The following is a 141269-nucleotide window of genomic DNA, read 5'->3' as shown; positions in this document are numbered from 1 at the left end:
ATTGAAACTCCATGCTCTGCAAACTGTGGCTTCACACTGCCCTCTCCCTTCAGCTCCCGGAACCACCATTCTGCTGTCTATGAATTTGACTGTTCTAGGTACTCATATAAATGGACTCATACAATTTTTCTCTTTTCGTGTCGGGCTTATTTTATTTCACACAATGGCTTCAAGGTCCATCTGTGAGGTGGCATGTATCCGAATTTCATCTCCTTTCAATGCTGAATAACGTTCCCTCATATGTGTGTATAAGGGAACTTTGTATACGCATTCATCGGCGGATGAACATTTGCGTTGCTTCTGCCTTTTGGCTTTTTTTTTCCTTTTGGCTGTCGTGACTAATGTTGTTATGAACGTTGGCATGGGAATATCCATTCGAGTTCGTTCTTCCAATTCTTTCGGGTACATACTCAGAAGTGGAATTGTTGAATCATATGGTAATTCTATTTTAATTTTTTGAGAGTTCCTTTGGAATTTTTTTTTTTTGAGATGGAGTCTTGCTCTGCCGCCCAGGCTGGAGTTCGGTGGCATAATCTTGTCTCACTGCAACCTCCGCCTCCCAGGTTCAAGCAATTCTCCTGCCTCAGCCTCCTGAGTAGCTCGGATTACAGGCGTGCACCACCATGCCTGACTATTATTTTTATTTTTATTTGAGATGGAGTCTCACTTTGTTGCCCAGGCTGGAGTGCAGTGGTGCGATCTCGGCTCACAGCAACCTCCGCCTCCCGGGTTCAAGCGATTCTCCTGCCTCAGTCTCCCAAGTAGCTGAGATTACAGGTGTATGCCACCACGTCCAGCTAAGTTTTGCATTTTAAGTAGAGATGGGGTTTCGCCATATTGGCGAGGCTGGTCTCGAACTCCTGACCTCATGATCCACCCGTCTCGGCCTCCCAAAGTGCTGGGATTACAATCATGAGCCACTGTGCCCGGCTTTTTTTTTTTTTTTTTTTTTTTTAGTACAGACAGGGTTTCATCATGTTGGCCAGGCTGGTCTCAAACTCCTGACCTCAAGTGATCTGCCCGCCTCAGCCTTCCAAAGTGCTGGGATTACAGGCATGAGCCACCACGCCCGGCCCCTTTGGAATTTTAACCTTTATGAAAGTCACTTCCATAATGCGGGCCTCTGTTTCTTCATCTACAAATAAAAGGCGGGGTGAGAGGCAGAGGGAGGGCTAAGTCAAGGGAGGGCTTTAGGAGATTTCTAAAGAGCCTCTCAGCCTTACATCTCATGATCGGATGATCACTTAGAACTCTGGACACAAGTGCTGGTCCCCTCTTTAGAGTCTCTGAGTACAAGATGAAAGGCTCTTCTTCCCAAGAGGCATATCTTGATTTTCACTTGGTGTTGGTTTTAGAGGGACCTGGGGGTGGAGAATGGAGGGTGAGTGTCTAAGGTTGCACAGGTCGGTGGCACCATGGGGGCTCCTCTGCATCTTCCCGTCTCCTCCCAGTATTTCTTTCCCCACCCCCTCACGTGCTTAGTTTGCCTCTGAGTGTCAGAGACAAGTGGGTGAAGGCAAGGTCTAGGCCAGCCTGAAACAAAACACTTGAAATCAGCAAGGAAATTTCATTAGAAGGAACTGTACCATCTTCCAGTGTCACCATGGAGACGGCTGAGTTGAGACTCACGAAAACCCTTGGACTCCAGCCTCCTACCCACCAATATCAGCTGCAGCTAAACCAGACTCCTCAGCGATTTGTGGAGACCTCTGCAGCCAGCTCAATCATTCTGATATTTCCCTAAAACTCTGCAAAATTACCCAGTGCCTCAGGATGAAGTCCGAAGTCCAAACTCCTTAACAAGGCCAAGCAGGTCTTTCATGGTCTACCTTCAGCTTACCTCTCGGGTCTCACTGATTGGCAATCCATACCTCTGTTCCAGCCACACGGAGCTGCTGGAAGGGGCAAAGCCAGGCACTTTTTATTTATTTTATTTATTTATTTATTTTTTGAGGCGGAGTTTCGCTCTTGTTACCCAGGCTGGAGTGCAATGGCGCGATTTCGGCTCACCACAACCTCCGCCTCCTGGGTTCAGGCAATTATCCTGCCTCAGCCTCCTGAGTAGCTGGGATTACAGGCACGCGCCACCATGCCCAGCTAATTTTTTGTATTAGTAGAGACGGGGTTTCACCATGTTGACCAGGATGGTCTTGATCTCTTGACCTCGTGATCCACTCACCTTGGACTCCCAAAGTGCTGGGATTACAGGCGTGAGCCACCGCACCTGGCCCTTTATTTTTGTTTTTAATTAAAAGAATTTGTGCCAGGTGTGGTGGCTCACGCCTGTAATCCCAGCACTTTGGGAGTCCAAGGTGAGTGGATCACGAGGTCAAGAGATCGAGATCATCCTGGCCAACTTGGTGAAACCCTGTCTCTACTAATAATACAAAAATTAGCTGGGTGTGGTGGCACGCATCTGTAGTCCCAGCTTCTTGGGAGGCTGAGGAGGGAGAATCTCTTGAACCAAGGAGGCAGAGGTTGCAGTGAGCTAAGATGATATCATTGTACTCCAGCCTGTGTGACAGAGTGAGACTCTGTCAAAAAAAAAAAAGAATTTTTTTGGCCGGGTGGGGTTGCTCACACCTGTAATCCCCGCACATTGGGAGGCTGAGGCAGGTGGATCACAAGGTCAGAAGTTTGAGACCAGCCTGGTCAAAATGGAGAGACCCCGTCTCTACTAAAAATACAAAAATTAGCTGGGCGTGGTAGTGGCGCATGCCTGTAGTCCAGCTACTTGGGAGGCTGAAGCACAAGAATCGTTTGAACCCAGGAGGCGGAGGTTGCAGCGAGCCAAGATTGCACCACTGCACTGCAGCCTGGGTGACAGAGTGAGACTCTGTCTCCACGCCCCCCAACCCCTCCACACACAAATTATAGAGATTCGGTCTTGCTTTGTTGCCCAGGCTGGTCTCAAACTCCTGGCCTCAAGTGATCCTCCCACCTCAGCCTCCCAAAGTGCTAGAATTCCAGACATGAGCCAGTGCGCCTGGCAAGTCATGACTTTCAAGCTTCCAGGATGCCTAGTGCACTTCTCCCTTACCTTGGAATACGTGCTCCCCACTCTCCTTTCTCAACTCTATCCTGTAAGACGTCTGTCAGGGAGCACCTCCTCCAAGAAGGCCTTACAGCTTACCGGGATGGCAAATGTGCTTTCTGTGCACCCACACTTGACTGTACTCCCTTTTGACTCAACGCTGTCCCTCTGCCGTGGCTGCTGCAGAGAGGAAGCGCCCAGCGATACTGACCAGGCCACTCATAAAACCACAGGACATTGAGAACTGCCTACCTACCTCACAGGAGCGTTGTGAGGACCGGACAAATGGATACGTGCGGTACGCGCTGCCTGGCAATGTAGAGCACTCGGCTTCCCCCCACCGATCTGAGAACTCAGCCAGACTTTGTTTTCTACCCTTAATGGGTGCCCTTTTTTTTTCTTTTTTTTCTTTTTTTTTTTTTTTAGGATGGGGTTTCACCATACTGGCCAGGCTGGTCTTGAACTCCTGACCTCAGGTGATCCACCCATCTCGGCCTCCCAAAGTGCTACGATTACAGACGTGAGCCACCACATCCGGCCTCTTTCTTTCATTTATTTATTTATTTTTATTTTAGAGTCAGGGTCTTGCTCTGTCACCCAGGCTGGAGTGCAGGAATGTGATCATAGCTCACTGAAGCCTTGAACTCCTGGGCTCAAGAGATCCTTCCTTCTCAGCTTCCCTAGTAGATGGAATTACAGAGTAACTAGGACTGCAGGCTCCCACCATCATGCCTGGCTAATTTTTATTTATTTATTTATTTTTTGTTTATTTCGGTAGAGATGGGGTCTCCTTATGTTGTCGAGGCTGGTCCGGAACTCCTGGTCTCAAGAGGTTCTTCTGCCTCCCAAAGTGCTGGGACTCTAGGCGTGATCGCAGTGCCTGGGATGCCTATTAAATTAGGGACTTCATGCCACGTGCTCTCCAGCTACCTCATTCAGTAATGCAGATCATATAAGGTTTGATTGTAAGGGGGGGGGCAACTCAGGCGGATTCAGGGTCATTGTCGGGATGAGGACAAAGGAACAGCCTGAAAGGCAGGGAGAGGCCACATGGCTGCCAGCTGCTAGCACGGAAAAGACAGCATGGCCGGGCGCGGTGGCTCACGCCTGTAGTCCCAGCACTTTGGGAGGCCGAGGCGGGCGGATCACGAGGTCAAGAGATCGAGACCATCCTGGCCAACACGGTGAAACCCCATCTCTACTAAAAATACAAAAAAAAAAAAAAAAAAAAAAAAACAGCCGGGCGTGGTGGCGCGTGCCTGTGGTCCCAGCTGCTCAGGAGGCTGAGGCGGAAGAATCGCTTCAACCCCGGAGGGAGAAGTTGCGGTGAGCTGAGATCGCGGCATTGTACTCTAGCCTGGGCTACAAGAGCAAAATTTTGTCTCAAAAAGAAAAAAAAAAAAAAAAAACAGAAAGAAAGACAGATCATAATAAGTGTTGAAGAGATGGGGAGAAATTGGAACCTTCATACACTATTCATAGGAATGTCAAATGGTGCAGCTGCAAAATTGTATGAATTCAGTTTCTGAAAAGGTTATGCATAGAATTACCATACGATCCAGCAACTCCACTCCTAGGCAGAGACCCAGGAGAAATGCAAACGTGTCCACACTAAAACTTGTGCACACATGTTCATAGCAGCATTATTCAAAATTGCCGAAAAGTGAAAACAAACCATACCTCCATTAATTGATGAACAGAGACATAAAATCTTCTGTAATATTGTATTCTAAAGTGAATGAAGTATTAATACGTACCACAGTACGGCTGAACCTTGAAAGCATTCTGCCCAGTGAAGAAAAGCCGGTCACGAAGGACCACGTATTGTATAATTCCATGTTAGAGGCAGATCCACAGAGAGAAAGTGGATTAATGGTTGCCAGGGGCTGGGAGGAAGGATGAAGAAAATAGTACAAAATTAGATAGTAGTGATGATTACGTACATATACACACTAAAAACCATTGAATCGCACAATTTAGGCCAGGCGCAGTGGCTCACACCTGTAATCCCGGCACTTTGGGAGGCCAAGGCCAGTGGATCACAAGGTCAGGAGTTTGAGACCAGCCTGACCAAGATGGTGAAACCTCGTCTCTACTAAAAATACAAAAATTAGCTGGGCGTGGTGGCATGTGCCCGTAATCCCAGCTACTCAGGAGGCTGAGGCAGGAGAATCACTTGAACCTGGGAGGCGGAGGTTGCAGTGAGCCGAGATCTCGCCACTGCAGCACTCCAGCCTGGGCGACAGAGCAACACTCCGTTTCAAAAAGAAAAAAAAAATGTATAATTTAACAGGGCAAACTTTGTGGTATGTAAATTATATCTTAATAAGCTGTTATTTTAAAAGAAAGGGAAAAATGTCAGAACACGATTATCGGGGTTTAGATATTTTCTAAATATTTAAGTTGCAGGATGAACGTCTGCTTTTCTGCAACTTGTCAGTGTGTGTAATGATAGAATAGACAGCTCTGCAAGGAGAAAAGGTCAAATGTCTGGAGTCAGAACGTCTCAAATGTCCTCTGGGAGTGTATGAACTGGAGCAGCGGGGCCCCCTGCTGTCCATTGTGTGAGGCTCTGGTTCCAGCCCCAAGTCGGCTGCTGATTCGCCGTGTGGTGTTAGGCAAGTCTCCTTCCCACTGGAGTTCCAGGTTCTCCATTTACATAACAAGGAGACTGCTGCACAGGATCGTGCAGGACTGTCCCTCCTCTGGCATCCTGCCCCCGAAGCCGGCTGGTGGAACTCTGCATGGACCCCCACGCATTCCCACCCTGGCCCCAAATGGCATCCCTTCAGCTTGAAAGGACAGAAAGGAAATTGTGAGCCCTGTGAGCTCACAATGGTGCCATTGTGCCCGGCAGAGCCTCTTTGTTCATTTCAGCCCTCTTTCAGATCAATATCCACTCCCCGGCTCTGGAAGGGGTGGGCAGCCGGGCTAGTGAATGCTGTGGAAGCAAGCCAAAGGCATTTAGCGGGCACTTAATGAGCATAGTGGCCGTTTGTGGAGTCTCCCGTTGCGGAGGCCCTTTAAGCACTAAAAGGACCTCAGCAAGGCTAAAGGACTCGTCCAACGCCGCACAGCTAGCCAGTGGCAGTGCTGGGCTACACACGCAGTCCTGGACGCCTTCAAAGCCCCCAGTTACCAATGTCATCGTGACTTCCCTCTGTACCTCTTCTCCTTTTGCATGTCCCAGACATTTTCCAAAGACCGAATGTACATTAATTCACGTAAGCCTCATAACAATCCTAGAAGCAAGGTAGTGTCACCATCACCACAAGGATAAGGAAACTGAGGCACAGAGTGGTTAAGTAACTTGCTCAAGGTCACACAGCTAATACATGGCCGAGCTGGAACTTGGATAAAGCAGTCAGGCTCCAACATCCACGCTTTTACCGTCGTGTACCAGACAGCTGAAGAGTTCTTGAATGTGACCTTTCACTTTGAGGAACTTATGAAGAAATTCTTGATTGGCTGTAAAGGGATTTACGTATAATTGTAAGAACTCTGGTGCCCAGGTCTGCCATCGACTGGATGAGTGAAGGACCAGAGGTGCCTGTGAGACTGGTTTTTTTAAATGTCTAATCTAAAGGGGCAGCCACTGCCAGGCATGCAGACCCAGGACCACTGGTTCTCCTGACTTGGTTTAGAAGGGAACCGGAAATCTGGATTTTAAGTGAAAACTTAAATGTTTTCAATGTTGGCAACTAAATTTTGTTTTTGGTGAAGGGACAGGGTCTTGCTCTCACCCAGACTGGAGTGCAGTGGTGTGATTTCAGCTGACTGCAACCTCTGCCTCCCAGGTTGAAGCAATCCTCCCAAAGCCAGCCTCCTGAGTAGCTGGGACTACAGGTGCGCGCCACCATATCTGGCTAATTTTTTTTGTAATTTTTGTAGAGAGAGTTTCCCCATGTTGCCAAGACTGATCTGAAATTCCTGGACTCAAGCGATCCACCTGCTGATATCACACCACTGCACTCCAGCTTGGATGACAAAGTGAGACCCTGTCAAAAAAAAAAAAAACCCTTGAACCTGGGAGGTGATGTCTTATGCCTGTAATTCCAGCACCTGCACTTTGGGAGGCTGAGGCAGGATTATTCAGTGTCTAATTGAGTAATTCTAGACAAGACAGCGTCGAGGATTACGTTCAATAAATTGTTTAATTAAATTGTACGATTCAATGGTTTTTAGTATATATGTGTGTAATCATCACCACTAATTTTTCTTCTTTTTCTATTTTTTCTTTTTATTTATTTTTCTTTTTTTTTTTTTCTGATTGCATCCTGAATTGTAACACTATCTAATTTTCTTTTTATTTTTTTATTTTAATTTTTAATTTTTTTTTAAAGACGGGGTTTCACCATGCTGGTCAGGCTGGTCTTGAACTCCCGACCTCAGGTGATCCGCCTGCCTTGGCCTCTAAAGTGCTTGGATTACAGGTGTGCGCCACCGCGCCCGGCCAACGCTATCTACTTTTATACCATTTTATTCATCCTTTCTCCCAGCAGCCCCTGGCAACCAGAGCAAAAAAGTCTCCTGTTGAGAATTCTGTATTGTGACTTTGATTTATCGTTTTGGGGCCTAAAGCATACACTTCACGTGCTAAGACGTGGTCCAAAATAATCCAAGCTGTATTTTTTTTTTTTTTTGAGACAGAGTCTCCCTCTCTCACCCAGGCTGGAGTGCAGTGGCATGATCTTGGCTCACCACAAACTCTGCCTCCCAGTTTCAAGCAATTCTCCTGCTTCAGCCTCCTGAGTAGCTGGGATTACAAGTGCGCATCATCACGCCTGGCTAATTTTTGTATTTTTAGTAGAGATAGGGTTTTATGCACCATGTTGGCCAGGGTGGTCTTGAACTCCTGGCCTCAAGTGATCTGCCCGCCTCTGCTTCCCGGAGTGCTAGGATTATAGGCATGAGCCACTGTGCCCTGCCCAAGCTGCATCTTAATTAAAAGCAGCAGGAGTAAATGAAGACCTCTCTGGAGAAGACTACCTTCAATCCAGATGCAAAGAATTCCTAGATATAAAGTGCATATAGGCCACGCACAGTGGCTTATGCCTGTAATCCCAGCACTTTGGGAGGCCAAGGCAGGTGGATCACCTGAGGTAGGGAGTTTGAGACCAGCCTGACCAACATGGAGAAACCCCGTCTCTACTAAAATTACAAAATTAGCTGGGTGTGATGGCGCATGCCTGTAACCCCAGCTCCTCAGGAGACTGAGGCAGGAGAATCGCTTGAACCTGGGGGGCAAAGGTTGCAGTGAGCTGAGATCACACTATTGCATTCCAGCCTGGGCAACAGAGAGAAACTCCGTCTCAAAAAAAAAAAAAAAAAAGGGTGCATATAAACGTGACCTCACAATCAGAAATGACATCAATAGATATGACTGACAGCAGAATTATGCCCATAAAAATTTAAGCTGGTTGGGCGCGGTGGCTCACGCCTGTAACCCCAGCACTTTGGGAGGCCAAGGTGGGTGAATCACGAGGTCAGGTGTCCAAGACCAGTCTGACCAAGATGGTGAAACCCCATCTCTACTAAAAACTACAAAAATTAGCCGGGCACAGTGGCAGTCGCCAGTAATCCCAGCTACAAGAGAGGCTGAGACAGGAGAATCGCTTGAAACTGGGTGGCAGAGGTTTCAGTGAGCAGAGATCATGTCACTGCACTCCAGCCTGGGTGACAGAGTGAGACTCTTGTCTAAAATAAACAAACAAACAAAAAACACTTAAGCTACAGCCAGGCGCGCTGCTCACGCCTGTAATCCCAGCACTTTGGGAGGCTGAGGTGGGCAGATCACAAGGTCAGGAGATCGGGACCAGCCTGGCTAACATGGTGAAACCATTCCTCTACTAAAAATACAAAAAAAGAAAAATTAGCCAGGCATGGTGGCGCGTGCCTGTAGTCCCAGCTACTCAGGAGGCTGAGGCAGGAGATTGCTTGAACCTGGGAGGCGGAGGTTGCAGTGAGCCGAGATCGCGCCATTGCACTCCAGGCTGGGCGACAGAGCAAGGCTCTGTCTCAAAAAACAAAAAAATAAAACAAAATAAAACAAAAACACCTTCAGCTACTATGATGATTAGACTATAATAACATTTAGTTTAAGGAAGTAAAAGATCTACTTGAAAACATGAGTAAGAACCAAAAGACTAACAAAAACGGGCAGGAGCCAGCTGCTGTGGCTCACACCTGTAATCCCAGCACTTTGGGAGGCTGAGGTGGGTGGATCATGAGGTCAGGAGTTCGAGACCAGCCTGGCCAACATGGTGAAACCCCATCTCTACTAAAAATACAAAAAAATTAGCCAGGCATGGTGGCATGCGCCTGTAATACCAGCTACTTGGGAGGCTGAGGCAAGAGAATCACTTGAACCCGGGAGGCGGAGGTTGCAGTGAGCCAAGATTACACCAATACTCCAGCCTGGGTGATGCAGTGAGACTCCGTCTCAAAAAAACCAAAACAAGCAAACATAAAACCCCGAAAAACAAACAAACAAATAAAAACTTAAAGCAGCCAGAAGGAAAGACAGATTACCTAAAAAAAGTCCACAATTAAACAGGCGGGCGGGTGGCTCACACCTGTAATCTCAGCACTTTGGGAGGCCGCAGTGGATGGATCACCTGAGGTCAGAGGTTCGAGATCAGCCTGACCAACATGGTCAAACCCCGTCTCTTACTAAAAACTACAAAAATTAGCCGGGCACAGTGGCAGTCGCCAGTAATCCCAGCTACATGAGAGGCTGAGACAGGAGAATCGTTTGAAACTGGGTGGCAGAGGTTGCAGTGAGCCGAGACCACGACAGTGCGCTCCAGCCTGGGCAGCAAGAGTGAAACTCTGCCTCAAAAAAAAAAAAAAAAAAAAAAAATAGAAACACATAAACAAAAAAAGGAGTATCAATGCCAGTGAGTACTATTCTGGAAGAGCACAGAGAACGCAAAGGAGAACTGTGGCAGAGACACCTATTTTAGATTAGAGGTCAGGGAAGACCTTTTTGAAGAAGTGCCATTTCAGCTGAGACCTGAAGGCTGTCACCTGAGGCAGGAGATGAGGGGCAGAATGTCCTGGAGAGACAGAACCTACTTCAAGAGTGAAAGCCCCAAACGGGGAAATAACTGATCATAGGAGGAGAAACAGACGAAAGAAAAAAAAAAGAAAAAAAAAAAGAAGGAGAAATAGAAAGAAGTCTGGCTGCGGCCAGAGAGTGAGGATGGAAAATCCTTTCTCTTTCCAATGGAAACACTGATTGTCATCATCTGACTTTTCTGTGTGAGTTGACAGCCTTGCCTTTTCTTTCTTTGTTTTTCTTTCTCTCTCCCCCTCCTCTCCCCTCCCTCCGCTGCCTCCTCTCCCCTCCCTCCGCTGCCTCCTCTCCCCTCCCCCCGCTGCCTCCTCTCCCCTCCCCTCCCTCTCCCCTCCCCTCCCCCTCCCCCCCTCCCCTCCCCTCCCCCTCCCCTCCCCTCCCTCTCCCCTCCTTCTCCTCTCTCCTCCCCTCCCCCCTCCCCCCCTCCCCTCCCCTCCCCCCTCCCCCCTCCCCTCCCCTCCCCCCTCCCCTCCCCTCCCCTCCCCCCTCCCCCCTCCCCTCCCCTCCCCTCCCCCTCCCCTCCCCTCCCCTCCCCCTCCCCTCCCTCTCCCCTCCTTCTCCTCTCCCCTCCCCTCCCCCTCCCCTCCCCTCCCCTCCCCCTCCCCTCCCTCTCCCCTCCTTCTCCTCTCCCCTCCCCTCCCCCTCCCCTCCCCTCCCCTCCCCCTCCCCTCCCCTCCCCTCCCCCTCCCCTCCCTCTCCCCTCCTTCTCCTCTCTCCTCCCCTCCCCCTCCCCTCCCCCCTCCCCTCCCCTCCCCTCCCCCCTCCCCTCCCCTCCCCCCTCCCCTCCCCTCCCCTCCCCCCTCCCCTCCCCTCCCCTCCCCTCCCGTCCCCTCCCCCTCCCTCCCCTCCCCTCCCCTCCCCTCCCCTCCCCTCCCTCTCCCCTCCCTCCCTCTCTCCTCCCTCCCTCCTCTTCCTCCTGTGTTCTCTTGGTTTCTGAGATGGAGTCTGGCACTGTTGCCCAGGCTGGAGTGCAGTGGCGAGATCTCGGCTCACTGCAATCTCCTCCTCCAGGGTTCAAGCAATTCTCCTGCCTCAGCCTCCTGGGTAGCTGGTGCTACAGGCATGAGCCACCACGCCCAGCTCATTGTTTTGTATTTTTAGTAGAGATGGGGTTTCACTATGTTGGCCAGGATGGTCTCTTGACCTCGTGATCCCCTCGTCTCAGCCTCCCGAAGTGCTGCTGGGGTTGCAGGTGTGAGCCACCGCCCCCGCCAAGCCTCGCCTTTTCATTTGGAACAGTTGCAAAGAGGTTAAGTGCAGTGAGTTTGTGTGAAAGCTCCCACAGGGACGCCTGAGCTGGGGAGCGAGCCCACCCCATCTGTTCTGAGAACAGCAGAGCTCCTGAGCTGCTCTTCTGTGCGGCTCATCCTGGCCATCAGGGCCTGAGCATCCTGGGCTAACCGGAGTCACCCTTGCAGGTGCCTTAGAGATCAGGCAGGACAGCCTTGGTCTACAGGCCGGATTGTTAGAATAACAGGAGTTAAGGTTTCTTGGCTGCTTTCCAGAGGAGCTAAGCTGGAGAATCGCTTGAACTCAGAAGGCGGAGGTTGCGGTGAATAAACATTACGCCACTGCCCTCCAGCCTGGACATCAGAGCAAGACCCAGAAAAACAAAAAAAGGCTAAAAAAAAAAACAGAACAGCTGCCTTTTATTGAGTGCTTATTATGTGCCAGGCAATTTGCAGCTGTTTCAGCTTTTCTTCTCGGAGCAACTCAACAAGGTAGAGATACAAGCATTTCTCACACTGTCACCCAGGCTGGCGTGCAGTGGTGCAACCTCGGCTCACTGCAATCTCCGCCTCCAGGGTTCAAGCAATTCTCCTGCCTCAGCCTCCTGGATAGCTGGGGGGAAACCAAGACTCAGAGAGACGCAGGAATTTTCTACATTTCACATTTACTGCTCACACAGACAGCAAGGAACAGAGCTCGCTGGATCTCCCCAAACTGCAAAACATCAGGCAGATTTGCCAGCACATTGCTGAACAGAGCCTCTCAAAATACACACTATGGCCAGGCGCGGTGGCGCACGCCTGTGATCCCAGCACTTTGGGAGGCCAAGGCGGGTGGATCACAAGGTCAAGAGATCGAGACCATCCTGGTCAACATGGTGAAACCCCGTCTCTACTAAAAATGCAAAAATTAGCTGGGCATAGTGGCGCGTGCCTGTAATCCCAGCTACTCAGGAGGCTGAGGCAGGAGAATTGCCTGAACCCAGGAGGCGGAGGTTGCGGTGAGCTGAGATCGTGCCACTGCACTCCAGCCTGGGTAACAAGAGCGAAACTCTGTCTCAAAAAAAAAAAAAAATACATACTATGTGGATGTACACGTATTGAAAGAAATGTTTACAGAGATAAAAGTTAAAAGGCCAAGAGAAATTTTAAAAATCGTGTCTCTTGTACAGAAAGATGGGCAGAGCTGCAGGCCCGGGGAAGTACCCAGCAAGGCAGATGCTGGGCAGTTTTAGAGCCTCAGCCACCTTAGGCCTGCTGGCCCACCTCACTGCCAGCTGGGCCATTGGTCCTGCTGGGTGCAAGTGACAGACTGGGCCTTAGATACCTCTGCCCTTTCACTCTTTTCTAGAGCTGATCTGGAAGGGTTTATATTCAGACAGGAGAGAGAATCATGACCCCTAGGGATAGGATGACCACCACTGGGGTTTGCCTGGGGCTGTCTCGGTGTTAGCAATGAAAGTGCCAGGTGCTAAGAATCCTCTCAGTCCTAAGCTTGGTCACCTTATGTCAGAGATGGCCTGCTGTCCTCCTGGGACTCCGTCAGACTGAGAGAGGCAGGCTGTGACATCTGCTCCTGACATATCTTTGGACAGCAGCCTCCCTTCCTGGATCTCAATTTCCCCATCTCTAAAATAGGGGCATTTAGGCTGGGCATGGCTGTTCATGGCTGTAATCCCAGCACTGTGGGAGGCTGAGGTGGGCGGATCGCCTGAGGTCAGGAGTTCGAGACCAGCCTGACCAACATGGTGAAACACTGTCTTTACTAAAAATACAAAAATTAGCCGGGCATGGTGGTGCACATCCCAGGTACTTGGGAGGCTGAGGCAGGAGAATCACTTGAACTGGGAGGCTGCAGTGAGCTAAGATGGCACCACTGCACTCCAGTCTGGGTGACAGAGCAAGACTCCATCTCAAAAAAAAAAAAAAAAAAGATGGGGGAGGCATTTGATGGTACCTCTGAGGATGCCTCCAGCTTACACGTTCCAGTTTATGAACCTATGTTGTGTTGATTAATGGCATTTTTGGGTCCTTTGCCTATATTACCAACTCCCCTGGGGGAGTGCTGAAAATCTACAGTGGCAGCTAGGTCCCTGCAGGGGTGGCCTCGTCCCCTCCCCACCCACAGAGTCTTTACTTTTTCCATTCTCACAGGGTGTCATTTAGGAGATGATTATTCATGCCAGCCACAGCAGAAGGGCATTTAAAATGGAGCCCCGTTCCGCTCTCCATGGAATTAAAACTTGGTTTACAGATCCCTGCTTGCTTGACATTTTAATCAAGGAGTTATGAGCAGAGAAACTTGAAGGGGAGGGGTCAGGAGCCAGCGCCACACGTTTCCATTTCGGCAAGGAATATTCCACTGCCCACTCCAGGCCAGAGGCTGTGTGGGCACCACGGTACCAGATACACGAGGGACTGTGGGATCGCGAGAACACCTCCCACCCGGCAGGGCAGGGCAGGGCAGGGCTGGCACCCCAGGCAGAAGGAACAGCTGGAAGTGGATTTGCTCAGGGCACAGGCAGGAGGGGCGTGGCCAGAGGAGAGTGGAGAGGGAACCTGGGCCACACCAAGGCCATCGGGGAGACGAAGGATTCTGGGCTTTCCCTTGCTTCTCTCTCTCTCTCTCTTTTTTTTTTTAAAGACGGGGTTTCACCATGTTGGTCAGGCTGGTCTTGAACTCCCGACCTCCGGTGATCCGCCCGCCTTGGCCTCCAAAGGGTTTGGATTACAGGTGTGAGCCACCACGCCCGGCCTTACCCTTGCTTCTCAAAGTTCGTGCTTCTCAGACTGGGGCTCTCCACAGTGCTACTCAGGATACAGTTGGAGCATCTTCCAAGAGCCTCACTTGAGGACGGGGGACGGGGATCATTCTTTTTTATTGCAAAATAAACTTGTACATAGTAATCAGTAGACAACCGACTAGACTAATTTCAAAGACAAAACTCAAGAGTTTGGCTGGGCGTGGAGGCTCATGCCTGGAATCCCAGCACTTTGGGAGGCTGAGGCGGGCGGATCACTTGAGGTCGGGAGTTCAAGACCAGCCTGGCCAACACGGTGAAACCCTGTCTCTACTAAAAATGCAAAAGTTAGCTGAGTATGGTGCTGCTTGCCTGTAATCCCTCTCTGGACCTTCTCTGCAGGGACAGACAGACTTTAGTCTGGCGCTCTTGCTGCACGTCACCCCTGGCATACCACGTGCTTGTCTTTTCCTTCCTTCCTACCTCCATCACGAAACGGGCACAGCATGCCACCAGGAGCTGGGAAGTGGTCCCCAGAGGGCAGACTTCCCTCACGTCTCCTGCCCTCAATCAATCACCACCACCAGAGTCTCCCCATCTCTCCCAGGCCTCTGCCTTGCTTTCCCAGGAGACAGGGACTCTGCAGTAAGTGACATTCTCTGCCTAGCAGTTAGGAAAGGGGAGATTAACCTGCTTACCGAGACATAGACTGAGGCAGTGCCTGGATGAGCTGGGAAGCTGATCGAAAGTTTGCAAACTTAGATCGTGCTTTCCCAGGGTTTCCTTCCAGCAGGGCCTGGCGCCTGGAACTTTTTCTTCCTTCAGTGGAAGTTGTCACTGAATGTCAAATGGCCTGGATTCTAGTCTCTGTGCCCTGGCCCCTAACGCTCTACGTACAATCAAGTGACTTTCCCATTCGGGTCTGTTTGCTCATTTGTAAAATGAGACACCTTCTAATTCTAAGAGAGAGTTTTTTTAGAGACAGGGTCTCACTGTGTCACCCAGGCTGGAGTGCAATGGACTGATCATAGCTCACTGCAGCCTTGGACTCCTGGCTCAAGTGATCCTCCTGCCTCAGCCCCCTGAGTAGCTGGGATTACAGGTGCAGCCTTGGACTCCTGGCTCAAGTGATCCTCCTGCCTCAGCCTCCTGAGTAGCTGGGATTACAGGTGCAAGCTACTGTGCCTAGCTCTAACTTCTTTTTTTTTTTTTTTGGGACAGAGTCTCATTCTGTCGCCAGGCACCAGGCTGGAGTGCAGCGGCACGATCTCGGCTCACTGCAACCTCCACTTCCCGGGTTCAAGCAATTCTCCTGCCTCAGCCTCCTAAGTAGCTGGGATTACAGGCACGCGCCACCATGCCCAGCTAATTTTTGTATTTTTAGTAGAGACAGGGTTTCACCATGTTGGCTAGGATGGTCTCGAACTCTTGACCTTGTGATTCACCCGCCTCGGCCTCCCAGAGTGCTGGGATTACAGGTGTGAGCCACCGTGCCCGGCAAAGTTCCTTATTCATTCGTCTATGAATTATGGTGTGCTCTCAGCATAGCATCTTTTGTCCCCTCAGCAGCCAGAGGTGAGTCAGATTACGGCATGTCCCTGACTAAAACCCTCCAGTGGCATCCTATCCCACCTAGAACAAAATCCTCACTCCTTCCCTGGCCACGAAGCTTTGCCTGATCTGGCCCCAACCCACATCTTTCACCTCAGCTAGTAGCCTTCTAACCACCACCCTCTCACCCCTGTGCTGGGCTCAACCCACATAGCTTTTTCCTGACTGGAGACCATCACCTTTGCCAAGCTCTTTACTTGAAGTACTTTCTCCCAGGTTGTCCCACGACTGATTCTTACCTTTCAGTCTCGGATCAAATGCCGCCTCCTCAGGGAAGTCCTCCTGGACCATCCTAACCCTATCACTAAATCCTATATCAACCCTAGCCTAGAATGCCAGCCTTCTCATCACTCTAGGGCTTTTTTTTTTTGAGAGTCTCACTCTGTTGCTCAGGCTGGAGTGCAGTGGTGTGATCTCAGCTCACTGCAACCTCCACCTCCCTGGTTGTAGCGATTCTCGTGCCTCAGCCTCCCTAGCTGGGATTACAAGTGCCTGCCACCATTCCTGGCTAATTTTTGTATTTTTAGTAGAAACTGGGTTTTGCCATGTTGTCCAGTCTGGTCTCTAACTCCTGACCTCAGGTGATCTGCCCGCCTCAGCCTCCCAAAGTGCTGGGATTACAGGTGGGAACCCCCACACCCAGGTCACCCTAGGACTTTTAAAAGACTTTTACATGAAGCGTAATACCCATCCATACGTGCAGACCAAGCACACGGTCTGTGCATCCACATGAAGAAACAGAACACAAGCAGCATCCCTGAAAGTGCCCGCATGTCCCTCTAGCTCCTCCCCCTTCCTCCCAGGGTGACCACTCTCCCCACTCCTAACAGCACAGAGTAGTTTGGCCTGCTTGTATATTTCACAGATACGGAAATACACAGTGTGTGCAGTTGAGCGTCTGGCTGCACATGTGGGAGACTCTCATACATGTGGTGTGTAACAGCAGATCACCAACTTGTGATCTGATTTGGACAAGTGCTATGAATATAACCAGGCGCTCACCGCTGGCATCACCCGGTTTTATTCATAGCACTTGTCACAATCAGAATTTGTGTATTTCTTGGCATATTTTCTTGGTCTGCCCCGACTAGAAAGTTAGTTCCGTAACAGCAGAGACTGAGCTTATCATCGTGTTCACCCCATGTGTTGGGTACTCAATAAAGAACTCTGGGATGTAGGCCTGAAGAACACAATACACTCTGTGCCTGGCATTCGGTGGGCACTGTGATGGAGACCAAGCGGGGCCAGCATCACTCCTACCTCCAGAAGCTCACAGGTCATGGGAGAACTCAGACAGGGATGGGCCCCAGGACAGTGCTAGGGGCAGAGGTCTCATGGTTGGGGGGAAGGAGGGCTGGGGCCATGCGCCCTGAGCTGAGCTGTGAAGGATTCATTCAATGAGCACAACTTTGTATGGAGAGAGAGACCCTGTCTGGACCCTCAGCCTGGCCAGAGCTAGGAGGACAGATGCATGACCAGTGCTGAAAAGTGGACTCACAAAGGCAGGTGAGCTCAGGGAGTGTCCCAGAGAGGGCGATGGAGCCAGGGGAGGCGATGGCAGTAAGGCCAGGGTGCAGAGAAGTTTTCTGGGAGGCACCTTCTTCTCACTGGCTGAGCCTCTACTATGTGCCAGGCCCAGTGCCAGGCGTTTTACAAGGGTCATCTCCCCCATGACTACTCTGTGAGACAGGGAATGTGATGCAGACTTACACAGGAGGAAGCGGGCTCAGAGAGGGGACTTGCCCGAAGGCTGACCACAGAAGGTGAACAGAGACCCCCCCGAAGAGCCTGTCCAGTTTTCCATGAGGTGCTCTGCTGACAATGCTCGTAAAATCTGCACACCAGGCGAGTCGCCCAAGAGAAACAGTTATTGGCGGGAGAGGGTCACAGTTGGGGACCTATTCTTATTATTTATTTATTTTTGAGATAGAGTCTCACTCTGTTGCCCAGGCTGGAGTGCAGTGGCTCCAACTTGGCTCACTACAACCTCCACCTCCCAGGTTCAAGCGATTCTCCTGCCTCAGCCTCCCGATTAGCAGGGACTAGAGGTGTGTGCCACCACACATGGCTAACTTTTACATATTTAGTAGAGATAGGGTTTCACCGTGTTGGCCCCTGACCTCAAGTGAATCACGAGGTCAAGAGATCGAGACCATCCTAGTCAACATGGTGAAACCCCGTCTCTACTAAAAATACAAAAAAAAAAATTAGCTGGTCTCAACTCCTGACCTCAAGTGATCAGCCCGCCTGGCCTCCCACAGTGTTGGTATTACAGGCGTGAGCCACTGCGCCTGGAGGATACATTTGTTTTTCTTTGAGGGGAGTTAACGCTTATTTTTTGTCTTTCTGTTTTTTTCCTTTTTGTGGAGAACGGGGTCTCGCTATATTGCCCAGGCAGATCTTGAACTCCCTGGCTCAAGCTATCCTCCCGCCTCTGCCTCCCTGAGAGCTGGGATTATAGGCGTGAGCCACAGCACCCGGCCTGTTTTTTTTTTTTTTAAATAATCTTTTTTTTTTTTTTTGAGTCGGAGTTTCGCTCCTGTTACCTAGGCTGGAGTGCAATGTTGTGATCTCGGCTCACCGCAACCTCCACCTCCTGGGTTCAGGCAGTTCTTCTGCCTCAGCCTCCCGAGTAGCTGGGACTACAGGCATGCACCACCATGCCCAGCTAATTTTTTTTTTGTATTTTTAGTAGAGACAGGGTTTCACCATGTTGACTAGGATGGTCTCGATCTCTTGACCTCGTGATTCACCCGCCTCGGCCTCCCAAAGTGCTGGGATTACAGGTGTGAGCCACCGCGCCCGGCCTTAAAAAAGAATCTTTATGGCCAGGCACAGTGGCTCACATCTGTAATCACAGCACCTTGGGAGGCTGAGACAAGAGGAACACTCGAGCCCAGGAGTTCAAGACCAGCCTGGGTAACATAGTGAGACCCTTTCTTTACCCCCGAGTGTGGTGCTATGTGCCTGTGATCCCAGCTACTCAGGAGGCTGAGGTGGGAGAATCACTTGAGTCCAAGAGTTGGAGGCTGCAGTGAGCCATGCTTGTGCCACTGAACTCCAGCCGGGGCAGTAGAGGGAGACCCTGTTTCCAAAAAAAAATCCCGGCTGGATGCAGTGGCTCATGCCTGTAATCCCAGCACTTTGGGAGGCCAAGGTGGCCGGATCACAAGGTCAAAAGATCAAGACCATCCTGGCCAATATGGTGAAACCCTGTCTCTACTAAAAATACAAAGATTAGCTGGGCATGTAATCCCAGCTACTCAGTAGGCTGAGGCAGGAGAATCACTTGAACGTGTCGGGGAGGGGCAGGGAGAAGGTTGCACACCTTTGCAACAATCCTGCATGTTCTGCACATGTACTCCAGAACCTAAAGTGCAAAAAAAGAAAAAATATATATATACATATGAATAGTCTGAGTAAGAAAAAACAAAACTCTTCCTAGAAGCAAGTGGTTGTTTTTAAAGTCTAGTAAAATCAATATCTTAAAATTTTAATTTGCTCTGTGTGAGAAAAGTTGAATAGTCGTCATAAATGAAAGAAAAGCTACATACTCTGATAATTTATTCACAGGATTATATTTAGAAGAAATAATTTAGCTATTCATGGGATTATATCTAAAAGAAATTCACTAAATTTGGATAGAAAGAGAATTGCATGAACTTTATTCACACTTCCCATTCTGACTTGAAATGATCAGAGAAGTAGGAGAGAATAAGGAATTCCAAGCCACAGAAAGGAATTTAGTTTTAATAAGATATCAAAGAAGATCTTGCTGTATGTTTTTCATTTCAATAAATGAAAAAATTGGGGGTAAGCATTGGTTAAATAATAACCTTATTCAACACAACCTCGTGTTCTATAGAGTGTTAATATCTTTTCTTTAAAAGACGAGTATCCAAAATTGTAAATAAAACAGAGGCTGACTAAAAAAAAAAAAAAAACCACAAAATCCCTATATGGCCAGGTGCAGTGGCTCACCCCTGTAATCCCAACACTTTGGGAGGCCGAGGTGGGAGGATCACTTGAGCAGAGGAAGTTGAGGCTGCAGTGAGCCATGTTCATGCCATTGCACACCAGCCTGGGTGACAGAACAAGACCTTGTCTCGAAAAAACCCCCCAAAACACAAAACTCTTTATATTATTACTGCAATGAAAATATAGCATTTCCACCGGGCGCAGTGGCTCACACCTGTAATCCCAGCACTTTGGGGGGCCGAGGTGAGTGGATCAGAAGGCCAGGAGTTCAAGACCAGTCTGGCCAACATACTGAAACCCGGTCTCTACTGAAAATACAAAAAAATTAGCCAGGCGTGGTGGTGGGTGCTTGTGATCCCAGCTACTTGGGAGGCTGAGGCAGGAGAGTCACTTGAACTCGGGAGGTGGAGGTTGCAGGGAGCTGAGATCGCACCATTGCACTCCAGCCTGGCTGACAGAGTGAGACTCTGACTCAAAAGCAAAAAAGAAAAAAAAAAAGAAAATACAGCATTTCCACATGTCGTTTTATACAAATTATGTGGCCGGTGTTGATTTTTCCCTTGGGAAAATTTCCCCACCGTGAGATTATAGGTGACTGTGGCAAGTTTTGGTGTCTTGCTGAATATTCCCTCTGATTCCCCGTATCTCCACAACGGGCCCCTGGGCCCCTTGCTTTGCTGCACTGGGAAGACCACAGAAACATCAGGGCAATATTCTCAGGGTCCTTGGAGAGCCCAGAGGAAGTGGGGAGGTCCGGAAGCAATGGACAGGAGGTCAAGGCCATGGCGGGGAGGCAGGCCTGGCTCGGGGCCTTCCCCTCCTCCCACCGCGTGCGTGCGTGCGTGCGTGCCTGTGCGTGCGTGCCTGTGCGTGCGTGCCTGTGCGTGCGTGCGTGCGTGCCTGTGCGTGCGTGCGTGCGTGCCTGTGCGTGTGTGCGTGCCTGTGCGTGTGTGCGTGTGTGCGTGCCTGTGCGTGTGTGCGTGCCTGTGCGTGTGTGCGTGCGTGCGTGTGCGTGTGTGCGTGCCTGTGCGTGTGTGCGTGCCTGTGCGTGTGTGCGTGCGCGTGCGCGTGCGTGCGTTTGATGGACTAGGGCGGAGTTGGCTGGTTTCCAGCTTATGTTTCTGTCATACAGCCTGACTCTTTATAACATGAACCATGAACATATATCACTCGGATGTAAAGCAAATTAAATAGCAAAAGCACAAGAACCTTTGCAAATTCGATAGGTGGTAAATGCTCCCTAGATTCGTGGATTTGCATTCCTTTAATTTCTGGCAAGGCTGTACATTTCTCAAATGTTTCTGCACCCGCTGTATTTTCTCTACGCTTTTGGCACTTCCCGCCAGGGAATAGGGTAGCGGCTGAGGGCCTGGCACCCGGAGGCAGACAGATCTATGTACGAGTCCTGGCTCTGCCAGTTACTGGCAAGGGACTTCATCTCCATTTTTTCCTTGTCTGTAAATTGAAGATAAAGGTTGGGTGCGTTTCCCTTATTCAAAATGCTTGGGATCAGAAGTGTTTTAGATTTAGGATTTTTTTGGATTTTGGAATATTTGCATATGTATAATGCATTTATGTTTCCTATACACCTGATACACATAGCGTGAAGGTAATTTTATACATTATTTTATTTTTTCTTTTGAGATGGAGTCTCCCTCTGTCGCCAAGGCTGGACTGCAGTGGTATGATCTTGGCTCACTGCAACCTCTGTCTCCTGGGTTTAAGCAATTCTTCTGCCTCGGTCTCCAGAGTAGCTGGGACTACAGATGTGCACCACCATGCCTGGGTAATTTTTGTGTTTTTAGTGGAGACAGGGTTTCACCATGTTGGCCAGGCTGGTCTCAAACTCCTGACCTCAGGTGATCCTCCTGCTTTGGCCTCCCATAGTGCTGTGGTTACAGGCATAAGCCACCGCGCCCGGTCTATACATTATTTTAAATAATTTTGTGCATGCACACGTCCATTCCCGTAGTCAGTCCCAGACCTCTTGGAATCTGCCCCAGGCTCCCTCCTCCCACCTCCATCCAGAGTTGCCTAAGTTGCATTTCTGGCAAAGGCAGGATTGCTCGGTGGTGAGAAGGTTAAGTCTGGCTCAGACAGAATAAGAAAAGATAAAATTTGCCTTAAAACTTGCCTGGCAGTGGCTTTGCTGCACGGTCTGAGACCATCTATTCCCGCCCTCCTGATTGAAATTTTCTTGTGACAGATACAGAGAAGGAGAAAGGTCTGAGCCCAGAGTTGACGGAGGGAGTATTTCAGGATTCACTTCAGGGACTCCTAAAACGACGAGGGTGTTACAGAGAGAGGCCCAGCGTGGGGACTGGGAATTTAAGGGGAGCTGGGAACAGATCCCTTAGGTTCAGGAAGCTTCTATGCAAGCAGTGAGGAAGGCTGGGGCCAAGGGGCTGCCCTGCCCGGGGTGCTAGCTGTGAGCTGAGCAAAGCCATGGGCTCACAGCGCCCCAAAAGCCTGCGGCTTCAGTCCTAGGCCTGCACGACACATTCAAAAGGATTGTTTTGTTTTGTTTTTAAAGAAAAATGAGATTGGCTTGGTTCTTCATGAGAACATTTTACATAGCTCTTTTTCTTTATTTCCTTGCTCATTTTGTTTTTAGGGAGGACATTGGGATTGTGAAGAGCATCTCTGCATTCAGTTTATAGAAATAAATGTTTTTTTTTTGCTACTAGTAGCAATGGTCTAGCGTAACTGTTGGCATGAGTTTCTATGTTTTGCTGGGAGATTGGGGGTATTGTGGTGAGCTGGGTTGTTAGGGCACTTCCACTGTGACTAATACTAGTTCACAAAGTACTTCCACATACACCATCTCATTTGGGGCATTATTTTAATGCCATAGGGTATTACTGTAATCATTATCATATCATGGACCATTTGTTCGTTTATTTATTTATTTAGAGACAGAGTCTCGCTCTATTTCCCAGGCTGGAGTGCAATGGCAGGATCTTGGCTCACCACAACCTCCACCTCCCGGTTCAAGCAATTCTGCTGCCTCAGCCTCCCAAGTAGCTGTGAATACAGGTGTGTGCCACCATGCCCAGCTGATTTTTGTGATTTTAGTAGAGACAGGGTTTCACCATGCTGGCCAGGCTGGTCTTAAACTCCTGGCCTCAGGTGATCCGCCCAGCTCAGCCTCCCAAAGTGCTAGGATTACAGGCGTAAGCCACCACGCCTGGGCTGTTATTTTAATCCCCTGCCCTTGTTCTTTGAGTTGGGATCTTGCTCTGCTGCCCAGGCTGTAGGGCAGTGGTGTGATCATAGCTCACTGCAGTCTCGAACTCCTGGGCTCAAGTGATCCTCGTGCCTTGGTCTCTCAAAGTGCTGGGATCACAGGCATGAGCCACTGCACCCAGCCACCAACTATTTTTTTATACTAAGGATTTAAAACTCAGAAGGATTGGTTGGGCAGTGGCTCACTCCTGTAATCCCAGCACTTTGGGAGGCCAAGGCAAATGGATCATTTGAGGCGGGTATGGTAGTGCAAGCTTGTAATCCCAGCTACTTGGAAGTCTGAGGCAGGAGAATCGCTTAAACCTGGGAAAAGTGGAGGTTGCAGTGAGCCGAGATCATGCCACTGCACTCCAGGCTGTGCAACAGAGCGAGACTCCATCTCGAAAGCTTTTTTGGGCATCCTTGTGTCCTTTGTAGGGACTTGGATGAATCTGGAAACCATCATTCTCAGCAAACTGACACAAGAACAGAAAGCCAAGCACCATATGTTCTCAGTCATAGGTGGGTGTTGAACAATGAGAACACGTGGACTCAGGGAGAGGAGCATCACACACAGGGGAAAGTTGGGGGGATAGGTGAGAGATGGGGGTGGGAAGGGAGGGGAGGGTGGGGAGGGATAACATGGGGAGAAATGCCAGATATAGTATGCACCAAAAGTGAAATAAATTAAAAAAAAAAAGAAATCTGCAACCTAAACTGGCATTTTCAATTATTTTGCAATCCTTGCACTTCACTGGGGTAGAAGGGACCCACCAATAATAATGTCTTTAATTTGGCAATACCTGTCTATCAAAGTTACAAATGTGTACACCTCTGACAGCAATCTCAGTTCAAGGACTTGATCCTACAGATGTGCTCACACGTATGCATAGTGGACACGGCCAGAAAGAGATTGGAAACAACCTAATATCCTTCAGTAGGAGATGAGGATAATGGCACATGCACATAATGAGTATCAATCATGTAACATTTATTTAAATACTGAACATAGCTGTGGAACACATAGTACATGCCAGTCACTGTTCAAAGTACTTAAGATACATGGGAGAGCAAACTGAAGATTACCTGCTGTCATGGAGCTCATATTGTGGCTTATGTGTTACAAACTCCACAACCAAGGATATGAAGCCATCTCCAAGTTTATATACATATGTATGTATATGTGTGTGTGTGTGTGTGTATGCGTGTGTGTATATATATATATATAATATATGTATGTATTTAGATAGGGTCTTGCTCTGTTGCCCAGACTGGAGTACAGTGGCATGATCATAGCTCACCACAGCCTCTCCAGTTAATTTTGTTATTTTTTGTAGTCTCACCGTGTGGCTCAGGCTAGTCTTGAACTCCTGGGTTTTAGCAATCCTCTCACCTTAGCCTCTCAAAGTGCTGGGATTACAGGTATGAGCCAGGGCACCCAGCCTCCAAGTTATAGTGTTAAATTAAAAAAAAAAAAAAAGGCCAGGTAAAGATAGAGAGTATATATGCTAGCACGTGTATAAAATATATCTTTGTGTTTGCAGTGCATTTTTCTGGAAGGATTCACGAGAAACTGAAAGAGTAATGGCCCCTGGGAAGGAGCCTGAGGGACCAGGGGTCAGGTTTGGAAGGGAATCATTACTTTTCAGTGTTTGTAAAGTTTACATTTTTAATTCTGTGCTGTCTTACCACAAAATACAAAATAAAACATAAAGCCTTTTACTTCTGCCAAATGCCTCAAAGCCTTTCTTTAATCCTCTAGACCAGCGTTTCTCAACCTTGGTACTGTTGACACTTGGGGCTGAAGAATTCGTCGTTGCAGGGGTTTGTCATTAAGCCACAGGCCTGGCCTCTGCCCATTAGATGCCAGTAGCACCCTCTCCCTGGTTGCGATAACCAAAATGCCTCCAAACATTGCAAATTCCATGGAGGCAGAATCACCCTCACTTGAGAACCACCGCTCTAGAAAACCTATGAAATAGGGGAGTGGGAGTCACTGTCTCCATTAGACAGACAAGAAAGTTGAGGCTCAAAGGGGTTTCATTTTGTTTATAATAATTGTATTCCTTGGCCAGGCACCAGGGCTCATGCCTATAATCCCAGCACTTTGGAGGGCAGATCACTTGAGCCCAGGAGTTTGAGACCAGCCTGGGCAACAGAATGAAACCCCATCTCTACAAAAAATACCAAAATTATTAGGCATGAGGCACATGCCTGTAGTCCCAGCTACTCGAGAGGCTGAGGTGGGAGGATCACCTGAGCCTGGGGAGTTCGAGGCTGCAGTGAGCCCTGAGCACGCCACTGCACTCCAGCCTAGGTGACAGAGCAAGACCTTGTCTCAAAAAGAAAAAGAAAACATTGTGTGTCTCATTTTCTTTGTTATGTATTCATTTATAGTTTTAAATGCATGGTGCTCTGCTATACCTTCCTACTTTTCATTTTTATTTTTTTGAGATGGAGTCTTGAGTACTCGTCACCCAGGCTGCAATGCAGTGGCATGACCTCGGCTCACTGCAACCTCCGCCTCCCAGATTCAAGTGATTCTTCCGACTCAGCTTCCTGAGCAGCTGGGACTACAGGCATGCATCACCACGCCTGGCTAATTTTTGTATTTTCAGTAGAGATGAGGTTGCACCATATTGGCCAGGCTGGTCTCTAACTCCTGACCTCATGATCCGCCCTCCTTGGCCTCCCAAAGTGCTGGGATTACAGGCGTGAGCCACCACACCCTGCTCCTACTTCTTATTTAGTGTTATTTATTTATTATTTTGAGACAGGTTCTCACTCTGTTCCCCAGGCTGGTGTGCAGTGGCACAATCATGGCTCACTACAGCCTCGACCTCCTGGGCTCAAGCAATCCTCTCACCTCAGCCTCCTGATTAGCTGGGACTACAGGTGTGTTCCAGAACACCTGCCTAATTTTTAAATTTTTTGTAGAGACAGGGTTTTGCCATGTTGCTCAGGCTGGCCTCCAACTCCTGGGATCAAGCGATCCTCCTTTCTCAGCCTCCCAAGAGCCGCCGAGCACAGCCCGTTCCTACTTTTTAAGCAAACTTTCAATACATAAATAGATATGTAAAAGCAGAATAAATATAGTTTCTTTTTAAATTTTGATCAGTTTCGGGTAATGTTTCAGCTATGTTGAAGCCTACTGGAGGTGTTGGGTCATATAGCACAATAACCATTTAAACAACAAATGAAATAATTTATATCAAGATAGGAGGGGAAGCCCACTAACTGGATACCTGACACTCTGAACAATGACATAGAAATATATGTTGAAGGATCTAGAAATAGAAATTCCATTTGATCCAGCAATCCTATTACTGGGTATATACCCAAAGAACTATAAATCGTTCTACTATAAAGACACATGCACACGTATGTTCATCGCAGCCCTGTGTACAACAGCAAAGACCTGGAACCAACCCAACTGCCCATCAATGATAGACTGGACAAAGAAAATGTGGCACACATACACCATGGAATACTATGCAGCCATAAAAAACGATGAGTTCGTGTCCTTTGTAGGGTCTTGGATGAATCTGGAAACCATCATTCTCAGCAAGTTGACACAAGAACAGAAAATCAAACACCGCGTGTTCTCACTCATAGGCGGGTGTTGAACAACGAGAACACGTGGACTCAGGGAGAGGAACATCACACACAGGCGGCAGTTGGGGGGTGGGGGAGAGACAGTGGGGGGTGGGGAGGGAGGGGAAGGTGGGGGGATAACATGGGGAGAAATGCCAGATATAGTATGCACCTAAAGTAAAATACATAAATTTAAAAAATACATTTAAAAAATGTGTTGAAGTATCGAATCGCTCGCTTTATTCAAAATGTATACTTTGGGCTGAGCACGGTGGCTCAAGCCTGTAATCCCAGCACTTCGAGAGGCCGAGGTGGGCAGATCACTTGAGGTCAGGAGTTCGAGACCAGCCTGGACAATATGCTGAAACCCTGACTCTACTAAAAATACAAAAATCAGCCAGGCGTGGTGGTGAATGCCTGTAGACTCAGTTAGTGGTGCTGAGGCAGGAGGATCGCTTGAACCCAGGAGGCAGAGGTTGTAGTGAGCCGAGGTCGCGTCACTAATCTCCAGCCTGGGCAGCAGAGCAAGACTCTGTGTCAACAAAACAAAACAAAACTAAACAACAACAAAAAATCAACAAACAGAAACAAAATGTACACTTTGCTCCCGGAACTGGGACTTGGCTGCTCCTATTTTTGTAGTTGAATTATGATTTGCATCGCGAGGGCATGACTAAGCCTTATCATTTTTTGCATCCTTTTTTTTTTTTATATCCCATGGTTTCCAAGGAAGTTTCGAATGAAGGCACCCAGCGGGGTGTGGATGAAGTAAAGACCAGGACCTGGGGCACAGGACGGACCAGGCAGGGCCTATTGTCAGCCATGAGATTCGAAAACACAAACTGCAAAGCTGCATTTCAGAAAAGCCTCCAATCTACTGCTGGGCCTTGGCGGCATGGAGGCAGCTTGGGGTGCTGGCCAGGAAGGGCTGTGTGTCCCCTCCCCAGATCCTCCTGATCTCTAGGGTTTGCTGTGCTGGGGGCAGGGACCACCGAGACTAAGACATGACCTTAGCATCTCATGGTGTGCCGGGGTTGATGAATCCATGATCAGACTATAGCAGTCTAGTACGCTGTCGATGGGTGTAGGGCACGTTGGGAGCCCGATGTAGGGCTGAGTGCCCACAGGGTCGTGGGGTGAGCCTTATGCTGTGCTGAGGCGCAGGATCTGAGAAATAAAGAGACAGGACACAGAAGTACAAGAAAAATGCAGCTGGGCTCGGGGGGGGCCACGCCACCTATAAGCGGAGTCAGGCGAGGTCCCGAATGTCCAGAAGCGTGAGTATTTATTGTGTATAGGTTAGGGGGCAGGGCAGTGAGTGAAATCATCTTTAAGGATTGTGATAGGGTCGTGAGCCATGAAACAAGGGGTCCACCCCCATTAGGTCACTGAGGCTTGAAGGTGGGCCGTGCGCAGTGAAGAGGGTGCAGTGTGCAATACTTCTATCTATGGGCAAACTACTTCTAAGAAGATTTATAGGAGGATGCTTTAAGTCACATAGCAGTGACAGAGCTGTCAAGGTTACCGCCACCTTCTGGCAGCTTCCAGTGGGTTCTATGGGAAGATGCTTTTCAAGCAGCACAGTAGCAAGAGCTGATAAAGTTCACAGTCACCAAGGTGGATTGCCGGTCTGAGAGCAGCCCTCCACAAGAACTGGAGCAGGGTCCTACAACTCCTTTATCAGGAGGAGTGGCTCTCGCCCCAAGCCTGCCGTACAGCGGGTATCTATGATACTGAACGCTGCCACCTGGGCCATGGATTCTTGTCCTGGAGTAACTGTTTTTCCCTTAAATCAATTCATGCTCTGCACTGTGTCCACTCTAGGCATTCCTCCGATTATGAACTAAGATATAATTATAGGTATATATGTAGGGAAATATTCTTTAGGCACTCATACTATCAACTATTATATGATTATATATAGAGGATTACATAAAGGAATTCTTCAAGCCCTATTTCTATAAACTAATATATGATTAAGGATTATATAAAAGGAAATAGCTGAGTAGTAACACTATAAAGTGAGATATTCCTCAAGCCCTAACTGTGTCAGGGTTCTGCTTAGCTCTCATTCCTCGGTGCCTATATGGGGGGTTACCCACAGATGGGGATGGCAAAGGGTGCTCCGGGAAACCTTTGAAGTCAGGGAGAACATTCTGGAAGAGGCAACATATAACCTAGTCTGAAAGGACAAGTCTCAGGGACATCAAGTTTGTACCCATCTTTTTATATATCTTTTATTTTTTTGAGACTGAGTCTTGCTCTGTTGCTGGCTGGTGTGCAGTGGTGCTATCTCGGCTCACTGCAACCTCCGTCTCCCAGTTCAAGAGAGTCTTTCACCTCAGCCTTCAGGGTAGTTGGGATTACAGGTGTCCATCTGCCACCACGCCCGGCTAAGTTTTTTGTATTTTTTGTAGAGATGGGATTTCACCATGTTGGCTAGGCTGGTCTTGAACTCCTGACCTCAAGTGATGCACCCACCTCAGCCTCCCAAAATGCTGGGATTACAGGTGTGAGCCACTGTACCCAGCTAGTGTCCAGCTTTTTAACATTTATTTTTATTTTTAGAGACAGAGTCTCATGCTCTCGCCTAGGCTAGAGTGCAGTGGTGGGATCAGAGCTCACTGCAGCCTCAATCTCCTGGGCTCAAGGGACTCTCTCTCCACATCCTCCTGAGCAGCTGGGACAACAGGCATGCATCACCACACCCAGGTCACATCTTCACCCTGTCATGTAACTGGCTCCTTCTTATCTTTCTGGTCTCACAGCTCAAATGTCACCTTTTTAGAAAGGCCTTCCCTGACCACCCCATGGAAAGCAGACTGTCTAGTCACTTCTGGTTTTATTTTCTTCAAAGCAACCCTCTGTAGCTGGTCTTGCTTATAGTGTAGTCTGAATTGTTTATCCATCTGTCTACTTGCTTTCTGCCCATGACCTCCTCCAGAGTGGGAGCTCCAGAGAACAGAGACCTTAGCCATCTGTTCACAGCTGTGTCCCCAGTGCCCTGGGTCTGTAGTGTATACTTGATCTTTATGGAGTGAGGGAGAGAGGTGCCAGCTGACGAGGGCAGAGTGGAGGCGTGTGAAGGGCGAGGGCATCTCTATTTTTTCTTTTTTTTTTTTTAAAGATGGGGTTTCACCATGATGGCCAGGCTGGTCACAAACTCCTGACCTCAGGTGATCCACCCACCTCGGCCTCCCAAAGTGCTAGGATTACAGGCGTGAGCCACCGCGCCCGGCCTGAGGGCATCTCTAGAATGCACTGGGCAGGTCAAGGTGGAGTAGGAATTTGGCTTTGACACCAAGATGGGGATGGACAAGAGGCTTAGCCTGAGGTACAAATGGGAGAATCCAGACAACTTGAGGGAGAAGTTTGCGTGAGACAAGGAGCAGATAGAGCAGATACGTGGGGTGGGAACTAGAGAGGAAATCCGGTCCATGGAGGGGTATTATCAGTAGTTTTTTTTTTTGTTTTAGACAGGGGCTTACTTTGTTGCACAGGCTGGAATGCAGTGGCGTGATCTTGGATACTGCCCATGGGTGGGGCCGGGCCCAGCCCAGCCTCAACATCCTGGGTTCAAGTGATCCTCCCACCTCAGCCCCCCCAAGTAGCTGGGACCACAGGCACACGCCACCATGCTGGGCTAACGGCTCAAGTGACCCTCCCACCTTGCTCTCCCAAAGTGTTGGGATTATAGATGTGAGGCACCTTGCCTGGTCTTCCCCCTCCCCCATCCCCCCAGAGACAGTGTCTCAGTGTGTCTCCCAGCCTGGCCTGGAACTTCTGGGTCCAAGTGACCCTCCCGCTTCAGCCTCCTGAGTATGGCTGGACTATATAGGCATGTGCCACTATGCCGAACTATTATCAGTATCTTAAATAGGAGGAAGATAGGAATGATTTTAGACTGATGGTCACCAGCCCAGGGAGACTGAGGAAAGCTGGGGACTCCTGGAGCAACACCCTTGAGGAGACAGGAGGGGAGGGAGCCACAGGGCCCTGGTGGAAGCATTGTCTCTGATGGCTGGAGGGCGCCTGTTTCACCGCGTCCAGACGGAGGGAGAAGCGAGTGCGTGCCAGCCACAAAGGCTCACTGCACGCAGTGGGGGTGTGCGTGGTAGGATGTGGCGGTCTGAACTGTCTGTCTCTGAGCAGCAAGATCAGCTTGTGTAAGTGGTAGGGAAGAGGTGGAAGGTGGCTGGGTGGGGGCCAGGAGTCAAGCAGTGGATGCAGCCAGGGAGGGAAGTAGGTGGAGCAGGAGGGGCTGGCAGGTGGGGCGAGGAGGAAGGTGTCATGGGGCTGGAGGAAGAGCCACAGATAGTGCCGTCGTGAAGGTGGAAAGGACTGCAGGGAGGGTCGGGTCTGAGAAGGGGGCAGCTGACCTTCGGATCACCGAGATGGAGCGGTTGTGAGGGATGACACTGACCGGGCTGTGGCCCCGAGACCTGACGGCTGAGGTGGAGTGGAAGGTCACTGGAGACGAGGTGGAGGAAGGGGGTGACCCTGTGCTACACGGATGCCCTAGAGGACGCCCCTGGGAGCCCAGGGGGCAGGGGAGCCAGGGCGGGGGCCCCAGAGGACCGACGGCGGGTGTTAGAGGCGGAGGCTGGCCTGGGGCGTGAGGCTGGGCTTGGCCGGCCTGCAGGCTCCCCGGGGGTCCCCGCGGAAAGTCTGTGGGCGCTGGCCTGGGCGGAGCCGCGGCCCCCACCTGTGGGCTCAACGCCGCGCTCTGCTTCCAGCAAACACACTAGGAGAGGAGTCGGGAGACGAGGACCTGCTGTCCGTGCAGGGAGGGCCCAGGCCTCCCTCCGGAGCCGGCTGTGCAGCAGCAGGGCCCCCGCTGCCCCTCTGCGTGGCCCTGGACCCTCGGGAGGCCTCCCGTGTTCCTTTTGAGGGGCAGCGCCGGTTGGCCTGGGGAGCACACCGAAGGGCGCCCCCTGCAGCCCGGTTTAGGGACAACACACAAATTCCAGATTCTTGCGGGCCTCGTGGGGCCGGGGTCGGGAGGGCCTGGCAGGGCTCCGCCGGGAGGAGGCGCTCGGGGCAGGGGGCGGGGGTGGGGGCGGACGTCCGTCGCGGGGCGCTGCTTCCGCCGGGCCCAGCCAGCACTGGAGCCGAGCGCGGCCTGCGGGGCCGAGGACGCCGGGGCCGGCGGGGGCGGGGCGTGGCCGGGGGCGGGGAAGGAGCCTGAGAGGCGGGGCGTGGCCGGGGGCGGGGAAGGAGCCTGAGGGGCGGGGCTTGGTTGGGGCAGGGAAGGAGCCTGAGGGGCGGGGCGGGGCCGGAGGCGGGGAAGGAGCCTGAGGGGCGGGGCTTGGTTGGGGCAGGGAAGGAGCCTGAGGGGCGGGGCGGGGCCGGGGGCGGGGAAGGAGCCTGAGGGGCGGGGCTTGGTTGGGGCAGGGAAGGAGCCTGAGGGGCGGGGCGGGGCCGGAGGCGGGGAAGAAGCCTGAGGGGCGGGGCCTGTCCGGGGGCGGGGAAGGAGCCTGAGGGGCGGGGCGGGGCCGGAGGCGGGGAAGGAGCCTGAGGGGCGGGGCAAGGAGCCTGAGGGGCGGGGCGTGGCCGGGGGCAGGGAAGGAGCCTGATTGGCGGGGCGTGGCCGGGGGCGGGGAAGGAGCCTGAGGGGCGGGGCTTGGTTGGGGCAGGGAAGGAGCCTGAGGGGCGGGGCGGGGCCCCGCAGCCGCCCTCCCTCCCCTTCCTTCCCTTTCTTTCTTTCTTTCTTTCTCTCCTTCTCGCTCTCTTGTCTTGTCTTCGCCTCCGCAGCCGGCCAAGGGGGCGGGCCCTGCAGCCTTTGTTGCCCGCGGAGCCAGCGCAGCCGCCCGGAGTCGGGCCGGGTCGCCGGGAGCTGCACGCGGGCCGGGCATGTCCTGAGCCGGATCCGGGACCAGGCAGCGACCGGACGGGACGGACGAGAGCGTGCGCGAGGGGTCACCCGGCGGCCGCCCGGCCCCGGCCATGCCCCGCGGCCCGAGTCCCCGCAGCCCCGCGCCGCCGCTGCGCCCCCTCCTCCTGCTCCTCTGCGCTCTGGCGCGCGGCGCCCCCGGACCCGCACCAGGTGGGTGGCCGCCCCTCCCCGCTCCCCCAGTCCGGGTCAGCCCCGCCTCACTTTGTGGACCCCGCGCCGGCCCCGCTGTGCTTGGAGGGGTCGCGTCTTCCGCTCCCCGGGTGTTAGGGGACCCGGGTGGGGTCGGGCCGGCCGGGGAGCGAAGCCGCGCCTCTGGGGAACGTTTCCCCGCCCCCGACTCACTCAGCTGTCGCCCGTCGCCTGGAATAAGCCCCTTCCGCTCTTCGGGCTCCGGTTTTCCCAGCTCGGGTGCAGCAACGCGCCTCGCTCCCGGGAGAGCTCTCCTCCGCCAGGGCTGGACTGAGCGCGGTTTATTCACCGCGGATTTGGCTTCTCGCACTCCTTAGCGGGGCTCGCCGGCGAGGGCGCCAGGTCTCAGGTCTCCGCGGGACCCCGCCGCGCCCCCGTCCCCCGGCCCCCGCCCACCGCATCTGGGTTGCTGGCGCGGCCCCTGACGGCGCGGGGGGCCGAGTCCTGTGCGGTCCTTGCACTTCCTGCCTCTCCCTCCCCCAAGAGTGAAGACGCCGGGAGTGGAGCGGGGAGCAGGAGCTTCTTTTCCCGGTCCTGAGTTAACTCTCCCCGCCGCGCCGGGCCGGCCTTCGACGAGCCTCTGGCCTGCTCCGGACTCTTATTTGGCCGCGACCTGCCGGGCGGCTGCGCTGCTGGCGCGTCCTATGCAGCCGGCCTGGGAATTCAGTAACCGAGGATGTTGGAGACCCCAAGCCCGGTGCTCAGGGAGCTCCGAGTCAGGGGAGCCTTGGATAGCGGGGAGAGCCCTCCAACTGAGGGGATCGGCAGGCTTTGTAGGAGAGGAGGGGCTTGAGGTTGGAGAGACTGGAAAGATGGGTGGATTCTGGGTGGGCTGGAAGGGTGTGGAGGGAGTGGGACCCTCCCCGGGGGAGCGTCAGTCGGGGGACTGGATTAGGCTTGCTTGCTGGGGTGGGGTCGACCTGCCTCCCCACGGGAGGGATTGTGAGTAGAAAATAGCCTGAGTGGGAAGGACGGGGACATTTACACTTGGGCTCAGAGGTTTGGGAAGCCGTTGAGGGCAGCAGCTGATGAAAGTAGTGTTTTGGGAAGGTTTGGTCTAGTAGCCATGTGCAGAGTGCAGAGGGAACGAACATTTAATGAGCACCTGCTGTGTGCCGAACATTTAATGAGCACCTGCTGTGTGCCAGCCTCATGGGTTCTTATTTATCATCTCCACAACAACCCTGCGAAGCAGATGATGGAAAGTCCTTTTGTGGGCCAGCAAACAGGCTCAGAGTAGAGCGACCTGTGGGGTTGGACCCCTGAGCTTCCTGAATGAGGCCTGTGTTTTCCACTGTCTAGAGCTGGGAGCTGAGGAGGATGAACCGGGCGGTGGGAATGAGAGGGCAGGAAATCGCTTCCCCCAGGACTCGCATCCAGGCCCCCTGGCAGCTGTGGGAAGAGTTGGGTGCGGTCAACCTCCTGGGATTCTTATGAGTAGTAAATGAGATGCTGAATGTCAGTGGCTCAGTACAGGACACGGTGACTACAACGTAGTGGTCACTGTTTTTATTAATCTGCCAGGCTGACCCAGGACTCCCCAGATGAGGGAGCCTTGGGTGAGTCCTGCAGCCTGGACCTGCTGTTTGGCGGTGGAGGCAGGCCAGGCACTCTCCCCTACCTAATCTGGGCACAGACACTCCAAGGGCGGAGTGTCTGTCTCTAGTGTTCCCATAGATACAGAGCATGGAGTCCTCTCCGTTCTGTGGTCCCTCAGGATTCCTGCCTCTGAGGCTGCTGGCCTGTTTGTCATTTTCTTTGGAGCCCAGGACCTAAGCCTGGGGCTCCTGCTACTGCATGTTCCCTTCTTTGAGACCAAAGGGCACATCCTGGGCTCACTTTTAGGAAAATATACCCTTTTCCTCCACTTGTGACTAACCCAGGGACTCGCTCGGGTTTCTGAGGCTGGAGCCCCGTCACGTCTCCTCCTCCTGCTGTGTGGCACACCCTGTGTGCATGCGTTTCTGTGCACACCAGGACTCACAGAGGAAGGCATTCACATACCATCCCCCACCCTGCCGGGTATTTTTCCTCCCTGGCATGAGCTGTGGGTCGTTTGAAGGGCTGGATTGTAACTCAGGTCCTGATACGGAGGTGAGGGTAAACACCATCTTGGCATTTCTTTGATAGAAGCTCCAAAGTGACAGTTCTGTCACCCAGGGGAGATATTATAAGTGTTTAACACCCAGTGTGGCAGGAGCTCGGCCCAATCAGAACAGACCTCCTGACTGGGCAGAACAGATTTGGCCATGAACCTCTGGCAGTCCCGCTGAATGGCGTCTGTTGCCATCCCACTGTCCCAAAGCTCTGCGGGCTCAGCTTTGACTCAAGCACGTATCTTGAGAGACTGGAACCTGCAATTACTCCTTGCTGGCACTAGGTGGTGCTAGTTTCAACACCAACATCTCTGCTAGGGACACCTGTAGGCTACAGTGAACGTTGCTTAAACTTACCCCTGTACTCTTTAAAAATATTTTAATGGCAAAACAATACAAGTTCATTATAAAAAAAAATTAATGCTGGTGGGGTGCTGTGGCTCAAACCTGCAATCCCAGTACTTTGGGAGGCTGGCAGATCACTTGAGGCCAGGAGTTCGAGACCAGCCTGGCCAACATTGTTTCTCTATTTGAAGGCAAGGATGGTGTCTTATCCACTTTCCTGGACATTGGAGCACCTTGTGCCGTCTCACAGTTAGTAGTCAAGGGTCACATACTGGATGCCATGGACTAGGCAGGTAGCAGAAATGAGCAAACGAGGTGGGTAGGGAGACACATTTTTCTTGAATCATGGCGCCTCTTGGCCCGTCTCTTGTTTTCTCACTTTTGTGCGACTCAGTTCTTTACTGAGTGAAAGGAAACACAAGCATGCTGTGAAAGCGAGCGTACAGGCAGCCACAGTGCTGGGAACGAATAGGGAGTGGTGGGGACTGAGGACCGGGAGCACAGCCCCTTCCTAAAGGGAACGCACTGCTCCACCCCCGGCCACTCCTGCCAGGAAGGAATTTAAGCCTGACATGGACACATGATAAGACTTTTCAAGAAGGGCTGAAAGTTGAGATTTGTGTACAAGATCATTACATTCTTTTTTTTTTTTGAGATGGAGTCTTGCTCTGTTGCCCAGGCTGGAGTGCAATGGTGCCATCTTGGCTCCCTGCAACCTCCATCTCTCAGGTTCAAGCGATTGTCCCTGCCTCTGCCTTTCAAATAGCTGCGGATATAGGTGCCTGCCACAACGCCTAGCTAATTTTTTGTGTTTTTAGTAGAGACGGGGTTTTGCCATGTTGGCCAGGATGGTCTGGAACTCCTGACCTCAGGTGATCTACCCGCCTCGGCCTCACAGGCGTAAGCCACTGTGCCCGGCCAAGATCATAATATTCTTAAACATTGGTAACTGACTAAAACATTTTTCAACATTTATGTCAGCCAAAACAAACCGAAAATCAATAACTGATCAACACAGCTGCACACTGTGGCTGAGGAGCTGTAGTCCCACGTGCCCTTATTAGGATGTCAGAGCAAGAAGTCTCCTTAAATCATCCAGCCCCGTGGCTTCTGAATGCCAGCCTCTGAGTTGGCTAGATCAGAATCACTGGGAAGGGCTAGAAAAATACAGAAAATATACATTCTAGGGCCCCCAAAGCCCTGGATCTGTGGAACCAGAATCTCTGGGCTGGGTCCTGGGCATCTGCGGTGTTTCAGCGCTCTCCAGGTACTGCTAATGACAAGCAGTTTCACTCCCAGTGGGGGATTTCCTAACTTTCCCCGAGGATCATAGTTCCCAGAGGCTCTTGATAAAAACATAGCTTCCTAGTTCCAGTTTCTAGGAAATGCTGTGTTAGTGAGTCTGGGCTGGGGCCTGGGAGTTTGTTTTTAAGAAACTTATCTGTGAGGTCTGGAAAATCCTTGCACTGGTGGCCGCCTGAAGCTCGATGATGGGAGCCACATAGCAAGTTGCCCCAGTCCATCCAGCCTCCTGACTCTCAGAGAAGGCTCTTTGAGGCCGGCACTGCTGGGGCAGTTGTGAGCAGAGGGAGATATTCTCAGCAAGGGGCACACCACTGGCATGTGCAGGGCAGTCTACGTGCCGTTTGTGCGGAGGACAGACTGGAGGGCGGTTTGGTTTCTGCAGTGTGCTGGGATGGAGCTTTGGGCTGGGCAGCAGCAGACAGAACCCTGGTGGGATATCTGCAGGGCACTCAGACATTCGCGTGAGCTGGAGGAGTCTACTGTGGACAGCCAGGATCCTGGAAGCTGGGTATAAACCCAGTCAAGAAATCACGCTGCCGAGTTCCCTAACTGTGTTCTTTAGAGCCTGGGAACTACAGAGAGGGAAAAGTCGTGGAGAAGCATGGGTGCTGGGGTTTCCCCAACCCCCCACAACCCCCAGGACAGGAGATTTCTTTTGAAGCTAGACCTCGTGGCCAAAGAGATTTGACAAACGTGATCTAATTCAACTCCTTCACATAACAATGGGGAAACTGATGAGGCTCAGCAAAGGGTGGATTGTTGAGAATACAGAGCAATGTTACTGAAGACCGAAGCCCTTTGGGGAACTTGAGTCCCGGTCTCAGCTCTGCCACTCTCACTGTCACTGTGTGACTCTAGGCCAGGCTCCCCCTCTCTGAGCCCCCCTTTGCTCTCTCACCTGGGAAGCAGTCTGGAGACCTCAGGGGATCCATGAACTTGAATGGGAAAATATTACATTTCCCTCAATTATGAATATTATTAGCACATCCCAATAGCACCGTGATTTCGTTGCCAATAGAACAGGTATTTTTCTATCTCATTACAGTTGTTGCACATATCTTGAAATAAGGTTTCCATTCATCACTACTACAAAATTACCATAGTTGCCGGGCACGGTGGCTCACGCTCAAAATCCCAGCCCTTTTGGAGGCTGAGATGAACGGATCACTTGAGGCCAGGAGTTCAAGACCAGCCTCGCCAACATGGCAAAACCCCATCTTTACTAAAAATACAAAAACTCGCTGGGTGTGGTGGCACGCGCCTGTAGTCCCAGTGACTTGGGAGGCTAAGAGACAAGAATCGCTTGAACCTGGGAGGTGGAGTCTGTGGTGAGCCAGGATTAAGCTACTGTACTATGGCCTGGGTGACAGAGGGAAACTCTGTCTCAAAAAAAAAAAAAAAAATGACCATAGCTGTTAAATTTGCCACAAAATCCTGTTTAAAGTATAATTCCACACCTGCTTTTTAACTTACTTTTTGTTTTGTTTTGTTTGAGATGTCTCACGCTGTCACCCAGGCTGGAGTGCAATCGTGCCATCGTGGCTCACTGCAGCCTCGACCTCCTGGGCTCAAGAGATCCTCCCACCTTAGCATTCCAAGTGGCTGGGGCTACAGGTGTGGACCACCATGCCTGGCTAAGTTTTTTTTTTGTAGCAACAAGGTCACGTTATGTTGCCAAGTTGGTCTTGAACTCCTAGGCTCAAGTGATCCTCACACCTCGTTCTTCCAAAGTTCTGGGATTACAGGTATGAATGACCGTGCCTGGCCTTAAATTATTTTGATAACTGTATTTCAATATAATCAATTTCCTTGGTACTGCTCTGTATTTTATTTTATTTATTTATTTATTGTGGCAGGATCTTACTCTGTCGCCCTGGCTGCAGTGCTGTGATGCCATCTCGGCTCTCTCTGCTCACTGCAACCTCCACTTCTCGGGTTCAAGTGATTTTCCTGCCTAAGCCTCCTGAGTAGCTGGGATTACAGGCATACGCCACCATGCCTGGCTAATTTTTGTATTTTTGGTAGAGATGGGGTTTCACCGTGTTGGCCAGGGTGGTCTCAAACTCCTGACCTCAAGTGATTTGCCTGCCTCGACCTCCCAAAGTGCTAGGATTACAGGCATGAGTCACCGAGCCCTGCTACTCCTATGTGTTTTATTTTATGCGTTTTGAAACATTGTTCTGAGAAGGAGTTTGTGGCAAAAAAAGGATAAGAATCCATGCCTTACTGGGAAATCCAAGAGGACAGAGCTACAGAGAGGTTTTTAAACTGCAAGGACCTGAGCAGAGGTCTGCCAGATTTTTCTATCCCTGGAACCTTTCTTTAAATGTATTCTCGTATGTAAAAGGGAGAAACCAGAGCAACTCTGTTGAAATGGCAGTTAGGGGCCAGGGAGACCCACTGGTCTGGTCTTTCTCCATCTCCCCATTCCAGGAGGCCTGGAGACATTTGCAGAACGCTCACGCACCTGGGAGCACATTTTTTAATCCATCAGGCTAATAATAATCATAACAATCCTAATTGCCATCATATTCAATCCGTGGCTCAGGCTAAACGTGGAGTGTCTCACTAGGTTTCATCCTCACAACAGCATCCAGAGTGTAAGTGCTGTGATTAACTGCATTCTACAGAGTCATTCAACAAATACCAAAAAAGGACTAGCTTCTGAACACTTCCGACACTTAAATCTTCAACAAAGAATAAAAGGGCCGGGCCGGGCGCCGTGGCTCATGCCTGTAATCCCAGCACTTTGGGAGGCCGAGATGGGAGGATCACGAGGTCAAGAGATCGAGACCATCCTGGTCAACATGGTGAAACCCCGTCTCTACTAAAAATGCAAAATTAGCTGGGCATGGTGGCGCGTGCCTGTAATCCCAGCTACTCAGGAGGCTGAGGCAGGAGAATTGCTTGAACCCGGGAGACGGAGGTTGCGGTGAGCCGAGATCACACCATTGCACTCCAGCCTGGGCAACAAGAGTGAAACTCCGTCTCAAAAAAAAAAAAAAAGAAAGAAAAAAAAGAATATTAAGGGCCAAGATAGCTCACGCCTGTAATCCCAACGCTTTAGGAGGCTGAGGAGGGAGGATCATTTGAGGCCAGGAGTTGGAGGTCAGCCTGGGCAACATAGCAAGACTCCCATCTCTACAAAAAAAAAAAAAATTATCCAGAGCCGGCTGCAGTGGCTCATACCTGTAATCCCAGCACTTTGGGAGGCCGAAGTAGAAGGATTGCTTGAGCCTAGGAGTTTGTTTGAGACATGCCTGGGCAATATAGTGAGATCCCATCTCTAGAAACAAAAATAAAAATAAAAATTGGCTAAGTGTGGTGGCAGCCACCTGTAGTCCTAGCTACTTGGAAGGCTGAGATGGGAGGACTGCTTGAACTCAGGAGTTGGACGCTGCAGGGAGCTGTGATTGCACACCTGCTCTCCTGTCTGGGTGACAGAGCAAGATCCTGTGTAAAAAAAACAAGGGCAAAGAATGTAAAGAGATGAGCGCCGTTGCAGGATTTTGAGCAGAGTAGGACCGTGAGCGGGCTGGTTTTGAATGAATCTTTCTGGCTGCTATGTTGAAAATAATAGGGGAGGGGCCCCTGGGGTAGGCAATAGTGGAAACAGGGAGACTCGTTAAGAAGTTGCCGTAGCAGTTTACACCGGGCGCAGTGGCTCACACCTGCAGTTTCAGCACTCTGGGAGGCCGACGTGAGTGGATCAGCTGAGTTCAGGAGTTTGAGACCAGCCTGGCCAACATGGCAAAATCCTGTCTCTACTAAAAATACAAAAATTAGCTGGGCATGGTGGCGCGTGCAGTAGTCCCAGCTACTTCCGAGGCTGGGGCAGGAGAGTGGCTTGAACCCGGGAGATGGAGGCTGCAGTGAGCCAAGATCGCGCCACTGCACTCCAGCCTGGGCGACAGAGGAGAGACTCTGTCTCAAAACGAACAACCCAAAACACAGCAACAGCGAAAGAAGTTACTGCGACGATCCAGATGGAGAAACTGAGGCACGGAAAGACGAAATAGCAGAGTTAGTGGATAGCCCATCGAGGGTTCGACTCCAGCCGCCGCCTCGTGGCCGCTCTGGTCCCTGGCCACGGGCAAGGACCCGGGTCTGGCCTGGGCCTGGGCACTCGTGCTTCTCTCCCTGCAGGGCGTGCAACGGAGGGCCGCGCGGCCCTGGACATCGTGCACCCGGTTCGCGTGGACGCGGGGGGCTCCTTCCTGTCCTACGAGCTGTGGCCCCGCGCGCTGCGCAAGCGGGATCTGTCTGGGCACCGCGACGCGCCCGCCTTCTACCAGCTGCAGTACCGCGGGCGCGAGCTGCGCTTCAACCTGACGGCCAACCCGCACCTGCTGGCGCCCGGCTTTGTGAGCGAGACGCGGCGGCGCGGCGGCCTGGGGCGCGCGCACATCCAGGCCCACAGCCCCGCCTGCCACCTGCTCGGCGAGGTGCAGGACCCCGAGCTCGAGGGTGGCCTGGCGGCCATCAGCGCCTGCGACGGCCTGGTGAGTGCGCTGGGACGTGGGTGCTCGGGGCAGTCTCGCGCGTGGGGCGTGGAGAGGGGCTCTCGCCTTGCCACGCCCTTGTCCTCTGCCAGCCTCGGTATTCACGCCTGTAGGATGGGGGTGACCGCGCAGGCCCCGTTGGCCTCTAGGACAGCAGTTCTGAGAGTTTAACGTGAAAGCCGCGTGGCGGTGCACCTGCAGTCCCAGCTACTTGGGAGGCTGAGGCGAAGGACCACTTGAGCTCAGGAGTTCGAGGATGTAGGGTGTGACGATTGCGCTTCGCTGGAGACACAGTGAGACCCCAGGCACTCCCAAAAAAAAAAAAAAATTAATGTGAGCTCAAATCACCTGCAGGCCCTGTTTAAACAGAATTTTTGCAGGGAAGGTCTGGGATGGCGCCCAAACACTTATATTTTTGAAAACCTCGCAGGTAATATTGAAGATCCAGGTCCAGAGACCCCGCTTCGAGAAGCTCTGTTTGACTGGACTAAGCAACTGAAAAAGCAGTTGATTTCTCTTTTTTGAGGCATCAATTACGACTGTTCCTTGACAGATCCCTTTAGGCTGCTCTTCTCCAGGGAAGCCACCCCTCACCCTGTAGCCGTTCTGCAGGGCGCGGGGAGGAGCCCCTTTCAGGCCTCTGCCCCGATCCGAGCTCTGGGAAAAGCAGGCCTCAGCTTCCAGGCTTCGTTTGGCTGGACGGTGGTGCTGGCTGCTGCCTGCTCCCCGAGTGAGCGCTGATTAGAGCAGCTTCCACTCCAGGCGGAGTGGGGCCCTTTCTGTTTGTGTTCAGGAGACCAGCCCCACTCTCCCAGCTCTGAGGGTGGGAGCTTGGAGGGGCAGGGGATGTGCACACTCTCAGCGTCCACTGTTCCCAGGAGGCCCGTGGCTGACATTGCTCAGGCAGAAACCATGGGCTGCGGCCACGCAGGGCTAATGGCAGGACAACCCACAACACAAGCTGCAGAACGTCTGGGCCACTGAAGGCCCATCTGCCCCGCACGGTATCCTCATTTATGGAGACTGTGCCTCTCCCTTCACGTACAGTTAACCTTGTTGAGCAGCTGTGCATATGGGGGATCATTCCCATTTCACAGATGAGGAAACAGGCTCAGAAGGGAACTTGCCCAGGGTCGCCTAGTCGTTTAGTGGGTGCTGTGTGTGTGGGGGGGTCCACATTCAAACCCAGGTCTCCAGAACTGAGAGCTGATGCACTTCCCAGCCCTCCAGGCTCCCTGGTCTTGTGTGGCCTAAGGGGCAGAATGGCTGCCTATGAGGGTCAGTCCGAGGGCCGTAAACCTTCTTCCCTGGCGCCCTGAGCGTCCTCAGGAGGTAGTGGGCATCAAAGATGCTTCCCAGTGCCCCTCCCCGCCCTGGACTCTGAATGCTGGCGGTCATGCCCAAGACACTCCTGCCAGCTTCCTTCTCTGGGCAGCCCTGGGCCCAGAGAACCGGATGTCTTGGTGGCAGTGGACATCTCCACGCGAGTGTGGGTGTAGATGCTTTTGGAGTGATTCATTGCCTTAGGGAGATAGAGGGCAGGTCAGAGGCCCTGGCCAGCTGGGAGGGGGCACCGTGCTGGAAACGGCTGGCATGCAGAGGAGATTCAGAATAGCCTGGAGGCCTGGGCACAGGCTGCCCCACTCAGGGCGGCTTGTGGGACTCTGGAAGACACCATTTTGTCAGATTTGGATGCAGACCCATTTGCCTCTCCGAATGAGGTGGGTGCGTGGGGCAGCATCCCCAGGGGCGGAGGCTTCTGAGCTCCGCTTTGAAGGTTTGGCTGTGTGTGGAATGGCAGAGAAGGGCATTCCAGATGGAGGCCGCAGAGTGAGCAAAGGCCCAGAGGGAGGAAAGCGCAGGGTGTCCCCAGCAGTCACAGGTGGTGTGCGCAGTGGGGGCTCAGCTGGGCGGGACTGGCCTCTGGGACGGGCGGGAAGAGCAGCCCTCCCTGCGTGACCCTGGTTCTTCTTCCCCAGAAAGGTGTGTTCCAGCTCTCCAACGAGGACTACTTCATTGAGCCCCTGGACGGTGCCCCGGCCCGGCCCGGCCACGCCCAGCCCCATGTGGTGTACAAGCGTCAGGCCCTGGAGAGGCCGGCACAGCGTGGTGATTCCATTGCTACAAGCACCTGTGGGGTGCTAGGTATGCTCCTCTGCTCCCAGTTCTCGGCCAGGTGCTGGGCCTGGGGACGTGATGGGTCCTTTTTAGAAGCCCCTCTGAGCATCCCCATGCCCAGAGGGCTTAGTGTCCCTTAGACCAGAGGACACAGAAAGACAGACGGATCCGTCACCATAGCCTGTGCCCTTAATTATGTCACAAGACTGTGTCCTCTGCCTTTCGGGCCTGCCCCAGGCAATCCCTCATCTGACCTCCCTCGCTCCGTGTCACCCGCCTCTCCCACATTGGGGTTTTGAGGGTGGGATCTGCCTGTGCTGGGATACACTAACCTCCAGGGTGGGAGAAGTGACACGGGGTGACAGGGGCCCAGGTGCCAGCTTTGTCAGGCCCAGGAGTTCCCCTCCCACGGACACCTGACTTTACCATGTTTATATCCACCATTTCATTTGTCACCCTCTGAGTCAGATCAACTTATTCCTATTTTTAGTCAGAGAATCTCAAGATCAGAGAAGGAAAGGGACCAGGCAGAGCCACACAGCACAGGTCTGGGGCAGAGCCAGGAGGGGAATCCAGGACCCTCGCCTCTGATCCCAGTGCGGTTCCCAGTGCCCCAGAAAGAGCTCGCTGAGGAGAGGCCCTGGAGACACGTGCCCTGGGCCAGTGCACTGGCAGCTAACCCCACCCCATCTGGGCCTCCAGTGTCCCCGGAGCTGGAGCCTCGACGGGAGCGTTGGGAGCAGCGGCAGCAGTGGCGGTGGCAACGGCCGAGGCGTCTACACCAGCGCTCGGTCAGCAAGGAGAAGTGGGTTGAGACCCTGGTGGTGGCTGATGCCAAAATGGTGGAGTACCACGGACAGCCGCATGTTGAGAGCTATGTGCTGACCATCATGAACATGGCGAGTCTGCTGTGGGCCGGGAGGGGGTGGTGGGGATGGTGTTGGGGGGTGGGGTGCAGAGACTGTGTGCAGGGCAGGAGGGCTGGCAGGCTGGACCCCAGACCCAGGTCCAGGCCCCAGGCAGGATGAACGGTCTCCAAGCTCCTGAGGCCAGGAAGGGGCGAGGGGCTTGGCACAAGTCACAGGGAGAGCGCCTGGGCAGAGGGCTGCTGTGGGGACGAGATAAGGTGTCATGTCACCGGGATGGGGCATGGAAGGGGGAGACTGAGGCAACCACAGCCCTGTGCCTCCTGGGGTTTTGTAGACTAGCTGGTTCATTCCTGCCTCCCTGCACAGACACCTCCCTGCTTTGCGTCAGGACCTGTGCTAGATGCTGGAAACACAAATGTCTGATCAGACCACGCCCTGCCTGAGACCCTGCCTGAGACATCAGCCACGTTACAGTTAGAAGGATCCGTGCAGTTCTGTGGTCTACTAGCTGGCAGCCTCGGGCAAGGCACCGTCCCTGTCTGAGCCTCAGCTGCTCATCTGTGAACTGGGCATGACGATACTACCTCGTGGGGTTGGCAAACCGCTCTTGAGCCCACACCATGGATGAGATATCAGGGGCCCTGAGAGGGCGAGTGACTTGCCCGGGTCACACAGCCAGGCAGGGCAGAGGCGGATGGGAGCCCAGGTGTCCTAAGTCACACCGGGGACACTGCGGCTGAGTGCAGCTGGTGATTCCTGGAGCCGGCTACTGCAGAAAGGGCACTCCCTTCTCCCGCCCTGTGGGGGCAGGTGGGAGGCCTCAGGCTCCAAGCTGCTTCCTGCAACCCCTGGGAGGAAAGCCCTCTGCCCTTGGTATTCTTAGCAGCCACCTGGTGGTCAGGCCACCATATTACTCTGTTTCTCTCCTGGGCTGGCTGGTCCGGGCAAGGTAAGGGTGTGTGCTGTGAGCAAGATGACATTTAAAGGAGCCCCGGTGCCAGGATCCTCTGCTGCTACTTCCCCTGCCAGCCCCTCACCTTCAACCCTAAAGGAAGTACCCTCTGAGACCGTCCAGTGTCTGCCCCCTAGTTTATAGCTGTGAAGCCTGAGGCTCAGAGAGAAGAAGGGGCTGCGTCCAGGGGTGTTCTCTCTACCTGCTGGCCACCACGTCCCCACTGCTTGAGTCCGCATCAGCCAGTTCAGCTCAGGGCCAGTTCTTCTCTGACTGGGACACCCTCATTGGCTCCCTGTTCCATATGGAATAAAAGTCACAGCCTTCTGCCTGGCATTCGAGGCCTTGAAGGCCTTAGCTCAAGCCTCATCTGCCCAGGGAAGGGAGCCACTAACAGCCAGGCTTCAGCAGGGGCTATTGTTGGACAGCGGGGCCCGGCCCCTGGGCTATAGGGGGTGGAGCAAAGGGCAAGGCCAGGTTCTCAGGCCCTGAGGTCCCCCCCCTACTCATTCTCAGCATTTTGGGGGCTCAGCCTGAAAGACCCAGGAGGAGGAGGCTGGCTGGAGCCATCGATGGTTATCTGGGTTCATTTCACCCCCGCTTTTCTGAGTGTCCCTGTGCTCCAGATTTTGGGCAGAGTACGACCCACCCGACCGGGTGTGGTAGTTCACAGGTGTAATCCCAGCACTTTGGGAGGGCTAGGTGGGCAGATCACTTGAGATCAGGAGTTCGAGACCAGCCTGGCCAACATGGTGAAACCCTGTCTCTACCAAAATACAAAAAACAGTTGGGTGTGGTGGCGCACACCTGTAGTCCCAGCCACTTGGGAGGCTGAGGTGGGAGGATTGCTTGAGCCCGGGAGGCAGAGGTTGCTGTGAGCTGAGATCACGCCACTCACTCCAGCCTGGGTGACAGAGTGAGACACCATCTCAAAAAAAAAAACAAAACCAAAAACAGACCCACCCAGCTCAACAGGTCCCCATGACTTAACCTGGGTGACAGGATTGAGGTCTTTTTGCCAAAGGGCCTGGCCCCTTCCTGGCTGCCTTGCCCTGGCTCACAGGACCCATGCATTCACTTTGTGAGTCTCATTCCAGGGGACAGGGTGGGCCTGGTTCTCACACTCACCTGCTCTGAGAATATCAAGCTCTCCTGAGCTGGTGAGCCCAGCGTTGGCCAGGACAGGGTGGGGGCACCTATGAGCCTGACAGTGCTGGACCCCCTGGGAGGCTACAGGGACGGCAGGGACATGGGAGCCCATGTGGCCAGCCTCTGAGGAAGGAGCCTTGTGAATATCTGTCTACCTTTTGTCCGGTGCTCAATACCCACCACCTCATCTAAACCTCACCCCCATTGATTGATTGATTGATTAATTGATTGACAGAGTTTTGCTCTGTTGCCCAGGCTGGAGTGCAATGGCTTGATCTCGGCTCACTGCAACTTCCACCTCCCAGGTTCAAATGACTCTCCTGCCTCAGCCTTCTGAGTAGCTGGGACTACAGGTGTGCACCACCGTGCCCGGCTAATTTTTTTTGTGTTTTTAGTAGAGACGGGATTTCGCTATATTGGCCAAGCTGGTCTTGAACTCCTGACTTTGTGATCCACCTGCCTTGGCCTCCCAAAGTGCTGGGATTACAGGTGTGAGCCACTGCACCTGGCCAGTTTTACCCCATTTTCACCCCCAACTCTGTTCTTGCTCTGTAAGGCCACAGGCCCTTGTCGAAGGGCTTTTTCACACTTCCAGCTCAGTGGGAGCCTGGGGTTACCTGTGACCTCCAGATCTTACCTTCACAAACACTGCACACCCGTGGCATGCTCTCCAGGTCTGCAGCAGAACAGGGCCGGGCCTCCCTGGGTATCATTTAACCAGTCGAAACTCCCCACATGGACTTTAGGCCATTAACCAAAGCTACTTGGTAGAGTTGATCAGCCAGTGAAGCCCCTGCCTCCCTCCGACATCTCCCAATGCCTGCATTGCTCCCGCGGCTCCTGGGAGACAGCGAGGTTATACACGCTGAGGGAAGGCCTTTGTGGTGGCACTAAGCCGCCCCAGCCCTGACCCAGAATATAACGTGGGGTCAGTCTTCAGGCAGGCCGAGCGGACCGTCCTCTGGAGCCACCTTGCTGGGGACTGATACCAAGCTTACCTGTCTGTGGTCTAGGAAAGATTTGTTCTTTCGATCTGACTTCCTCCAGGATGCCTTTCTCATTTTCCACTGTTTCTTTTCTTTTCTTTTCTTTTTTTTTTTTTTTGAGATGGAGTCTTGCTCTGTCACCCAGGGTGGAGTGCAGTGGTGTGATCTCAGCTCATGGCAGCCTCTGCCTCCCAGGTTCAAGTGATTCTCCTGCCTCAGCCTCCCGAGTAGCTGGGATCACAAGTGCACACCACCATACCCAGCAAATTTTTGTATTTTTGGTAGAGACAGGTTTTCATCATGTTGTGTAGGCTCGTCTTGAACTCCTGACCTCAGGTGATCCACCTGCCTTGGCCTCCCACAGTGCTGGGATTATAGGCGTGAGCCACCGCGCCCGGCCTCCACTGTTTCTTTTTAATGAGATAATACACTGGAAATACTGAGGAAGTACCCAAGGCACATTTATTCATTGAACAAATATGTCTTGAGTGCCCATCATGTGCCAGGTACAAACTGGGCACTTGGGGCTGTGAGAGGGAGTTCACATAGACCTGGCCCCTGTCCTCATGAAGCTTGTACCTCCCGGGTCCAAGCGATTCTCTTGCCTCAGCCTCCCGAGTAGCTGGGATTACAGTCACCCGCCACCGTGCTCAGCCAATTTTGTATTTTTAATAAAGACGGGGTTTCTCCACGTGGGTCAGGCTGGTCTTGAACTCCCGACCTCAGGTGATCTGCGCGCCTGGCCTCCCAAAGTGCCGGGATTACAGGCGTGAGCCGCTGCGCCCAGCCTGGCCCCTTCCTATTTGAATATTCTTTTTCCTGATGCATTGCTAGAAGTCAACTCACAACTGGCCTGCTCTGCCATCCCAGCCCTCTGGGAACCTGCCGGCTGTCCCCAGGCATAGGCTGGCCTCTTTCGTGTTCTGAGGGAGTTTTAAAAGAGCAGATGGCTTTCCCCACCCATTTCCCCTCACCTTGGCTTATCTGCCATCTTTGAGGACAGCCCCCTCTCCTGGGGCTCAGTAGGGAGCCCCCCGTAGCCGTGGGGCCTCTGACAGATGTGCACACCTGCCCTCTTGGTCCCCTGGCTGTCGGCCCCGGGGGATGGGATAGCAGAGCAGTGAGGAGGCCCCACAGGCCTGTGCCTACCCTCACTCTACCCTCGGGGCTCTGCCCAGGTCTGTGCGTCATTGGAGGGTGCCCTCCTGGGATGATGCTCCTGGCATCCCCAGGGCAGGAGGGCACTGCTGTCGTAGCCCAGGAGCAGTGGGAGGACTGGGGCCCTGAGACAGGCCACGAAACCAGCATTTGGAGGCCTGAGCTGCTGTCGCCTGTGTGGGGTGGGCATGTAGTTGGTACTTGGAAGCAGATCCCAAACTGTGTGCTCAGGGCAGGCTGCAGGCCTGAGGAGGGGCCTCGGAGACGTCGTCTCCAGGTTCTGCCGCTGTCAGGTTGGGGCAGTGTGTGTGAGATATGGGGACGTTCGTGCATTGGCCCCCGTGCATTGCCGGTCAGCTGTGCACCCTGTGTGCACCCGTGCCAGCGTCCCTGTGTGTGAGCATGGGTGTGTGTCACGCTGTGTGGATCGGGGTGGGCATTGGCTGCCTGTATGCTTCATCCTGGTGGCAGCCTGACTGACCCCCCTCTCTTGGGCAGGTGGCCGGCCTGTTTCATGACCCCAGCATCGGGAACCCCATCCACATCACCATTGTGCGTCTAGTCCTGCTGGAGGATGAGGAGGTGAGTGGCCCTGTGTCCCACGCGGCCCGGCAGTGCCATGGCTGCCAGAGTCCTCTTGCCCATGACCTGTGCTGCTCTGTATGGAAGGGCACAGCGAAAGCCTCCTTGGCCTGGACTGTGTCCCCTGCCACCCCCTGGTCCCTGACTAACTCTTTCTCGGGTCTCCTACAGGAGAGGTGGTCAGGCCAAAAGCGGGACCGGTGCCCGCGGGCCTCCCACTGCCCTGCTGGGCCTCTGTCTCCTGCCTTTGTGTGGAGGAGAATTGGGCTTGACCCTCTTGGAACTCAGGGGAGGCGTGAGCAGTCACTCTCTCTGCCCCCAGGAGGACCTAAAGATCACGCACCACGCAGACAACACCCTGAAGAGCTTTTGCAAGTGGCAGAAAAGCATCAACATGAAGGGGGACGCCCACCCCCTGCACCATGACACCGCCGTCCTGCTCACCAGGTGCCGTCAGCCGCAGGAGGGTGGGAGCTTGCAGCTCAGGGAGGCGCTTCCTGGCCCCGCGGGAGAAGCCGTAGTGGGACGGGTGTCTGCACACTTTTGGCCCAAGGCTGGATTCTGTCAGCACTTGGGGAGGTCTTTTTATTCAGAAATAATTGTGGATTCTCGTGCTGTTGTCCGAAATGATACAGACAGAGGGCCTGTATGGCCTCCACCCATTCCCCCTGCGGTAACAGCTTGCCTGACTAGAATACAGGATCCCAGCCGGGAAACTGACACTGATGCCATCCACAGACTTACTCAGACCTCGTCAGTTCCACACACACTTCCCTTTGTGTGTACGTGTGTGTTTGTGTATTCAGTCTATGCGGTGTCATCCCTTGGGGGTTCACCCACCCACCCGCACAGTCTAGGTACAGATCTGTCCCTTGAGAAGGATATCTTGGCCGGGCGTGGTGACTCACACCTGTAATCCAAGCACTTTGGAGGCCAAGGCAGGCGGATCACCTGAGGTTGGGAGTTCAAGACCAGCCTGACCAACATGGTGAAACCCCGTCTTTAAAAAAAAAAAAGAGAAGGATGTCTTGTGCCACGTGTTCATGGTCACAGCCACCTTCCTCCCGCCTCCCGCACCTTCCAGCACCTGCCCGTGTGTCTGGAGGCCATCTTCCCTCTGCTGGACTCTGGTAGCTTCTGTCAGCGCCCTGCTGGGACAGTAACCAGAATTGTTCTGTGCGGTCCTGTGTTCCCGAGTCCCAAATAGATGTCCAGCGGGTGGTGTGTGAACGACAGCACCTGCTTCCCAAATGGTCACTGTGCTGGCCCGATGTCACAGAACAGTGGGAGGGATATCTTTTTCGCTCGGGATCAGTGGGGGGGACCCTTCCCCGGCCTGAGCTCAGGTGGGCCTGGCACTGGACCAGGTTAGCCTGAAGGCCGCTTCTCTGCCTGTGCAGGAAGGACCTGTGCGCAGCCATGAACCAGCCGTGTGAGACCCTGGGCCTGTCCCACGTGGCGGGCATGTGCCAGCCGCACCGCAGCTGCAGCGTCAACGAGGACACGGGCCTGCCGCTGGCCTTCACGGTGGCCCACGAGCTCGGGCACAGGTACCGTGCCCGCTTCCGCTGCTACTCTGAGAGCTGAGCCTCACCTTCCCAACCCGGGGGCAGCGGGCAGCCAGCCTGTGGGTCACAGAGTCCAGGGGAAAGGAAATGCTCTGGGGAAGGAGCCCAGCTGGCCACATGCTGCCCCGCGCTGTCCCCTCCCCACAACCAGGCTGCTTCCCTTTTAAGCAGGAGAGAGGCCCGCCTGCGCATCTCTGGACTGGCCTGGATGGCGTCTTATTTAAAGGGGGGTTGTGATGGGCAGGCAGGTCATCGTAGGTCTTTGGCTGTCCCTCCCCGTCGCCCTTAGGGCTGTACTTTTTACCCACGATCCCTGTTCCTGCTCCTGTTTGCTGTGTGGGCTAGGCCAGTGCCTACCCTCTCTGGGCCTCTGCGTGCTTCCCATAGATGAGGGGGTTGGATTCAGTGATGTCCAAGGTCCCTCTGTCTGCCACCACCGCCTGAGGCTCCTGTCTTCACATGTCCCCAGCCACCTGTGCCCGGGCTGTTGGGCTGGTGAATGTGGCAGCATCTGAGATTGTCCAACAAGCCGACAAGGGCAGGTTCCCAGAGGGTTCTGCGGGTCAAAGGCGTTTTGGGGTCATCCATTCAGACATCCGAGTTTTGTGAGTGGTGGCCGTGCCTGAAGCCGCTTATGGCAGCAGAAGGAACACCCTGCCGCAGGACCGCGGTTTCCTGGCTCTGTTACCCTGGCTAGTTCCGTAGACTCTGAGCCTCCTGGGGGTAATAATCAGAACCGAGTGAGACTCTGTTTCTGAAAGGACCTAGCATGGCTCCCGGCACATAGTAGATGCTCAGGAAATCATTTTTCTCATGTGCTTCCCAAGAATGGTCTCAGGAGACCTTGCCGTGATGCAGCGGCTCAGATCCCTTAACTCAAGGGCACAGCCTTGGGACAAGGACCTGTGAAGCGGAACCTCTGTCAAACTGTGCTTCAGGCCGGCGAGCTTGCAGGGGCCATCGCAGGCCCCCATCTGTGCCACCTGGTTTGCCATTGCCGGCCAGCGCCCGGGCAGGAGCAGGGGTGCTCTGGGTCAGGCTCAGGCTGGAGCAGGAGCGCTTGGGAAACTGGCTTTCGCTTCCCCATTTTACATGAAGGGAAACTGAGGCTCAGAGAGGGAATGTGACTTTCTCAAGGCTGGCAGAACCAGGCCTGGGAACTAGGACAGTGCGCCCTGTAGGTATCTGGGGGAGGGCAGGCTGGCAGCCTCCCGCCGGCTCACCCGCCCCTGGGGTCTGTGCTCCCACACAGTTTTGGCATTCAGCATGACGGAAGCGGCAATGACTGTGAGCCGGTTGGGAAACGGCCTTTCGTCATGTCTCCACAGCTCCTGTACGACGCCGCTCCCCTCACCTGGTCCCGATGCAGCCGCCAGTACATCACCAGGTTCCTTGAGTAAGTCCCTCCCCCAGCCCCCGGGCCCCTGCGCCTTGATCCGTGAGGTCAAGGCCTGATGGGAGAGGTGCAGTCATGTTGCAGGGCCGGGGTACAGGGAAGCAGAGGGGCACCTGGCAAAGGTGAGGTGCTGGTGTCCCAAATGTCCTCCTGGAAGGGACACCTGAGCTTGAACTTGGAGGAGGAGCAAGAGTTCACAAATGTGCAGAAGGGAGAAGAATGGTGTTCCTGGTGGAGGAAGCCTGAGGAAGGCCTGCAGCCACGAAGGAGCGGGAGAGCGTTCAGGGGACAGCAGAACCCTGGGGGAGGCTGTGGGAGCCGAGGCTGCTGCATAGGAAATGAGGCCGGAGGAGGCGAGGGCCGGCCCCACGGTCCAGTGCGAGGCAGGGAGAAGGGGCCACTAAGGGAACTCAGATACGAAGCTTTCTCCTTTTTTTCGTGTTTTCTTAATTTGTTCTGATGTTTTTTGTTGTTGTTGTTTGTGTTTTGAGACAGAGTCTTGCTCTGTCGCCCAGGCTGGGGTGCCTGGCACAATCTCGGCTCACGGCAGCCTCCACCTCCTGAGTTCAAGCGATTCTCCTGCCTCAGCCTCCTGAGTAGCTGGGACTACAGGCGTGCGCCACAATGCCTGGCTGATTTTTGTGTTTTTAGTAGAGATGGGGTTTTGCCATATTGGCCAGACTGGTCTTGAACTCCTGACCTCAGGTGATCCGCCCACCTTGGACTCCCAGAGTGCTGGGATTACAGGCATGAGCCACTGTGCCCAGCCTGTTTTGGTCTTTTTTTTTTTTTTTTAATTTGCTATTTAATGTTGTTCTGAGTAAGAAAAAGTTTTAAATTTAAATTATAGCATAAATTTTACCATTCATCTTTATTTTAAATGCAAATATAAGAGTACAGACCTTCGAGCAATGCAGGGGTTGGGGTGCTGATCCGTGTGCAACTGAAAATCCACGTATAACTTATTTATTTATTTATTTGTTTATTTATTTATTTTTTTAAGACTGGGTTTCACCATGTTGGTCAGGCTGGTCTTGAACTCCCGACCTCAGGTGATCCGCCCACCTTGCCCTCCAAAGTGCTTGGACTACAGGCATGAGCCACCGCGCCCGGCTAATTTTTTGTATTTTTAGCAGAGACGGGGTTTCACCATGTTGACCAGGATGGTCTCGATCTCTTGACCTCGTGAGCCACCCGCCTCGGCCTCCCAAAGTGCTTGGATTACAGGCATGAGCCGCCTTGCCCGGCTCACGTATACCTTTCAATGCACCCAAAACTGCTAATAGCTTACTGTTGACTGCCTTACTGATAACATAAACAGTTAATACATATTTCGCATGTTACATGTAATATATGCTGTATTCCTGCCATAAAGCAAGCTAGGCAAAAGCAAATGTGATTGAAATCATACGGAAGAGGAAATGTGTTTACTGTTCATTCAGCAGAGGCGGCTCATCATAAAGGTCTCCATCCTCATCCTCTTCACGCTGCGTAGGGTGAGGAGGGAGGAGAAAGGCGGGGGGTGATCTTGCTGACTCAAGCGGGGCCGAGGTGGAAGAAAATCACACGTCAGCTTATCCCTGCAGTTCAAATCCATGTTGTTCAAAGGTCAGCCGCATTAACGTGTATGCAGAATCAGCAAAATTACACAGTTCGTCTTTCGTAGCTCATGTTTACCAGATGGTGAGAGAGAATAAAACCATCGCGACGGGTTTCGTCTCACTCCTGGATATGTGCACGTTCTACCCAGTCCGTCTAGCTTCTGCTTAGCAGTGAGGAAGGAAAGACTGAAAGGCAAAGGCCCCGTGGGGTTCTCTTTCCTCCTGTGTCTTCATTTTCTGCGTAAAGGTTGGAGAATACAGGGGTGTTAACATGAGTGAGAAGGGACGATGGGACTCCTCGGTCACTGCCTTCTTTCTGCGTTTGAAGTAAGTCTGGTTCAAACGGAAAATGCCGCCTCTGGGCCTGTCAGTGCCCCCTGCCCCTTACTCGGTCACAGACATAACGTGTTTGTCTTCTAATTGCTTTTGAGCCTCGCCAGCTCCTACACATTCTAGATTCTGAGCTCATGGAGCAAAGTAAACGTTAGATGCAAGTCGGGGAGCAAGGAGTGGCGGACGCGGACATCGCTGCCTCCTCTGCTCACACACAGGCTCCTTTGTCCCATGGGACCTGGCTGGGCACAGTGGCTCACGCCTGTCATCCCAGCACTTTGGGAGGCTGAGGAGGGCAGATCACTGGAGGTCAGCAGATCGAGACCAGCCTGGCCATCATGGTGAAACCCCATCTCTACTAAAAATACAAAGATTAGCCAGGTATGGTGGCGGGTGCCTGTGATCCCAGCCACTTGGGAGGCTGAGGCAGGAGACTGCTTGAACCTGGGAGGTGGAGTTTGCAGTGAGTGGAGGTCGTGACACTGCACTCCAGCCTGGGTGACAGAGTGAGACTCTGTCTCAAAAAAAAAAAAAAAAAAAGAAAGAATAAAATAAATAGACCTCACTTACAAGGCACAAGGTCAAAGATAGGAAGAATTTAGGATGGCAGGCCATGGATGGTGGCTCACACCTGTAATCCCAGTACTTTGGGATACTGATGGGGTTGGATCACCTGAGGTCAGGAGTTTGAGACCAGCCTGGCCAACGTGGTAAAAACCCGACTCTACTAAAAACACAAAAAATTAGCTGGTTGTGGTACTAGATGCCTGTAATCCCAGCTACTCAGGAGCCTGAAGCAGGAGAATTGCTTGAACCTGGAAGGCGGAGGCTGCAGTGAGCCGAGAACTGCACTCCAGCCTGGGCAGCGAGAGCAAAGAAACTCCGTCTCAATAAAAAGCAAAGAATTCATGATGCAACAGCAGAGCGTTGTCCACCTGTCCAACCCCTCTCCACCCTCCGCTGCCTTCCTCTAGGCAACCACCTGCAAACTTAACACTTTTAGGTTTTTCTTGTATTTACCTTCCTATTTCCAAAAAGCATTGCTAGACTCTCATTTGTTGATTTTCTGGCTTAGATATTATCTGCAAGGTTGGGATTTAGCACGCTTGTAGCACTTCCTGCACACACATTTGTTCCCCCACCTCCCATTCCAATTTAGTGTGAACACATTTGGATTAAGTTTCCATATTCCACAATTATTTCATTATTATGACTGTCAATCTTTATCATTAAACTAAGTATTGTAATGAGATAGCATTTCTTTCTTTCTTTTTTTTTTTTTTGAGACAGTGTCACTCCATCGCCCAGGCTGGAGTGCAGTGGCACGATCTTGGCTCACTCTAGCCTCTGCCTCCCAGGTTCAAGTGATTCTCCTGCCTCAGCCTCCTGAGTAGCTGGATTATAGGCACCCGCCACCACACCGGCTAATTTTTGTATTTTTAGTAGAGATGGGGTTTCCATGTTGGCCAGGCTGGTCTTGAACTCCTGACCTCAAGTGATTCACACACTTTGGCCTCCCAAAGTGCTGGGATGACAGGTGTGAGCCACTGTGCCCTGCCTAGACAACATTTCTTTTTAAGAACAAGCTTTTTATTTGCTTCTCCAGGCCTTTCAAATCCTTTAACAGTTTTATAAAATGTCTCTTAACCAGTTTTCCCAAAGGTAATCCCTACCAGATAATTCAGTGTGGGGAGGTACCTTTTTGGTTTTTTTATTTGTTTTGGTGGAGCACATCCTCAAGTAGCTTTCTGATAAAGAGTGCATGGAGGTAAATGCTTTGCTTGTCTCAAAGTGTCTTTATTCTTCCCTCGCTTCTGACTGATATTTTAATTTTATACTAGCTTCAGGGTTGGAAAGTTGCTCTTCTTTAGAATGTCAAAGGCATTTTTCTGTTGTCTTCCAGTTTCCAACATTGCTCTGGAAGGTCCCTTACCATTCTGATTTGAATGTGACCTTTTAAAAAATCTGGAAGCTTTTAGGACTTTCTCTCTTTCTCTTTCTCTCTCTCTCTCTCTTTTTGGTGATTTTAAATTTTATAGTATATGTCTTGGTCTATTTTAATTTGAGGGAGCACTCATTGGACTGTTTTAATCTGGAAAGTTGTGTCCTTCAGTTCTTGAAATGTTCTTGTATTATTTATGTGACAATTTTCTCATATTTTCTCTTTCTGGAACCCTTAATATTCAGCTATTCTCTCACTTTGTTATTTTTTAATTTTATTTTGCTGTTTTTCATAGCTTTCCATTTTCTTTTCTTTTCTTTTTTCTTGTTTTTGAGACAGGGTCTTGCTGTGTTGCCCAGGCTGGAGTGCAGTGCTGCAATCATGGCTCACTGCAGCCTCAAGCTCCCAGGCACAAATGATCTTCCCACCTCAGCATCCCAAGTAGCTGGGACTACAGGTGTGTGCCACCACACCCAGCTAATTTTTAAATTTTTTGTAGAGATGGGGTTTTGCCATGTTGCTCAGTCTGGGCTTGAACTCCTGGACTCAAGTGATCCTCTTCCCTCAGCCTCCTAAATTTCTGGGATTACAGGTGTGAGCCACCGTGAAGGCGTCTGATTTTTCTGGACGTTACAGTCCTTCTATTAAATTTTTGATTTTTTTCCATTGTACTTTTTTTGAGACAGAGTCTTGCTCTGTCGCCAGGTGCCAGACTGGAGTGCAATGGCGCGATCTCGGCTCACTGCAACCTCCACCTCCCGGGTTCAAGCAATTCTACTGCCTCAGCCTCCCAAGTAGCTGGGACTACAGGCGCGCGCCACCACGCCCAGCTAATTTTTGTATTTTTAGTAGAGATGGGGTTTCACCATGTTGGCCAGGATGGTCTCGATCTCTTGACCTCGTAATCCACCCGCCTCAGCCTCCCAAAGTGCTGGGATTACCGGTGTGAGCCACCGTGCCCGGCCTGTACTTTTAATTTCTTAAACTTTCTCATTCACTAAATACACATTGAGTGTCCCATATCTGAAATACTTGGGACCAGAAGTGTTTCAGATTTTGGATTTTTTTTTTTTGAGTATTTGCATTATTGCTTGAACTTGGGAGGCGGAGGTTGCAGTGAGCCGAGATCGCGCCACTGCACTCCAGCTGGGTGACAGGGTGAGACTCCGTCTCAAAAAATAATAATAATAAATAAATAGACCTCGCTTACAAGACCCAAGTTCAAAGATATGAAGAATTCAGGATGGCGGGCCGTGCCATCTTGAATTCCCAGTTCAGAATTCCCAATCTGAAATTCCGAAATCTTAAGTGCTCCAAAGAGCATTTCTTCTGAGCGTCATGTCAGTGCTCAAAAGTGTTGGATTTTGGAGCATTTCGGATTTTTGGTTTGGAGATGCTCAACTTATACACCTTTTTATTTAATTCTTGTTTCATGGGTACAGTATGGTCTCTTATCTTTGTGAGGTTACTACTTACATAGATTTTACTTTTAACTTCTGTTCCCTAAATTTTTTTTCTTTTCTTTGGGTTATTAAATATATATATATATATATTTGTTTCATGTCAACAGTTTTCTTGGTTGGGCGCGATGGCTCACGCCTGTAATCCCAGCACTTTGGGAGGCCAAGGCAGGTGGATCTCTTGAGGTCAGGAGTTCGAGACCAGCCTGGCCAACATGGTGAAACCATGTCTCTACTAAAAAAAATACAAAAAAATTAGCCAGGCTTGGTAGCTGGTGCCTGTAATCCCAGCTACTCAGGAGGCTGAGGCAGGAGAATCACTTGAACCTGGGAGGCAGAGACTGCAGTGAACCAAGATCGTACCACTGCACTGCAGCCTGGGCAACAGAGCGAGACTCTGTCTCATAAAAAATGTTCTCTTAAAATGTGTGGGCTGTATTTCATATATAGCAAGGAGATGCAGAGACACTAACTGGGCAGTTTGTGGACTTGGGCGGGACTTTTCCAAGTCACTGCTGAAGGACTGGTTCGGATGGGGCTGTTTTTTGGGAGATCCTCCAGTGTCAAGTATCTGAAGTCATTTTTCTGAGTGACTCAGTTTCCCCAGAGCGGAATCCTCTAGACTTTTCCTAGACTTGTCTGGCTGCAGTATTCCAGCATCCAAGTGCGGAAGGGGCTTGGCGTGTTTCTTACCCTTCAATGTATGGACTTTGGCTTGTCCCCTTTTCTCTGTAGGTCCTTCTGCCTTGAGCCTTCATCTATGTCCAGCGTTCCTGGGCCAGAATCTGATGGTTCACCCCGTCCATGGATCCCCGGCCCCCTGCTGGGTGGGGAGGTGGCAGTCACTTGGCTACTCAGGGTTGGGGAGGGGATCTAGGGTCTGACCAGTTCTTACAGACTTTCAGCCCTACTGTCTTCATTTCTCCTGGTCCTCAGGCCTTGAGGAGTCCCTGGAGACTCAATTCCTGAGCCTTTCCAGGGTTCTGCTTCTGGATGGTTCCTCCCTGCAGGCACTTGGCTCTCAGCTTTCATCGCTCTACCAAGTCAGCTACTGCGTGGCCATCTGCTTTCCAGCTTCCACAATCCTTTTGACATCCTTCATTTTCCATCATCACCCCTTACGGATTTATGCCTTGTTTATTTCCTCTGCTGTCATCGCAGGGGAGTTTTGGAAGGAGCAGTGATAAATCTGTCTGCTCAATGTGCCATGTGTTTCTAGAAGTCCACTCACTCTGGGGTTTAAGCAGGGATGTGATCAGGTCCATTAGGATGTAAGAGCAGGGATGCCGACCTCAATGGAAGAGGGATTACTGGGGTGAGGAGTGGGATTGGAAGCAGAGAAGAGTTTTGTTTTGTGGTTAAGAACCTAGACTGGCCTGGCGCGGCGGCTCACGCCTGTAATCCCAGCACTTTGGGGGGCCGAGGCGGGCGGATCACTTGAGGTCAGGAGTTCAAGACCGGCCCGGCCGACATGACAAAACCCCATCTCTACTAAAAATAAAAAAATTAGGCGGGCGAGGTGGTGCACACCTGTAATCCCAGCTACTCGGGAGGCTGAGACAGGAGAATTGCTTGAACCCGGGAGGCGGAGGTTGCGGTGAGCCGAGATGATGTCATTACACTCCAGCCTGGGTGACAGAGCAAGACTCCGTCTTGGGGGAAAAAAGAGAAAGAACCTAGACTGTGGCCCAGGCTTCTGCCTGTGTCGGCAGACAAGTTATATTATCCCTTAAGCCTCAAAAAATGGAAATCACGATGGGCGTGCCCTGTGCATGCGATCTGATGAGTAAATGAGAAAACACGTGGGGCGCTTAGCCCCGCGCCTGCCCTACGGTCAGCGTTTCACGCATGCGCACTAGTGTTATTTCCGCTGGGCTTCACCAGCGAGGTGGCCTGAAGGTGGCGAGAAGGGCGTGTCGCTTTCCTCAGAGAAGGGCAGAGAATGAGAGAACGGTTTCAGCAAAGCAGACTAGTAGCTGCCCCCACCACAGCCGCAGGGCTTGTTCCCAGCTGCCCTGACCCAGGGTGCCACCCAACGGCTCTAGGACAGACGGACAGATGAGGCTCTGTCCTCGTTCAGCTGCTGGAATGCCTGAGGGACTTGGCTCGGGGCCTGGGGTGAGGGTGGGAGGACAGCGCGAGAGTCAGAGCCAGCCGGGGCCTCCCGGAGCCTTGGCACCGGGGAGAGCCAGACGGAAGCAGCACGATACGTGCCCCACCAATGGAGGAGTGTTTGGGGCGAAGGAGAACCCCATCTTCCCAAGGCCCTTTCACCCTTTCACCTTTTTATCCTGGGAGTCACGCGGCAGGGTGCTCCCAAGGCTCGGAGAGGATGTGTGGGGGTGCGGAGGTGGGCACCAGCCTGTGGTCTCCTTGCTGGGGGTGGGACGGGAGAGAGGATGGGCTCTACCCAAGCAGGTTGGGGACAGAATGACTGAGATTTACCGGAAATGCCAAGTGGTCCGGGAGTGTTTCCAGCACTTTCGGTGTCTCAGAGGCACTCACAGACCACCCCCTCATCCTGGCTGGACCTGAAGCCCCTTGGCCTCCTGCATATAGACGATTACTTATCCAGCCAAGTAGACCACAGGGCTGAATCCAAACTCGTTCTGGCTGTGTCCACAGACCCCCATGTCCACCCGGCCCTGTGTGTGGGGACGGTGGTAAAGGAGACAGACATGGCGCCCGTCCTCCAGTCCCTCACACCGGGGGGACAGGCAGATGGGAGTGGGAGATGATTGGCACTGAGGCACGCAGTCCTCTTGGGTCTGTAGGAATGCGGGGAGGGGCACCGACCCTCCTGGGGTCACGAACAGCAACTCAGAGAAGGAGTCCTGGAGCTGCCTCTAAAGGCCGACTTCCACCCCGAGGAAGAAGGGCTCTGCAGGTGGCGGGCAGGCTGAGCAGAGGCCGGGGCCATGCCAGTGTAGGGTGGGGCAGAAGAGCCCTCAGGACGTGGTGGGGGATGGGCTGGAGGGTAGCCTCTGGAGCCTGTCCAAGAGGGTTGGCCCGAAGAACTCTTCCGGGCTGACAGGTGCTCTAGGGGTCCTGGGGAGCAGTGACAGCATTTCACCAGTGTCAACTTGGACCAGGCGGGGAGGAGGGGAGGCTCTGCTCTCCGCTTCCCTTAAAGCCAGCGTTTCTACAGGGAGAGAGGCAGGCTGGGTCACACGTGGGGTCCTCTCCTTCACCCCATGGATCCCCCATCCGGCGACCTCATGACCAGATCTCGTGGGGGGCCAGGGGAGCGGGCCCCCAGGTCTCTCCAGTCGGTGGTGTGGCAGCGCTTTGCTGTCTCCAGGTCACACTGAGGCTTCTGACCCGAGTCACATACTGTCTGCTCTGACCTCTTGTGGGACTGCCCAGCCCCGCTATAATTAGCTCGAGGAGGGGCGTGGAGGGGAAGGGCTGACGGGTTTGGGGATCCGGGTGTGTCGGCAGTGCGGAGGACCTGGCAGTGAGCCTGTCAGAGGAAGGAAGGGCTGGCTGCCGGCCGCCTGTGTGATTTTTCCCAAGAAGACACTGCTGTTTATACTTCTGGAGCTTGGGATCGGCCTCTTGTAGATGAGGACGTGAACAGTAAAAACTTGGGTTTCTGACTCCCGAGACAGCACCTGGCCTGATTCCTGCAGTGGATTCGGTGAGGGTGGCCTCGTGCTCCCGACTTCTCCCGCACACCCAGGGGGAGCCGACAGGTTGTGGCTTCAGCTGCCCAGCAGCAGGCCCGCAGCGAGTCAGCGCTGGGGCCCAGCCAGGAAACAGAAGGGCTGGGCTGCAGCCCAGGGACTGTCGGTGCTGGGGTGAGGTGCATTGGACCCCTCAGCCCCCGGGTCAGAGGACCCCCTAGCTAGGATGGGTGAGCCCCCATCAATGTCCTTGAACCATGGAATGCTAGAGGGAAGGAAGGAGCCCAGGGCCAGCTGACCCCACCACCCTCTGCCGACACTCTGTCCTGGGTGCAGGCCCAGGGAGGCTCATGGAGCCCCAAGCCGCCGGAGCACTTGGGACACTCCCTTCTCCCCGCCAGGCCTCGGCTGCCATGGTTTTAAACTTGTATTTGGGGTGAAGTATTTGAGGCTGGGCTCACGGTTGAATGGGAGGAGCCCTGCCCTGGGGGCAGCCCAGTGAGTAGACACAGCCTGGTGCAGGCAGCCTGGACTTGGCTTGAGATCCTGGCCATCATGTTCCTCTTGTGTGGCCCAGGGCAAGTGACGGATGGGTCCTGAGTGTGTGAGGGGAGATGATGGTAGAGTCTGCCTGGGATGTTGTGAGGAGCGAATGAGAGGGTGTGCACCCGGTGCCCGGGACCAGCCTGGCACGTGGTCATCTTGGGGTTGTGAGGAGCGAATGAGAGGGTGTGCACCCGGTGCCCGGGACCAGCCTGGCACGTGGTCATCTTGGGGTTGTGAGGAGCGAATGAGAGGGTGTGCACCCGGTGCCCGGGACCAGCCTGGCACGTGGTCATCTTGGGGTTGTGAGGAGCGAATGAGAGGGTGTGCACCCGGTGTCCGGGACCAGCCTGGCACGTGGTCATCTTGGGGTTGTGAGGAGCGAATGAGAGGGTGTGCACCCGGTGCCCGGGACCAGCCTGGCACGTGGTCATCTTGGGGTTGTGAGGAGCAAATGAGAGCGTGTGCACCCGGTGCCCGGGACCAGCCTGGCACGTGGTCATCTTGGGGTTGTGAGGAGCGAATGAGAGCGTGTGCACCTGGTGCCTGGGACCAGCCTGGCACGTGGTCATCTTGGGGTTGTGAGGAGCAAATGAGAGGGTGTGCACCCGGTGCCCGGGACCAGCGTGGCACGTGGTCATCTTGGGGTTGTGAGGAGCGAATGAGAGGGTGTGCACCCGGTGCCCGGGACCAGCGTGGCACGTGGTCATCTTGGGGTTGTGAGGAGCGAATGAGAGGGTGTGCACCCGGTGCCCGGGACCAGCCTGGCACGTGGTCATCTTGGGGTTGTGAGGAGCGAATGAGAGGGTGTGCACCCGGTGCCTGGGACCAGCCTGGCACGTGGTCATCTTGGGGTTGTGAGGAGCGAATGAGAGGGTGTGCACCCGGTGCCTGGGACCAGCCTGGCACGTGGTCATCTTGGGGTTGTGAGGAGCGAATGAGAGGGTGTGCACCCGGTGCCCGGGAGCAGTCTGGCACGTGGTCATCTTGGGCACTAGGATTGCGTGCAGCAGCTGCTCCTCTGCCCACTCCCATGTTAGGGGGATCTGTTTCCCGCCAGTAGGGACAGTCTGGGTGACTCCAGGAGGATTCAGGGTCCTCAGTAGAAGTTTGGTCACCTTGGCTTCTTCTCCGCAGCTCTGGGCACAGCCAGGGGCCTGTCACTGGCCAGGGGACTTAGGAGACCACACGGACTGCCCACCCAGCCTGGATCTCCCAGCTGCCAGGCCCCCTCCTCTGAAATCTGGGCTTTGGTATCCCGTGGTCTGAGCACCCTCCCAGCCTCGCCCCACACCTGCCTTCGTGGTACTGGCTGTTCCCGACTCTTTCGTGTTCTTCCAGCCTCTCCACATCGGTGGTGCTTCCTCCTCCTCTGGGATCCGTCACCTCTGCCTTCTTCCTTGTGCAAACCCCTGCCTGGCCCACCCAGGACTGTGGCTCATCCTGGCCCTCGGGCCTGGCACCACCTGCCCTGAGACCTCCCAGATGGGAGACTGGAGGGTTTGTGCCTCTCCATCGCCCCTGCCTGGCTGGAGGCCCCAGGTCCCGTGGGTCCCGCCTCCCTCTGTTGCTTCTGCCCAAGTCGTGGCTGCCGGGGTCATCTCAGCCCTGATTGTCTGCGTGGCTCAATTCTCCCTGGAACTGCTGCCCCCAGAAGGCCCCCAAACTTTCCTCCAGTTCTTCCAGGACAGCTAGGAGTCGAGGGGTGGGCTGGTCAGCATGCCAGGGCACTCCTGCTGCTAAGCCGTAGTGGTGCCAGCCTAAGGTCCAGCAGGGGCAGCAGGATGGACACTGGGCCCAGATGCAATAGCCATGCCCGAGGGCCATGCAGAGTGAGGCAGGGGCAGAAGTGGGTGCCAGCTGGGCCTGGGCCACCCTCCCCAGGGCCCCCCGCCTGCATGCCCCCTGCCTCGTGGTGTTGTGTCTGGGCGGGCAGCCTCGTCTTCGCCACACTGCGGCAGCAGGAGTGTGTGGTGGGTACAGATGGTGCCTGCTCGCGTCTGCCCGGTTCCCCACCACCGCTGCCAGGGAATGCGGCTGGAGGAAGGTGGGAGTAGGTAGGGTGTGACAGAGGCTGAGGCCAGCCGTGCAGGGGGCGGGGGGGACAGGGGACAGGCACGGCTGCCTGGGCTCTCTCCCAGGGGAGGGCTGCTTTCCAGACCTCGTCCTTCCATAGATGACCCAAAGTCTCTGCCTGGGTGGGGCCATCGGAGGCTCTGTTGTGTCAACTGTGATGTGATGTTCTCCAGATCCTTGTCGGGCCTGGCTCCAGGGTCTGGGCTCAAGGATGCAGGGTTGGAGAGCAGGGCCACATGAGGGCTTGGTGATCCAGGAGGGTTCGGAGGGAAGGACCGTGGGACTGCATCTGGAGGGGAGGCTGCAGCGGTCGGGCAGGAGGAGCGGGGTAGAGGTGGCAGCGTGTGCAGAGGCCGGGCACTGGGGCTGGGGTTGTTGAGCTGGAGTGCCCAGGAGGTGAGATGAGCACTGCTGCTGGCTGCAGGGTGGGTGGGCCGAGCGAGGGCTGGTGTTCTCCTACAGTGGTGGGGCTCTGTGCCACTCCCTCCTCCACTCCTGGCCCAGCCGAGGCCTCTCAGACGGGTCTCACAGGCTGCCCCTGCTCACCCCCCGTCCGTCCCATCCCTAGCCGCGGGTGGGGCCTGTGCCTGGATGACCCTCCTGCCAAGGACATCATCGACTTCCCCTCGGTGCCACCCGGCGTCCTTTATGATGTGAGCCACCAGTGCCGCCTCCAGTACGGGGCCTACTCTGCCTTCTGCGACGACATGGATGTGAGTGGGCTGGGGTGGGTACGACGGTGTGGGGACCCGGCGGGAGGGCTCAGGGGGCAGCCCTCACCAGCCCGTGGATGCCAGCCCGGGAGGAACCTCGCTTGGCCTGGGCTGCGCTCCCAAATGACACTGTGACACGTCAGAAGCCTGTGGGAGAGGCCAGGGATGGGCGGCCACAGACCCAGCTCTGAATTCTGGATCAACCACGGATCCACTGTGACAAGTCTCTTAGCCTCCCTGGGGCTGGCTTTTAAGAGGGAAAAGGAACCCGTGTGGGGAGGGTCTGTTTATCCTGGAGAAGACTGCCTGCTGTGATCTTCTAACTGGAGTGTTTCCAGAGGCCGGGCTGGGCCGGGAGTGGGGTAGACAGCTGGGGAGTGCTGTGAGCAGCGCAGCCCTGGGCCCCCCACACCGCCACAGGGTCTGGAGAGGAAGGTGGGAGCAGACACAGAAGGGACCTCTGGGGGTCTGTGGACCCCCGCCATGTGGAAGGGTGTCCAGGGGGCCCTTGGGGACAGGGTGGGGGCAGGGTGGGTGGTGGCATGGGGGGGCGGGGTGAGGGTGTGGCCTGCGCCCCCTCCTTGCAGAATGTCTGCCACACACTTTGGTGCTCTGTTGGGACCACCTGTCACTCCAAGCTGGATGCAGCCGTGGACGGCACCCGGTGTGGGGAGAACAAGGTAGGAGGTGCCCGGTCCCAGAGGCGGGAGGGAGAGCCAGACCTCCTGCTGTGTCTGGGCCCGGGAGTCAGCCCCAGCTCACAGTCTTGCTGTGCTCCTAGCAGACCCCCACTCTCTGCAGCCCAAGCCCCCGTCTACAAAGTGGAGGCATTGGGGGCAGGGCTTGATTCCATGATTCCCCGGGTGTCTTCAGCTGAGTCGGCACGTGGGCTGTTTTATGCCCTGCTCAGCTCCGCCCTGCGGCCTGGGCCACACCTGATGGTGATGATTGGGAGGGGCCTCTCTCACCTTCCATCCTTCCTCTCTGTGCCTTTCGTGGCCTTCCCACCCACCTTGTTCTCACTAGGGTGAGGATGACTGATAGACTTGGGGGTGGGGTGGCTTTACCTCCATCTGTCTTGGTAGTGGTGTCTCAATGGGGAGTGTGTACCCGTGGGCTTCCGGCCCGAGGCCGTGGACGGTGGCTGGTCCGGCTGGAGCGCCTGGTCCATCTGCTCGCGGAGCTGTGGCGTGGGCGTGCAGAGCGCTGAGCGGCAGTGCACGCAGCCTGCGTGAGTACGGGGCCCAGGGTGCCCTGGGCGATGGGACAGAGGGACCCAAGCAGTCAGCCGATGGCAGGAGCTTGGCTCTGTCCCAGCCCCTGGCTCTTAGAAGTGTCCTCATAACGGTCAATCTGAGTGTCCAGGCCATCTTGAGTCACTTTCAAGGAGTGTTCTGGGGCTGACAGGTCCCCCCTGCTGACCCCTTTGCAAAGATGGGGACACTGAGGCCCAGAGACTAGAAAGACTCATCAGAGGCCACACGGCAAAGCAGCCGCCAGCTGGAGGGAGGACGGAGAGGGCAGTGGGGAAGAGCATGGGCCCTGGACCTTAGATGGCTCAGGGTTTGAATCCCTTCACCCCTTCCCTGGGCCTCCGTTTCCCCGTTTAAACGGGGGGATGTGAGAATCTGGTGAGACGCAGAGCCCAGCAGTACTGTAGACCGAGGCACTGCCCAGCTGATTCCCTCTTCACGAGGCCACCCAGGGAAGGCATGGGGTTCACAGCCAGCCCCACCCAGGGCCCTGTGCTTGGCTAAGACTGGCCTGTGCCCCTCCCTGCCACCTGGCCTCCAGGTCTGAGCTGGGTTGGGTCCAGCTACCCTGGCCTAGTTGAGGAGGGTTTCAGGAGCTGTGACTGGGCAGACCTCTCAGCTGGCTGGGGCCCTGGGGGCTTTTCTTACACCGGTGCTGGGGGAACTGCCACCAGGAGGGAGGCTGAGGACTTAAGGGCTCGTTAGGACGCTGGTGTCATGGGCTGGGGACTCGGAGCAGTCCCTCCAGTCAGTGCCAGTCATGCCTGCAGCTTGTCCCAGCTTCCCAACAGCTCTCTGCAGAGTCAGCCCCAACCCCATTTTACAGATGAGGAAACTGAGACCCAGGGGGTGGCCAGAGACTTGCCCACGGTCACACAGCAGGTTGGGGACAGAGCTCAGGCTTCCTGGGGCCACTTCCCCACAGGTCCTTACAAACAGGGCGGGGGCAGCCCACGGGAGGAGAGCAGTGTTCGCAGAGCTGGGTGGCAGGGATCTCGGGACGCAGGTACAGGAGGAGGCCGCTCGCTCCGGGCTGTGGCCACGCAGTAGCACTCACTGAGCCCTCCCTGCTTCTCCCCACAGGCCCAAATACAAGGGCAAGTACTGCGTGGGCGAGCGGAAGCGTTTCCGCCTCTGCAACCTGCAAGCCTGCCCCGCTGGCCGCCCCTCCTTCCGCCACGTCCAGTGCAGCCACTTTGATGCTATGCTCTATAAGGGCCGGCTGCACACCTGGGTGCCTGTGGTCAATGACGGTGAGTGCTGCCTCCCATGGGGACACCACCGACGCTCACAGGGCTGGGGCTGTGTGTGCCTAACCCGACGCTCAGAGGGCTGGGGCTGTGTGTGCCTAACCCGACGCTCAGAGGGCTGGGGCTGTGTGTGCCTAACCCGACGCTCAGAGGGCTGGGGCTGTGTGTGCCTAACACCGACGCTCACAGGGCTGGGGCTGTGTGTGCCTAACCCGACGCTCACAGGGCTGGGGCTGTGTGTGCCTAAGCCTACCCACGCCCAGTTTCCACCCCAAGCCTGGGCCGTGCCACTGTGCCCCGGGGCTGCTGCTCCCCCCAGCTCCCCAGTCTGCAGCCTTGCAGATACCTACCAGCCCAGCCGGAGCCTCCAGCTGCCATGGATGTGTGTCACGGAGGGGTCTTCCCGGCGGCCTCCCTAACTCCCGCCCTGGCTGTCGCTGATGGCTCTTCTACTTGGCCCCCAGTGAACCCCTGTGAGCTGCACTGCCGGCCCTCCAATGAGTATTTTGCCGAGAAGCTGCGGGACGCCGTGGTAGATGGCACCCCCTGCTACCAGGGCAGGGTCAGCCGGGACCTCTGCATCAATGGCATCTGTAAGGTGTGCCTGGTCAGGAAGCGGCTCTCCCAGCACTGCACGCCCCCAGCCCCACTGGCTGGCCCCAGGTTCTCCCCTGGATCCCTCCTGGTCCTCTGGCCACCCTCCCCATGCTCTGCCATTGGGCTTCCCAGACCCCACCCTCTATACCACTAAGGCAAAGCCCCTACCAGGCCTCCTGGCACTGGAGACCCTCCCAGTCAGGGCTCGCTGCCCCGCGCCTCCTTGGATGCTGTGCCAGAGCCGCCCCCGCCGGGAGACCGGAGCCCACGCAGGGGCCTGACCTATTGCCAGCTGCTGACCCCAGGCAGTGGCTTCCTCACTGATAGAAGGGGTTAAATGAGGTGGCACAGGTGACCTGAAGGGCTCTGAGCCCCGAAGAGTAGAGCTCAGTATTTGGTAACAATTCCTGTTCTTATTTTCAATACAAGGATGGCCTCTCATCTCTGCCCATCTCCCCAGCCGCCTACCTGCCCCTGCTTCTAGCCCCCTAAGCCGCTGGGGTGTCCGGGCCTGGGCTCAGAGGGGGACCAGCAGGGAGGGGCCGACCCCCAGTGCCTCTGGAGTTCAGATTCCCTGCACGCGCTGGTCAGGTCCCCTGCCTGCCCGAAGCCTTTGCAGAACTCCCTTCTCTTGTCGCATGTGATGCTTGAGACATGCCTTTAAGGGAGGGGCGGGTCTCCCCGTCTCACATCTGAGGATACTGAGGTTCAGGGAGGTAGAGAAGTTCACCTGGGTCAGAGGCACAGCCGGGGTGGGGCAGGGCCGGGGAGAGGCCTCCCGACCCCCACTTCCAGCTGTCCCCTCCTGACCCTGGCTGGCCCCCGGGGCTGGGGCCACAGAGGGCTGGCCGCCAGCACCATGGCCTCCCCTCCCTTGTGTGTTGCAGAATGTGGGCTGTGACTTCGAGATTGACTCCGGTGCTATGGAGGACCGCTGTGGCGTGTGCCACGGCAATGGCTCCACGTGCCACACCGTGAGCGGGACCTTCGAGGAGGCCGAGGGCCTGGGTATGGGGTGGGACCACTGTGGGGGAGGGGTGGGACCACTGTGGGGGAGGGGTGTGCTCTTTACCTGGTGGCCGCCTCCCCATCTGCCCCGGGTCCCCCCATTGGCCTCGTGGTCCCCACCCAGCCATAGATGACTAAGCAGGGAAGCCTTGCTGGGGTGGAATTCTCGTAGGAGTCAGGGACCCCTAACCCAAGTGCAGAGACCTGTCCCCGTGGGGAGTCCTCTTGTCCAGAGACCCCAGGCAGGGCCAGCTCGGCTTGTGTGCAGCCCCTGGGCCCCTGGGAGGATGGTGGTCTCCTCCTGAAGCTTCTGAGACCCCCAGCTCCACGCCCTCACCTCGGGTCTGCTTTGCACACGTTGTTCGAGTGCTGACTGTGCTAGGTGATGGGGACATGCAGGTGAATCGCTCAGTCCCGCAGGGGACAAACTTCTGTGCGGCCAGTGCAGTGCAGGGAGGCCCAGAGGGCTGTGGGAGCCCCGAGGAAGACGCTCCTGGCCTAGGGAAGTCAGGGAAGGTTTCCCGTGGGAGGAAAACCCCGTTGTCCTCAGATCCCAGCAGGATGCTCATTCATGCTACTGTCCCTGCCGGCCTCACTTTCCTCATCTGTGAAATGGGGACAATAATAGTGCCTACATCCTAAGGTTGTTATTCATTTTATACGTGAGAAGTCCTGTGAGCAGTGCCCGGCGCGTGATGGGTGTTACAGAAGCGGGTGAATCAGAGCAACCGTGTGGGCTGAGGAGGGTGATCCAGGAGAAAGGCCTGAGCTCGCTGGCATTTTAGAGAGAGAATGCCAGCTGGCCCTGAGTGTTGGGTGGACCCAGCCTTGTGATGAGACCAGTTTAGGTCCCCAAGAGAGGGGTGACGGGGCATGGACACGGGGAGCTCAGACTTTTAAGGTAACGGTGGAATCTTTGGCATCAGCAGGCGGGGCAAGTGGGGAGAGAGGTGAGGGCAGCGGGTGGGGATAGGCGACCCTCTCACCCCGAGCACAACCCCTGGCCGGCAGGGTACGTGGACGTGGGGCTGATCCCAGCCGGCGCACGCGAGATCCGCATCCAGGAGGTGGCCGAGGCTGCTAACTTCCTGGCACTGCGGAGCGAGGACCCGAAGAAGTACTTCCTCAACGGCGGCTGGACCATCCAGTGGGACGGGGACTACCAGGTGGCGGGGACCACCTTCACATACGCACGCAGGGGCAACTGGGAGAACCTCACGTCCCCAGGTCCCACCAACGAGCCTGTCTGGATCCAGGTGCCTGCCTCCCGAGGCCCAGGAGCGGGGAGCAGAGGCGGAGACCCCAGGCCCACGGCAGGGTCTCATCCTGGAGGAGTGAGCCCTGGGGCAGTCGCAGAGCCTGGCTCTCAGCCAGGCCCTCCTGCTGCAGCCTCTGCCTCAGTTTCCCCATCTTTTGAAATGGCCCCATGGTGTAGCTGAAGTTCAGAGGTGGTTGGGGTCGGCTCCTTTAGGGCCGGGTGGATGGAGAGGACGCCTCGTGCTCACGGGGCCCGCCTGCCCGCCCAGCTGCTGTTCCAGGAGAGCAACCCCGGGGTGCGTTATGAGTACACCGTCCACAGGGAGGCAGATGGCCACGGCGAGGTCCCGCCGCCCGAGTTCTCCTGGCACTACGGACCCTGGACCAAGTGCACGGTCACCTGCGGCACAGGTGAGAAGAGGGGCAGGCACAGCCCCGCCAGCAGGGGCTTTGGCTCTGGACAGGGACGCTGGCTTCAGCCTCCAGCTCACTGCTGGGCCACCACGGGTCTGGAGGTTTGCTTCTCTGAGCCTCAGTTCCCCATCTGTGAAATGAGGCTGGCACTTGCCCCGTGTCCCATGCCCGCTGGGAGGTAAATAGATGAGGCAGGCGGGGGCAGCTTGCGGCGAGTGCTCGGTGTGCCCAGCTCTTGGTGTTCTCCATCCAGGGGCACAGCTCCCTCTCGATTTTGTCCTGGCTCAGCCTGCATTTCTGCTGTGTCCTGGAGACGACCCCCACCCCCACAGAGCCTTAGCCGTGGGCCTGTCGGTGCGGGCTGCTCCCCTCCTCCAGCCCCTCCAGTGGTCCAGAGCCTGGGGCTCCCTGGTGGCCGCCCCAGGAGGGGCTTCCCAGACAGAAGGAGGGGGGACAGTGGAAGGTGGCAGGGAAGGGGGCAGTGAGGGGAGGGAGGCCAGGGCACAGCCAGGTTTCCTACCCCACTCTGAGGCCAGCCCAGTGGCCCCTCACCATGCTGACTTATTTCTTTGAACTATATAAAAAGTACGATGGTTTCATTAACTCCGACTCTTCCTCCCCATATTTCCCTTAGTGCCCCCCATGCCCCTCGGTCCCCCTGCCTCTCAGAATCCCCCCACCTCAGGTCTCCCACCCTGCCCCTTGGTCTCCCCTTCTGCCCCTCAGTCTCCCCCCACCCCTCGGTCTCCCCTGACCCCTTGGTCTCCCTGCTTGCCCCTCAGTCTCCTCCCGCCCCTCGGTCTCCCTGCTCACCCCTTGGTCTCCCCCGCTGTGCCTCTCAGTCCGCCCCACCCCTCGGTCTCCCCTGACCCCTTGGTCTCCCTGCTTGCCCCTCAGTCTCCCCCCATCTCCCCCACCCCTTGGTCTCCCAACCCCGTGCCTCTGAGTCCCCACTGCCCCTCGGTCTCCCTCTGCCCCTTGGTCTCCCCCCGCCCCTTGGTCTTCTCCTGCCCCCGGTTTCCCCCCACCCCTCAGTCTCCCCCCTCATCTCCCCTCACCCCTCGGTCTCCCCCCCGTGCCTCTCAGTCCCCCCCGCCCCTCGGTCTCCCCTCACCCTTCAGTCTCCCCCGGCCCCTCGATCTCCCCCCACCGCCCCTCGGTACCCCCCCCCCACCTCCGTCTCCTGCTCTCTTAGTCCTCCCCTTTCCCCTCAGTCTTTCCATCGTTGACACCCGGTGTCCTCAGGGTGTCAGAATCGGGAATATGAGATAGAGACATTTGAGCATTCATTAAAATGCTATTTTAAAATTATTATTACTATTTGGAGGAAAGAGGTGAGGGAAGGAGAGGGAGTGGGGAGGAGGGAAAGGAGAAGTGAGGGAGGGGGCGGGTGCCCAGAGGAGGAGCGGGAGCCTTAAAATGCTGTTATGGGCCGGGCGCGGTGGCTCACGCCTGTAATCCGAGCACTTTGGAGGCCAAGGCGGGCGGATCACCTGAGGTCGGGAGTTTAAGACCAGCCTGACCAACACGGTGAAGCCCCGTCTTTTTTTTTTTTTTTTTTTAAATTGCTGTTATGATGACAGCATGAGAACTGGAGAACTTAGTAGATGCCTTCCAAAGCCAGGAAACCCGTTTTATCTAATACAGCTATCTTTATTTTATTTTATTTATTTATTTTGAGACGGAGTCTTGCTCTGTCACCCAGGCTGAAGTGCAGTGGTGCGATCTTGGCTCACGGCAGACTCTGCCTCCCAGGTTCCATCGATTCTCCTGCTCCAGCCAACCGAGTAGTTGGGATTTACAGGCATGCGCCACCATGCCTGGCTGATTTTTCATTATCGGCAGAGGTGGGGTTTCACCACGTTGGCCAGGCTGGTCTTGAACTCCTGACCTCAGGTGATCCGCCCTCCTCGGGCTCCCAAAGCACTGGGATTGATTGCAGGCGTGAGCCACCGCACCTGGCATAATTCAGGTGTCTTTAAATAGACAAACGTGAGAAACCAGCAAATACACTTGCAGCACGAGACATTTGGGGGACTGTCTTCCAGCAAATCGGCTGCCTCGCAGGTGGACCGTGTAGGGGTGTACGCAGAGGCAAGTGCCCCGCGGTGGCCGGGACAGACAGGCAGGAAGTCCCAGGTGCACGGTCCCAGCTGGCGGGACCTGGAGCTGCCTGTCCCTCAGCTGCAGTGTCCTGGCCACCGCAGCCCTCCCCTACTGCTTGTCACAGGTGGCATCCTCCCTTCCAGGCCTCTTGCCATGTTCCGGGCAGGAAGAAGGAGGGGAAGGGGCTGACTCCCAGCCAGGACTGTGCCCCAGAGCCCCTAGTTTCGAGGGAGTGGCCTCAGGGTGTTTTCAGCAGGTCCCGTTGCTGTAGTTGGGACCTTGAGCAATATCAGAATCTGTTGGTGAGGAAAGGGGGACCGGCGTGGGACTGGCAGCTCAGGGGAGGGACAGCTTACTCTTGAGACCCCGGGGGAGCAGAGAAAGCAGAGCCACCAGCAGAGGGGTCCTGAGGCTGGGCCTCAGCTGGCTGTATGGAAGTGAGTTTAAGTGAGCAGCGTGGCTGTGGAAAAGCCCCGGGGTGGGCAGTGGCAGAGGGTATGAAGGATGGGAGCAATGCCAAGGCTGGTGTGGGGGTGGGGAGCGGGGCCGGCCCCTTGATGCATTTCTTCTCCAGATGTTCTCCGAGCCATTGGGAAGGGTGTGGACGGTGGGGCAGCCTTGACGTCATGGCTGGGTTTGCATGCTAGCAGCAGCTGGCACGGATCGAGCTCTTAGGATGTGCTGGGCACAGGCTGAGCCCGCACACGCAAGGCCATGAGCAGTCCTCCCTCCGGGGTTTGGAGGCAGACAGGATTGTCACTCCAACCTCACAGAGGAGGACGCTGAGGTTCAGAGGGGCCAAATGAGCCGCCCAGGTGTCTCAGCTAGGAAGGACCCGACCCATTAAACGTCCACACTGTGCCACCTCTCCAGGGACAGTCAGAGGGAGGCTATGTAGGAGAGGGTGGGTGAGGGCAGGACAGCAAGGGGGAGGCAGTGGTGGAGGTCTGCCTTCATCCTGACACGGGCAGTGACGCGCTGTTCTGGGAGGGTTCTGGCAGAAATGGTGTCTTTGGGTCTTGGGCGGTGGGCACCTGGGTGCCAGGCCCAGGCTGAGCCCCACGGCCCCTAGGTGTGCAGAGGCAGAGTGTGTACTGCTCGGAGCGGCAGGCAGGGCCTGTGGACGAGGGGCACTGTGACCCCCTGGGCCAGCCCGATGACCGCCAGAGGAAGTGCAGCGAGCAGCCCTGCCCTGCCAGGTGAGCCGCCCCCACGCCCCTGCCAACTCCCCACCCCCAGGCGGCCTGGGTCTGCCACAGGCCCCTACTTCTGGACCCCAGAGGCCCCAGGGAGGAGCAGAGGCAGCTGGGTTTTCACTGTCTTCCCAAGGCTGAAGCCCCAGCTCCCGGTCACCCTGTACTCCAGCCTGGGCCAGCCTGGGCCAGCCTGGACACCTGTGGTCCTCCTCCTTAGGCCCCTGGATATGGAAATAGGCCTCATAGGCCTCAGGTCACGCTCACTTCCCCTGAGGGGAGGGTGGCAGGAACGGAGGGGCTGGGCCATGTCACCAGACTTAGGGGGCAGGACACCTACCTGGGCTTGGAGCTCTGGAGAAGCAGCCACTGGCCTCAGTCCCAGCTCTGCCCAAACCCTGAGGGCCTGGGAGCCTGGCCTGGCCCTCCCTGCTGGTGAGCCTGCCAATGCCACCCGTCTGATGCCATGCTGATGCCACCCGTGTGCCCTTGCCAGGTGGTGGGCAGGTGAGTGGCAGCTGTGCTCCAGCTCCTGCGGGCCTGGAGGCCTCTCCCGCCGGGCTGTGCTCTGCATCCGCAGTGTGGGGCTGGATGAGCAGAGCGCCCTGGAGCCGCCCGCCTGTGACCACCTTCCCCGGCCCCTGGCTGAAACCCCCTGCAACCACCACGTACCCTGTCCGGCCACCTGGGCTGTGGGGAACTGGTCTCAGGTGAGTGCGGGATGGGAGGGGCCGCCCTCAGTGCCACCCTTGGTCTCAGGCTACAGGGAGGCAGACAGCCTTCCTCCAGCCCTGACTGCCTGGTACCGTGGGTGGGAGGGAGTCTGGGGCATTCCAGGATCTAGCCTCTGACTCCACAGCCTCAGGGATCAGGAAGCCCCTGCGAAGCCGTGGCCACAGCCATGACCTTGAGCTGGGTAGGGCCAGAGAGGGCTGGCTGGGGTCCCTGCTACTCTGACACCAGGCAGTAGACAGGTTACCCCACCTTGCCCCAGTGTCCCCTGGCAGCCCGCCTCCCAGCCTGAGCCCCTCACCCTGGCTTCCCCCGCAGTGCTCGGTGACATGTGGGGAGGGCACTCAGCACCGAAGTGTCCTCTGCACCAACGACACTGGTGTCCCCTGTGAAGAGGCCCAGCAGCCAGCACGCCAAGTCGCCTGCTCTCTGCCACCCTGTCTGCGGCTCCTGGACACAGTGGCCCCTGAAGGCTCAGGCAGCGGCTTCTCCAGCCACGAGCTCTTCAACGAGGCTGACTTCATCCCGCGCCACCTGGCCCCCCGCCCTTCACCCACCTCAGCACCCAGGCCGGCCAGCATGGGCAACGCCATCGACGAGGAGGCCCCGGACCTGGACCCGCCGGGGCCCGTGTTTGTGGACGACTTCTACTACGACTACAATTTCATCACCTTCCATGAGGACCTGTCCTACGGGTCCTTTGAGGAGCCCGATCTAGACCTGGTGGGGACAGGGGATGGGACGCCCGCACCACGCGGCCGTCCTGCTGCGCCCTCCACGGGTAGCCCCGTGCCTGCCACAGAGCCTCCTGCAGCCACGGAGGAGGGGGCAGCGGGAACTTGGTCCCCTAGCCCTTGGCCCAGCCTGGCCGGCCGCTCCCCACCCCCACCCTCGGAGCCGACCCCTGGGAACTCTTTGGTCAATTTCCTGCCTGAGGAAGATGCCCCTATAGGGGCCCCAGACCTTGGGCTCCCCAGCCTGCCCTGGCCCAGGGTTTCCCCTGATGGCGTGCAGATGCCTGCCGCCGCCCCTGGGAGCCAAAATGACTTGGTTGGCGAGGACAGCCAGCGCCAGCTGCCCCCTCCATGGCGGGACGGGACCAATGAGGTTTCCAAGGACAGTGAGGAACCCGGGGGCCGCAGAGCCCCCCACCTGCCCCCGAGACCCAGTTCCACGCTGCCCCCTTTGTCCCCTGTCGGCAGCACCCACTCCTCTCCTCGTCCTGATGTGCTGGAGCTGTGGACAGGAGGGACTGTGGCCTGGAAGCCAGCTCTGGAGGGTGGCCTGGGGCCTGGGGACAGTGAGCTGAGGCCCACTGTGGAGGCGGCTCCTCCCCCTCCTCCTCCCATAGCCCCTCCGCCAGAGATGGAGGGCAGGGACAGCCCCCTGCAGCCGGGGCCTCCCAACTCCCCAACCCCAGGACCAGGCTCCTGGGACCTTCGGACTGTGGCAGTGTGGGGCACCTTCCTCCCCACGACCCTGACTGGCCTCAGGCACACACCTGAGCCTGAGCCTGTCCTGAGCCCAGGACCCGAGGGCCAGCCTGAGTCCCTCAGCCCTGAGGTGCCCCTGAGCTCTGGGCTGCTGTCCATGTCCACGCCAGCTTGGGATAGCCCTGCAAACAACCGCAGAGCCCCTGAGACCCAGCCCCCGGCCCCCAGCCTGGCCGAGGCGGGGCCCCCTGTGGACCCACTGCCTGCCAGGAACGCCAGCTGGCAAGCTGGAAACTGGAGTGAGGCAAGTGCACGGGCCGGGCTGGCGGGGAGTTTGCGTGGGTCCTTGGTGACTGCTGCCTCATCTGAAAGTGAGCAGAGTGGGACACAGGCGCCGTCTGTCCCGCCTCCCTTGGGGCAGGGGTTCCCAGGATTAGGGGGATGAGGGGACCCAGGGCCCATTCCTGGGCAGCACAGGGGGCCTCAGGGAAGCCAGGGCAGGCACACTCTGGCAGTACACCCCAGGACAGAGTTCACTCAGACAGCTGTGCAGTGGGGAGGGTCCCCGCATGGCCCGCAGGCCCAGTCCTGCCCAGAAGGCAGCAAGCTTCCCTGAGGCTCAGCCCAGCTCCTCCAGGCTGCGCTCAGCCCACTGCCACCTGGCTCTGCCCTCTGGCTCCACCCTCCTTTGGAGTGACCTGCAGGGTCTGAGCTGCAGGAAAGAAGCTGGCCAGTGCCCCCTCCCTGGGTCCCCAGATGGTCACTGCAGGAGAAGCAAGCTTCTGTTCAGATCCCTAATTTGGGGGTGGGAAGGGGCAGGCTGGTCAGGATAGCTGGTCAGGTGCCCGCAGGGTCCCCTCCCCCTGTCTCTGCACCAGTGACACTGGAACACAGGCCCTTTGTCCTTTGTGGGCAGGATCAGTTGGTTGCTGGGGGTGGGGGTTGACCTTTTATTCTCATGGTCTTCCTGGGAGGTGGGTGGAGGAGTCTATTTTGCAAATAAGAAAACGGAGGCCCAGAAGAGGGCCCTGTCTTGTTGAGGTCTAGGTAGCCTAGGTGGGTAGTTCCTGGCTGTGGGGGCCTGGCGGGGATGGGGTCTGCCTGGCTTTCACGGGTCTGTGCCCTGCAGTGCTCCACCACCTGTGGCCTGGGCGCTGTCTGGAGGCCAGTGCGCTGTAGCTCCGGCCGGGATGAGGACTGCGCCCCTGCTGGCCGGCCCCAGCCTGCCCGCCGCTGCCACCTGCGGCCCTGTGCCACCTGGCACTCGGGCAACTGGAGTAAGGTGCGTGAGGATGGAGCCAGGGCAGGGAGCCCCGGGGCACGGGGCGGAACCCTGGGTCCCCACGGCCTGTGTTCTGAGAGCAGCGGGGCAGGGGAGGGCACCCGATTGCACTGGATCCGAATCTCCTGGGAGTCTTCATTTTTGTCTGGCCTGGCCTGTCTCCTCCCTCTGTATTTCTGACCCCACCTGGACTTGTCTTTCACTGGCTTGCCTTTGCTTCTCCCTTTCTCCGTCTGTCCTTGCCCATGGCCGCCCCTGGCCGGGCGCCTTTTGCCTGGGGCCTGCCAGCCTTGGCCTCTTGCTGGGGCTCTTCAGGGATTTGCCCCGGGCTGGAGCGTGGGCCTGATGCCTTCCCTGCCACACGCCTCACGGGCTCACACGTGTGGGCCTGCACGTGGTGGGTGTCCACACGCGTCTCTCCGTCCCCAGTGCTCCCGCAGCTGCGGTGGAGGCTCCTCAGTGCGGGACGTGCAGTGTGTGGACACACGGGACCTCCGGCCGCTGCGGCCCTTCCATTGTCAGCCGGGGCCGGCCAAGCCGCCCGCGCACCGGCCCTGCGGGGCCCAGCCCTGCCTCAGCTGGTACACCTCTTCCTGGAGGGAGGTGAGGCCTGGGGGTCCAGTTCGGGGGAGGGGGTGCCCTCAGACCCTGGCTGTGCCCTGACTCCTTCCCTGCCCCTCAGTGCTCTGAGGCCTGTGGTGGTGGCGAACAGCAGCGCCTGGTGACCTGCCCGGAGCCAGGCCTCTGCGAGGAGGCGCTGAGACCCAACGCCACGCGGCCCTGCAATACCCAACCCTGCACGCAGTGGGTGGTGGGGCCCTGGGGCCAGGTGAGCTGGGCTGCGTGGAGGAGCAGGGAGCAAGGGCTTGGCGGCACCTGGTCGGTCCTGGGTTGGGTGAAGCAGCTGTTGAGTGTGGCTGAGAGCCGGGCTCTCTCTGGCCACTGCTCGTCAGCAGTGACTGGACGAGGTCCTGCCCTGCTGGTGCTCACAGCCTGCCAGGGAGAAACAGACAAGGAAAGGGCACGTGTGCCGTGATGTCAGGGAAGGCCTTCCCAGGAGGGGCCTGGGGTTGAGACCCGAGGGAGGAGTCCGTGATGCCAGGGACAGGGATAAAAGGGACAGCAGGTGTGAAGTCTGAGGCAGGAATGACGAGCTTGGGGTGATCAGGGAGCCTGGCAAAGGCCAGTGGCAGAAGGGGGCGGAAGAGGAGCCTCGGGTGGGCAGGACACCTTCTGCCGGGTCTGTTTGGAACCAAGGGGTTCAGAAATCTCAGCTCTGGGCTCTGAGCCGGGCCCTGGAATCAGTTGGGCCAGGGTTCAAGTCTTTGTCCCACTGGCTGCTGAGTGACTCGGGGCAGGTTGCTTTGCCTTGCTGGGTCGCTGTTTTCTCATCTGTAAAATGGGGACAGTTTGGGACAGGAGGGTCGGGAGGATTAAATGAAGTAACTTGATGAAGCACAGGGCCGGGCACAGACTCGGTGCACGTTCAGGGCTTTCAGACCCGCACCTGATAACAACGAAGCCTGGCGGGCTGGGCCCCGGCTGTGAAAGCTGTCCCCTCCCCTCCTGCCTGTGGGCTGGCGGGTCCTCTGCCCCATCCCTCGGGCACAGCGGTGTCTCGCCCACGTCTCTGCTCGCTGCGGTATCAGGGCTCCATCCCGGGGCTCTGCCCAGACCTCTCAGGCATGTCCCGTGCGAGGGGCTCGCTGCCCTGCAGCCTCGAGGGCTGTCCCCACTGTTCTCACGCCCCTCCCCACTGCAGGAGACGATCTCACAGATGCGAGTGGGGTTTGAATACTGAGTGGGCTCTAGGCACGGGACCAGGCCCTCCCAGGAGGCACTGAGGGTGGGGCTGCGAGCGAGGGCAGGCCAGTCAGGCACAGGGCGCAGGGATGGCTTCCCAGAGGAGGTGTCACTGCCCCCGCTGTAAGGTGGCCCAGGGAGACACTCCTTCCTCCCCACCCTCCTAGTGCTCAGCCCCCTGTGGCGGGGGCGTCCAGCGGCGCCTGGTCAAGTGTGTCAACACCCAGACGGGGCTGCCTGAGGACGACAGCGACCAGTGTGGGCATGAGGCCTGGCCCGAGAGCTCCCGGCCGTGTGGCACCGAGGACTGCGAGCCCATCCAGCCTCCCCGTGAGTCCCCGAACCCCTGGCTCTCAGCTAAAGTGAGGTGTGGTGGGGAGGGTGATGGGGAGCAGGATTGTCAAACCATCGTGCCTACAGCACCGGCTGGCTCCATCTGTACTCTGGGCTCAGGAGCCACGTGAGAATCCTGAGGCCACAGGATGCCATGCTGGAGCCTGGGCTGTGCTGGGAGTTGGCCCCGGGGGTCCCAGCCACAGGATATCCTGCTGGCAGATGTCTGGTCTCGGGGGAGGAGAGGGAGAGGCCCTGGCCCCTGAGCTGCTGTGTGAACCTGCATAAGCTCTTTCCCTCTGGGTCTCAGTCTTCCCATAGTGAGGCTGGGGATGTCCCTGAGGCTGTGTGAAAGCTGGGCCTGGGTGAGTCCCGGTCCCCAGCCCTGGCCTGCCTATTCCCTGGCCAGAGGATTGCCTAGAGTGAGCAGTGGAACCGCAGGGAGGGCCTCCCTCCCAGGGCCCTGCTAGTCCCAGCGGCGGGGGGGTTTCCTGGCCAGCTGTGTCCTGGCAGAAGGGCCTGAGCCAAAGTGGTCTGGACACCCTGACGCCCTGCTGCTGACACCCACCCCCCACACACACTCCCGACCCCCCTGCCCCCGAGACACACACACACACACACACACACTCACACTCTCTCTGTCTCCCTCTCCCCCATCCTCCCTGCCCCCAAGAGACACACACACACAAACATCACAAACACACTCTCTCTCTCTTTTGTCCCCCCTGCCCCTGAGACACACACACACACACACACACACACTCTGTCACTCTCCCGACCCCCCTGCCCCCGAGACACACACATGCACATACACACACACACTCTCTCTCTCTTCTGACCCCCCTGCCCCCGAGACACACACACAAACACAACTCTGTCACTCTCCCAACCCCCCTGCCCCTGAGACACACACACACACACACTCTCACTCACACTCTCTCTGTCTCCCTCTCCCCCATCCTCCCTGCCCCCAAGAGACACACACACACAAACATCACAAACACACTCTCTCTCTTTTGTCCCCCCTGCCCTCGAGACACACACACACACATACACTCTGTCACTCTCCCGACCTCCCTGCCCCCGAGACACACACACACACACACACTCTCTCTCTTCTGACCCCCCTGCCCCCGAGACACACACACACACACACACACACACTCTCTGTCACTCTCCCAACCCCCCGCCCCTGAGACACACACACACACACACTCTCTCACACTCTCTCTGTCTCCCTCTCCCCCATCCTCCCTGCCCCCAAGAGACACACACACACAAACATCACAAACACACTCTCTCTCTCTTTTGTCCCCCCTGCCCTCGAGAGACACACACACACACACTCTGTCACTCTCCCGACCCCCCTGCCCCCGAGACACACACACACACACACACACTCACTCTCTCTCTTCTGTCCCCCCTGCCCCCGAGACACACACACACACACACACACACACTCTCTCTCTCTCCTGACCCCCCTGCCCACTAGACACACACACATTCACACACACACACACACACACACACACACACACACACTCTCTCTCTTCCTTCCTGCAGCCCCAGCTGCTCCCAGCGGTGCTGAGTGCAGGAAACCGTGGCCCTGGAGTCTCACCTGGGCTTCCCTCGCCAGCTGTGTGGCCTTGGGCTCCATTGGGCTCCATTTCCCTGTCGTCAGGGCCTTCATGTGCTGAATCATGGGGCTGTCAAGCACCATCCTTGCATAAATGAGGTCTGGGCACGAAGCGCCCCACACTGCGTGGGCATCCAGGTGGTGCTCAGGGAAGGTGGCTTTTTCCCCTTCCCCAAAGCCACTGTCGTCCCCAGTTGCAAAATCAGGAAGAGGGCCTGGGGCGGCGGGAAGAGCTTCAGCCCCCTGTGCCAATGGCTGTCTGCCTCCTGCCCCTTGGACAGAGTTGGCAGCCAGGGCACTCAGGCTGGCATTTGGGGCCCCCTGCAGTCTCCCGGGTCTGCCTCTCCCCTTGTCTAGCGTAGCTTTCTCTATCTGCTCCTGAACAGCCCTCACTCAGAGTGGCTCCTGCCGTGCCTTGCTGCCCTGCCTCTGGCAGGGGTGGCCTTTCTGCCTCGAACCCCATTACCTCAAGGCCCAGAGCCAGTGCCCCCGCCCCGCCCTGCCCGTCCTCAGCACGCACCCAGCCAGCATCTCAGAGCGCTCCTGTGTGCCGCCTGAGCTGGGTGCTGGCATCACATCATCTCTTGCTGTCAGGGCTAGGCTGGCTACAGGGAGCGGGTGGTTACCATCCCAGGTGGTGAGGACCAGATGGGGCAGAGAACAGGAAGTGGGGCGCCTGGGGGCCCAGAACCAGGGACGATGGCCCACGAGGCTCTGGGCTTGCAGGGTCTCCAGGGGTGGGTGTGAGTGGGTGGAGGGAGTGGGGCTGCTTAGGCGGCTGAACTAGAAGCTGTCTTAGTGAGTTTTCTGCTGCCAGTGAACAGTGGAAGGGAGGCAGGAAGGTGTCTTGCCCCTTGAGACCTGGAATTCCCAGGATGTTTTGCTGGTGTGTGGGACAGTGTGGCGGATATTTGGAAAGCCTGGAAACTCCAGAGTGTGTGGTCACTGCAGTGGCCCAGCATGGCCGCATCCGTTTGCTGCGGAGGTGGGGTTGACAGAGGAGGGGACCGAGGCCCGAGAGGTGAGGCAGCTCGTGTGAGGTCACCCCGGGCGAGCAGGATGCAGCCTGCAGATGTGCGCTTTGGAGCTCTGCCTGGAGCTGGGCTGGAGGAGCCTGCCTGCTGCCTCGTGCCCTCTGCGGGGCCTGGAGGATGGCCCAGGCCCAGGGCTGGCTGCTCCTCTCCTGCTCCTCCTCCCCCGGGAGGTCTGCTGGAGTGAGCAGGGCCGGGGCGGCAGCTGGGGGTTTTCAGCACTGACAGCAGCATCAGGAGCGAGGCCAGGAGGCTGGAAAAAAGCCACTTCCCAAAATAGCTCCGATAAGCACAGGCAGGAGGGCCCAGCCGAGCCTCAGCCCTGACAAGCCTCAGCCCCTGGTTTCCGCTGACAGCCTGCAAGGTCCGGTCTTTTGAGGCTTCGTGGCCTCCCTGAGAAGTGGAAGGCTGGCCTGGGAGATGGGACCCTGCGACCCCAAAGCCGAGGCTGAGTGCAGCCCCCATGGCTGGAGGGGGTCACAGAGGCCTGGAAGGACAGGTGCACCGGTGCAGGGGGAGGTGCCGGGAGCGGGGGCAGAGGCCACTGCAGGCTGGCAGCAGCCCCTGGGACTGCAGTTCTGTGCCAGGCTCCGTCAGGGGATTCCAAGGCTGAGCAAGGATGGAGATGGGGTGGCGGGGCCTTGCCCCAGGCGGGTTCTTCCTGGGACATGCGAGGGGGTCAGGGTGGGGTCTCAGGCCCTTTCCTCCAGAAACCTCAGCCCACCAGCGCCTGTTCTCCAATCTTGGGGGTCGGCCGTGGGAAGGTGGGACAGAGACAGCCACAGTTGGAGACGTGCAACTCCGGTTCGGGAGCCCCTCCAGAAACCGGGGCCCTCTGCATGGCAGGGAGCTGCTGGAGCCTCCTTAAGGTGACTGGTGTGGGAAGCCAGGTTCTGCGTACCCCAAACCACTGATGCCCCCCTGCCCCCTACTCCAGGCTGTGAGCGGGACCGCCTGTCATTCGGATTCTGCGAGACGCTGCGCCTGCTGGGCCGCTGCCAGCTGCCCACTGTCCGCACCCAGTGCTGCCGCTCATGCCCTCCGCCCAGCCATGGCGCCCCCTCCCGAGGCCATCAGCGGGCTGCCCGCCACTGACCGCATCAGGATGCACAGACCGACCGACAGACCTCAGCGCCCACCACGGGCTGTGGCAGAGCTCCCGCCTCCTGCGCCCTAATGGTGCTAACCCCCTCTCCCCATCCAGTGGCAGGCTGGGGACCTCCTCCCCCTCAGAAAAGGTATTTTTTTATTCTAACAGTTTGTGTAACATTTATTATTTTACATAAATGAGCATCTACCATTCCAAAGCACAGCGTGACTTCTTGGATTTGGAGAATCTTAAAAGTCAGAAACTCTTCTCCTGACCCCCTGCCCCAATCTCCACTGCGAGAGCAGGCCTCGGGAGCCAAGGGGATGCTACCCTGGGAGACCTGTCTGCAGAGGGCTGGGTTCTGGGGCAGGAGGTTTTCTGGGCAGGGGTACAGCTTGGCCCTTACGTGCTGCCTGCCTCCAGCTCAGGCACCCAGCTTTCCCTGGGGCCCACTCCGAGGTCCTCAGAGACCTGCCCACCGTGTCACTTGCAGGGACTGCCCCCTGGAGTGCTGGGGGCTGGGCCTCTGTGGGCCCTTCTGTGTCCCCACGTGTCCCTTTATCTCTGTGCCCAGAGACGGGGCTGGGCTAATTCCCACTGCCTCAGGGCGGTCCCTTCCCCACCACCAGCTCCAGTGCCAGGTTCCTACCACGCTGATCTGTGGCCTAGCAACCTGGCACCTGCCTACCCACAGCCCCTTCCCCTCCCATAAAATCTAGTCCCATGGAGAATGTGGTGCCCCCAGCAGGGAACAGATGGGCATGAAGGTGCTTTGAAGAGGGTCCTGGCCTGGCTGGGGGTGGGGAGGCTGGGGAGGGGGCACACACTGTCCTTCCAGGCCCAGGCCCAGCCCTGGATCCCACCTGCCCTCTGGCTGTGAGCCTTGGACCCAGCCGTTGACAATTTCCTCCTTAGCCCTCGCCCTGGAAGGTGTAATGCCCTTTCTCCAGGTGGGGGGCGCTAAGGTTCAGAGGTCGCCCTGCAGCCTATCGGGGCCACCGCTCACATTCTACTCTCCCGCATATGGCATCCCCGGACAAAAGGCGAGTGGGACCCTGGAGCCTGCATGTGGCAGCTGCGGCTGCTTGGCTGGATGTATGCTGGGGACAGAAGGGACACCACTGAAAATCACTCCTTAGGGACTGAGGCCAAGAAACAGTATCAGAGGCTGAACCCCTTGGTGATGAGCGTCTGTCCCAGGACTTGGAAGGGATGGAGGGAGCGTGGCCAGGGCGGCTGCCTGCGGGTGTGTGCCCTGCTGCTCCCAACTCCGCGTGCTCACCTCATCTGACACCAACAGCCCCATCCTCAGGGGAGGAACCCAAGGCTCTGAGAGGAAGTAACTGGCCCAAAGCCACATGCCCTGGTGACACAGGCCATCCTAGGCCCCGACTGCTCACCTCCAAGCTCTAGGCCACCCTGAGCAGGGGGAAGAAGGAGCGGGCCCTGACCAGGTCCCAGTGGTGGCTTTGCACAGAGAGCGCAGCCTGCCAGAGGTCACGCAGGAAAGCAAGTCACTCAGCAAGCTAGCGTGAGTCCCGGCCCCGCTGCGCAGCCCGAGGGTGGGGGAGCGTCAGGCATGCTTCCTGTCTGTGTCTGCAGTGGCTGGCTGGCCCAAAGAGACCCTGGGGACCCACGCTCTGAGTCATGGCTTCCCAGGTCTTAGTCAAAACTGCCCCTGGTGGCAACCCCTTCCAAGGGGTGGAGAGCAGGGCTGTTGACTTGCTCCTGACCCACACACCGAGCCAGTCCCTGGCCCAGCTCTGCCACCACTGCCACGCTGTGTGACTTCAGGAACCCACAGCCTCGCTGAATCTGTGTCTCCAGAAGAGAAAAGCTTGCCAGACCTTGGCCTGCTCTGTCTGGGAATCCTTGCTAGAACCACCCCCCAACCCCCCACTATGGGAAGGCATTTGGTCTTAATCACTCTTGGGTGTTTTCCACTGATGGCTGGGGGTGTCCCAGTGGCAGCTGGGTCTGAGCTGTCAGTCCGGGCAGGAGACAAACAAGCCTGTGACTCAGGCAGGGCATGGCACAGCTGGCGGAAGGAGGGATGCCTGTTCTTTGTCGCTGGACAGGGGGGTTATCCGGACACAGGGAGTCTCCAGCTCCCGGCTTTCCTACCTCGGTGCCCCCAGCCCACACCTGCAACTTGGCCAAGGTTCTTGGGGCCTCCCAAGGCTGCCCCTGCTGGCAAAGCCATCCTGATACACCCGCTCCAGGGCAGGGACATCCAGAAGCACCAGGCTGGAAGGTCAGAGAGGCCCTCCTTGTCCCCCAACATCAATAAGCCCTCCCCCCACTCCGAGCCCTTGGGGTGAGCCCCATTACAAGTGATTATAACTGAATCTCAAGGTGGAATATTCTACAAATTAGTTTCTTTCTTCCTTTAGTATTACAATTCCAAAATGTAACTTGAAGGTCAGCACAGGCGCTGCTGTGATGTAAAAGGACAGAGTCACTGGGCGCCCCCTGGCGTCCTCCAGTTGCCCAGCAGCAGTGGATGCTCAGGGGCGCACACTGGGTCTCTGTATGGGCTCCCACCTGCAAGCGTTTCCCCGGGCAGGCCCAGCTGCCCAGAAGCCCGGGAACACACAGGAAGATAACACTATAGGATGGCGGGGGCGATCTGTGCGACACAAGCACATGGTCAGAAAACCCAGCCGAGGATCTGTCTAGCACATCTGCTACATCGACACACTGCAGTTGAAGCCAGAACTGCCTCCAGCCAGCAGCAGGCTTGGCTGCTACCCTATAGCTGTCGGCACGGTGACAGGGAGTGCCCAAGGCTACCTGGGTGAGAAGTGTCCTGCACATCACATCGGTGAGTCAGTGAGAGTCAGGGCTGGAGGGAAGAGCAGCTCGGAGGCTCAGACTGGTGCAGATACACACCAGGGAGTCACACACACAACATAAGAACTTGCTCTATAAAATAGATGTGTGGAATCTGGAGACACCTTGAGAAAATAGCCTAAAAATACATAAACTGTAGGGAAAATATACAAAAGTATTAGCGGAGAGGTTCAACCCATAAAAGAACTGCATCCATTTAAAAATTGGCAATTTTCAGCAGGTGCAGGGAGGAAGCTCTCCTGGGTCTTCCCAGGTGATGGAGGCTGCCCTTTGGGTTTCACAGCTGGCAAGGTCCCCCTTGCAGGTGCCCCAGGCTGGGTGTTGGGGTGAAGGTTCAGAGAAGGAACAGCCACGTGGGGAAGCCTCTGCCAGAAGGGACCCCTGCCATGGCAGCCGGTGGAGGCCAGGGACCCTCGGGGCATTGGAGGTGACCGCAGCTCCTTCCTCAGTGACATGAGGGAGGGGAAGTGTTAGCTCGAAAGAGTGGGCCCCACAGTTCTGGAAAGAGGAGCCGTCTCCATCCTGTTCCCAAACTGGAACCAGGCGGGCCACCCTCTCTCGCCTTCTGGACACGTGACACTTGATTCCAGGGAGGAGAACCTCCGAGAGAACATCCCCACTCCCCCTTTCCTCCAGGACGTCTCCCGCTCTCACACACACTGCCCGGCAGCTGCTGGCAACTGTCTGGAAACACTAACATTCGCTGCAGCCACGAAGGCTCCGGTCAGGCGCGTCTCTCAGGGCAAACTGGACACCACCTGTCCCTAGAGGCAGCGGCTTGGCAAGTAATACCTGAGGGCAGCTGGAGCCGGCTCACGGGCCCAGCCCCATTCCTGCTGCACCTCCTCAGCAGCCACCCCCCAGGCTGACAGCTGCCATTTCACGATGGGCTGCAGGGGCGGGATTCGAGCAGACTGCAACGCCCAGCTCACGGGACACATTCCTGAGGGAGTCAGACCTCAAACTGCTGCTCTCAAAGACAATGACGACGACAAAACCCCTTTCTGATGCCTGAATGATGCTATAGAGGCCAGCCCCGTCCACAAAGTGAAAAATTAACCAAATCCGTGGAAGACATGGAGTGGAGGCTCCGTCTAGTGTTCCGAAATGCCAGCTTCGCCGTGCCGGAGCTAGAAAGTCGACAGCAGAAAATAATAGGAAAAAAGTGCTTCTTCAAACTGCATCGCTTCAATTCTCAGTCTCAGGGTGTTCATTTCAACCAAGGATGATTTCCAGTTTTTTTCGGGTAATGTGAAACATTCCGTGGAGACTGTTTTTCTCCCGTGTTTTAACAATACGGTGCCAGAAAACATCCTCTCACATCTGCGCATCAGGGATGAGCTAGCGGGATTAAATGAAAATAAACTCCTTGCTCAAAGCCTCTCTCCAGCCTTCAGAACGGCAGTCCTCAGAGTTCCCAGAAACTGCCAGAGGAACAGTGAGCCTGCATCCTTGCACAGAACAAGGATGCGTCTAGGCAGCAGTGGGGAGGGCCCACATCTGGGAGAGCTCCCCAAGCCTGCGCCCCAAGCACAGGAGTTTCCCAGCCCTGGCACTGGCAGCCGGTCTCCTGCACAACCCAGTCAGGTGGAGCAGACACCAGGAGCACTGGCCATCCCCAAGCAGGCCAAGGTTTTCAGCTGTCCAAGAGGTCACGCTGCCGCTGCACTACTGCCCTGCGAAGCACCCCCCAAAAGATTCCTCCTTCCCCTCAACCAAGGCCAGCCCAGGGGTGGGCCTGCTTTGCAATATGACGGTCCACCATTTACGTGGAATCCCACCCCATCGTACTTGGTGAATGATTTCCACAAGTCAAGAGGGCATTCCACAGAATCGCACAGAGCCATGCCAGGCACGGGGCAAGCGGGGGACAGAGCAGCCCAGCTATCTGCAAACCCAGGCTGGCCGTGAGAAGTGAGGGTGGGTGTGTGGGCAGCCAGGCCCTCTCCATGCAGGCTGGGAGACACTGTTGGAAGGGTTGCGTGTGGAAGAGCGGAGGCTATTCTAGAAATGGGGCGTGGCTGGCAGCTTAAAGCCCTCGGTGGAAGGTTCATGGGCTTTCTGCAGTGGCCGTTTCTGAACAAGGGATGTGCCTGCTTTTCTTTTCTTTTTTTTTTTTAAGATGGGGTTTCATCATGTTGGTCAGGCTGGTCTTGAACTCCCGACCTCAGGTGATCCACCCGCCTTGGCCTCCAAAGTGCTTGGATTACAGGCGTGAGCCACCGTGCCGGGCCGGGATGTGCCTGCTTTTCTAAGGCACATCTTTTTCATACCGACCTCATGCCTGAGGCAGCCACCCTCTGGCCTACAGGTGTCCGAAGCACAGTGGGCATCCTTCACAGCACTGCCGTTCAAAACCACACACGACTGCCCGCTGGATACAGGAGAGAAAACAGGGAGAGATGCCCAGCAAAGAGAGGTTTCAGAGGGTCGGTCAGAGCACCGACAGGCTGACGGAGGCTTGAAACAGGCTCTTGCAAATAGCTGCTGGTAAGTCTGACAATCCACCAATAATCAGGCAGAAAGCATGACTGGGATACGTGTAACCAAAAGCTGTGGCATGGAGATGGCTGGAAACAGATTCGACTTCCCAGCCCAGCCCCCACGCAGTGGGAGGTGAGGAAGTGCAGTCTGGCTTTGGACAGCCACCCCGCAGATCCCCAGAGGCCACACACATTACAGTCTGGCTTTTAAGTGCGTTTTCACCCTTTGGACACACTTTGGTTGTGAAGGCAGGAAGAGCAGCGTCCAGGGACCCACTCAGGTGGAGAAGGTCACGTATCCTCCTCCTCATCACTGACCAGCTCACCCTTGTCAGGGATGGTGTCCCGCTCATGCAGGAAGTCCTGGTGGATGGCCTCCAGCTCAGCTCCAGCCGGACCTTCTCCAAGTGGTAGGCGTGTCAGTTCCAGATCTGGTGTAGGGGGGAAGGCGTTCAGGTCCCCAAAGGAGATACTGATCAGCTTCCTGGCAGGGCTCAGGGCAGAGACGAGAATCAGTGGTGCCAGAGTGAGCGCTCACACACAGCCCTCATGGGCAGAACCAGGTGGCCTGGGGTGGGGTGGAAGGAGCGCTGGCCATGCTGGGGGCTTGGCGTAGGGGACAAGGCCCACCTTCTGCAGAGAGGCAACAAGGCACGATGGCCCAGCCAGGAGCAGGCTCAGAATGACAGCCTGGACTCCAGCTCTGCCACATGCTTGCTGTGTGACGGTTTTCTGGCCTCTGATTCCTCATCTACACACTGGGGATAATCGTAGTGCCACTCCTAGGGGGTGGGATTACTAGAGTTCCCACATATAAGCCCTGAGAAGAGCGCCTGGCCTTGCACGGTGATGGTGGGTGCAGGTGTGTCTGCATCCTCGGGCAGACATGAGGCTTGGCACAGGGCATGAGGCCAGGGCGTCTCTGTCCCAGGACTGAGTGACTGGGCGTGAACACAGGCCCCGGCAGTCCTGGCGACGACGGTCAGACCCAGTCAGCAATGTGACAAGTGTCCAGATGCAGTCCACAGAGAAACGCGCAGCCCGTGGGTTTCACATTCTCCCCAGGTCAAGGCGACAATTTACAATCAAAATTTTAAGATTGTTGGCCAGGTGTGGTGGCTCACGCCTGTAATCTCAGCACTTTGGAAGGCCAAGGTGGGCGGATCACGAGGTCAAGAGAGCGAGGCCATCCTGGCCAACATGGCGAAACTCCATCTCTACTGAAAATACAAGAATCAGTCGGGCATGGTGGCACGCGCCTGTAGTCCCAGCTACTCGAGAAACTGAGACAGGAGAATTGCTTGAACCTGGGAGGTGGAAGTTGCGGTGAGCCAAGATCACGCCACTGCACTTAAGTCTGGGAGACAGAGCGAGACTCCATCTTAAAAAAAAATACAAAAAATTAAGGTTGTGATCACTGGCTCCTAAACACTCGTCAGTGGCTTAATAAAAACCTAAAGCTGTCCTGAGGCCTGGCTGTGGTTTTGTAGCACTAATGGGTCAGCCACACTGGTCTCTGAGAGTCACAAAAAAAGTCAGTTCCTCCAACGCTGGGGCGGCCTTCTTCCCCTCTCCGGATTCTGCCAGGTCCCAGACGCTTTGCGTCCAGCAACCGGGGCTCATTCGCTTTGCTGTCAACCAAAGGCCCAACAGACTCACCCACCCCAGGAAAAGCTGTGACGAAACAGAAATGTCCCGAAGGACGTCCTCCCTGTCCCCATCAGAGCAGGCCATTTGCTCTGGGCGCTCAGCCTTTTATGCTTTAAAACACCTCTTGGCCGGGCGCGGTGGCTCACGCCTGTAATCCCAGCACTTTGGGAGGCCGAGGCGGGTGGATCACGAGGTCAAGAGATCGAGACCATCCTGGTCAACATGGTGAAACCCCGTCTCTACTAAAAATACAAAAAATTAGCTGGGCACGGTGGCGTGTGCCTGTAATCCCAGCTACTCAGGAGGCTGAGGCAGGAGAATTGCCTGAACCCAGGAGGCGGAGGTTGCGGTGAGCCGAGATCGCGCCATTGCACTCCAGCCTGGGTAACAAGAGTGAAACTCCGTCTCAAAAAAACAACAACAAAAAACAAAACTTCATACTATAAAATATGTTTTACAAAGATAAAATCTTTAGAAAACATAGCATAAACAGTGTCTCTTATGCAGTATTTTTTTTTTTTTTGAGATGGAGTCTTGCTCAGTTGTCCAGGCTGGAGTACAATGGTGTGATCTCAGCTCACTGCAACCTCTGCCACACAGTTAGTATCTTTTTATTAGTATTAATAGTGTAGCTGTTTTTCCAAAGATATTATTTTGAACTATCGTTTAAGATACAGTCTTGGTGAAGTTAATCCTTGGGGTTAAAGTGGGGATACGTTTTCCTCCTGCAGATTTTGGTAGTTACCATATGGTTCCCCATCTGTGATGTTGCTTTCTTTTCTTTTTTTTTTGAGACAGAGTCTTGCTTCCTTGCCCAGGCTGGAGTGCAGTGGCATGATCTTGGCTCACTGCAACCTCCATCTCCCGGGTTCAAGTGATTCTCCTGCCTCACCCTCCCGAGTAGCTGGGATTACAGGTGCAAACCACCACACTCAACTAATTTTTGTATTTTTAGTAGAGATGGGGTTTGGCCAGGCTGGTGTGGAACTCCTGACCTCGAATGATCCTCCCAGCTCAGCCTCTGAAAGTGCTGGGATTACAGGCGTGAGCCACCATGCCCAGCCTGTGCTGCTGCTCTGTGATTTCAGTTGTCTGTGGTCAACCACAGTGAGAAAATAGGTGAGGACGATGAGATGTTCTGTGACAGAGACCACGTTCCCATAACTTTCATTACAGTATATGGTAACGACTGTCCTATTTCATTATGAGTTACTGCTGTTAATCTCTTACTGTGCCTACTTTATAAATGAAACTTTATCATAGGTGTGTATGTACAGGAGAAAATGTATAAGGGGTTCACTACCACCCAAGGTTTCAAGCAGCCGCCGTGGGCCTTGGAACATCTCCCCTGTGGATAAGCGGGCACTACGGTACAATAGCAACTTCTCTTGTATTTTTCAAACATCATCAAGCTCAAGAAATTACCATCCACTTGGAATTATAATTTTCTGTAGTCCCCGGCCATACTTCAGCATGCTCCCTGTTCCCCGGTCAACCTTGTTGGTTCTCTGGCTCCTGTGTGACCACATGAACCCCCCGCCAGCATCCTCATTGCCAAGCCCCAGGTGCATTCTGGAGAGGGGCGTGTGCTTAGTCTCTTAAGAAAACAGCGCCTCAGATCCTTTGTGGAAAAGACAAGTTCATGCTATTCAATTAGATTCAGAATTTCCAAACATACAGAAGCTCAGAGCTCATCTGTGGCATCAGGTTCCAAACATTTTTTTTTTTTTAAAGGATAGTTCAAGTAGAAAAGATAAGAATATTTATTCCAGAGTCAGATCTGGGGGACTTTGGTGTCTGGTGGTAAAGAGAAATTATGAAGGAGTCATTTTGAAAATGGTCTTTGTATGTACTGGGGCCTCTGCCAAAGAGTCTTGGGCTCAGGAGGCAGGGGGTTGGCCACGGGGGCAGGGGCTCATTTGAGTGTCTGTGACTGGCGGATATGGGGACCCTGCTATCAGGAGGAGCAGGAGCAGGCAGTGGTAGGGGCCAGGAGTAGGTGTTCACTTCCAGGTTCCCTGAGCTCTCCTGAGATTCTTCCAGACGCCTGGAAATAACTGGGCAGAGGCGAGCCAAAGCCAACTGGCTGAGGCCAAGCCACAGCTGAAATTCAGATTTCACATCGATGTGACCCCACTGGACTGCAGGCTGAGATTCAGTACATTCACCCGAAACATGTAAGACCCTGTTGTGGTCTGAATTAAGAGTCTTCAAATTTACATGTTGAAGCCCAACCCTCGCACCTCGGACTGTCATCTTATTTGGAGATAGGGTCTGTAAAGAGGTAATGGAGTTAAAATGAGGCCACGACGGTGAACCTTAAGCCATTCTGACTGGTGTCCATATAAGATGAGGTTAGGATGCACACACACTCAGGGGGTGGCCGTCTGGGGCACAGGGAGAAAACAGCTGTCTACAAGCCAAAGAGAGGGGCTGCAGGAGAAACCAGCCCTGCCCACCACGATCTGGGACATGCAGCCTCCAGAACTGTGAGGACATGCGGGTCTGCGTCCAAGTGCCCCAGGCTGTGGTGCTTCATGTGGCAGCCCCAGCGACTAAGACAGGCATGTGTCAGGTGCTGGCGCCTCTGCCAGACACAGGGAGTGCAGTCGTGAGAAAGCATCTCTTAGCTGGAAGGAGCTCATTCTTAGAAAGGGAATTAGGTAGATAAATAGATAAGGGCCACATGGAGAGGGATCCAGCCTTGGCAATCATGGAGGACTTCCTAGAGTTGGTGGCACCTCAGATAAAATCAGATGAGGGGGCTGAGGGCCAACCCAGTGACTTGCTCAGCCTCATGGCTGTTTGAACTGGGACTAGGAACTCAACGTCCTGAGGCTGCTTTCCTTAACCCCAGCTCACTTTGTCCTTTCTTCCTCGGAAATGGCAGGGAATGGAGATTGGTGGCCTGTGTTTCGGGGTCTGCGGTGGAAGGGGATGCAGACCCTCTGGCTGGCTTGATTGAGAGTATTGAGTCTGTCACTGGTATATGCTGTCCTCTGTCGCTATGAAAATTTTTGGCTAAAACCGTCTTGCTTTGAAAGGTTAACTCTTTAATACCATGATTCCTGGAACACTAGTGGTCCCTAAAACTGCGTTTCCTCAAGGCATGGGCAGGGCCGGGGCTGAGAATGAGCATCCCCAGGGCCTTGCATCCCAAGCCTCCTGTGGGGTGTTTTATCCAAATCCCGGTGTCCCCACATTAAAGAAGGAGTGAGTAATAGTAGTACCTGGCGAGACAGTCTCCAGGACAGACCAGAGCACAAGAAGCCCTCAAAAATGTCAGCTAACTTTATGTTCTGCAGGATCAAACCTCACTTCCCCCACACAGGAGGTGCCATCTTCTTGTTTGAAATGACAAACAGGCGTTCCTTTGAGGTTTAACAAATTCCTCCTGCCACCTTGACAATGACATCCAGCAACACATTCTCTGGTGAGAAAAAGAAAAGTTTAGAAAGACATTGTCAGTTGTCTCTTCCTAAGTGATATTTCCCTGGACCCAAATACCAAAAAGTACACGTCAGAAATACAGGGGCTAGGCCGGGCGTGGTGGCTCATGTGTGTAATTCCAACACTTTGGGAGGCTGAGGTGGGCAGATCACCTGAGGTCAGAAGTTCGAGATTAGCCTGGCCAACATGGTGAAAGCCTGTCTCTACTAAAAATACGAAAATTAGCCAGGTGCGGGGGTGGATGCCTGTAGTCCAAGCTACTTGGGAGGCTGAGGCAGGAGAATCGCTTGAACTTGGGAGGTGGAGGTTGCAGTGAGCCGAGATCATGCTACTGCACTCCAGCCTGGGTGACAGAGGAGGACTCTGCCTCAAAAAAAAAATTAATAAAGAAAAATAAAGAAAAAAGTACAGGGGCTTTGGCAGTGGGTCTAGGAGGAATCTGGTGAGGTCATTAGGGAGGGGTCATTACACACGAAAAGCAGCGGAGACTGTTCCCTGAGTGTTTGTTGAATGCTTTTAGGACATGAGATGAGAAAGGGGAGAAACACCCACGATGTGGAGCCGGAGGTCAGTGGGCAGCTGGTGAACTAGTAATGGAACATTGACACAAGCCAGATGGGATGAGTGTGTGGGTGGGGGGATGGCCTGTGAGAGGGGAGCAGCGGGGACAGGGTTGGGCGAGTCCCCAGAGGCAGCACCTGCTGCGCCTTCAGAGGTGTGCATGAGAGGAAGACCAGGGAGGGCCGGGGTGGGCAGGAGGAGCAGTGGTGGGAGATGGCGCTGTGGGGGTCTTCGGGATTCCCTAGTGCTTTCCCTAAGAGTGGCAGGGGTGACCGAAGGCTCTGGGCCAGACGATGGTATAATTCAGTTGCCTTTAGATTCTGGAAAAAGAACCAGAAGGTTCAGCGTGTTCTTTCCACTTCTGCCCTAAACTGTGTTGAGCCCCATGCTGGGAGGCTGACGGGGCGTGGCAGTGGGGGCTGGGTCTCCCTCCAGTCTTAAGGCGAGAGGTAGGATGTGATTTGTAGTTCAGACAGGAGACGGAAAACGGCAGCCGACGAGACGTGGCTGATGAGTGAATAACCTGATCCAGGGCTGGGACGGAAGGACTGGGAGGAAAAGGTGTTGAAAGAGGATTTCAAGGCATGTTCTGGGAGAGTATGATCTCTGTGTCCCCAGGGGAATGTTTGCTAGCCCTGCAGAGCCCTTCAGTCACTCACTTGCTGCAGATGGGGGGGCAGAAACCAATGGAGCCATGTGAACGGGGACACGTTCCTATGAAGAGTGGTTACACAGACAAAGTCACCCACCCCTAATGGAGTCAGTGAGGGCTTTCAGGTGTCACAGGCAAAAGCACTCACCCCTAATGGAGTCAGCGAGGGCTTTCAGGTGTCACAGACAAAGGTACTCACCCCTAATGGAGTCAGCGAGGGCTTTCAGGTGTCACAGACAAAGGTACTCACCCCTAATGGAGTCAGCGAGGGCTTTCAGGTGTCACAGACAAAGGTACTCACCCCTAAACGGAGTCAGTGAGGGCTTTCAGGTGTCACAGGCAAAAGCACTCACCCCTAATGGAGTCAGCGAGGGCTTTCAGGTGTCACAGGCAAAGGCACTCGCCCCTAAACGGAGTCAGTGAGGGCTTTCAGGTGTCACAGACAAAGGTACTCACCCCTAAATGGAGTCAGTGAGGGCTTTCAGGTGTCACAGACAAAGGTACTCGCCCCTAAATGGAGTCAGTGAGGGCTTTCAGGTGTCACAGGCAAAAGCACTCACCCCTAATGGAGTCAGCGAGGGCTTTCAGGTGTCACAGACAAAGGTACTCACCCCTAATGGAGTCAGCGAGGGCTTTCAGGTGTCACAGACAAAGGTACTCACCCCTAAACGGAGTCAGTGAGGGCTTTCAGGTGTCACAGGCAAAGGCACTCGCCCCTAAACGGAGTCAGTGAGGGCTTTCAGGTGTCACAGACAAAGGTACTCACCCCTAAATGGAGTCAGTGAGGGCTTTCAGGTGTCACAGACAAAGGTACTCGCCCCTAAACGGAGTCAGTGAGGGCTTTCAGGTGTCACAGGCAAAAGCACTCACCCCTAATGGAGTCAGCGAGGGCTTTCAGGTGTCACAGGCAAAGGCACTCGCCCCTAAACGGAGTCAGTGAGGGCTTTCAGGTGTCACAGGCAAAAGCACTCACCCCTAATGGAGTCAGCGAGGGCTTTCAGGTGTCACAGGCAAAAGCACTCACCCCTAATGGAGTCAGCGAGGGCTTTCAGGTGTCACAGGCAAAGGCACTCGCCCCTAAACGGAGTCAGTGAGGGCTTTCAGGTGTCACAGGCAAAGGCACTCGCCCCTAAACGGAGTCAGCGAGGGCTTTCAGGTGTCACAGGCAAAAGCACTCGCCCCTAAAGGGAGTCAGCGAGGGCTTTCAGGTGTCACAGGCAAAGGCACTCGCCCCTAAACGGAGTCAGCGAGGGCTTTCAGGTGTCACAGACAAAGGTACTCGCCCCTAAACGGAGTCAGTGAGGGCTTTCAGGTGTCACAGGCAAAAGCACTCACCCCTAATGGAGTCAGCGAGGGCTTTCAGGTGTCACAGGCAAAGGCACTCGCCCCTAAACGGAGTCAGTGAGGGCTTTCAGGTGTCACAGGCAAAAGCACTCGCCCCTAAACGGAGTCAGTGAGGGCTTTCAGGTGTCACAGGCAAAAGCACTCACCCCTAATGGAGTCAGCGAGGGCTTTCAGGTGTCACAGGCAAAGGCACTCGCCCCTAAACGGAGTCAGCGAGGGCTTTCAGGTGTCACAGACAAAGGTACTCACCCCTAAACGGAGTCAGCGAGGGCTTTCAGGTGTAACAGGGAACCACAGCAGTGGCTGCCAGCCCTGGGGCTGTGAGGAAAGGGCTGAGGTTTCCCAGTGTTTCATTTATTTCAAGAGAACCTGTCACTGCCAAAGTGTTTTTAATGGCAGCTACGTTGGAAGCCTTGTCAGATAATTCCAACGTCTGATACTTGGGTCTTGGCAGCAGCTGATCGTGGTGCTGATGCTGGTGGTGATTTCTGCACTCTTGGAAAGATGGTGAGTTTTCAGTTGTGTGATGGACGTTCTGCCCGTCATGTTAGGTGACCTGGGTCCCCTGTGGCCCTTTTGCTTTAGAAGGCAGTGGCCTGTTTAGCTCTGGCGCATGGATCCTGGCCCATCTGGCAGGCTGTGGTTCCACTGGCGTCTCATTTCCAGAGTCGCCGCTGTGTTGTTTTCTTCTGCTTGGTTTGTCTGGGGTCTTTGCCACTCTCAAGATCCCTGCTGATGTGGCCTGAGGAGAAGACTGAGTTTCCCCAGGCTGCACCCCGAGTGTCTCCCAGTGGGGCCCAAGGCTCAGGCTGCCTGAAGAAGAGGCTTGGATCCTCTGCAGGTGCCCCCCACCCCCACCAGGCATTTCTGGGTGGGGAGGAGGGGCTGTCGGTGCTCGAGGAGGAGAGCCTCCTCAGGGCCTCTTATGTGGACAGGACTTCAGGTCCCTCCTCCGTCAGTGGTGTCGGGCTGGCCTGGTATTGTCAGAGGGCCCTGTTCCATGAGAGCGGGAGCAAGCCCAGCTGGCCACCATGGGTGCTAGGCTGGGGTCACCTTCTGTTGGACTTGGGGGCATAAAGCACCCTGCCGCTGTGCCTTCCTTCCCCTTCTGGGGTCCCCAAACCAGCCCATCTTCCTCTGATCACCTTTTAGAGTTCTGGTTGCCTCTGAGCCGGGTTTCTGGTTGTGCTTTGAGCAGCAGGGAGGGGCGTGCTCATCTAGTTGGGACCAGCAGTGAGAGGGGGCTTCGTGTTCCTGAGGGAAAGGTGAGCTGTCTGGAAATGCTTGTGGAATGAAGTGTTCAGGTACTGGAGAGATACAGGTGCAGCTCGTGGACACAGGCTGCCTAACTTAGGGAGCTACCTCGCTGTAGGAGTGTTTGGGGGAGTGAGTTTCCTGGGAACCGATGGGGACAGACACAATCATCCCCCTGTGGTCTCCCAGGATTTGGCTCAGTGGCTGCAACACATCATTGCACACTTGTATATGGCAAGACTTGAAGGCCTTTAGCCCAAGACCCTTTTATTACTTTTCCTTTATGCATCCTATAATTTGAAATATCATCTCCACCAAACTGTACCTTCCCAGCATTTCTAGAGAAAGAAGTGTAATGAAACATTATTCAGTAAAGTCCCACAGTAAACAAGAACACTCAGTGCTAACTTAGTCCTGGAGTTCACTGGTTATTATTGCTCTGTTGTAAGAAAGACAAAGGTGGCCCCTGATATGCAGGAGCTGGCCCAGTGCCCACAGCTGGGCCTTGGTCTCTCCTGATGAACATCATCGTCAGGGAGGCCACTTGTGAGTGTGATGGATTAAGACAAGAACAGGGGCACCATGTCGCTAGGTCTGAACACAGATCAGCAAGAACATGGTTCAATCCATAAAACTGACTCAACGTCCCACTCTCCTAGCTCATGCGAGTGAGTGCTGCTGCTTTGTAATTTGATAGACTGGATTAAGAAAATGTGGCACATATAGATGATGGAATACTATGCGGCCAGAAAAAAGGATGAGTCCATGTCCTCTGCAGGGACATAGATGAAGCTGGAAACCATCATTCTCAGCAAACTGACACAAGAACAGAAAACCCAGCACCGCATGTTCTCACTCATATGTGGGTGTTGAACAATGAAAACACATGGACACAGGGAGGGGAACATCACATACCAGGGTCTGGAGGGTTGGGAGCTAGAGGAGGGATAGCAGGTGGTGGGGGGATGGGGGAGGGATAGCATTAGGAGAAATACCTAATGTAGATGACGGGGTGATGGATGCAGCAAGCCACCAGCATGGCACGTGTATACCTATGTAACAAACCTGCACGATCTACGCATATACCCCAGAACTTAAAGTATAATAAATACATTTTAAAATAAATTTTAAAATAAATAAATTAAAGCCTGCCACTTGGCTCTAGATAAGATTAACTCACATGTAGCATCCCCTTCTTAAACAATACCAAATCTGGAGCAAAGCCCCACTTCCTTGAACTCTCTCCCCAGATCACCCAACACAAGCCTCAAGCAAATAAATTAATCTCCAGGTTATTCCACTTTAGAAAATGATACACGATATAACTAAAAACCGAAAACAAAAGTTAAAACAGTTTCCCGGTTTCCACATGGATGATTTGTAATTTAAAATGATCCGGGAGGGAAGTCTAGAACAAATCTGAATGTCGAGCTTTGCCCGCAACCTTTCTGACTGCTGTTTCTCATGTATTTACTGCAGCTCTTCTTTCTGCATTTCCATAAGTGTGGACAAAATTCACATGTACCTATTACTAGCATAAAGGGCACACGCTGTGCTGCCTGCCTGAGACTGGCCAGGGGGTCCCCTCATTTTGTCTGTTACTTAAATTACCAACTTCACCTAACTACAGGAAACATAGAAATTGTGTGTTGCAGTCCAGACACTGTAAGCAGCATTAAATTCCATCTCAGTGTCTAGGAAGTGGGGTAGGGAAGGGCCAGTCCAGGGCGCAGATAAGAATAGGTTTTTGCCTTGGAGCTCTCCCATCTTTTTCTTTCTCCTTAGGGGTTGCTCTTCTACCCTGGGATTTCCAGACACGCACGCAGTTCTTTAGTCCTGAACAGTTCTCCTCAAAGTCTTGTTTTCCTCAAAATGCTCCATGCTGCATAGTTACATGTGAGCTTCCTCTGCTTTCCTTGGCCCTGCTTCCCTCCTGTGGGCAGCTTAGTCAGGGTGCCCTTCCCTCCACACACCCAGAGGGCTGGCTCCTGCAGGCAGCACCTTCACAATGGGCCCTAAGGCAGATGTGAGGTGAGTGCATAAAAAGGAGGAGGAAGTGGTGCTCCTGAAGGTCTTCTGGCTCTTGTTCCAGCAGGATGGTGCAGGAAGCCACGTGAAGTCTTTTTTTCTTAACTCAGATATTCAGACCAGAACTCCTGTTTGGAGACAGTGAGCTGAGCCCCTGGGGAGCTAGGACCGATCCTGTTTTTTTTTTTTTTTTTTTTTTTATGCTTTAGGTTCTGAGGTACATGTGCAGAACTTGCAGGATTGTTACATAGGTACACAAATGGCATGGTAGTTTGCTGCCTCCACCCCACTGGCAACTGCATCAGGCATTTCTCCCAATGTTATCTTTCCCCAACCCCTGCTACTCGTCCCCTAGCTCCCAACCCCCCCAACAAACCCCAGTGTGTGATGTTCCCCTCCCTGTGTCCATGTGTTCTTGTTCAACTCCCATCTATGAGTGAGAACATGCAGTCTCTGATTTTCTGTTCTCGTGTCAGTTTGCCGAGAATGATGGTTTCGAGCTTCATCCATGTCCCAGCAAAGGACATGAACTCATCCTCTTTTATGGCTGCATAGTATTCCAGAGTTTATATGTACCACATTTTCTTTATCCAGTCTCCTGGAGAATCTGCTTTGCCCACATTTTTCAGTTGTACCTGGATTCTCCCTTTGGGGAGACTTTTTTCCTCCATTTTCCTTCATGACTGTATTTGAAGTGAGCACTGGAGAGGATATGGCAGGCGTGAGGAGGGCTACATGGTTTTTGTAGCAGTTTTTGTGCTGTTGTCAATTTAGGGACCCAAAGTTTTTTGCACATTCTCAGGTTTTCTTAGGCTCTTGAATTCTTTGGTAATATAATTTCCTCAAAAACTTAGTAGGATTCTTATCCATTGTCTAGTAGTGAATTTTAGATGCCAACAAGCATACCCATACTTGTAAAACATAGTCATTGTTCATCTGAAATTTATATTTAATGAGATGTACTGTATTTTTTTATTTGGTAAATTTGTCAACCCTAAAGTTCTCATGGAGAGCCTGTCCAAATGTCTGACCCTGTGTGGCTGGGACCTTTCTCTAGACTGAATCTTCATGTCTACCCCAAATTAATATGTTGAAACCTAATTCCCAACTGGGATGGTATTAGGAGGTGGGCTTTTGGGAAGTGATTAGGTCATGAGGCTGGAGCCCTCATTTTACGGTTATTGACCTTAGAAAAGACACCCCAGCCAGGCGCCGTGGCTCAATGCCCGTAATCCCACCACTTTGGGAAGCCAAGGTGGGTGGATCACCTGAGGTCGGGATTTCAAGACCAGCCTGAACAACATAGAAAAACCCTGTCTCTAAGGAAAATACAAAAAATTAGCCAGGCATGGTGGCACATGCCTGTAATCCCAGCTACTTGGGAGGCTGAGGCAGGAGAATCGCTTTAACCTGGGAGGCAGAGGTTGCAGTGAGCTGAGATTATGCCATTGCACTCCAGCCTGGGCAACAAAAGCAAAACTCTGTCTCAAAACAAAGAAAAGAAAAGATACCCCAGAGACCCCTTCCTGCTTCCACCATGTGAGGTTATGAGGAGAGGGCCATCTATGAATCAGGAGACACTGAATCTGTGAGCACATTGATTTTGGACTTAGCCTACAGAACTGTGAGAAATAAATTTCTGCTGTTGATAAGGCCCTCAGTTGGTGATATTTTCATGACAGCAGCCTGACTGGACTAAGGCAGGCCTCCATGTTCCAGCTCTTCTTCAGTGCAGTGCCCACTGCCCAGCCACTAAACTAGGCCATGTATTTCAGGGCCCCTCTGTGGCATCACACCTTCTTAAGGTCACTGGTTTGACATTGATTAGGGTGGAACCAGCTATGGTAACACACTCAAACATGTAACAGCTCCATCCAAGAGCAGTTCATTTTTCACTCAAGTAACAGCCCAGGGCAGCAGTCCAGATGGGGAGGATGGGACTCTGCTCCATTGCATCATTCAGGGATGCAGGTGTTCTGTCACCTTCCACAGGTTTCTCTAAAAATCACCCTGGGAGTTGTCATCCAAGGCAGGAAGGAAATAGAGCTTAGAGAAAGGGTGGGATGGTTTCAAGGTCCTGGCTGGGAAGTAACATCCATCATGTCTGCTCAAATTCCACTAACTACTACCTCAGTCATATGATCCCACCTAGTTGCAAGGAAAGCTGGGAAGCGAATCTAACTGATTGTGCAAAGAAAAGGGTTGATTAAGTGTTGAAGAGTTGCCGGCAAATTCTACCATAAACCTGACAAAGAATGTACAAGCCTTATGCGAATAAAATTTTAAACTCTGTTGAAGAGTGTTTTTTTTTAAAAAAAAAATAAGTAAGAGGAGACATAACCATCTACCTATATTGAAAAATACAGTTTTGGAAAATGTAAATTCTCTCCATGTTATTCTGTACATCTCATGAAATCTTAATGGAAAAATTTCAATTTAACTGACAGTTTCATGAACTTGATAAAATGATCTTAAAATTCACACGGCAGACGTTTTAGTCAGTTTTGTGCTGCTATAACTAAATATCTGAGATTAGGTAATTAATACAGAAGAGAAATTTGTCTCTGACCGGTCTACAGGCTAAATCCACCCACCAGGTGCCTCCCATAGCACATGGGAATTCAAAGTGAGATTCAAGTGGGGACACAGCCAAACCATATCAGGAAGGAAGGATGAAATGGGGCCAAACTTGTCCTTCAAGCCCTTTTATCATGATATTAATTTGAAGAGATCCAAACATCTCTCAAAATGCCCCATGTCCCAGCACTGTTGCATTGGGCATTACATTTCCAACACATGAATTTTGGGGGACAGATTCGGACCAGCAGTGAAGAATGTCTAACTCATTTTTATTTTATTTTATTATTTTTTATTGCACTTTAGGTTTTGGGGTACATGTGAAAAACATGCAAGATTGTTGCATAGGTGCATACGTGGCAGTGTGATTTGCTGCCTTCCTCCCCTTCACCTATATCTGGCATTTCTCCCCATGCTATCCCTCCCCAACTCCCCACCCCCCCCACAGTCCCCCCGACTCCCCCGCAACAGACCCCAGTGTATAGTGCCCCCCTCCCTGTGTCCATGTGTTCCCATTGTTCAATACCCGTCTATGAGTGAGAACATGCGATGTTTGATTTTGTGTTCTTGTGTCAGTTTGCTGAGAATGATGGTTTCCAGGTTCATCCATGTCCCTACAAAGGACGCGAACTCATCGTTTTTGATGGCTGCATAATATTCCATGGTGTATATGTGCCACATTTTTCCTGTCCAGTCTATCATCGATGGGCATTTGGGTTGGTTCCAGGTCTTTGCTGTTGTAAACTGTGCTGCAATGAACATTCGTGTACATGTGTCCTTATAGTAGAACGATTTATAATCCTTTGTATATATACCCAGTAATGGGATTGCTGGGTCAAATGGAATTTCTATTTCTAGGTCCTCGAGGAATCGCCACACTGTCTTCCACAATGGTTGAACTAATTTATACTCCCACCAACTGTGTAAAAGTGTTCCTATTTCTCCACATCCTCTCCAGCGTCTGTTGTCTCCAGATTTTTTAATGATCGCCATCCTAACTGGCGTGAGATGGTATCTCAATGTAGTTTTGATTTACATTTCTCTAATGACCAGTGATGATGAGCATTTTTTCATATGCTTGTTGGCCTCATGTATGTCTTCTTTTGTAAAATATCTGTTCATATCCTTTGCCCATTTTTGAATGGGCTTTTTTTTTTTTTCTTGTAAATCTGTTTTAGTTTGTTGTAAATTCTGGAAATCAGCCCTTTGTCAGACGAGTAGGCTGCAAAAATTTTTTCCTATTCTGTTGGTTGCCTGTTCACTCTGTTGACTGTTCCTTTTGCCATGCAGAAGCTGTGGAGTTTGATTAGGTCCCATTTGTCTATTTTGGCTTTTGTTGCCAATGCTTTTGGTGTTTTGGTCATAAAGTCCTTGCCTATGCCTATGTCCTGAATGGTTTTGCCTAGGTTTTCTTCTAGTGTTTTTATGGTGTTAGGTCTTATGTTTAAGTCTTTAATCCATCTGGAGTTAATTTTAGTGTAAGGTGTCAGGAAGGGGTCCAGTTTCTGCTTTCTGCATATGGCTAGCCAGTTTTCCCAACACCGCTTATTAAACGGGGAATCCATTCCCCATTGCTTGTTTTTATCAGGTTTGTCAAAGATCGGATGGTTGTAGATATGTTGTGTTGCCTCTGACACCTCTGTTCTGTTCCATTGGTCTATATCTCTGTTTTGGTACCAGTACCATGCTGTTTTGATTACTGTAGCCTTGTAGTATAGTTTGATGTCCTGTAGTGTGATGCCTTCCGCTTTGTTCTTTTTGCTTAGAATTGACTTGGCTATGCGGGCTCTCTTTTGGTTCCATATGAAGTTTAAGGTGGTTTTTTCCAGTTCTGTGAAGAAGGTCATTGGTAGCTTGATGGGGATAGCGTTGAATCTGTAAATTACTTTGGGCAGTATGGCCATTTTCACGATATTGATTCTTCCTAACCATGAACATGGAATGTTTCTTCATCTGTTTGTGTCCTCTCTTATTTCGTTGAGCAGTGGTTTGTAGTTCTCCTTGAAGAGGTCCTTTACGTTCCTTGTTAGTTGTATTCCTAGGTATTTTATTCTCTTTGTAGCAATTATGAATGGCAGTTCATTCTTGATTTGGTTCTCTTTAAGTCCATTATTGGTGTATAGGAATGCTTGTGATTTTTGCACATTGATTTTGTATCCTGAGACTTTGCTGAAGTTGCTTATCAGTTTCAGGAGATTTTGGGCTGAGACGATGGGGTCTTCTAGGTATACAATCATGTCATCTGCAAATAGAGACAATTTGACTTCCTCCTTTCCGAATTGAATACCCTTTATTTCTTTTTCTTGCCTGATTGCTCTGGCTAGAACTTCCAGTACTATATAGAATAGGAGTGGTGAGAGAGGGCATCCTTGTCTAGTGCCAGATTTCAAAGGGAATGCTTCCCGTTTTTTCCCATTTAGTATGATATTGGCTGTTGGTTTGTCATAAATAGCTTTTATTATTTTGAGATAAGTTCCGTCGATACCTAGTTTATTGAGGGTTTTTAGCATAAAGAGCTGTTGAATTTCGTCGAAGGCCTTCTCTGCATCAATTGGGATAATCATGTGGTTTTTGTCTTTGGTTCTGTTTATGTAGTGAATTACATTTATAGACTTGCGTATGTTGAACCAGCCTTGCATCCCCGGGATGAATCCTACTTGATCATGGTGGATAATCTTTTTGATGTGCTGTTGCAATCGGTTTGCCAGTATTTTATTGAAGATTTTTGCATCTATGTTCATCATGGATATTGGCCTGAAGTTTTCTTTTCTTGTTGAGTCTCTGCCGGGTTTTGGTATTAGGATAATGTTGGTCTCATAAAATGATTTGGGAAGGATTCCCTCTTTTTGGATTATTTGGAATAGTTTCAGTAGGAATGGTACCAGTTCCTCTTTGTATGTCTGGTAGAATTCGGCTGTGAACCCATCTGGACCTGGGCTTTTTTTGGGTGGTAGGCTCTTAATTGCTGCCTCGACTTCAGACCTTGTTATTGGTCTATTCAGGGTTTCGACTTCTTCCTGGTTTAGGCTTGGGAGGAGGCAACTGTCCGGGAATTTATCTATTTCTTCCAGGTTTTCTAGTTTATGTGCATAGAGTTGTTTGTAATAATCTCTGATGATGGTTTGAATTTCTGTGGAATCTGTGGTGATGTCCCCTTTATCATTTTTTATTGCATCTATTTGGTTATTCTCTCTTTTCTTTTTTATTAATCTGGCTAGTGGTCTGTCTATTTTGTTGATCTTTTCAAAAAACCAGCTCCTGGATTTATTGATTTTTTTGTAGGGTTTTTCGTGTCTCTATCTCCTTCAATTCTGCTTTGATCTTAGTTACTTCTTGTCTTCTGCTGGGTTTTGAGTTTTTTTGATTTTGCTCCTCTAGCTCTTTTAATTTTGATGACAGGGTGTCAATTTTAGATCTCTCCTTTCTTCTCATATGGGCACTTATTGCTATATATTTTCCTCTAGAGACTGCTTTAAATGTGTCCCGGAGATTCTGGTATGTGGTGTCTTTGTTCTCGTTGGTTTCAAAGAACATCTTTATTTCTGCCTTCATTTCATTGTTTATCCAGTCAACATTCAAGAGAAAGTTGTTCAGTTTCCATGAAGCTGTGTGGTTCTGGGTTGGTTTCTGAATTCTGAGTTCTAACTTGATTGCACTGTGGTCTGAGAGACTGTTTGTTATGGTTTCCGTTCTTTTGCATTTGCTGAGGAGTGATTTACTTCCAATTATGTGGTCAATTTTAGAGTAGGTGTGATGTGGTGCTGAGAAGAATGTATATTCTGTGGATTTGGGGTGGAGAATTCTGTAAATGTCTATTAGGTTTGCTTGTTCCAGGTCTGAGTTCAAGTCCTGGATATCCTTGTTAATTTTCTGTCTCATTGATCTGTCTAATATTGACAATGGTGTGTTGAAGTCTCCCACTATTATTGTGTGGGAGTCTAGGTCTCTTTGTAAGTCATTAAGAACTTGCCTTATGTATCTGGGTGCTCCTGTATTAGGTGCATATATATTTAGGATCGTTAGCTCTTCTTGTTGCATTGATCCTTTTACCATTATGTAATGTCCTTCTTTGTCTCTTTTGATCTTTGTTGCTTTAAAGTCTATTTTATCAGAGATGAGAATTGCAACTCCTGCTTTTTTTTGCTCTCCATTTGCTTGTTAAGTCTTCCTCCATCCCTTTATTTTGAGCCTTTGTGTATCCTTGGATGTGAGATGGGTTTCCTAGATACAGCACACTGATGGGTTTTGGCTTTTTATCCAATTTGCCAGTCTGTGTCTTTTGATTGGGGCATTTAGTCCATTTACGTTTAGGGTTAATATTGTTAATTGTGAATTTGATCCTGCCATTTTGATGCTAGCCGGCTGTTTTGCCTGTTGGTTGATGCAGATACTTCATTGTGTTGATGCTCTTTACCATTTCATGTTTTTGTAGTGGCTGGTACTGGTTGTTCTTTTCTATGTGTAGTGCCTCTTTCAGGAGCTCTTGGAAAGCCGGTCTGGTGGTGATGAAATCTGTGAGTACTTGCTTGTTCACAAAGGATTTTATTTTTCCTTCACTTATGAAGTTTAGTTAGGCTGGATATGAAATTCTGTTCTCCTTCATTTCAACCCTGGTGAATCTGATGATTATGTGCCTTGGGGTTGCTCTTCTAGAGGAATATCTTTGTGGTGTTCTCTGTATTTCCTGGACTTGAATATTGGCCTGCCTTGCTAGGTTGGGGAAGTTTTCCTGGATAATATCTTGAAGAGTATTTTCCAGCTTGGATTCATTCTGTTTGTCACCTTCAGGTACACCTATCAAACATAGATTAGGTCTTTTCACATAGTCCCATATTTCTTGTCGACTTTGTTCATTACTTTTTACCCTGTTTTCTCTAATCTTGCCTTCTCGTTTTATTTCATTGAGTTGATCTTCGACCTCTGATATCCTTTCTTCTGCTCGGTCAATTCGGCTGTTGAAACTTGTGCATGCTTTGCAAAGTTCTCGTATTGTGTTTTTCAGCTCCATCAATTCACTTATATTCCTCTCTAAGTTGTCTATTCTCATTAGCATTTGGTTCTTAGTTTCTTTGCATTGGGTTAGAACGTGTTCTTTTAGCTCACGGAAGTATCTTATTACCCACTTTCTGAAGGCTGATTCTGTCATTTCATCACACTCATTCTCCATCCAGTCTTGTTCCCTTGCTGGTGAGGAGTTGTGATCCCTTGTAGGAGGAGAGGTGTTCTGGTTTCGGGTGTTTTCATCCTTTTTGCACTGGTTTGTTCCCATCTTTGTGGATTTATCCACCTGTCAGCTCTGTAGTTGCTGACTTTCTGATTGGGTCTCTGAGTGGACGTTCTGTTTGTTGTTGATGAAGTTATTTCTTTTTCTTAGTTTTCCTTTTAACTGTCTGGCCTCTCTGCTGTAGGACTGCTGAGGTCCACTCTAGGCTCTGCTTGCCTGGGGATCACTTGCAGCAGCTGCCAAACAGTAAAGGTTGCTACCAGTTTCTTCTTCTGCTTTGTCCCAGAAGGATACCTGCCAAATGTCAGTCTGAGCTCTCCTTTATGAGGTGACTCTTTGGATATACAGGGGTCAGGAGCTGCTTGAGGAAACAGTCCTTTATATTAGCTCAGGTGCTGAGCTGTGAGCCCCGTTGTTCATTCAGAGCTGCTTGGCTGGTAAATTTAAGTCTGCAGCAGCAGCAGAACTCATAACCACCCCCCTTTTCTTCCCCAGGTGTTCTGTCCCAGGGAGTTAGGGCTTTATGAGTTTCCACTGTACTGCTGCCTTTTTTTTTCTTCAGGGCTGCCCTGCCCACAAGGAGGCAGCCTAGTCACTCTCAGCCTGCAGAGGCTTCGCTGAGCTGCTGTGGACTCCGCCCAGCTGCCTTGTGAACTTCCCTGCAGTCCTGTTTATATGGGTGTAGTTAGAGCTGCTTCCACAATGTTGGCCCACCTCTGTAATCACAGACTTTCTCTGTAATGGTGAATTGCCGCAGCAATGGCAGGCTGCCTCAGTAATGGCAGACGCCCCTCCCCCACAGAGCTGGAGCATCCCGGGCTCAGCTGTGCTTGCTGTGAAACTCTCAACCCAGAGCATTTCCAATTGCTGTTTTTTTGTTTTTGTGGGGGTGGGACCAGCTGGGCCTGATCTCCTGGCTCCCTGCCTCAGAGCCTTTTATTTTTTTGTTGAACAGTCAGCCCTCTCCCAGGTGTCCTGGTCGCCTGTTGAATAGGCACCGGGATCTGTGTGATTTCCCGTGCGGTGACCCACTGCACTGCTGAAACCACGGCTCTGAGATTCATGGCACTTTTTTTGCCTGGGAATCTCCTGGCCTGGCTCCCTGTTTCAGCTCCCCTTGCTGGCTAAGTGGGAACACAGTCCCGTTTACTCTGCACTGGGAGCGGCTGCGCCGGGGTGCAGGCAAAACAGCCTGCTGGTGACCCGTGGGGCTCCTCCGCCTGCAAATCTCCTGGTCTATGGGCAATAAAAATCTGTCTGGAAATGCTGCGTCCACTCACCCTCTGCACTTTCACTCAGAGCTGCAATCCTGAGCTGGATCTAACTGGCCATCTTGGAACTCCTCCAGATTCTGCATTTCTAACAAGCTTGCAGGCGATGCTGATGTGGCAGGTCCAGCAATCAAAATTTTTTGTTTGTTTTGTATTTATCTTTGTTTTTTTATTTTTTGTAGAGATGGGGTTTCACCTGTTGCCCAGGCTGGTCTTGAACTCCTGGACTCAAGTGATCCCGCTGCCTCAATCTCCTAAAGTGCTGGGATTATAGGGGTGAGCCACTGTGCCTGGCTGGGAACAAAATTATTTACTGCGGGACTTCTCAGAGCCTTTAATATGGCAATGTAAATTGGGACTCCTTAGGACAGGCATTGAGTGCTCTGGATAATTGTGGATTATTTGGTTTGGAAAGCTTTTTCAGGGCCAGTAGCAGGGGCTTACAAGTTAGTGTTCCTCAGAGCATGCTTTCTAAGGCCACTTCTCTAACAGCTTATGGATCAGCTCCCTGAGAGAACAGAACACACCATCCCTATCTCCCCCTCCTCCCTTCTCCCTCCCAGGCCAGCTCTGCTCTCCCTCATACCTCATCTACATCTCTGGGGAGGAGGAAGTGGGGACCACCCAATTTAACTGTCAGACCACATCGTACCACACTTGGCACACTGAGTTTTGTTTCATTTTAGATTTATCAGGCTGTGGTAGGCTTATTTCAAGCATGGTTCATCTAAATCAAGGGGTGCTATTCAATATGCCCCTTGGTGTATTTTTTAGGTTCTTTTCTTCCTCTTTTCTTTTTTTTTGAGATGAAGTCTTGCTCTGTCCCCCAGGCTGGAGTGCAGTGGCATAATGTCATATTGCACAATTAATTTGGCTTCTAGGGCAAGGTCAGTTATGGGGGATCAGGAAGCCCCCTCCCATGGTGATATGACTCTATAGGCATCTGGATCATGGACAAAGGCTCACTTGAGAGGGAGGCTGCTATGAAGGAATCCCAGGAACCAAAACAAGTAGAGGAGGGAGGGAATAAGCCAAGAGGATATAGAACTTAGCGCCTATCTGATGATGGGCAGTGCTGCCTCCATACTGAATGCCATGGGAGCAGCTCAGCCAGAGGGGACTTAGACTCATGGTGTGCACAGAGACATGGATGTGGGCTGTGCAGACAGGAGTCACCAAACATAAGCTTGTTCTGTTCTGCCTCTCTTCATGCCCTGGCCATTACTGGAGTGAGGATTGAGGAGATTCTGCAACCATCCAGATATTCTAAGCCAGATGCCAGGATACTGCTGAATTTCAGCTAGGTTCCTCCCTTTGGAGGCATTCATATGACCATTAAAAAAGCAAAAGGATTGCACAATGTGATAAGAATATAGGAGACTGTAGAGGACAGAAGAGGAACCTACCCCAGAATGGGCAATCACATAGGGCTGTCTGGAGGAGGTAACACTGGAGCTCCTGCAGGAAGGTGGGTGGTAAGGAAATTGGAGTCCAGGAGAGCTACCCTGATGGTTTCCCTCCACATGCAAGGAAAAAACAAAAGTTGGGGCATAAGTATTCATTCTCTTGGCAGATGGATTCAAGCCATCTAGGAACAGAAGGGGGAAAAGAGTGCTCCAGGCCAGGGCCCAGCATGAGCTAACATTGAGGGGCATCTAAGAGCATGGCTCACTGAGAAACTACAAAGAGATAAGGCTAGAGATACAGGCAGAGTCCAGCTCACAAAAGGCCTTGAATGTCATGGAAAATTTGATCCTGCTGGCTCTAAAGGTCAACTGAGGAGTTCAAACAGGGCTCTACACCCAGATTCATGCTTTTGGAAGGTCACCTGGCTGTGGCATCATGTGCTGGAGATGAAGGGGCTGAGGGTGGCAGGGCCACAACGATCCTAGGCAGGAAAATGAAACAGAGTTAGGGCAGCAGCGGTGGGAATAAGTGGGATTCAAGATGGGAACTGAGAAGGCACATTTATATCCTCTCCTTCCATTCAACCGATGGACCAGTGTTTTAAACAGTCTAAGCCACAACAACAAAGAGGACAGGCTGGGCACGGTGGCTCAGAGCTGTAATCCTAGCACTTTGGGAGGCTGAGGTGGGCAGATTACCTGAGGTCAGGAGTTTCAGACCAGCCTGGCCAACATGGTGAAACCCCTTCTCTACTAAAAGTACAAAAATCAGCTGGGTGTGGTGGTGCACACCTGTAATCTTATCTACTCCAGAGGCTGAGACAGGAGAATTGCTTGAACCTGGGAATCAGAGGTTGCAGTGAGCCGAAATCATACCACTGCACTCCAGTATGGGTGACAGAGGGAGACTCTGCCTCAGAAGGAAGGGAGGAAGGGAGGGAGGGAGGGAAGGAAGGAAGGAAGGAATGAATGAAGGAAGGAAGGAACAAAGAGGACAGAAGGCAGTCATTAGCAGACAAATGATTTCACCTGGAAGATGAAAAGGAGTTAGAGACCTGTGGGGTAGATTAGAGGGCACAGAAGCCCAGAAAATATGCAGATTGGCTGGAGCGAGCCAATCTGGAGAACCACAGGTATCACAGGTATCACAGCACAGGTATCAAGAGGTTCTCCCTGGAGAACCTCAGGGAGCCTCTGGGCTCCAGCACAGTTATCACAGAGGCAAAGTGAAATGGGGCTGGAAAAGGCAGAATAAATGAAGATCCAAGTATAGACAGTTAATGTCCCTTCCCCCAATTCGTGGGTGCAGCCAGACACTTACCCCAAGGAAAAAAATCAGAGACTCTCTCCAAAGAGAACTGTGTACACTGCCTGGTGAGATGCGTGCTACTAGTGGAGTGCTCAGCACCGTTGAGGAAGCCCTCCTTACCATGGCATTTAGGAATCCATGAGTGTAATGACTGGCTCCCGCTCTAAGCTCTGCCCGCATGCATACAACCCCCATCAGCCTGTGCACAAAATCCCTTTAGATACAGAAAGACACCAGGTAGCCCCATGTATTTCAGAAAAGCTTCCAAAGTGAAGGAGAAAGAGCCAAAGAAGTCCTTAGAGAACAAGAATCAGAGAATAAAAGATTAAAAAGAAAGAAAATGTGTATCCTCAGGAAAGCTCAAGAAAAGACTACAACTTTAAAAAAAAAAAAACACAAGATGTTAAGAAAAAAGGAACAGTTACAGAAGCAATTATCTTTTTAAAGTTTGTGGTAAATACACAATATAATATTCACCATGTAACCATTTTTAAATGTGCAATTCAGTGGCCATATTAGTCTGTTTTCACACTGCTATAAAGATACTACCTGAGACTAGATAATTTACAAAGGAAAGATGTTTATTTGACTCACAGTCCCACATGGCTGGGGAGACCTCAGGAAACTTACCATCACGGCAGGCAGAAGGGGAAGAGGAAGGGAAAGCAAGGACCTTCTTCACATGGTGGCAGGAGAGTACGTGTCAGTGCAGGAAAAGTTACTAGTTATAAAACCATCAGATCTGGTGAGAAGTCATTCATTATTACAGGAACAGCATGGGGAACATTGCCCCCATACTCCAATCATTTCCCACCAGGTCTCTTCCTAAACACCTGTGGATTACAATTCAAGATGCGATTGGGTGGGGGTCACAAAGTCTAACCACATCGGTGGGCATTAAGCATATTCACATTGTTCTAAAACTGTCATCAACAACCATCTCCAGAACTCTTTTTTATCTTGAAAAACTGAAACTCTGTACCCATGAAGCAATAATTCCCCATCTGTCACTGCCCCCAATCCTGGCAACCACCATTCTTTCTGTCTACATGAATTTGACTTCTCTGAGTATCTCATATAAGTGAAATCATACAAAATTGTCCTTTGTTATTGGCTTACTTCACATAGCATAATGTCTTCAAGATTCACTAATGTAGCATGTGTCAAAATTACCTTCCTTTTTAAGGCTGAATAACATTCACGGTATGGATATATGAAATTTTGTTTATTCATCTGTTTATGGACAGTTGAGTTTTTTCTACCTTTTGGCTATTGTGATTAATGCTGCTGTGATCATGTGTGTACAAACATAAAAGAAGTAACTTTTTACAATTAAAAATATGATTACCAAAATAAAACATTTGCTAGATGGCTTGGAAAACAAAATCAATGGAATGTTTAGAATACAGAACAAAATATCAAAAAGAAAAATATACAAGAGGAGCAATAAAATACTTTAAGGACCAATTCAAGTTCAATATCCAACCAGTTGACACTCTAAGAAAGAGAACAGAGAAAAACAAAGGGCAAGGGGTTATCAAAGAAATAATAAAAGAAAATTTCCTAGAGCCATGGGTTAACTGTGTTGAGGCCCAGCCATGTGTCATGCACTGTGTGGATACTGGAGCTACCTACATACAGCTAACACATGGTCCTGCCACGTGGTGCTGAGAATCTAGGGAGAGAGAGACAGAAACCAAATAGTTGCATAAATTAACGTAAAATTACAGATAGAATGCAGAGCACAAAGAACCTATAAAAACTTAGGTCAAGGAAGAGCTTTCTGAGACAGGGACATCCAAGCTCAGAAGTAACCAGGCAGGAGAGAAAGGGAGGAGTTTTGGGAAAAGGGAACAGCATTTGCAAAGACTGTGTGGCAGGAGAGGCATGATGAGTTTGAAGTGTTGAACGAAGACCTGCCTGGCTGGAGCTAAGAAGAGGCTTCCTAGGTGGTGAGCAGGAGGTGAGGGCTGGAGCCAACCATGTCAGGCTCTGAGGGCCCAAGGGAGAAGCCAGGGTTTTTTTTTTTTTTTTTTTTTTGATTTTTTTTTGAGATGGAGTCTTGCTCTGTCAACCCAGCTGGAGTGCAGTGGCACAATCTCAGCTCACTGAAACCTCCACCTCTCTGGTTCAAGCAATTCCCTGCCTGAGCCTCTCAAGTAGCTGGGATTACAGGCACCTGCCACCACATCCGGCTAATTTTTGTATTTTTAGTTAAGATGGGGTCTCACCATCTTGTACAGGCTGGTCTTGAACTCCTGACCTCAAGATCCACTCTCCTCAGCCTCCCAAAGTGCTGGGATTACAGGTATGAGCCACCACACCTGGCCAGAAGCTAGGTTTTAGAGATAAAAACAGGTCCCTAGGGAGACAGAAAATGCTTTCTATTCCTTCTGAACACCAAGAAACAAAACACAAGTTAAATCCTCAGCAGCCACCCACTTCTCTAGTGCTAGATGGGACCTCCTGCTCCACTGCAAAGAGCTCCATCTGGCCCTGTCCTGTGCAGCACAAGGGGGGCAAAGTGAGGCTCAAGCCTGGGAAAGGCTGGGATGCACTCCTCAGGCTACATCACAGGTGTTTTGGTTTTTAAAACTTGGCTGAAGGACTTGGGTGACTGATGGGTGTGCAAGAGGAAAGTTATTTGGATTCCTGGGTGCACATTTAGGCAATTTCAGTATTCCATGTATGAGTGTGGCTGTGATGCATACTGATGCATTCATTTTGCACATCTGATTATTTCTTTAGGATCTATTTCTAGAAATAAAATTTCTGGTGCAAACAGATGGGGCATTTTTAGGGCTTTGGCCCCACAGAGCAGTCATTCCAGTTTACAACCCCAGCAGTAGATGAGTGTTTGTTTACTCAAACTCTCCCCTGTTCAGCTGTCATTATTACTATATCTTTCTGATTGCTGCCAACTTGGCAGGAAAAAAGAGGTATCTTGCAATTTTAGTAGTATTTCTGCTCCTCCTCCTCCTCCTTTCTTTTTCCTCTTCCTCCCCCTCCTCCTCCTCCTCCTGTTTTAGTTGTATTATTCCTCCTCCTCCTTCCTCTCCTCCTCCTCCAGCAAAAAGAAGTATCTTGAGGTTTTAGTTGTATTTCTTCTCTTCCTTTCTTCCCCCTCCTTTCCTCCTTTTCCTCCTCCTCGGTTTTTAGTTATATTCCTCCTCTCCTCCTGCCCCTCCTCCTCTTCCTCCCCCTCCTCCCCTTCCTCCCACTCCTCCCTTTTCTCCTCCTCCCCCTCCTCCTTCTCTCCTCCTCCTCCTCCTCTTCTCCCCGCCCCTCCTCCTCCTCCTCCAGCCAAAAGAGGTATCTTGTGGTTTTAGTTGTATTTCTTCTTCTCCTCCTCTTCCTTTCTTTTTTCTCCTCTTCCTCCTCCTCTTTCTTCCTCTTCATCCCTGTCTTTTTAAGACAGGATTTTCCTTTGTCACCCATGCTGGAATGCAGTGGCTCAATCATAGTTCACTGCAGTCTGCACTCAGGCAATCTTTCTGCCTCAGTCTCCAGAGTAGATGGAACTACAGATGTGCACCACAATGCCCAGCTAATTAAAAAAAAAAAAACTTACAGAGGGCTGGTTGCAGTGGCTCATGCCTATAATCCACACACTTTGAGAGGCTGAGGCAGGCAGCTTGCTTAAGTCCAGAACTTTAAGACCACCAGGAGCAACATGGTGAATACGCAAAATACAAAAAATTAGCTGGGTGTGGTGGTGTGCACCTGTAGTCCCAGCTACTTGGGAGGCTGAGGCAGGAGGATCACTTGAGCCTGAGAGGCAAAGGTTTCAGTGAGCCATGATCATGCCGCTGCACTCCAGCCTGGGTGACAGAGTGAAACTCTATTTCCAAAAAATAATTTTTTTTGTAGATACGGGGTTTCACTTTGCTGCCCAGGCTGGTGTCAGACTGCTAGCTCCAAGCAATTTGTACACTTCAACCTCCCAAAGTGCTAGAATTACATTCACGAGTCACTGTGTTTGGCCACATTTCTTTTATTACTCTTATGGTTACAGTGGTCTCATGTATTTACTGGTCATTTCTACTTTATTTTTTGAGATGGAATCTTGCAACCTCCACCTCCCAGGTTTAAGAGATTCTCCTGCCTCAGCCTCCCAAGTAGCTGGGACTACAGGTGCTCACCACCATGCCTGGCTAATTTTTGTATTTTTAGTAGATACAAGGTTTCACCATGTTGGCTATGCTGGCCTTAAACTGCTGACCTCAGGTGATCCACTCGTCTCAGCCTCCCAAAGTGCTGGGATTACAGGTATGAGCCACCTTGCCCAGCCATTTCTACATATTTTTAAACTCCATGTCCATGCCCTGTGCCCATTCCTATTGGGAATATGTCTTCTTCCTATTGATTTGTATCAAAATTAACCCTCTGTCTGACATACATTGAATTCTCCCACTTTATCATTTGCTTATTAATTTTGTTTATGATATTTTTGAATCATAAACAAATCTTTTTGCAGTCACATTTCCAATCTTTCCTTTATGGTTTCTGATTTCCATGTTAAACTTAGGATGGCCTCCGTCACATTGACATTATATAAATGTTTTCCTCTATTTCATTCTTTTATTTTTTGGTATCCTTTTTTACATTTTACTCTTTATCCCATTTGTGGGAATTTATGTTAGCATGTGGTTTGAAGAAACATCAAACCCTTAATTTTTTCAGCCACATTTATTTATTTCCTCTCCATTTTGAAATGCCAAATGCATCATTTTCTAAATATTTAAAGTATACTTGCAACTTCTGGGCTATTACATTACATTGGTATGTTTTTTATAACTGTTATAGCTGCCTACATTATTTTTTTCTTTCAGCATTTACTTGATTTTTCTCTCCCATTTGCCAGTGATTTTAAAAGGAATTTATCAAGTTCACTTCGAATTTATCAAGCTCACTGCCACCTTCCCTTCAAACAATTCCTTTAGGACCTTGACTGGAATTTATAAATTAACTGTAAGATAATTTCCCTTGCAATGATCACTGTCCCATCTCCTGGCTTCATCGCCCCACATTAGAGCATGTTTACAATGAGCCAAGGTCAAAGCGGTGCATCCAGCGGGTTCCTGGCTCGGCTGAAGTTCCTCCCTGTCCCCTGCCCACACTGCTGGCTTGGGCAACCCTTGAAAGACCCATTAGCAAGAGGCCCTTCCTCCATCTTCATTAACACCTGTGATCTGGGGACCAGACCAGAAGTTCTAGAAAGTGGAAAGGCCTCTCCTCACCTCTTCCCACATACCATGCCCTCCCCCCAGCAAAGTGGGGAGCAGCTGCAGATTCACAGCGCCCTGCCCCCACCCCAGCATAAGCACCTAAGTTGGAGTCACTGGGGCTTCAGGGAGAGTGAGGGACTTGCCTGCCACACCCTAGGGTACTGACTAGGTGGGCTTCTCTGGGAGATCAAGAACACAGATGTTCTGATGTTCTTTCTTGATCATATTGATGGGGGAAGGCGGTGGATGTTGAGAAGTTTACAAATGACAGTTTACGAGAGTAAATTACAAGTGAGAATGAGCACAGCTGTCCCACCTGCCGCCTCCTCTGTTTCCCCTCTTCTGTTTCCCTCCTCTGCCTACCCCACCCCACTCCCATGTCTACGGCCCTCTATAAACTGTGGCAGGTGGACCTTGGTAACAACGTCACCCGGGGCTTGTTAGATATTAGAAATGTGGCTTTCCGGACCTGGTCTAGCAGGAGGTGCTGTCCTGGGAGTTGACATCTGCCACAGCAAGGACCAAACGTTTTGGTGCAATGAGCCCAAGAGCCAGACCCAGCTGAGGCTGTTGGTCAAGCTGTGCAGGTTTCTGGCCAGACAAACCAACTTCACACTCAACTAGGTTTTGCTGAAGAGGTTGTTTATGAGTTACACCAATTGCCACGTCTGTCCCTTTCCTGGATGATCTGGAAGATGAAGCTTCCTGGCCAGGAAAACAAAATGGCCATGGTTGTGGGGACCACAATGGATGATGTGCAGGTTCAGGGGGTATGCAAACTGAAGGTGTGTGCACTGTGTGTGGACCAGCCAGCCCGCAGCTGCATCCTCAGGGCAGAGGGTCGCGGGATGGGGGTGGAAAGAGCCTCACTTTTGACCAGCTGGCCCTGGGCTCCCACAAGGACTGTGGCACCATCCTCCGGCCCTCACAAGGGCCCAACGGTGTTTCAGCAAGGCCGGGAGAACCCCGCACGGCCACACCAAACCCCACTTCCACTCCAAGGACTGGATGTTACAGCGTGCCAGAGGTAAACTGGCCAGCCAAGGTGACAAAAACTAGCCCTGGATCTTACCCTCTTATTAAAAAGATTTTGGATGCTGGAAGAAAAAAAAAGACAGATGTGGACTCCACCCTTGTCCTGCTGAGTCAGAAACTTTGTTTTAATCAAATCCCCATTTGTGTGCACAGGAAAGTTTGAGAAGCCAGGATCCCAAGACTCACCTGAGCTGGATGGAGCTCACAGCAAGTGCTGAGATAATCACCCACCCTGGTGTCTCCTCTCCTGGGACAAGCCTGACCTCAGGAGTAGGGCCTGGGCCCAGGCCAGGGCAAAGTTGAAAAATGAAAGAACCAAAGCTTCTCTCAGACACCAGGTGCATCAGAAACCAGCTTTTCCTGCATTGACTGCTGTGTGGAGTGATGGACAGGCATGAGGTCAGTGTGACACCCACTTGGGTTTCAGTCATAGCATTGACCTGTACAGGGGCTGCAAAATGGGACCTCTGTGTGCCTCAGCCAACTTACCTGTCAAATGGCAAGAACTACACCACCTCACAGACCTGATGGGAAAACAGAGGTAATGTTTGTCAAATGTCCAGGAGAGCGGCATGCTCAAGGATAATACTGATGCAGGGCAGTCAAGCCCCAGAACTGGGGTTTAGCCCAGGAGGGTTTTTGGTTTCTCCCAGGAAAATATATTTAAGGGTGAGCCAGTGGTGTTAACAACTTTTACTGAAGCTACAGTGTCCAGGTGAAGAGGGAGATGAGGCATCTCAGATCAACTTCCCCTTTTCATATGTGATTCCTAAAACTGTAAACCGAAACCTTTGTAAGAGTTCTTGGGTTCTTGCTGAGTTTAAAATGAAGAAACTGAGGCCAGCACAAGAAGATCCAATGCGAATTTATTTGGCTCCTGGGCGAGGTTCTTTCTGCACCGACTCCTCTCAGACGTGGGGTTTTATAGGGAGTGGAGGTGTTCGATTGGTTGTGGGAGAGTAGGGTGTGGGCAAGGCAAGCTTGCTATTGGGTAGATTTACAAGACTTCATTTGCATGCAATACTCGACTGCTATTGGGTAGAGCTACAAGACTTTGTTTGACGGCTAGGCTGTGTGAAGTGGGTGGATGCGTTAAAGCTCCCGGAGAGGGCGAGGAGGTGTCCGAGCTCCCAGTGAGGTGACCGGCCTTACACTTTTCATATGTGATTCTTGAGACTGTAAACCGAGACACTTTTCATATGTAAAGCTATAAACCTAAGATTCTTCTACGTGTAACATCTAAAGTATAAGCCTATATAAAGGCAGAACGTTCCTTTGTTAGGGGAGCTCAGTTTTGGACAGATTACCACCCAAGCCTCCTGGCTGAATAAACCCTCCTTCCTCCTGTATTTGGTGTTCAGGATATCCATTTCCTATGTTTTTTATAAAAGAGTAGGTTGAGTGTGATTATATTCAAATTAAATGAGTACTTTGAGAGGGAGTACATTTTTTGTACAAGGGTACTTTGAGTATGATTATATTCAAAATAAAAGAGTAATTTGTGTGGGAGTATATTTTTCATAAAATAGGACGTTGAAAGGGAGTATATTTTTTATAAAAGAGTACATTGAGTGTGATTATATTCAAAATAAAAGAGTAAATTTTGTGGGAGTATATATTTCATAAAGGTGGATGTTGAAAGTGAGTATGATTTTTAAAAAACAGTACTGCAAGTGTGATTATATTCAAAATAAAAGAGGACTTTGAGAGGGAGTATATTTTTTATAAAAGAGTACTGTGAGTGTGATTATATTCAAAATAAAAGAGTACATTCAGAGGCAGTATATTTTTTATAGAAGAGTACTTTGAGTGTGATTATATTCAAAATAAAAGAGTACATTCAGAGGGAGTACAATTTTTATAAAAGAGTATTTTGAGTGTGATTATATTCAAAATAAAAAAGTAATATTTGTGGGAGTATATTTTTCATAAAATAGGTTGTTGAAAGGGATTAAGTTTATTATAAAAGAGTACTTTGAATAAAAGACTAGTTTGAGGGTGATTATATCAAAAATAAAAGAGTACTTTGAGAGGGAGTGTATGTTTTTTAAAGGAGTACCTTGGGTGTGATTATATTAAAAATAAAAGAGTAATTTGAGAGGGAGTATATTTTTTATAAAATAATACTTCCAGTGTGATTATATTCAATAAAATAGAGTACTTAGAGAGGGAGTAGATTTTTTATAAAAGAGTACTTTGAGACTGATTAGATTCAATATAAAAGAGTACTTTTAGTGGCATTATATTCAAAATTAAAGAGTACATTGAGAGGGAGTATATTTTTTATAAAAGAATACTTCCAGTGTGATTATATTCAATAAAGCAGAGTACTTAGAGAGGGAGTATACTTTTTATAAAAGAGTACTTTGAGTTTGATTAGATTCAATATAAAAGAGTACTTTGAGAGGGAGTATATTTTTTATAAAAGACTAATTTGAGTTTGATTATATTCAATATAAAATGTACTTTGTGTGGGAGTATTTTTTTTAAGAGTAGTTTTAGAGGGAGAATATTTTTTATAAAAGAGTACTTTAAGTGGGATGATATTCAACATAAAAGAGTGCTTTGAAAGGGAGTATATTTTCTATAAAAGAGCACCTCCAGTGAGATTATATTCTATATAAGTAGTAATTTTAGTGGTATTATATTCAAAATAAAAGAGTAGTTTGAGAGGGAGTATATTTTCTATAAAAGAGTACTTTGAGTGTGATTATATTCAATATAAAAGAGTAATTTGAGAGGCAGTATATTTTTTATAAAAGACTACGTCAAGTGTGATTATATTCAAAATAAAAGAGTACTTAGGGAGGTTTTATATTTTTTAAAAATGAGTAGTTTGAGTGTGATTATATTCAATATAAAAGGGTACGTTGAGTGGGATTATATTTAACATAAAAGAGTACTTTAAAAGGGAATATATGTTTTGAAAAGAATACTTTCAGTGTGATTATATTCAATACAAAAGAGTAGTTTGAGTGTGATTATATTCAAAATAAAAGAGTACTTTGAGAGGGAGTATATTTTTTAAAAATGTACTTCCGGTGTGATTATATTCAATATGAAAGAGTACTTTTAGTGGGATTATATTCAAAATAAAAGAGTCCTTTGAGGGGGAGTATATTTTTTATAAAAGAGTATTATGGGTGTGATTATATTTAATATAAAAGAGTAGTTTAGTAGGATTATATTAAAAAAAGAGTACTTTGAGAGGGAGTATATTTTTTATAAATGAGTACTTTGAGTGGGATTATATTCAATATAAAAGAGTACTTTGAGAGAGAATATATTTTTTATAACAGAGTACTTCGTTTGATTATATTCAATATAAAAAGTAATTTTAGTGGGATTATATTCAAAATAAAAGAGTACTTTGAGAGGGTTTATATTTTTTATAAAACAGTACTTTGATTTGATTATATTCAATATAAAAGAATACTTCCAGTGTGATTATATTCAAAATTAAAGACGATTTTGAGAGGGAGTATATTTTATATAAAAGAGTACTTCCAGTGTGATTATATTCAAAATAAAAGACGACTTTGAGAGGGTTTATATATTTGAAAATGAGTATTTGGAGTGTGATTATATATAAAATGAAAGAGTACTTTTTATAAGAGAGTACTTTGAGTGGGATTATATTCAATATAAAATAGTATTTTGTGCGTGATTATATTCAAAATAAAAGAGTAATTTTAGGGGCAGTATATTTTTTATAAAAGAATACATTGAGTGGGATTATATTCAAAATAAAGGAGTACTTTGAAAGGGAGTATATTTTTTATAAAAGAGTATTTTTAGTTTGTTTATATTCAATATAAGAAGGTAGTTTGAGTGGGAGTATTTTTTTATAAAAGAGTATTTCCAGTGTGATTATATTCAAAATAAAAGACTATTTTGAGAGGGTTCATATTTTTTAAAAATGATTAATTCCAGTGTGATTATACTCAAAATAAATGAGTACTTTGAGAGGGGGTATATTTTTTATAAAAGACTATTTTGACTTTGATTATATTCAATATAAAAGAGTACCTTGAAAGGGAATATATTTTTTATAAAACAGTACTATGAGGGGGATTATATTCAAAATAAAAGAGTACTTTGAGAGGGAGTATATTTTTTATAAAAGAATAATGTGAGTGGGATTATATTCAATATATATAGTACTTTGTGTGGGAGTATTTTTTTTTATAAAACAGTACTTTCAGTGTGATTATATTCAAAATAATATAGTTGTTTGAATGGGAGATTTTTTTTTAATAAAAGAGTAATTTGAGTGTGATTATATTCAAAATGAAAGAGTACTTTGAGGGGGAGTATGTTTTTTATAAAAGAGTAATTTGAGTGGGTTTATATTCAATACAAAAGAGTACTTTGAAAGGGAATATATTTTTTATAAAAGAATACTTTCAGTGGGGGAGTATAAAAGGATACTCCCACTTTGAGTGGGATTATACTCAATATACATATTATTTTGAGTGGGAGTATTTTTTTTTATAAAAGAGTACTTCCAGTGTGATTGTATTCAAAATAATGGAGTATTTTGAGAGGGAGTTGTTTTTTTAATAAAAGAGTATTTTGAGTGTGATTATATGCAAAATAAAAGAGCAGTTCCAGTGTGATAATATTCAATATAAAAGAGTGCTATGAGAGGGAGTATATTTTTTATAAAAGAGTACTTCCAGTGTGATTATATTCAATATAAAAGAGTATTTTGAGAGGGAGAACATTTTTTATAAAAGAGTACTTCCTGTGTGATTATATTCAGTATAAAAGAGTACTTTGAGAGGGAGTATATTTTTTATAAAAGAGTACTTCCTCTGTGATTATATTTAGTATAAAAGAGTACTTTGAGAGGGAGTATATTTTTTATAAAAGAGTACTTCCTGTATGATTATATTCAATATAAAAGAGTACTTTTAGAGGGAGTATATTTTTTATAAAAGAGTACTTCCTGTGTGATTATATTCAATATAAAAGAGTACTTTGAGAGGGAGTATATATTTTATAAAAGAGTACTTCCTGTGTGATTATTTTCAGTATAAAAGAGTACTTTGAGAGAGAGTATATTTTTTAGAAAAGAGTACTTCCTGTGTGATTACATTCAGTATAAAAGAGTACTTTGAGAGGTAGTATATTTTTTATAAAAGAGTAGTTCCTGTGTGATTATATTCAATATGAAAGAGTAATATGTGAGGGAGTATATTTTTTATACAAGAGTAGTTCCTGTGGGATTACATTCAATATGAAAGAGTACTTTGTGAGGGAGTATATTTTTTATACAGGAGTAATTCCTGTGCGATTATATTCAATATAAAGTAGTAATTCCAGGGGATCATATTCAATATAAAAGAGTACTTTGAGAGGGAGTATATTTTTTATAAAAGAGTACTTCCAGTGTGATTATATATAATATAAAAGAGTACTTTGAGAGGGAGTATATTTTTTATAAAAGAGTACTTCCTGTGTGATTATATTCAGTATAAAAGAGTACTCTGAGAGGGAGATTATTTTTTATAAAAGAGTACTTCCTGTGTGATTATATTCAATATAAAAGAGCACGTCCAGTGTGATTATATTCAATATAAAAGAGTACTCTTGGAGGGAGTATATTTTTTATAAAAGAGTAATTCCTCTGTGAATATATTCAACATAAAAGAGCACTTCCAGTGTGATCATATTCAATATAAAAGAGTGCTATGAGAGGGAGTATATTTTTTATAAAAGAGTACTTCCAGTGTGATTATATTCAATATAAAAGAGTAGTTTGAGAGGGAGTATATTTGTTATAAAAGAGTAGTTCCTGTGTGATTATATTCAACATAAAAGAGTACTTGAAGAGGGAGTATATTTTTTATAACAGAGTACTTCCTGTGTGATTATATTCAAAATAAAAGAGTAGTTCCAGTGTGATCATATTCAATATAAAGGAGTAATTTGCGAGGGAGTATATTTTTTATAAAACACTACTTCCTCTGTGATTATATTCAATATAAAAGAGTATTCCAGTGTGATTATATTGAATATAAAAGAGTACTTTGAGAGGGAGTATATTTTTTATAAAAGAGTACTTCCTGTGTGATTATATTCAATATAAAAGATTACTTGAAGAGGGAGTATATTTTTTATAAAAGAGCACTTCCTGTGTGATTATATTCAATATCAAAGAGTGTTTCCAGTTTGATTATATTCAATATAAAAGAGTACTTTTAGAGGGAGTATATTTTTTATAAAAGAATACTTCCTCTGTGATTATATTCAATATAAAAGAGTATTTCCAGTGTGATTATATTCAGTATAAAAGAGTACTTGGAGAGGGAGTATATTTTTTTATAACAGAGTACTTCCTGTGTGATTATATTCAATATAAAAGAGCACTTCCAGTGTGATTATATTCAATATAAAAGAGTACTATTGGAGGGAGTATATTTTTTATAAAAGAGTACTTCCAGTGTGAATATATTCAGTATAAAAGAGTACTTTGAGAGGGAGTATATTTTTTATAAAAGAGTATTTATTGTGTGATTATATTCTGTATAAAAGAGTATTTTGAGAGGGATTATATTTTTTATAAAAGAGTACTTCCTGTGTGATTATATTCAATATAAAAGAGCACTTTGAGAGGGAGTATATTTTTTATAAAAGAGTAGTTCCTGTGGGATTTCATTCAATATGAAAGAGTACTTTGTGAAGGAGTATATTTTTTATACTAGAGAACGTCCTGTGTGATTATATTCAATATAAAAGAGTATTTCCAGTGTGATTATATTCAATATAAAAGAGTACTTTGCGAGGGAGTATATTTTTTATAAAATTGTAGTTCCTGTGTGATTATATTCAATATGAAATAGTACTTTGTGAGGGAGTATATTTTTTATACAAGAGTACTTCCTGTGCGATTATATTCAATATAAAGTAGTAATTTCAGGGTGGTCATATTCAATATTAAAGAGTACTTTGCGAGGGAGTATATTTTTTATAAAAGAGTAGTTCCAGTGTGGTTATATATAATATAAAATAGTACTTTGAGAGGGAGTGTATTTTTTATAAAAGAGTACTTCCTGTGTGATTATATTCAATATAAAAGAGTACTTGGAGAGGGAGCATATTTTTTATAAAAGAGTACCTCCTGGGTGATTATATTCAATATAAAAGAGCACTTCCAGTGTGATCATATTCCATATAAAAGAGTGCCATGAGAGGGAGTATATTTTATAAAAAAGAGTACTTCCAGTGTGATTATATTCAATATAAAAGAGTACTTTGGGAGGGAGTATATTTGTTATAAAAGAGTAGTTACTGTGTAATTATATTCAATATAAAAGAGCAGTTGAAGAGGGAGTATATTTTTTATAAAAGAGTACTTCCTGTGTGATTATATTCAAAATAAAAGAGTAGTTCCAGTGTGATCATATTCATTATAAAGGAGAACTTTGAGAGGGAGTATATTTTTTATAAAAGAGTACTTCCTGTGTGATTATATTCAATATAAAAGAGTATTTCCTGTGTGATTATATTGAATATAAAAGAGTACTTTTAGAGGGAGTACATTTTTTATGAAAGAGTACTTCCTGTGTGATTATATTCAATATAAAAGAGTATTTCCTTTGTGATTATATGCAATATAAAAGAGTACTTTGAGTGGGAGTATATTTTTTATAAAAGAGTACTTCCTGTGTGACTATATTCAATATAAAAGAGTACTTCCAGTGGGATTATATTCAATATAAAAGAGTACTTGGAGAGGGAGTACATTTTTTATAAAAGAGTACTTCCTGTGTGATTATATTCAGTATAAAAGAATATTTTGAGAGGGAGTTTATTTTTTATAAAAGAGTACTTCCTGTGTGATAATATTCAATATAAAAGAGCACTTCCAGTGTGATCATATTCAATATAAAAGACTGCTATGAGAGGGAGTATATTTTTTATAAAAGAGTTCTTCCAGTGAATTATGTTCAATATAAAAGAGTACTTTGAGAGGGAGTATATTTTTTATAAAAGAGTACTTCCTCTTTTATTATATTCAGTACAAAAGAGTGCTTTGTGAGGGAGTATATTTTTTATAAAAGAATAATTCCTGTGTGATTATATTTAGTATAAAAGAGTACATTGAGAGGGAGTATATTTTTTATAAAAGAGTACTTCCTGTGTGATTATATTCGATATAAAAGCGTATTTCCAGTTTGATTATATTCAATATAAAAGAGTACTTTGAGAAAGAGTATATTTTTTATAAAAGAGTACTTCCTGAGTGATTATATTCAATATAAAAGAGCACATCCAGTGTGATCATATTCAATAAAAAAGAGTGTTTTGACTGGGATTATATTTTTTATAAAAGAGTACTTCCAGTGTGATTATATTCACTATAAAAGACTACGTTGAGAGGGAGTATATTTTTTATAAAAGAGTTCTTCGTGTGTGATTATATTCAATATGAAAGAGTACTTGAAGATGGAATATATTTTTGATAAAAGAGTATTTCCTGTGTGATTATATTAAAAAAAACTAGTAGTTCCAGTTTGATCATATTCAATATAAAGGAGTACTTTGAGAGGGAGTATCTTTTTTTATAAAAGACTACTTCCTGTGTGATTATATTCAATATAAAAGAGTATTTCCAGTGGGATCATATTCAATATAAAAGTGTACGTTGAGAGGGAGTATATTTTTTAAAAAGATCAACTTCTGTGTGATTATATTCAATATAAAAGAGTAATTCCAGTGTGATCATATTCAATATAAAAGTGTACTTTGAGAGGGAGTATATTTTTTTATAAAAGAGTACTTCCTCTGTGATTATATTCAATATAAAAGAGTACTTTGAGAGGGAGTATATTTTTTATAAAAGAGTAGTTCCTGTGGGATTTCATTCAATATGAAAGAGTACTTTGTGAGGGAGTATATTTTTTATACTAGAGAACGTCCTGTGTGATTATATTCAATATAAAAGAGTATTTCCAGTGTGATTATATTCAATATAAAAGAGTACTTTGAGAGGGAGTATATTTTTTATAAAAGGGTACTTCCTGTGTGATTATATTCAAAAAACAACAGTAGTTCCAGTTTGATCATAATCAATATAAAGGAGTACCTTGAGAGGGAGTATATTTTTTATAAAAGAGTACTTCCTGTTTGATTATATTCAGTATAAAAGAGTACTTTGAGAGGGAGTATATTTTTTATAAAAGAGTACTTCCTGTGTGATTACATTCAGTATAAAAGAGTACTTTGAGAGGGAGTATATTATTTATAAAAGAGTAGTTCCTGTGTGATTATATTCAATATAAAAGAGTACTATGAGAGGGAGTATATTTGTTATAAAAGAGTAGTTACTGTGTAATTATATTCAATATAAAAGAGTACTTGAAGAGGGAGTATATTTTTTATAAAAGAGTACTTCCTGTGTGATTATATTCAAAATAAAAGAGTAGTTCCAGTGTGATCATATTCAATGTAAAGTAGTACTTTGAGAGGGAGTATATTTATTATAAAAGAGTACTTCCTGTGTGATTATATTCAACATAAAAGAGTATTTCCAGTGTGATTATATTGAATATAAAAGAGTACTTTGAGATGGAGTATATTTTTAATAAAAGAGTACTTCCTGTGTGATTATATTCATTATAAAAGAGTATTTCCATTGTGATTATATTGAATATAAAAGAGTACATTGCGTGGGAATATATTTTTTATAAAAGAGTACTTCCTGTGTGATTATATTCAATATAAAAGAGCACTTCCAGTGTGATCATATTCAATATAAAAGAGTGTTATGAGAGGGAGTATATTTTTTATTAAAGAGTTCTTCCAGTGGATTATATTCAATACAAAAGAGTACTTTGAGAGGGAGTATATTTTTTATAAAAGAGTACTTCCTCTCTTATTATATTCAGTCCAAAGAGTACTTTGTGAGGGAGTATATTTTTTATAAAAGAGTAATTCCTGTGTATATTCAGTATAAAAGAGTATTTTGAGAGGGAGTATATTTTTTATAAAAGAGTACTTCCTGTGTGATTATATTCAGTATAAAAGAGTACTTTGAGAGGGAGTATATTTTTTATAAAAGAGTACTTCCTGTGTGATTATATTCAATATAAAAGAGTATTTCCAGTTTGATTATATTCAATATAAAAGAGTACTTTGAGAAAGAGTATATTTTATATAAAAGAGTACTTCCTGAGTGATTATATTCAATATAAAAGAGCACATCCAGTCTGATCATATTTAATATAAAAGAGTGTTTTGACTCGAATTATATTTTTTATAAAAGAGTACTTCCTGTGTGATTATATTGAATATAAAAGACTTCTTTGAGAGGGAGTATATTTTTTATAAAAGAGTTCTTCGTGTGTGATTATATTCAATATGAAAGAGTACTTGAAGATGGAATATATTTTTGATAAAAGAGTACTTCCTGTGTGATTATATTAAAAAAAAAATAGTAGTTCCAGTTTGATCATATTCAATATAAAGGAGGACTTTGAGAGGGAGTATATATTTTTTTAAAAGACTACTTCCTGTGTGATTATATTCAATATAAAAGTGTATTTCCAGTGAGATCATATTCAATATAAAAGTGTACTTTGAGAGGGAGTATATTTTTTTATAAAAGAGTACTTCCTCTGTGATTATATTCAATATAAAAGAGTACTTTGAGAGGGAGTATAATTTTTAAAAAAGAGTATTTCCGGTGTAAATATATTCAATATAAAAGAGCAGTTCCAGTGTGATCATATTCAATATAAAAGAGTGCTATGAGAGGGAGTATATTTTTTATAAAAGAGTACTACCTGTGTTATTATATTCAGTAAAAAAGACTACTTTGAGAGGGAGTATATTTTTTATAAAAGAGTACTTCCTGTGTGATTACATTCAGTATAAAAGAGTATTTTGAGAGGGAGAATATTATTTATAAATGAGTACTTCTTGTGTGATTATATTCAGTATAAAAGAGTACTTTGAGAGGGAGTATATTTTTTATAAAAGAGTACTTCTAGTGTGATTATATTCAATATAAAAGAGTACTTTGAGAGGGAGTATATTTTTTATAAAAAAGTACTTCCAGTGTGATTATATTCAATATAAAAGAGTACTCTTAGAGGGTCTATATTTTTTATAAAAGAGTACTTTCTGTGTGATTATATTCAGTATAAAAGCGTACTTTGAGAGGGAGTATATTTTTTATAAAAGAGTACTTCCAGTGTGATTATATTAATTATAAAAGAGTACATTGAGAGGGAGTATATTTTTTATAATAGAGTACATCCAGTGTGGCTATATTCAATATAAAAGAGTACTTTGAGAGGGTCTATATTTTTTATAAAAGAGTACTTCCTGTGTGATTATATTCAGTATAAAAGAGTACTTTGAGAGGGTCTATATTTTTTATAAAAGAGAACTTCCTGTGTGATTATATTAAAAATAAAAGAGTAGTTGCAGTGTGATTATATACAATATAAAATAGTACTTTGAGAGGGAGTATATTTTTTATAAAAGAGTACTTCCAGTGTGATTATATTCAATATAATAGAGTACATTGAGAGGGAGTATATTTTTTATAAAAGAGTACTTCCTGTGTGATTATATTCAATATAAAAGAGTACTTTGAGAGGGTCTATATTTTTTATAAAAGAGTACTTCCTGTGTGATTATATTAAAAATAAAAGAGTAGTTCCAGTGTGATTGTATTCAATATAAAAGAGTAATTTGAGAGGGAGAATATTTTTTATAAAAGAATACTTCCAGTGTGATTATATTCAATATAAAAGAGTACATTGAGAGGGAGTATATTTTTTATAAAAGAGTACTTCCTGTGTGATTATATTCAGAATAAATGAATGTTTTGAGAGAGAGTATATTTTTTATAAAAGAGTACTTCCATTGTGATTATTTTAAGTATAAAAGAGTACATTGAGAGAGAGTATATTTTTTATAATAGAGTACATCCAGTGTGGTTATATTCAATATAATAGAGTACTTTGAGAGGGTCTATGTTTTTTATAATAGATTCCTTCCTGTGTGATTATATTAAAAATAAAAGAGTAGTTCCAGTGTGATTATATTCAATATAAAAGAGTATTTTGAGAGGGAGTATATTTCTTATAAAAGAGTACTTCCAGTGTGATTATATTCAGTATAAAAGAGTACTTTGAGAGGGTCTATATTTTTTATAAAAGAGTACTTCCTGTATGATTATATTAAAAATAAAGGAGTAGTTCCACTGTGATTATATTCAATATAAAATAGTACTTTGGGATGGAGTATATTTTTTATAAAAGGGTAATTCCAGTGTGATTATATTAAAAATAAAATAGTAATTCCACTGTGATTATATTCAATATAAAAGAGTACTTTGAGAGTGAGTATATTTTTTTACAAGAGTATTTCCAGTGTGATTATATTCAATATAAAAGAGTACATTGGGAGGGAGTATATTTTTTATAAAAGAGTACTTCCCGTGTGATTATATTCAGTATAAAAGAGTACTTTGAGAGGGAGTATATTTTTTATAAAACAGTACTTCCAGTGTGATTATATTCAATATAAAAGAGTTCTTTGAGAGGTTCTATATTTTTATAAAAGTGTACTTCCTGTGTGATTGTATTAAAAATAAAAGAGTAGTTCCAGTGTGATTATATTCAATAAAGAAGAGTACTTTGAGAGGGAGTATATTTTTTATAAAAGAGTACTTCCAGTGTGATTATATTCAATATAAAAGAGTATTTTGAGAGGGAGTATATTTTTTATAAAAGAGTACTTCCAGTGTGATTATAATCGGTATATAAGAGTACTTTGAGAGGGTCTTTATTTTTTATAAAAGAGTACTTCCTGTGTGAATATACTAAAAATAAAAGAGTAGTTCCAGTTTGATTATATTCAATATAAAAGAGTACTTGGGAGGGAGTATATTTTTCATAAAATAGTACTTCCTGTGTGATTATATTCAGTATAAAAGAGTACTTTGAGAGGGAGTATATTTTTTATAAAGGAGTACATCCTGTGTGATTATATTCAGTTTAAAAGAGTAGTTTGAGAGGGGGTATATTTTTTATAAAAGAGTACTTCCAGTGTTATTATATTCAGCATAAAAGAGTACTTTGAGAGGGAGTATATTTTTTATAAAAGAGTACTTCCTGTGTGATTACATTCAGTATAAAAGAGTACATTGAGAGGGAGTGTATTTTTTATAAAAGAGTACTTCTAGTGTGACTATATTCAGTATAAAAGAGTACTTTGAGAGGGAGTATATTTTTTATAAAAGAGTACTTCCAGTGTGATAATATTCAATATAAAAGAGTACTTTGAGAGGGAGTATATTTTTTATAAAAGAGTACTTCCAGTGTGATTATATTCAATATAAAAGAGTACTTTGAGAGGGTCTATATTTTTAATAAAAGAGTACATCCTGTGTGATTATATTAAAAATAAAGAGTAGTTTCAGTGTGAATATGTTCAATATAAAAGAGTACTTTGAGAGGGTCTATATTTTTTATAAAAGAGTACTTCCTTTGTGATTATAATCAGTAGAAAAGAGTACTTTGAGAGGGAATATCTTTTTTATATGAGATCTTCCAGTGTGATTATATTCAGTATAAAAGTGTACTTTGAGAGGGAGTACATTTTTTATAAAAGAGTACTTCCTTTGAGATTATATTCAGTATAAAAGAGTACCTTGAGAGGGAGTATAATTTTTATAAAAGAGTACTTCTTGTGTGATTATATTCAGTATGAAAGAGAACTTTGAGAGGGTCTATATTTTTTATAAAAGAGTACTTCCTGTGTGATTATATTCAGTAAAAGAGAGTACTGTGAGAGCGAGTATATTTTTTCTAAAAGAGTACTTCCAGTGTGATTATATTCAGTATAAAAGAGCACATTGAGAGCGAGTATATTTTTTATAATAGAGTACATCCAGTGTGGTTATATTCAATATAAAATAGAACTTTGAGAGGGTCTATGTTTTTTATAATACAGTACTTCCTGGGTGATTATATTAAACATAAAACAGTAGTTCCAGTGTGATTATATTCAATATAAAATAGTAATTTGAGAGGGAGTATATTTTTAATAAGAGAGTGCTTCCAGTGTGATTATATTCAATATAAAAGAGTACATTGAGAGGGAGTATATTTTTTATAAAAGAGTACTTCCTGTGTGATTACATTCAGTATAAAAGAGTACTTTGAGAGGGAGTGTATTTTTTATAAAAGAGTACTTCTAGTGTGACTGTATTCAGTATAAAAGAGTACTTTGAGAGGGAGTATATTTTTATAAAAGAGTACTTCCAGTGTGATTATATTCAATATAAAAGAGTACTTTGAGAGGGAGTATATTATTTATTAAAGAGTACTTCCAGTGTGATTATATTCAATAAACAAGAATACTTTGAGAGGGAGTATATTTTTTATAAAAGAGTACTTCCAGTGTGATTATATTCAATACAAAAGAGTACTTTGAGAGGTTCTATATTTTTTATAAAAGAGTACATCCTGTGTGATTATATTAAAAATAAAAGAGCAGTTTCAGTGTGAATATGTTCAATATAAAAGAGTACTTTGAGAAGGAGTATATATTTTATAAAAGAGTACATCCAGTGTGATTATATTCAATATAATAGAGTACATTGAGAGGGAGTATATTCTTATAAAAGAGTACTTCCTGTGTGATTATATTCAGTATAAAAGAGTACTTTGAGAGAGTCTATATTTTTTATAAAAGAGTAATTCCTGTGTGATTATATTCAGTATAAAAGAGCACTTTGAGCGGGAGTATATTTTTTATAAAAGAGTACTTCCAGTGTGATTATATTCAATATAAAAGAGTACTTTGAAAGGGAGTATATTTTTTCTAAAAGAGTATTTCCAGTGTGATTATATTAAATATAAAAGAGTACTTTGAGAGGGTCTATATTTTTTATAAAAGTGTACTTCCTGTGCGATTATATTAAAAATAAAAGAGTAGTTCCAGTGTGATTATATTCAATATAAAAGAGCACTTTGAGAAGGAGTATTTTTTTTATAAAAGAGTACTTCCTGTGTGATTATATTCAGTATAAAAGAGTATATTGAGAGGGAGTATATTTTTTATAGTAGAGTACATCCAGTGTGGTTATATTCAATATAAAGGAGTACTTTGAGAGGGTCTATGTTTTTTATAATAGAGTACCTCCTGTGTGATTATATAAGAAATAAAAGAGTAGTTCCAGTGTGATTATATTCAATATAAAAGAGTAATTTGTGAAGGAGTATATTTTTTATAAAAGAGTACTTCCAGTGTGATTATATTTAATATAAAAGCGTATTTTGAGAGGGAGTGTATTTTTTATAAAAGAGTAGTTCCAGTGTGATTATATTCAGTATTAAAGAGTATTTTGAGAGGGTCTATATTTTTTTAAAAGAGTACTTCCTGTGTGATTATATTCAGTATAAAGAGTACTTTGAGAGGGAGTATATTTATTATGCAAGAGTACTTCCCGTGTGATTATATTCAATATAAAAGAGTACGTTGAGAGGTTCTATATTTTTTATAAAAGAGTACTTCCTGTGTGAATATACTAAAAATAAAAGAGTAGTTCCAGTGTGATTATATTCAATGTAAAAGAGTACTTGGGAGGGAGTATATTTTTCATAAAATAGTACTTCCTGTGTAATTATATTCAGTATAAAAGAGTATATTGAGAGGGAGTATATTTTTTATAATAGAGTACATCCAGTGTGGTTATATTCAATATAAAAGAGTACTTTGAGAGGGTCTATGTTTTTTATAATAGAGTACTTCCTGTGTGATTATATTAAAAATAAAAGAGTAATTCCAGTGTGATTATATTCAATATAAAAGAATATATTGAGAGGGAGTATATTTTTTATAAAAGAGTACTTCCTGTGTGATTATATACAGTATAAAAGAGTACTTTGGTAGGGATTTTTTTTTATAAAAGAGTACTTCCTGTGTGATTATATTCAGTTTAAAAGAGTACTTTGAGAGGGAGTATATTTTTTATAAAAGAGTACTTCCAGTGTGATTATATTCAATATCAAAGAGTACTTTGAGAGGGAGTATATTTTTAATAAAAGAGTACTTCCAGTGTGATTATATTCAATATAAAAGAGTACATTGAGAGGGAGTATATTTTTTATAAAAGAGTACTTCCTGTGTGATTACATTCAGTATAAAAGAGTACTTTGAGAGTGTCTATATTTTTTATAAAAGAGTACATCCTGTGTGATTATATTAAAAATAAAAGAGTAGTTCCAGTTTGATTATATTCAATAAAAGAGTACTTTGAGAGGGAGTATATTTGTTATAAAAGAGTACTTTCAGTGTGATTATAATCAGTATATAAGAGTACGTTGAGAGGGTCTATATTTTTTATAAAAGAGTAGTTCCTGTGTGATTATATTAAAAATAAAAGAGTAGTTCCAGTGTGATTATATTCAATATAAAAGAGTACTTTGAGAGGGAGTATATTTTATATAAAAGAGTACTTCCTGTGTGGTTATATTCAGTATAAAACAGTACATTGAGAGGGAGTATATTTTTTATAAAAGAGTACTTCCTGTGTGATTACATTCAGTATAAAAGAGTACTTTGTGAGGGAGTATATTTTTTATAAAAGAGTACTTCCAGTGTGATTATATTCAATATAAAAGAGTACTTTGAGAGGGTCTATATTTTTTATAAAAGAGTACATCCTGTGTGATTATATTAAAAATAAAAGAGTAGTTTCAGTGTGAATATGTTCAGTATAAAAGAGTACGTTGAGAGGGAGTATATTTTTTATAAAAGAGTACATCCAGTGTGATTATATTCAATATAATACAGTACATTGAGAGGGAGTATATTTTTTATAAAGGAGTACATCCTGTGAGATTATATTCAGTTTAAAAGAGCAGTTTGAGAGGGGGTATATTTTTTATAAAAGAGTACTTCCAGTGTGATTATATTCAGTATAAAAGAGTACTTTGTGAGGGAGTATGTTTTTTATAAAGGAGTACATCGTGTGTGATTATATTCAGTTTAAAAGAGTAGTTTGAGAGGGGGTATATTTTTTATAAAAGAATACTTTCAGTGTGATTATATTCAATATAAAAGAGTACTTTGAGAGGGAGTATATTTTTAATAAAAGAGTACTTACAGTGTGATTATATTCACTATAAAAGAGTACATTGAGAGGGAGTATATTTTTTATAAAAGAGTACTTCCTGTGTGATTACATTCAGTATAAATAGTACTTTGAGAGGGAGTGTATTTTTTATAAAAGAGTACTTCTAGTGTGACTATATTCAGTATAAAAGAGTACTTTGAGAGGGAGTATATTTTTAATAAAAGAGTACTTCCAGTGTGATTATATTCAATATAAAAGAGTACTTTGAGAGGGAGTATATTTTTCATAAAAGAATACTTCTAGTGTGATTATATTCAATATAAAATAGTATTTTGAGAGGGAGTATATTTTTTATAAAAGAGTACTTCCTGTGTGATTATATTCAATATAAAAGAGAACTTTGAGAGTGTCTATATTTTTTATAATAGAGTACTTCCTGTGGGATTATATTAAAAATAAAAGAGTAGTTCCAGTGTGATTATATTCAATATAAAAGAGTACGTGGAGAGGTAGTATATTTTTTATAAAAGAGTACTTCCAGTGTGATTATATTCAGTATAAAAGAGTACATTGAGAGGGAATATATTTTTTATATTAGAGTATATCCACTGTGGTTATATTCAATATAAAAGCGTACTTTGAGAGGGTCTATGTTTTTTATAATGGAGTAATTCCTGTGTGATTATATAAGAAATAAAAGAGTAGTTCCAGTGTGATTATATTCAATATAAAAGAGTACTTTGAGAGGGAGTATATTTTTTATAAAAGAGTACTTCCAGTGTGATTATATTCAATATAAAAGAGTACTTTGAGAGGGTCTATATTTTTTATAAAAGAGTACTTCCTGTTTGATTATATTAAAAATAAAAGAGTAGTTCCAGTGTGATTCTATTCAATATAAAATAGTACTTTGAGAGGGTGTATATTTTTTATAAAAGAGTACTTCCAGTGTGATTATATTCAATATAAAAGAGTACATTGAGAGGGAGTATATTTTTTATAAAAGAGTACTTCCGTGTGATTATATTCAGTATAAAAGAGTAGTTTGAGAGGGAGTATATTTTTCATAAAAGAGTACTTCCTGTGTGATTATATTCAGTATAAAAGAGTATTTTGAGAGGGAGTATATTTTTTATAAAAGAGTACTTCCGTGTGATTATATTCAGTATAAAAAAGTAGTTTGAGAGGGAGTATATTTTTTATAAAAGAGTACTTCCAGTGTGATTATATTCAGTATAAAAGAGTACTTTGAGAGGGTCTCTATTTTTTATAATAGAGTACTTCCTGTGTGATTATATTGAAAATAAAAGAGTAGTTCCAGTGTGATTATATTCAATATAAAAGAGTACTTTGAGAGGGAGTATATTTTTGATAAAAGAGTACTTCCAGTGTCATTATATTCAGTATAAAAGAGTGCATTGAGAGGGAGTATATTTTTTATATTAGAGTACATCCAGTGTGGTTATATTCAATATAAAAGAGTAATTTGAGAGGGTCTGTGTTTTTTATAATAGAGTACTTCCTGTGTGATTATATTAAAAATAAAAGAATAGTTCCAGTGTGAATATATTCAATATAATACAGTACTTTGAGAGGGAGTATATTTTTTATAAAAGAGTAGTTTCAGTGTGATTATATTCAATATAAAAGAGGACATTGAGAGGGTGTATATTTTTTATAAAAGAGTACTTCCTGTGTGATTATATTCAATATAAAAGAGTACTTTGAGAGGGAGTATATTTTTTATAAAAGAGTACTTCCTGTGTGATTATATTCAGTATTATTGAGTATTTTGAGAGGCAGTATATTTTTTATAAAAGAGTACTTCCAGTGTGATTATATTCAGTATAAAAGAGTAGTTTGAGAGGGAGTATATTTTTTATAAAAGAGTACTTCCAGTGTGATTATATTCAATATAAAAGAGTAGTTTGAGAGGATCTATATTTTTTATAAATGAGTACTTCCTGTGTGATTATATTAAAAATAAAAGAGTAGTTCCAGTGTGATTATATTCAATATAAAAGAGTACTTTGAGAGGGAGTATATTTTTTATAAAAGAGTACTTCCAGTGTGATTATATTCAATATAAAAGAGTACATTGAGAGGGAGAACATTTTTTATAAAAGAGTACTTCTAGTGTGATTATATTCAGTAGAAAAGAGTACTTTGAGAGGGAGTATATTTTTCATAAAAGAGTACTTCTAGTGTGATTATATTCAATATAAAAGAGTATTTTGAGAGGGAGTATATTTTTTATAAAAGAGTAATTCCAGTGTGATTATATTTATTATAAAAGAGTACTTTGAGAGGGAGTATATTTTTTATAAAAGAGTACTTCCAGTGTGATTATATTCAATATAAAAGAGTCCTTTGAGTGGGTCTATGTTTTTTATAAAAGAGTACTTCCTGTGTGATTATATTAAAAATATAAGAGTAGTTCCTGTGTGATTATATGCAATATAAAAGAGTACTTTGACAGGGATTATATTTTTTATAAAAAGTACGTCCATTGTGATTATAATCATTATAAAAGAGTATATTGAGTGGGAGTATATTTTTTATAATAGAGTACATCCAGTGTGGTTATATTCAATATAAAAGAGTACATTGAGAGGGTCTATGTTTTTTATAATAGAGTAGATCCATTGTGATTATATTAAAATTAAAAGAGTATTTCCAGTGTGATTAGATTCAATATAAACGAGTACTTTGAGAGGGGGTATATTTTTTATAAAAGAGTACTTCCAGTGTGATTATATTCAGTATAAGAGAATACTTTGAGAGGGTCACTATTGTTTATGATAGAGTACATCCTGTGTGATTATATTGAAAATAAAAGAGTAGTTCCAGTGTGATTATATTCAATATAAAAGAGTACTTTGAGAGGAAGTATATTTTTTATAAAAGAGTACTTCCAGTGTGATTATATTCAGTATAAAAGAGTGCATTGAGATGGAGTATATTTTTTATAATAGAGTACATCCAGTGTGGTTATATTCAGTATAATAGAGTATTTTGAGAGGGAGTATATTTTTTATAAAAGAGTACTTCCAGTGTGATTATATTCAATATAAAAGAGTACATTGAGAGGGAGTATATTTTTTATAAAAGAGTACTTCTAGTGTGATTATATTCAGTATAAAATAGTACTTTGAGAGGGAGTATATTTTTCATAAAAGAGTACTTCTAGTGTGATTATTTTCAATATAAAAGAGTATTTTGAGAGGGAGTATATTTTTTATTAAAGAGTAATTCCAGTGTGATTATATTCAATATAAAAGGGAAATTTAAGAGGGTCTATATTTTTTATAGTAGAGTACTTCCTGTGTGATTATATTAAAAATAAAAGAGTAGTTCCAGTATGATTGTATTCAATATAAAATAGTACTTTGAGAGGGAGTATATTTTTATAAAAGAGTACATCCAGTGTGATTATATTCATCATAAAAGAGTACATTGAGAGGGAATATATTTTTTATAATAGAGTACATCCAGTGTGTTTATATTCAATATAAAAGAGTACTTTGAGAGGGTCTATGTTTTTTTTAATAGAGTACTTCCTGGGTGATTATATTAAAAATAAAATAGTAGTTCCAGTGTGATTATATTCAATATAAAAGAGTACTTTGAGAGGGAGTATATTTTTTATAAAAGAATAGTTCCTGTGTGATTATATTCAGTACAAAAGAGTACTTTGAGAGGGTCTATATTTTTAATAAAAGAGTACTTCCTGTGTGATTATATTCAGTATAAAAGAGTACTTTGAGAGGGAGTATATTTTTCATAAAAGAGTACTTCTAGTGTGATTATATCCAGTATAAAAGAGTATTTTGAGAGGGAATATATTTTTTATATAAGAGTACTTCCAGTGTGATTATATTCAATATAAAAGAGAACTTTCAGAGGGTCTATATTTTTTATAATAGAGTACTTCCTGTGTGATTATATTAAAAATAAAAGAGTAGTTCCAGTGTGATTATATTCAATATAAAAGAGTACTTTGAGGGGGAGTATATTTTTTATAAAAGAGTACTTCCAGTGTGATTATATTCAGTATAAAAGGGAACATTGAGAGGGAATATATTTTTTATAATACAGTACATCCAATGTGGTTATATTCAATATAAAAGAGTACTTTGAGAGGGTCTATGTTTTTTATAATGGAGTACTTCCTGGGTGATTATATTAAAAATAAAAGAGTAGTTCCAGTGTGATTATATTCAATATAAAAGAGTATTTTGAGAGGGAGTATATTTTTTATAAAATATTACTTCCAGTGTGATTATATTCAGTATAAAAGAGTACTTTGAGAGGGTCTATATTTTTTATAAAAGAGTACTTCCTGTGTGATTATATTAAAAATAAAAGAGTAGTTCCAGTGTGATTATATTCAATATAAAATAGTACTTTGAGAGGGAGTATATTTTTTATAAAAGAGTACTTCCAGTGTGATTATATTCAATATAAAAGAGTACATTGAGAGGGAGTATATTTTTTATAAAAGAGTACTTCCTGTGTGATTATATTCAGTATAAAAGAATACTTTGAGAGGGAGTATATTTTTTATAAAAGACTACTTCCTGTGTGATTATATTCAGTATAAAAGAGTATTTTGAGAGGGAGTATATTTTTTATAAAAGAGTATTTCCTGTGTGATTATATTCAGTATAACAGAGTACTTTGAGAGGGTGTATATTTTTTATAAAAGAGTACTTCCAGTGTGATTATATTCAGTATAAAAGAGTACTTTGAGAGGGTCTATATTTTTCATAAAAGAGGACTTCCTGTGTGATTATATTCAGTATAAAAGAGAACTTTGAGAGGGAGAATAATTTTTATAAAATAGTACTCCTGTGTGATTTTATTCAGTATAAAAGAGTACTTTGAGAGGGAGTATATTTTTTATAAAAGAGTAATTCCTGTGTGATTACATTAAAAATAAAAGAGTAGTTCCAGTGTGATTATATTCAATAAAGAAGAGTACTTTGAGAGGGAGTATATTTTTTATAAAAGAGTACTTTCAGTGTGATTATATTCAATATAAAAGAGTACATTGAGTGGGAGTATATTTTTTATAAAAGAGTACTTCCTGTGTGATTATATTCAATATAAAAGAGTACTTTGAGAGGGAGTATATTTTTTATAAAAGAGTACTTCCAGTGTGATTATATTCAGTATAAAAGAGTACATTGAGAGGGAATATATTTTTTATAATAGAGTACATCCAGTGTGGTTATATTCAATATAAAAGAGTAATTTGAGAGGTTCTATGTTTTTTATAATAGAGTACTTCCTGAGTGGTTATATTAAAAATAAAAGAGTAGTTCCAGTGTGATTATATTCAATATAAAAGAGTATTTTGAGAGGGAGTATATTTTTTATAAAAGAGTACTTCCAGTGTGATTATATTCAATATAAAAGAGTACATTGAGAGGGAGTATATTTTTTATAAAAGAGTTCTTCCTGTGTGATTATATTCAGTATAAAAGAGTACTTTGAGAGGGAGTATTTTTTTTATAAAAGAGTAGTTACTGTGTGATTATATTCAGTATAAAAGAGTCTTTTCAGAGGGAGTATATTTTTTATAAAAGAGTACTTCCAGTGTGATTATATTCAGTATAAAAGAGTACTTTGAGAGGAAGTATATTTTTTATAAAAGAGTACTTCCAGTGTGATTATATTCAATATAAAAGAGTCCTTTGAGAGGGATTATATATTTTATAAATGAGTACGTCCAGTTTGATTATATTCATTATAAAAGAGTACATTAAGAAGGAGTATATTTTTTATAATAGAGTACATCCAGTGTGGTTATATTCAATATAAAAGAGTACTTTGAGAGGTTCTATGTTTTTTATAATAGGGTACTTCCAGTGTGATTATATTAAAAATAAAAGAGTATTTCCTAGTGTGATTATATTCAATAAAAAAGAGTACGTTGAGAGGGGGTATATTTTTTATAAAAGAGTACTTCCAGTGTGATTATATTCAGTATAAAAGAGTACTTTGAGAGGGAGTATATTTTTTATAACAGAGTACTTCCAGTGTGATTACATTCAATATAAAAGAGTCCTTTGAGAGGGTCTATATTTTTTATAAAAGAGTACTTCCTATGTGATTATATTCAGTATAAAAGAGTACTTAGAGAGGGAGTATATTTTTTATAAAAGAGTACATCCTGTGTGATTATATTCAGTATAAAAGAGTACTTTGAGAGGGAGTATATTTTTTATAAAAGAGTACATCCTGTGTGATTATATTAAAAATAAAAGAGTAGTTCCAATGTGATTATATTCAATATAAAAGAGTATTTGAGAGGGAGTATATTTTCTATAAAAGAGTACTTCCAGTGTGATTATATTTAATATAAAAGAGTACATTGAGAGGGAATATATTTTTTATAAAAGAGATCTTCCTGTGTGATTATATTCAGTATAAAAGAGTACTTTGAGAGGGAGTATATTTTTTATAAAGGAGTACTTACTGTGTGATTACATTCAGTATAAAAGAGTATTTTGAGAGGGAGTATATTTTTTATAAAAGAGTACTTCCAGTGTGATTATATTCAGTATAAATGAGTAGTTTGAGAGGGAGTATATTTTTTATAAAAAAGTACTTCCAGTGTGATTATATTCAATATAAAAGAGTACTTTGAGAGGATATATATTTTTTTTAAAAGAGTACTTCCTGTGTGATCATATTAAAAATAAAAGAGTAGTTCCAGTGTGATCATATTCAATATAAAAGAGAACTTTGAGAGGGATTATATATTTTATAAAAGAGTACGTCCAGTGGGATTATATTCATTATAAAAGAGTACATTAAGAGGGAGTATATTTTTTATAATAGAGTACATCCAGTGTGGTTATATTCAACATAAAAGAGTACTTTGAGAGGGTCTATGTTTTTTATAATAGAGTATTTCCAGTGTGATTATATTAAAAATAAAAGAGTATTTCCAGTGTGATTATATTCAATAAAAAAGAGTACGTTGAGAGGGGGTATATTTTTTATAATGGAGTACTTCCTGTGTGATTATATTCAGTATAAAAGAGTACTTTGAGAGGGTCTATATTTTTTATAAAGGAGTACTTCCTGTGTGATTATATTCAGTATAAAAGAGTAGTTTGAGAGGGAGTGTATTTTTTATAAAAGAGTAATTCCTGTGTGATTATATTAAAAATAAAAGAGTAGTTCCAGTGTGATTATATTCAATGTAAAAGAGTACTTTGAGAGGGAGTATATTTTTATAAAAGAGTACTTCCAGTGTGATTATATTCAGCATAAAAGAGTACATTGAGAAGGAATATATTTTTTATAATACAGTACATCCAGTGTGGTTATATTCATTATAAAAAGTAATTTGAGAGGGTCTATGTTTTTTATAATAGAGTACTTCCTGTGTGATTATATTAAAAATAAAAGAGTTAGGGTTAGGGTTAGGGTTAGGGTTTACGGTTAGGGTTTAGGGTTAGGGTTAGGGTTAGGGTTTAGGGTTTAGGGTTAGGGTTAGGGTTAGGGTTA

The 141269-nt window shown here is 49.0% G+C and overlaps 1 protein-coding gene across 1 annotated transcript; it reads left to right on the top strand.

Moving 5' to 3' along the window:
* Window positions 1–32192: 32192 nt before the first annotated feature.
* Window positions 32193–82530, top strand: ADAMTS7 (ADAM metallopeptidase with thrombospondin type 1 motif 7). The gene is made up of 24 exons (XM_021674397.2): window positions 32193–32536; window positions 40468–40823; window positions 42803–42968; window positions 43644–43840; window positions 48554–48637; window positions 48960–49084; window positions 50038–50187; window positions 51458–51601; window positions 63751–63895; window positions 64483–64575; window positions 64981–65126; window positions 66232–66401; window positions 66863–66996; window positions 67883–68003; window positions 69015–69259; window positions 69530–69671; window positions 72853–72979; window positions 73470–73683; window positions 74024–75442; window positions 76268–76420; window positions 76850–77023; window positions 77103–77249; window positions 78391–78553; window positions 82161–82530. The coding sequence occupies exons 1-24, from the start codon at window positions 32437–32439 to the stop codon at window positions 82316–82318; spliced, it is 5073 nt and encodes a 1690-aa protein (XP_021530072.2). The 5' UTR covers window positions 32193–32436; the 3' UTR covers window positions 82319–82530.
* Window positions 82531–141269: the final 58739 nt, after the last annotated feature.

The sequence above is a fragment of the Aotus nancymaae genome, unplaced genomic scaffold (genome assembly GCF_030222135.1).
Source record: "Aotus nancymaae isolate 86718 unplaced genomic scaffold, 86718_ANA_hifiasm-v0.15.2.pri h1tg000064l_0, whole genome shotgun sequence".
Classification (NCBI taxonomy): Eukaryota; Metazoa; Chordata; class Mammalia; order Primates; family Aotidae; genus Aotus; species Aotus nancymaae.
This window is presented reverse-complemented; position numbering and strand designations above follow the sequence as displayed.

What these genes read in the sequence shown, in the direction of transcription:
- ADAMTS7 (XM_021674397.2), top strand. Translation starts at nt 32,437, where the DNA reads ATGCCCCGCGGCCCGAGTCCCCGCAGCCCCGCGCCGCCGCTGCGCCCC. An exon ending in CGCCCCCGGACCCGCACCAG is followed by an intron (nt 32,537 to 40,467) that starts GTGGGTGGCCGC and finishes CTCTCCCTGCAG; the next exon opens with GGCGTGCAACGGAGGGCCGC. An exon ending in TCAGCGCCTGCGACGGCCTG is followed by an intron (nt 40,824 to 42,802) that starts GTGAGTGCGCTG and finishes CTTCTTCCCCAG; the next exon opens with AAAGGTGTGTTCCAGCTCTC.